The sequence below is a fragment of the Balaenoptera musculus genome, chromosome 5 (genome assembly GCF_009873245.2).
Source record: "Balaenoptera musculus isolate JJ_BM4_2016_0621 chromosome 5, mBalMus1.pri.v3, whole genome shotgun sequence".
NCBI lineage: Eukaryota > Metazoa > Chordata > Mammalia > Artiodactyla > Balaenopteridae > Balaenoptera > Balaenoptera musculus.
In genome coordinates, this window is record NC_045789.1 from 26728359 (window position 1) to 26872537 (window position 144179).

Here is a 144179-nt window from a genome sequence, read left to right on the forward strand (position 1 = left end):
AGTAAATCTGAACACTATTTAGGAGATGTTACAGGCAAGGCATGATGGCCAATTGAATCTGAAAAAGGAGCAGAGATGGTGTCTAAATTTCTGTCTTGGTGGTTAGAGGCACAGAAGTTCTGTTCATCAAGGAGGTACAGGTCGGTGGAGGAGCAGATACCAGAGTGAAGATGGCAAATTTGGTTTGGGGTGTGCTGAGTTTGAGATACAGGTAGATATCCATGTGCAAATGTTCAATAGGTACAGTAAGCAGAGAAGAAGCTCAAGGATATAAATCCAGGATATAAAACCATGTAAAGAGTTGTAGAGAGAAAGTGAAGACAGGAGTAATATCCAGAGAAATAAGAGAAAAATCAGTAGAGATTGGAGTTACTGAAACAAGGAAAGACATGGTTTCAGGAAAAGGAATTGGTCAACAGTGTGAATTAAAAAATTAAATGTAAGTTCTAGAAAAAAAAATAATCCTTGGCTTTAGTAACTAAATAGCAACTGGTGTCAGGTCAAGATTACAAACTGATCATATGAATTTATCTCCTCTCATTCCTCAGATCCCATTAAAAGAAGAATACACCAGTTGAAAGAAGAGGGGTAAGCACAGAGCAGTGAAAAGAACAAGAGGGAGTTTATCAATGGATGAACTGTTTCAACACAGTTCTAGAGGGTGGAAAGTGAGTGGAAGAGTGCAGCTCAATAAAGCAAGCCAGGAAAAAGCACAGCCCAGAAGAAATATGGAGGGGCTGCTGCTAAGGAGGGAGCCATCCTGCCTTTCAGAGGTGGGAGGGTGATAGACTCAGGATGCCAGGTGTGATAAGCAGCAGGGTACCACACAGGGCTGAAAACAGGAGCAGTTATTGAAAGCCTGCTGCCAATTTCCCCATCCATATATTCAGAATACATGGCAGCCAGGTGTTACCCTCTAGGCAAAAAAAAAAAAAAAGTAGAAGAAGGGTTTTTTGTGTGTTTTCCAAATAAATTTAACACACTGTCTAGCATAAACAAAAGAAGTAACTGTTGCTGTCCGAGCAGGAGAAGGAAAACATTCTGAGAGTCAGGGTTCCCCAGAGTAATGCAGAGGAGGGAAGAAGGCCTGAGTACAGCTCTAGAAACAAAAGCGGGTGGACAGAGAGGAAAGGGCTTGATATAACAAAAGGAAATGTGAATAGCATTCATTAGGATCACTACTCATAATGAAGGGCAAAAACGGAAAAAAACCCTGCCAACTACTTTGTGAGGGTGTAGATTATATGAAGTAGTAGGTCCAAGGAGGCAGAACAACATGATCACTGGCTGACAAGAAGAAACTGAAAAGAAATAAAAACAGTTACCAAGTATATGTTATATCCTAAAATTTTAAAGAAATTGAATTGGTTATCCAAAATATCACCAAAAAAAACAAAAGATAAGACTTCGGCTTCTAGCCAAGATGGAGTAAGAGGGACCATTTAGACCACCCTTCCTGAAACAACTAAACAGTTAATATTATATTATTTTAACAAAGCTGACAAAAAAACTAGACAAAGTTTTCAGGCATTGCACATCAACTCAGTAAGCAGAGGACATTGGTCCCGGAGAGAGGGAAAACAAACAAGGTGAGCCCCATGACAGTCCCAGCTTACTGCCCAGACATATTTTCCAGGCTGCAGTGCAAAGAAAGGGAATGCAAACAGAACCAGGCAGTAACCTTGAATCGAGGAGAGACACATGGAGTCTAGTGAGGCCAAGAGCTGGAGTTAAAAAAGCAGAGTCCTGGGGAAAAGACAGTTGTACAGAGAAAGAGCTATGGAGATTCACAGGCAATACCCCCTCAAGTTTTCATATTTAGTAGCATAGGCCTGTGGAGAAATTATCTGAGGAAAGGGAAAGAACCACTTGAAAGGAGCAGATACTCAGAGCTCAGACAGGTCCAATAATAGTTCATGTTCCAAACAGCCAGAGGGAAAACATCATAATTCAAGGAAAATCAGGCAGAGTATTTACAATGGTATTATCTCCATAGTGGAAGAAATTAGTCTTAGATTAAAGGTGGTTCTGGTTTCACCTAACAAGGTTTAACAGGAGGCTTGAAAAGATCAAACTGTTACCAAGTGATTTAACCAAAATTCAGAGCAAAGTTCAAGAATATTTATAAGAATGTAATATTAAGCATCTAACAAAGTAAAAATCACGAGGTTTGGAATTTAATAAAAAAATTAAAGATTTTAATCTTTAATTACAAAGAAATAGGATAATATAAGCCATAAAGAAATAGGATAATAGGATGATATAAGCAAATTATATTTGCTTATATTATCGAAAAAATAGGATAATATAAGCCATAATAAGGCAAAAAAATCAATGAACAAACACAGTTCCAGAATCAGCATGGATGGTAGAATTGTCGGATTAGGACATTAAAACAGTTATGGTAACTATATTCCATATGTTCAAGAATGTAAGGTACAGACTTGAAAGATTTTTAAAAGACCCAAATCAAACTTTTCAAGATGAAAAATGCAATGCTTGAAGTAGAAAATACCTGAGATAAGAGAGAGCAGATTAGACATTGCAGAATTAAAGATTAGTGAACTTGATGGTATAGAAACTAAAATAAAATACAGAGAAAATAAAGACTAAAAAAGAAAAAAATTAAGAGAGCTTCAGTGGGCTGTGGGAAACTTTCAAGTTGTTTAATAGATAAGATATGTAATTAGAGTCACCAAAGGAGGTGGGGAGAGGAAATATTAAAGACATAATGGCCAGAAATGTTCCAAATTTGATGGATCTGTAAACCTACAAATCCAAGAAGCTCAACAAACCCCAAGCACAAGAAACATGAAGAAAATTATACCAAAGCATAATAGAATTAAAAGACGTATACCCACCGATAAAGGGAAAATGTGACAATCAGAGAAATAAGGCACATTATACACAAAGGAACAAAATAAGAATGAGACCAAGTTCTCTTCAGAAAAATACAGTTAAGGCAGTAGAGCAACATCTTTAAAGTACTAGGGAAACACCAACAGCAGCAACTCTGTCAACCTAAAATTCTATACCCAGAAAAAATGTCTCTCGAAAACAAAGGCAAAAAAAAGATTTTGTCAGACATATCAAAGCTGAATCATCACACTCAGAATCTTACTACAAGACTACAAGAACTGTTAACACATGTTCTTAAGTCAGAAGAAAAATCATACCAAATAGTAATCTGGAGTTCCACTGGGATGACACAGAGGGATTCAGTTGGGTGCTATGCATGTACTTGGTTGTATTACACTGAGGAACACTGATTTTGAGGACTCCACTGCTTTTAAAATGAGAGGATAGCAAGCTTCCTGTTTGTCTGAAGGAGAAATATTACCTCTCTCTCCACAGCTGTTCATTACAAACACACTCCCAAGAAATGGCTCAGAACCCTCCATACTGTTTTCAGTAGTGGCTGCACTGAATTGCATTCCTATGAACAGTGCAGCCATGTGGCTGACAGGGTCTTCGTGCTCTGGTCAGGTGTCAGGCCTAAGCCTCTGATGTGGGAGAGCCAAGTTCAGTACATTGGACCACCAGAGACCTCCAGGACCCACATAATATCAACTGGCGAGAGCTCGCCCAGAGATCTCCATCTCAATGCTAAGACCCAACTCCACTCAACGACCAGCAAGCTTCAGTGCTGGACACTCCATGCCAAACAAGCAAGACAGGAAAACAACCCCACCCATTAGCAGAGAGGCTGCTTAAAATAATAATAAGTTCACAGACACCCCAAAACACAGCACTGGATGTGGTCCTGCCCACCAGAAAGACAAGATCCAGCCTCATCCACCAGAAAACAGGAACCAGTTCCCTACACCAGGAAGCCTACACAACCCACTGAAGCAACTTTACCCACTGGGGGCAGACACCAAAAAAAATAGGAACTACGAACCTGCAGCCTAGAAGAAGGAGACCCCAAACACAGTAATTTAAGCAAAATGAGAAGACAGAGAAATATGCAGCAGGTGAAGGAGCAAGGTAAAAACCCACCAGACCAAACAAATGAACAGAAAATATACAGTCTATCTGAAAAAGAATTCAGAGTAATGATAGTAAAGATATCTGAAATCTTGGAAATAGAATTGGAGAAAATACAAGAAACGTTTAACAAGGACCTAGAAGAACTAAAGAGCAAACAAACGATGATGAACAACACAATAAAGGAAATTTAAAATTCTCTAGAAGGAATCAATAGCAGAATAATTGAGAAAGAAGAACGGATAAGTGACCTGGAAGATAAAATAGTGGAAGTAACTACCACAGAGCAGAACAAAGAAAAAAGAATGAAAAGAATTGAGGACAGTCTCAGAGACCCCTGGGACAACATTCAACACACCAACATTCAAATTATAGGGATCCCAGAAGAAGAAGAGAAAAAGAAAGGGACTGGGAAAATATTTGAAGAGATTATAGTTGAAAACTTCCCTAATATGGGAAAGGAAATAGTCAGTCAACTCCAGGAAGCACAGAGAATCCCATACAGGATAAATCCAAGGAGAAACATGCCAAGACACATAGTAATCAAACTACCAAAAATTAAATACAAAGAAAAAATATTAAAAGCAGCAAGGGAAAAACAACAAATAACATACAAGGGAATCCCCATAAGGTTAACAGCTGATCTTTCAGCATGAAGTCTTCAAGCCAGAAGGGAGTGGCAGGACATATTTAAAGTGATGAAAGGGAAAAACCTACAACCAAGATTACTCTACCCAGCAAGGATCTCATTCAGATTCGATGGAGAAATTAAAACCTTTACAGACAAGCAAAAGCTAAGAGAGTTCAGCACAACCAAACCAGCTTTACAACAAATGCTAAAGGAACTTCTCTAGGCAGGAAACACAAGAGAAGGAAAAGACCTACAAAAAAAAACCCCAAAACAATTAAGGAATGGTAACAGGAACATACGTATCGATAACTACCTTAAATGTAAATGGATGAAGTGCTCCAACCAAAAGACATAGACTAGCTGAATGGATACAAAAACAAGACACGTATATATGCTGTCTACAAGAGACCCACTTCAGACCTACGGTCAAATACAGACTGAAAATGGGGATTGAAAAAGATATTCCATGCAAGTGGATATCAAAAGAAAGCTGGAGTAGCAATTCTCATATCAGACAAAATAGACTTTAAAATAAAGACTATTACAAGAGACAAAGAAGGACACTACATAATGATCAAGGGATCAATCCAAGAAGAAGATATAACAATTGTAAATATTTATGCACCCAACATAGGAGCACCTCAATACATATGGCTAACAACCATAAAAGGGGAAATTGACAGTAACACAATCATAGTAGGGGACTTTAACACCCCACTTTCACCAATGGACAGATCATCCAAAATGAAAATAAATAAGGAAACATAAGCTTTAAAAGACACATTAAACAAGATGGACTTAATTGATATTTATAGGACATTCTATCTAAAAAACAACAGAATACATTTTCTTCTCAGTGCTCATGGAACATTCTCCAGGACAGAACGTATCTTGGGTCACAAATCAAGCCTTGATAAATTTAAGAAAATTAAAATCGTATCAAGTATCTTTCCGACCACAACACTATGAGACTAGATATTAATTACAGGAAAAAAACTGTAAAAAATACAAACACATGGAGGCTAAACAATATGCTGCTAAATAACCAAGAGATCACTGAAAAAATCAAAGAGGAAATCAAAAAATACCTAGAAACAGATGACAATGAAAACACGACTGCCCAAAACCTATGGGATGCAGCAACAGCAGTTCTAAGAGGGAAGTTTATAGCAATACAATCCGACCTCAAGAAACAAGAAACATCTTAAATAAACAACCTAACCTTACACCTAAAGTAATTAGAGAAAGAAGGACAAAAAAAACCCAAAGTTAGCAGAAGGAAAAAAATCATAAAAATCAGATCAGAAATAAATGAAAAAGAAATGAAGGAAATGATAGCAAAGATCAATAAAACTAACACCTGGTTCTTTGAGAAGATAAACAAAATTGATAAACCATTAGCCAGACTCATCAAGAAAAAAAAGGGGGAAGACTCAGATCAACAGAATTAGAAACGAAAAGGGAGAAATAACAATGACACTGCAGAAATACAAAGGATCATGAGAGATTACTTCAAGCAACTACATGCCAAAAAAGTTGACAACCTGGAAGAAATGGACAAATTCTTAGAAAAGCACAACCTTCTGAGACTGAACCAGGAAGAAATAGAAAATATAAACAGACCAATCACAAGTACTGAAATGGAAACTGTGATTAAAAAACTTCCAATAAACAAAAGCCCAGGACCAGATGGCTTCAAAGTCAAATTCTATCAAACATTTAGAGAAGAGCTAACACCTATCCTTCTCAAACTCTTCCAAAATGTAGCCGAAGGAGGAACATTCTCAAACTCATTCTACGAGGCCACCATCACCCTGATACCAATAGCAGACAAAGGTATCACAGAGAAAAACAACTGCAGACCAATATCACTGATGAATATAGATGCAAAAATCCTCACAAAATACTAGCAAACAGAATCCAACAGTGCATTTAAAGGATCATACACCATGATCAAGTGGAGTTTATGCCAGGAAGGCAAGGATTCTTCAATATATGCAGGTCAATCAATGTGATACACCATATTAACAAATTGAAGGATAAAAACCATATGATCATCTCAATAGATACAGAAAAAGCTTTTGACAAAATTCAACACCCATTTATGATAAAAACTCTCTGGAATGTAGACATAGATGGGACTTACCTCAACATAATAAAGGCCATATATGAAAAACCCACCACCAACATCATTCTCAAGGTGAAAAACTGAAACCATTTCCACTAACATCAGGAACTAGAAAAGGTTGCCCACTCTCACCACTATTATTCAACATAGATTTGGAACTTTTAGCCACAGCAGTCAGAGATGAAAAAGAAATAAAAGGAATCCAAATTGGAAAAGAAGAAGTAAAGCTGTAACTGTTTGCAGATGACATGATACTATACATAGAGAATCCTAAAGATGCTACCAGAAAACTACAAGAGCTAAACAATGAATTTCGTAAAGTTGTAGGGTACAAAATTAATGCACAGAAATCTTGCATTCCTATACACTAATGATGAAAAATCTGAAAGAGAAATTAAGGAAACACTCCCATTTACCAATGCAACAAAACGAATAAAATACCTAGGAATAAACCTACCTAAGGAGACAAAAGACCTGTATGCAGAAAATTATGACAATGATGAAAGAAATCAAAGATGATACAAACAGATGGAGAGATATACCATGTTCTTGCATTGGAAGAATCAACATTGTGAAAATGACTATACTACCCAAAGCAATTCAGATTCAGTGCAATCCCTATCAAACTACCAGTGGCATTTTTCACAGAACTAGAACAGAAAATTTCACAATTTTTATGGAAACACAAAAGACCCCAAATAGCCAAAGCAATCCTGAGAACGAAAAACAGAGCTGGAGGAACCAGGCTCCCTGACTTCAGACTATACTACAAAGCTACAGTAATCAAGACAGAATGGTACTGGTAGAAAAACAGAAATATAGATCAATAGAACAGGATAGAATGCCCAGAGATAAACCCACCCACATACGGTCACCTTATCTTTGATAAAGGAGGCAAGAATATACAAAGGAGAAAAGACAGCCTCTTCAATAAGTGGTGCTGTGTAAACTGGACAGCTACATGTAAAAGAATGAAATTTGAGCACTCCCTAACACCGTATACAAAAATAAACTCAAAATGGATTAAAGACCTAAATGTAAGGCCAGACACTATAAAACTCTTAGAGGAAAACATAGGCGGAAGACTCTATGACAAATCACAGCAAGATCCTTCTTGACCCACATCCTAGAGAAATGAAAATAAAACCAAAAATAAACTAATGGGTCCTAATGAAACTTAAAATGTTTTGCACAGCAAAGGAAACCTTAAACAAGATGAAAAGACAACCCTCAGAATGGGAGAAAATATTTGTAAACAAAGCAACTGACAAAGGATTAGTCTCCAAAATATTCAAGCAGCTCATGCAGCTCAGTATCAAAATAACAAACAACCCAATCCAAAAATGGGCAGAAGATCTAAATAGACATTTCTCCAAAGAAGATATACAGATTGCCAACAAACACATGAAAGGATGCTCAACATCACTAATCATTAGAGGAAGGCAAATGAAAACTACAACAAGGTATCACCTCACACCAGTCTGATTGGCCATCATCAAAAATCTACAAACAATAAATGCTGGAGAGGGTGTGGAGAAAAGACAACCCTCTTGCACTGTTGGTGGGAATGTAAATTGATACAGCCACCATGGAGAACAGCATGGAGGGTCCTTAAAAAACTAAAAATAGAACTACCATATGACCCAGCAATCCCACTACTGGGCATATACCTTGAGAAAACCATAATTCCAAAAGAAGCATGTACCACAATGTTCATTGCAGCACTATTTATAATAGCCAGGACATGGAAGCAACCTAAGTGTCCATCGACAGATGAATGGATAAAGAAGATGTGGCATATATATACAATGGAATATTACTCAGGCATAAAAAGAAACGAAATTGAGTTATTTGTAGTGAGGTGGATGGACATAGAATCTGTCATACAACGTGAAGTAAGTCAGGAAGAGAAAAACAAATACCAAAGGTTAACACATATATATGGAATCTAAAAAAAAAAAAAAATGGTTCTGAAGAACCTAGGGGAAGGACAGGAATAAAGATGCAGATGTAGAGAATGGACTTGAAGACACGGGGAGGGGGAAGGGTAAGTGAGAGAGTGGCATGGACATATATACACTACCAAATGTAAAATAGATAGCTAGTGGGAAGCAGCCTCATAGCACAGGGAGATTAGCTTGGTGCTTTGTGACCACCTAGGGGGGTGGGATAGGGAGGATGGGAGGGAGACACAAGAGGGAAGTGATATGGGGATATAAGTATATGTATATCTGATTCACTTTGTTTTACAGCAGAAACTAACACAACAGTGTAAAGCAATTATACTCCAATAATTTATTTTTTAAAAACAAAATAAAGAGCTATCAAAGAAAAAAATCTGGATCTATACTAAGGAAAAAAGAGCACCAGGAATGGTAATTATGTGGGTAAATATAAAAGGCTTTTATTCCTTTTTTTTTTTTTTAATAAATTTATTTATTTATTTACTTATGGTTGTGTTGGGTCTTCGTTTCTGTGTGAGGGCTTTCTCTAGTTGCGGCAAGTGGGGGCCACTCTTCATTGCGGTGCACGGGCCTCTCACTATCGTGGCCTCTGTTGTTGTGGAGCACAGGCTCCAGACGCGCAGGCTCAGTAATTGTGGCTCACGGGCCTAGTTGCTCCGTGGCATGGGGGATCTTCCCAGACCAGGGCTCGAACCCATGTCCCCTGCACTGGCAGGCAGATTCTCAACCACTGCGCCACCAGGGAAGCCCTACTTTATTTTTAAGTTTAAAAAAGAAATATCTGTCCAAAGAAAAAACAGAAATACATACTGAGATTTATAACATATGTGGAGCGTATGCACAAAGTCTGGGAGGGGAAAATAAAAGTATATTGTTAAGGTTTTTATACTACACATGAAGTGGTATAATATTAACTGAAGATACACTATGATAAGCTAAAAATACTCTAACTCTAAAGTAAGCTCCAGAAGAGATAAAAGTTACAGCTAATAAGCCAATAACAAAGAAAAGAAAACGGAATAAATTAAATACTCAATCCAAAAGAAGAGCAAACAAATAAAAAGAACACAAAATAGATGGGACAATTGAAAAAACAAGTGGTGATGACTCTTAAACCTAACTGGATCAGTAATCACATCAAATGGAAAGGGTCTAAACACCTCAATTAAAAGTCAGAGGTTATCACATTGGCAAAAATAAGCAAAACCCAACTATATGCTACCTGCAGTTGATGCACTTTAAATACAAAGACAGAAATAAATCAACAGTAAAAGGATGGGAGAAAATATGTTAACACTAATCAAAAGAAAGGAAGAGTGGTTATATTAATAAGAAAGTAGATTTTGGAGCAAAGATTATTACCAAGGATAAAGAAAGACATTTCATAATGTCAAAAGGAAGAGTTCATGAGGAAGACACAACAGTCCTAAATGCTTATGTGCTCAGTTAACAGAACTTCAAAATGAAAGGGAAACAAAGACTGAAAGAACTGCAAGAAGAAACAGGAAAATCCCTAATACATTCAGAACTGTCAATATTTATTCCTCTCTCAATAAGGGATAGAACAAGTGACTGAAACTCAGGAAAGATGGAAGACTGAACAACACTATCTAACAAATCAACCTAATCAACATTTATAGAACACTCCACCCAACAACAGCAAAATTGTACACAGAATGTTTACCAAGATAGACCATTTTCCTACCCATAAAAAGCTCTCAAAAAATTTTAAGAGATTATGCTCTCTGGCTACAATGGAACTGAATTAGAATCAACAACAGAAAGGCTTTTTAAAAATCCCCCCGCAATGAAGAGTGGCCCCCGCTTGCCGCAACTAGAGAAAGCCCTCGCACAGAAATGAAGACCCAACACAGCCAATAAATAAATAAATAAATAAATAAATAAATAAATAAATAGATAAATAAACAAGGAAATCAGTGGATTAACATATTAAAAAAAAAATCCCCAAGTAACTGGACACTTCTAAATAACCTGTTGGTCAAGAAGAACTCAAAGGGGAAATTAGAAAGTACTTTGAACTGAATGAAATTGAAATCACAACGTTTCAGATTTTGGGGGATGTGGCTAAAAGCAGTACTATGGGGGAAATGTATACTGCTAAATGCCTACATTAGAAAAAGAGGAAGGTCCCAAATTAATGACCTTGGGCTCCATTGTAAGAACTGGCTAAATCAGAGCAAATTAAACCGAAAGTAAGCAGAAAAGAGTAAACAATAAAGATCAGAAGGGAAACCAACTAAATAAAAAACAGAAAAACAGTTGAGAAAATTAATGAAACCAAGAACTGGTTCTTTGAGAAAACCAATAAAATTGATAAACCTACAGCCACATTGATCAGGAAATCAGAGAGAAGACACAAACTGTCAATATTAGGAATAAGAGAAGTAACAATACTACAGATTCTATAGAATGAAAGGATAACAAGGCAATATCACGCACAACTTTATGTCAATGGATGAAATGGACAAATTCCTTGAAAAACATAGGCTACTAGAGTTCACAGCTGCCGCTTCTCCAGAGCATTGTTCTTGGCAGAATGGGACCTGTCTACCTGGGGGCTTATGTCTCCCTAGGGGGCAACCTGCAAATAGTAACCGATACATCGGTTTAAAAAAATCATTCCACCCCACCTCACCGTTGCCTCAAGTTGGGACCAATTCTGTGGTGCAATTCATGCTGTAGAGGCCCCTGTGGGATGAGACTGAAGGTAGTCTCCAGCTTACATCCTTACTCAGCTTTGTTCTCTTGCCTTATCCTGCTTCCCTCACTCTCCTTCCCTAAAAGTACTCTTTCAATAAATTACTCGGCCAAGGATCTCTGCCTTGAGCTCTGTTTATTGGCAGCCCGACCTAAGACAAGGCACAGGAGGGAGGCTGGAAGGCAAAATGGTGAGAGAAGGGGCTTGTTCCTTCCTCCTTCCTTGCCATTCCTGTCTGTATCACCCCAGCGATGACCCCTTATCTTGTGTTATGAATTAAATTGTGTCCCCCTAATAGATGTTAAAGTCCTAACCCCCAGTACCTCCAAATGTGGCCTTAACTGAAAATAAGGTGTTAGCAGTTGCGTGAGTTACGATGAAGTAGACCTTAATCCAACATGACTGGTGTCCTTAAAAAAGGGGGAAATATGGGCGCAGAGACAGACATGCTTGGAGGGAATATGATGTGAAGACACAGGGAGAACGCCATCTACAAACCAAGAAAAGAACTCCCGAGCTTTCCAGAACTAGGAGAGAAGCCCAGAACAGATTCTCCCCCAGAAGGAGCCAACTCTGCCCCTGCTTTGATTTCAGACTTCTGGCCGCCAGAACTGTGAGAGAAAACATTTCTGTTGCTTTAAGCCCCCTAGTTTGTGGTACTTTGCTATGGCAGCCCTAGGAAACGAATGCATCCTGTCAGTGGCGGTTGGTTCCAGCCTTGTTTTCTCCCAGCACGCCCATAATCAACTTCATGTCACGATCTGGGAGGTATCCACACCAGCTGGGCAACGACTGCATCTCCACAGTTCCACCAGGGCTCTTTAGTCAGCTTCTAGGTTTTGGTAACCCCGACTCCGCTTGTTCCCCAATTCCCAGGGATGGGAGCTGCTTCCTGCAGTCGCTATTTTACTTCAATCATCTTTTTTCCCTTTTCCAGTTTCCCAACACCCATTTAACTAATTCCTTATGTTTAATTTGCTCTGTGGAAATAGGAAATAGCTACTATTTATTTGATAATTAATTAATAAATAGAATTTCTTTATTTCTGACAAGACCCCAGAGTGATAACCATTTCATTCGGAGGAAAAGCCAAAGTCTGTAACATAGTTTATAAAATCCTATGCAATGCGGGACGCCGGCTACTTGTCTGCCCTCATTTCTTGTCATTTCCTCTGTCACCCACTCTGCTCCAGCTGCATTGGTCTCTCTGCTAATCCTTAAACATACCAAGCATGCTTGCTTTATGGCCTTTGACTTGCTGTTCCCTGTGCTTACAGACATTCGCATGCATTTATGTAAGTGAACAGAGGCTCACTGCTTCAAGCCTCTGTCCAAGTATCTATGCCCCAGTCTCTGCCCGTACCTCAGGAGACTCCTTTCCTGACAATGTACAGTCGCCCCTGGTATCCACAGGGGATTGGTTCCAGGATGCCTGGATACCAAAATCCATAGATTCTCAAGTCCTTTATACAAAATGGCATAGTATTTGCATATAACCCATGCACATCCTCCCACAGACTTTAAATCATCTCTATTACTTATAATACTCAGTATAATGTAAATGCTATATAAATAGTTGCCAGCATGGCAACTTCAAGTTTTGCTTTTTGGAACTTTCTGGAATTTCTTAAAAATATTTTCAATGGCAATTAGTGGAATCCCCGGATGCAGAACCTGCAGATACGGAGGGCCAACTATATATAAAATTACTATTTCTCTCAACCCCTGCACTCTTTCCCCATGACCCCCTTTCTCTACAGCACTCATCGTCTTCTGGCATACTCTATAGCTACTTGTTATCTGTCTCTCCAGTGGAACACGAGCTCCATGAAAGAAATTTTGCTCTCTGATGTGTCCCCAGCACCCAGAACAGGATCTGGCACCCAGCAGGTGCCAACTTTTGAAAGAAAGACTGAATAACTATAGGAAAACCCCTACAAGCAGCCCTACCATTGTCATCAGCGTACCTTAACTGTAACCAGTCTTTAGTTTTTAAAGGATGTGTATTTATTCTTTAGCTTTATTGGCTGCCCTTTCCTTGGTGTACTCACACTTCGGTAACAATGTCTCCTGAAATTCCTTGGTGAGAGTGCACTTTAAGTGTGTCTCCTCTTCTGTTTAACAATTAAAAATTTTTATAATGCAAATGTTTCCTCTATTTAAAACCTTTAAAAAGTATTAATTCAAACAGGATTGGACAGTCAGCAGCGTTTATCGAGAGGTCGGCACTATATCATGAGACTGAACGAGATTGTTGAGATTGTGCTGGAGTGACCAAGAAGGAAATGTAATTCCTGCCCGCATGGAGTTTACAATTGCATGGATATTCAACTCCCACGGATGAAAAAACCTCAATTCCCGTTAACAACGCACAAATGAAAACAAACAAACAAAATAAGTGCTGATGAGATGAGAATCAATGGCTGAAATGCCATTCGAGCTAAAATCCCTAGAAGTTGAGTGAAAAGCCAGGATTTAAAGAAAGAGACAAAGATCAATGAGGATAAGGTATTTGCAAAAGGAAATGACAAATGCATGAATATAACTTCATTAATTTCCTAGAGTCTATAAACTACCCTATGAGTTTGGCCTGTAACCTCTCCTTTCTTAGTTATCTACTTTATCCTGTGCTTTCCCTTAAATGTATCATATTCTATTCTGAATTCGATTGTTTCTGTACTTTAATTTTTTTAATTGAAGTATAGTTGATTTACAGTGTTGTGTTAGGTCTGGGTGTACAGCAAAGTGATTCAGTTATACATAAATATATATGTGTATATATATATATTCGTTTTCATATTATTTTCCATTAGAGGTTATTACAAGATATTGAGTATAGCTCCCTGTGCTATATAGTAGGTTCTTGTTGTTTATCTATTTCATATATAGTAGTGTATATCTGTTAATCCCAAATTCCTAATTTATCCCTCCCCCCTTTTCCCCTTTGATAACCATAAATTTGTTTTCTATGTCTGTGAGTCTATTTCTGTCTTGTAAATAAGTTCATTTGTATTATTTTCTAGATTCCACATTTAAGTGATATAGTATGATATTTATCTTTCTCTCTGTCTGACTTACTTCACTTAGTATGATCATCTCTAGGTCCATCCCTGTTGCTGCACATGGCATGATTTCATTCTTTTTTCTGTACTTTAAATAGCAGAGAGGAGTCACTTCATACACTCCTTCCAGCGCATCCTTGGGTCCCAGCTGAAATGTCATTTTCACAGAGAGGCTTTTTCCAGTCACTTAATCTGAAATCGATGTGCCTTGTTATTCTCCATCTTAGCATTTCTTTCATAGCCTTTACCGTAATTATTCAATCATAAGTTTACTTGTGACCTTACTAGATTGTCTTCCTTACTAGATTATTAGCTACCTAGAGGCAGGGTGTTTGTACTACTTTTCATTACTGGGTACACATCACTTAGCACAGTGGCTGGTGCTTAATATATGTTTGTTGAAATAGAATTAAATAGCACATATTTCTGTGAAGTCCAGAAATCCATATATAAAACCAATTCGAATACCCAAAATAGTTTTATTTTAAACATTTACCAAATTTAAGTTTTGCTAGCTTCTGATACACAGACATGTATATCTACATGACTGTTTATATATGCGTATATAAATACATATGTAATTCACATCTATGGTAATATTTTGAGCTTTACCTATGAAATTAATTTCAATTTGGGTCAAATATTTCATCTTTTGCAAGAAACCTAACTTGTTCATGAAAATCTTGAATCCATCCGAGGTAAGGAATAGAATCCCGGGTAGGACTGGGATATGGGAGTGGGGTGGTCAGACATGCCACTAGCCCATACAGGGGGCATTGGTGCAAATTAGAAAAAGGAGGCACATCATCTGGGCAGACACGGCCATGCACCAATAAACTCGGCTTGGTGAGTGGAGCAGGACTTCAGCTCCCATTCCCTGACACAGCTGGATGCCTTGCACTGAGTGCAACCGGCATGCAGGTGGCAGTCCTAGAGGGACGGTTCAGTGATGGTGCAAGCAGAAGATGATGTTCTGGCCACCCTTGTACAGCTCCATTCCTTGCTAGACTGATTTAATTTGTCTGGAGGAGGTTGGTCGGGTAGGGGTCTTTTCTTCTCACCACTTCTGATGATTTAGCTGAAGGAGATCTCCCCGATTGAAAAAGTCCATTTTTCAGGTTCAAGTGCGCAGATGGCCATGCAGCCTCCAAGTGGGCTTTCATGGTTTAATCTTAGGAAATAGCCCAATGTTGATTCTTGATTCCTAAAAAAAAATATGCTGTGATCTGGCTGTAGATGAGCTTTGCAATTTCCCTCTGCAAAAAACGAATCAGAAGTTAGTTCACTTGTATAACACTGCTTAGTGACTATTTGGAAATTCTATCAGTGGCGCTGAAAATAAATGCAGCTAACTCATCAGTGACCCGATTTATGGACTGTCGTGACTAAGAGCAGATGGGATCAATTCTAGCTCCCGTGGATCAAGAAGGAACAAGTCTGTCTCATTTCAGTAATCGTTCATAAACTCTATATCTTTAACTTAGGGTCACAGTTTATAACATCTGCATAATCTTTTAAAACCAAAATTAATTTACCTTTAAACGTCCTTAGTCTTTAAGTATGAACCATAAGGAAGGCCTGTTCCAAAACTAAGATGAATTCATCACTTGGGGTGGGAGCTCACAGCACTGAAATAGAATTTTTAAAGGATTTTTTTATTTTGGAAAAACAACATAAAACTGGTTTTGGGGAATAAAGCTTTAGATTGTGGAAAGCAACCTAGATTGGATCCCTGGTTTTTAAACTACCTAATTAGATGAGATTGTACAAGTGATATAATCTCGATTGGATTCGTTTATAGATTCGTTTATTAAATGAGAGTTTAAAGTCTTAAAGTCTTTATAGCTCTATGATTTTCTTTATATTAAAAAGTCTTCAAAGCAGGAAGAATGTCAGATAAAGCAGTCTATGGGATCAGAAGAAGCATTTGTGATCACAAGCATACAGAAGTCTTGTGTATACCCACAGCCCCTGGGAGAAACGTTAAGTAAGTCATAGGGGCCCTCCAATGAATGAGCTCAGGTCTGGACTGAATATCTCAGCAGATTCTTCTCAGCTATTCTAATCTGTCACCTCTTTTGGGAAAAACCTAGCTCCACTAGTAAATCCGGGCCCCGGAAGAGAAAGGGGCCGAAGCCTTCTCTAGCCACTGCGACCATTTTAACAATAATTAGTTTAATCAGCTATCCACACCCACCGTCACCAACTTTTACATTAGCTTGGCGAAATCTGTGCCTGAAGAGTGAAGCAAATCCAGATATGGTGAACGTTCCTCCATTGCCAAGATGAGAAAACTGCCTTATCTCCTCTTCAGAACCCATCTACCAGAAAATCAGCTCCCCTGTTAAATACTCAAGTGGGCAGAAAGCACATTTTGTGATGCAATCCCAAAGAGACTCCTCTTGATGCCAACTTGCGGGGATCCAGTCAATGCCAAGTCGCCACTCTTGATAAGGCACAAATCACTTTAGAAACACCTTCTTTATGCAGACTTTGTCTAGCGGGGGTGGCGGGAGCGATTTAACTTATTTAGGTACCAGGGATACGTAGCGCACCCCGCTCATAGACGCCTGCAAACCCACTACTAATTCTTCCTCCGGAGCTGATGCCTCTGTGTTTACACCCCTACGGAGATCTCCCCAGGAATTTTTTTTTTTTTTCCATCTAAAATGAATGCTGATTCCAAGGCCAGCTTCTTCTCCGTTCCTCCACCTGGGTCAGGGGAACCTGCGTTCCTGCGTTCCCGGGGAGGCACCAGCGGGGCCCGGCTAAGTTCCAGGGCACAGGTGGGGCCCTCGAACGGGGCGTCCGGGGCCAGCCCACCCAGGACCCAGGCGAGAGCAACCCTTCCAGGAGGCCCCGACACCCCACCTCACGCACACGCGCCTGTGCCACTCCAAGAGCGCGCAGGACTTAGGCAAGGATGGCTACATCTTCTCGGCACAGTCTTCAAACCACCTCCACATACTCAGCGGCGTGCAGCATCTGGGCTGTTCCCCCCGTCTCTCAATCAGACCCCCAGGAAGATTTGTACCGGCTCGAGCTTCACTTTGGAAAACACCGGGGTCTGGGGGGAGTCCAAGCGGGCCAGGGGAGGGAAAGGGGCCGGAGAGCTCCCTCCCGCCAACTCCAGCCCACTCGGTTCATCTTCCCTCCCGGGAGAGGCGCGGACCGGGACCGGGGCAGGGGAGGCCCTGGAAGGGTGCCCCCCCTCTTCTCGCCTCCCGCAGCCTCTCTTACTCACTTTCTCTCGGCGCCTCAGCTCGGCCGCCTCACGCCCGGGGTCGTACGGAGGGGCTGCGCGAGGAGCGAGCAGCGGGCGGGGAGCCACCGGGCCGCGCCCCAGTCCCAGGCGGGCCGGCCGGGGGACCGGGGCCGTGCACGCCCCCACCCGGACGGCGCGGCCAAGCGGGCGCGCGGCGTCCCGCGCCCTCCAGGCCGGCTCCGAGGACTCCGCCGGGCCCTCCCCCTCCGCCCGCCGCCGCGGCCCGCGCGGCCCCTCCCCACCGCACCCCGGAGGCCGCCGGGGCCGCCCCCTCCCCTCCCCCCAACCCGGGCGGGGGCGCGCGAGCAGCGGTGACGTCAAGGGGCGCGCGGTGGCAGCACCTCCCCGCGCGCTAGTTAAAAAGAAGAAGAAAAGAGGGAACGAAACATGAGAGGCTGTGTGAGAAGCTGCAGCCGCCGGCAGAGGAGACCTCAGCATCATCTAGAGCCCAGCGCCGGCCCTGCCTCCGCCTGCCCCGCCGCCGCCGCCGCCGTTTCTGTTCCTGCTACTACTGTCTCACCTAAACAACTCCCGTTACACGGACAAGTGAACCTCTGTGACCGTCTTCTCCTCCTCTTCTATTTCCTCCTCTTCCAACTCCTTCTCCTCCTCCCACTCCTCAGCCGCCGCAGAAAGCCCCCCACCCAACTGACACTGGCACCACCGCAAACGGTGTCAACCGCACTTTATCTCGGTCCTCGGGCTCCCCTGAGGCACTGGGCCCATCGCCTCGTCTTTTATTTTTTGCCAAGTTGCATCGCTCTACATCTTCTCGCCCCCGCCACCTCTCTCTGCCTCTCGAGTGTCCCGCCGCCCCGCAGCCTCCTCCTGGAGCTGCGCCCTAGTGCCCCTGCTGGGCAGTGGCCTTGCGCCCCCATCCTCCCGCGCCCAGCCCCTGCCGCGCGGGGCAGGCGATGCTGAAGATGCTCTCTTTTAAGCTGCTGCTGTTAGCCGTGGCTCTGGGCTTCTTTGAAGGAGATGCTAAGTTTGGGGAAAGAAGCGAAGGGAGCGGAGCGAGGAGGAGAAGGTGCCTGAATGGGAACCCTCCGAAGCGCCTGAAAAGGAGAGATAGGCGGATGATGTCCCAGCTGGAGCTGCTGAGTGGGGGAGAGATGCTGTGCGGTGGCTTCTACCCTCGGCTGTCCTGCTGCCTGCGGAGTGACAGCCCCGGGCTGGGGCGCCTGGATAGCAAGGTAGGCACGCACCCGCCTCGCAGCTGCGAGATTGGCACACTGGCTGGGTGGGGTGCCTTGTGGCTCCGGCAGTGCTGGTGACTGGAAGAGGGGCGAAACTTCTGTGGGGAGTTCTTTTTGATAACTTTTCTAAAGCGCTAGCGTGATTCGTTTGTGTGGTCCTCTGGGGTGCGCAGATACCTCCCTCCGCCCCCAAGAGTCCCCGGTCGGGATGCTGTGCAAAGCTGCCTGTCTCAGAAAAGAGAAGCTTCTGTGGTACCCGCATTCTGGGCTGGGTAAATATTTTATAAGAATCGCGATTAACAGTGTGTTTTGGATCGAATCGGGCATTGGTTGCGGTAAAACTGTAAATGAAGGTGGCTGTGGTTTCTGGTTTATTTTTCTAGGGTAAAAAGATTTGTGCAGTTTTCTCCACGTGCTCGGTTAGAGAGAGGATTGAATCGTAAAGGATGTTGAAGCACGGTTGGTTTATGATCCCCAGCCCCGTCAGAGGGGGGGTGTCTTGCATTACAGTAGTTAAACAGCGAAAAGGAACTCCTGGTACTCCAGTTGAGAACCCCAAAATTGGCGAAAGATTTTGCTGGGGCATGTTTATCACGTAAAACCGAGGCGATTCTCCTCCTGTCACGTTTTGTAACATTATAAATTCGGGTTTTCAATGGTAGTTAGTTGTCTAGGAAGATCTTCTCCAGAAACTTGTTTTAGGGGTAATGGCATTTACATTTTCCCGATGTTAATAAGTTTAAACAAATATGAAAAGAGTGTTGGTTGGGTGTAAAGACATGCTTATATTTGAGTTTGCAACAACTTTCTTGCCCTGGGTTGCAGTAATGTGTGTTCTCTACTGCATTCCAAGGAAAGACTCCGGGGATCAGTCATTAACAATCCCTGCGCGTGAAATAAACAATCAGGTGTCTTTGCCCACCCCCCCTCGCTTCCCCCATTTTAGGTTTAATTAAGAATTCCTCTGTTACAACACTGCAGTTGTCAAGGTCTGAGAGACTCTTGGAAAACTTGTGCTTCAGTCTTGCTGGCCCAGGCATTAAAAAAAAAAAAAAAAAACCCAGGCTGAATCTAATTTTTATGCTCAGTTCACGGTAGATTTCACTCTATTCTCATGTAAACAGCTCCTACGAATCAACATATGTGTCTGGGTGGTATCTCTCACTTTGTTTTGTAACAAAAAGCCATATTGCATCATTTAATTTGCTCAAGTCATGCAAATAGGAAAAAATCAATAGGACAAAAAGGGGTCGACTTATCCTCCTCCCCACTAAACTGCTGCCCACACACAGAGTCCTGTTGCTTATGGCAAAAGAATAACAACAACACCATTGTGTTTGTTAGTTGGTTCACTAATGGGTGAAACTAGAGAACATCATTCTCTTTCAGTCCCCAGCTCTGTCCAAATGTTCATGCCTTTTGAGGGAGCATTTGTCCAACTCCCTCTATTCCCAGCTGAGTGAGAACTGTCTTGCTGCAGGTTTTCAGCTGTAACTCTCTCTTTATTCTTACCACATGCAGCAGTAGTCTGAGATTCAGGGAACAGATATTCCAGCATTTTGTTCCAAACAATGTCATTAAGCTCCTGTGTTGTAATTGAATTAAAGTACAAAATCGCTACATTCACATCAGCTCCAGGGTTTTTACCAGGAGCCGGACAGAACCAGGAAATTGAGAGAAAGGATTCGAAATATTTGGCATTAAGCCTCCCCGTGTGCAATATATGCTATGAATATACCAATGATCCGAAGACCCCTGCAATACTGAACTCTTCCAGGTACAGGAGGAGTGAAAACTTTTTCTTAACTAAATGTAGTGGGGAGCTGAGGGCGGGGTGGCGCTGAGGCTGAGGGGAGTTATAACCCTTAAGAGAAGTTATATAAATTTTTTTAAAGAAATCATTCTTTAGGAATCATTCTGCCACGTTAGCTATCCACATTCCTTTCCGTTTTATGTGCTTCCAATCTCCAACAAACCCCTACTCATTTGGAAAACGTGTCTGAATTAAATTTGGTACACTAGACTTTGCTGGTTCCATTACGAGTGGTTTATAAACCAACAGTACTCAAATTGTTCCAATCAGGGATTTGATATAGTTATACATATGCATTCTTGACCCATGTTAGTTCTCAAGTTTTAATAGTTTTTAAAACATGTTATTTTATAATAAACTTCAGTGTTTCCCTTTTTCCCCCCTAAGCCTTCCTGGCTTATAATATATGTTAGGGTCTTATTTCATAATGTGTGTGCAGGAGAGATGATGGCTATTTGAAAGGGCCCTTTTTTGTTCATGAAAAAAAAAAAATTTCCCCAGAAAGATTTGTGCAACTTTTCAAGAAACTACAGGAGTAGCTTTTTCCTAAGTGAAGAAACTTCATAGACAAATAGATAGTAGCAAACTGGGTAGAATATTGATCATGCTTAGCTGTGCGATTAAGTCCAGTTTCCAGGCTAACCCATTTTCTTTAATATGTAATGAACTATTGAATGTAATTGAGTTCAATTCTTTAGCCATGGTATTATTCTTCTAAGTTATTCTATATTTGCATTTCTTTGTATATTTTAATAGTTTTGTGTACTGTAACGAGATGGTTAACTACTGTTACAAATAAGTACTGCGAATATCTAGGAAGTTATATTGTCTTAGCAATATTTTTGCAGCTCCTAAATACAAGATGCTAAAAGGATCTAATTCCCATTAGCCAAATTGAATCTGCAGCCAAATGAAATACCCCCATTTCTAAAACTTAACTTGTAGCCACAGAGGCATAGAAGCTCTCTCTACCTTGGGTGGTTTCACAGCCAAAGCTGTCAAGGAATGGGTGAAAAGTAATTGTTTTCAAGTGTGCCCTTTTACAATCATTTGTTTGCTCTGGCTCTTTCAGGGACAAAGGCTATTGTTGAACACATCCAACTAAACAAATAACTCATCCTGGGGTCCCTTTAACAGCTGCCTTAGTACAATGATCTATTTACATATTAGCCTAAAATTGAAACTGAACTCTTTAATGACATAATCCAGCACTACAGTCCAGAGACGCATGTGTTCTACCCAACAGCTGAACAACCTTGTAGGCATATGAGTTTTAGAAATAACTTTTTGTGTACCAAGTGATCTTAAGGCGTCATCTTAATATACTGTCCTGTATTTTCTCCTTTTGTCCCCTCATCGAACCCATGTGGGTGCCTTTTTATCCTCTCTGTTTAGTTACTTGATAAATAAAGAGAAATACAGAAGGTCTCTGTCACCCATTTTACTATTTGTTGATAAACTGTAGTTGTAGGCCACGCTTCACTGTGTATTCCAGGATTTATCTTACCTTCCTTGTATGGATTTTACTTTCATGTGGCTGAAGATTAGAGGATGACCTGCCAGATGTTATAAATTAGTCAGCAACAGCCACAATCATTACTAGGCACACTGTAATAATGATTCGAAGTTTTACATGATTTCCAAAGTGTATTTAGTTTAAACCGCTATAATTTGATGGTTTCATATATGGCTTTTAAAAATTGAAACAGGATATTAGCTTAAATTTCTTCTTAAGATTGATGACATTGTCAGACATAAAGTTAAGGACCTGTATAGACACAGACACTTAGGCAAAAAAGAAGAAAAAAATACCCTACACACAGCAGCACTCATCTGTCTAAAACAGCGCTGCAGCTTGGGCTGAGTCAGTTTAATTGACTTCAGTAAGACTATTGGTTCATTGAAACCAAAGCCAGAATGATGGCTCTATCTATCTTCAAATAGGTATTTACACTGCAGACCTCACACAGAGCAAAATGTTACCATCCTGCTGGGTTGGAACAGCATGAAACTTTACAAAGAATAATATTATACTTGATTTCAGATAATTTATTGAATCCTATTTCTGCACTTTTGATGAGAGATCTTGTGGCCAGGACACATTCCAAAAATTGTAAAAGACAAAATTCTTGAGGCCCTAAAATCAAGCTCTTCCTGGATAGCAGCTGGGAGAGTATATGGGGATCATTTTGTTTCAGCTATAAAAAAAATCTAAGCATGCATGTTCTCCATAAAACCAAAGGTAATTACATTCCAGTTTTTCAGCCAGCAAAAGCGGTGGCTTCAGCATCCTGCAGTTGTTTTGTTCTTAGTGGACTGCCGTATGATAAACAAACAGAACAAAGTTGAACAGTATTAATATTGAATAGATCTGGTGAGGTCTGCCAGAGTATGGACAACAAAAGACATTTAAAACATTCTTGGAATGCAAATTCTAAGTGTCTGGTGTATGTTTCCCCTTAGAAAACTTTAACCATTTAAGCCATTGTCATTTAAATAAATTGATAAAAATCAAAATGCAAACATAATTGTGATTAATAATAACTTTTCTGAATATTGTAGATAGTTACGACTCATCATATTTATACACATATATTTTTTTTCCTAAACAGGGTAGCTTCTATTGGACTTTTAAAATTTCAGCATGCCTTGTATTCAACGATTTTTTTTTAGTTGCTTTGCTCTTTCAGATCCAAATTTTGTGATCACTTAGAATATCTTTATCCTAAAAAGTAGAAGCCATATGATTCACTCAATTTACTCAAATTAGAATCTCAACTGAAGAATGAAATATTTGCTTTAAGCAGTGATCTAGAGTTTAAAATGTTAATTTCAGTTCATAGTTCTAAAGAAATAATTAAGTATAAACATAGTTGTATAAACTGGGAAAACATAAAATTCAATCCCATTATGGTGTTTTTTAACACCATATGGTGTTTTTTAATATAAAAAATTAATGCTTAATTTAGACAGCACTACATTTCACATCTCAATTATTGTGCTGATATTCTATATTTATATTTATTAGAGGAGGTCCTGAAGTCAGTTTTTAAAAGTTAGTGCTAGACACTGAAACCTATTTTATCTGCAAGTTACTAACCTCAATGAATCAGTAACTCTCAAATTAGTCTTATTGATATAAAAGACATAATAATACTGTATAAACAAAGATAAAAGTATGCCCTTTTTCACTGAAACTCACTAAATACTATACAAAATCACTTTTATTAAACTCTTGTGTTTTTCGTGCATATAACATACCTGAGGAACTAGTTAGAAAATTTTTCCTGGCTAAAATACAATGAATTATAAAAATTGGTCTTAAACCTGTTTGACTCAGCTTCAGATATTATTTTTATAGAACATGAAAGGGCGATATTTCCCCCACTTTAGAAAACTTTCCCTATGCAATCTGTATATTGAAAATTAATTAAAATGAGAACAATGTAATTCAAGTAATATCTTTGAGAATGTCGTTAGGAATTTCAGGAGTGAAATAGATTTTTACCCAAGACACAAATAAGCCATGTCTTAAAAGTTGCTTTACATACAGTTGTATAAAGGTATTTGGAGTTTTAAAGTTAAATTATCAGTCAGTGTATACTTTGAGGCAGAGTAAGAAAAAGGGTTCAAGAATCTATATATAATTGTCATTTAATTTTTCACACCTGAAGGACAGATAAACAGACTTGGATTTGCAAGAGTAAGAAGCATGTCTGTGCCTTCCTACCCTTTGCCCTCCCATCCCAACCCAAGAGACTGCACTTGTGTCCTTATAAAGACATACTGTATTGTGACTTGGTGATTCTTTGCAGACAACAGCTAAATGACACTTTTCTCTTTCCATGATGACCAAAAAACATAACTAAACCTAACTTCATGGAACTAAAAAGAAGTTTGTTTCTAATTTATGGCTTTCAGATGTTTTCTGTTACCAACAACACAGAATGCGGGAAGTTACTGGAGGAAATCAAATGTGCACTTTGCTCTCCACATTCTCAGAGCCTGTTCTACTCACCTGAGACAGAATCCTTGGAAAGAGACCTGGCACTTCCCCTGCTCTGCAAAGACTATTGCAAAGAATTCTTTTATACTTGCCGAGGCCATGTTCCAGGTAAAAAAAAAAAAAAACAAGATACATTAAATCAACTACTGCAGAATAGCTTTCCAAGATACCTGTTCCTAAATGCTTGCTTAGGAGAGTGTAAAATTTATCTGCCTTTCACAGTATCTATTTTTACCTCATAATTAACTGTTCAAACTTGGAACCTTTTATTGCTGCTAAAATTGCCGCTGTCATTTCAGACTACAAAACAATACATTGTTTTGTTGAAGGGTTTAACATTTCTTGTTAAATAGATAATACAGTTGGTAATCTTTACACACACTGGATTATCAGCACAGATTTCTTGTTGGTGTCTTTAGTCATCAACGTTGATATCAAGACAGCTTCCCCTTCTACACAGCTGATACATAAGTGCAGATTGTCCACCGACTTTTAAGGTATTTCCTTAAATAAAATATCATTCAAAAGGCCCCAAAAAGTAACACCTTACAAAGCACTTCCATATATAATGACTAATTTGCTCCTCATAAACCCTGTGAGGTAGATAGGAAAGGTCTGGTCGTTTCCATTTGACAGATGAGGAAAACTGAGCCTTAGGAGAAGTTAAATGCCGTAGCCAAACTTGTACAATGAGAAAGTGATAGGCTAAAAGAAGTTTAAGTTCTTATGCTTATAATGTCCCAGATATACCTGGTCACTATCGTCTTTTGGACCCTAATAAACATATAGGCTCTTGGGCATTGATTAATTTTACCATCAGAAGCTTGTAAACCTTGGTGGTTGTTGCTTTAGGTTGGAAGAATCAACACAGAGGTAGAAATGAATTTAACGAGACCGATTCTGTTTAGTTAGGCAGTGTCACACACAAACAAATCTACTGAAACTAACAGTTTATAAAACTCAATGGCACTGAAGGACAAGACAAGCTTTAAGAACTGTAGGATGCACTTGGAGAATTTTTTTTAACTGCTATGCACATTTTACTTTTTTCTCTGACCCAGAAAAGTGTAGATTTTTGTATTTTTTATAGAGCTCTCTTAATAGCCTAAGAAAACATTTTGACTAGGGTTGCTTGCTTCCTTTGGTGTACCATAACAAGTATCTAAACCCATTCAATGTGAAAATATTATTATTGTTTTTTTAAACTGCAGCCATGTTTCTAAGGCTTTCCTTAAACCAGCTGTTTCTTTCTCTTTATCACATTCCCCAAAGCAAAGTAGAATAGGTCACGGTTGCCTAGATGGCCTGCCGAGAAGCGATAACAGATTAGGTCCAATAAAGTTTTGCTGCAAATTTCCAGTCTGGAAGGTTTGCCTTTACCACTATAAATTGAAAATGGTATTGACAGTGGGCATTTTTATCTACCTTTATCTACTTGCGATAAATACCACCAGGCTGGAATTAGAGACTCATCTGTGGGGTGCTTCCTATATTTGAAGTTATTTTAGCTTCCAGAACAAACAACAAAAAGCAATATCCACTGAAAGAGAGAGCACAGCAAACAACTCAGGAGCCAGAGCTGCAAGCACCTCACTCCCCAGATCAACATATGTGGTGACGAATGACAAATTTATTTTTCTACAAAGTTTGTATATATGTAAAACTGCTGAAGTGCATCAAGATGTCAAGTGCTTTTGGTGGCCACCCAGGCTGCCTTGAAAGATAACCAGATGAAAGCTCCACTCCAGTGGTGGGTGGAGCAACAAGGGTACTTTTCAGGGCCAGGCCAGCAGGCTTTAGCAGCGAGCAGAGGGGGCTTCCTCTGCATCCATCAAATGCTAATAATTGCTCTAAATACTTGTCCCAAAAGTGAGCTGTAATAACACACTCTTTGTGTTACTTAGGTTGATCAATTTGTTAGCCAGACTGATCCTTGGCACGTAGGTTACCATTTCCTAAAGTGTGATGAATCAGATGATAATCCTCCCCTCAGCCCTGGCCCCCAGCACAGAAGGCTCTTTAGAATTCTAGAACACTCGTTTTTCAGAAATTGCTCAAATTTGTAATAATTTCACCTTCTTAAGTCTATTTAATGACATGGATTGCTTTTCTCCGAAGTTCGAAATTGTGAAAAACAGCTACTTTGTGATTCTTTTATTTTATTTTTTTTTACTATCCTCATTGTTAGCCTCATCTTTCTGCAAATCAAAAACATGAAGAGGAAGGGACCTTAAGGGTTGTAGTTTGCTAAGAGAAGGGAACTGCTGAAAGGGGTTGAAAGAGAGAAAATAATTCTAGAGACATCTTCATTTCTTCCTCCACTGCCCAGTTCGTAAAGAATTAAACACATAAATGGTCTATCCCTTTGCTTCACCCTCTTGGCTTTAAGAAAGTGCCACTCACTTTGGGATATACGTATACCTGAAAGACAGCTACTCTCTAGAAACTTTAATTCAGAAACATTCATGGTCTGCTTATTTCCACAAAAATGAAAAGAAGGAAATTAAAAATCACTACAGTGAGGATACACTAGAGTTTTTTTTTTATTAATCATAATATTCTCCTGTTGTGACTTTACTTAGGGAGATAAACTCTTAAAACTTCTAAAAAAATACCCAAATTTCATTAAAAAAAAACCACAGGAACTCTTTTCTCAATACCATGGGTCTCGTCTTTTGCCTGAATTACGATGAACAGAGGAGATGCTTTGCTGTTCACTAAATGATGGCCTAATAAATACCCTCTGTGGAAAGGATAGGAAAGGACATCTCTGGGCCTTGCTTCTCCCTTTATACTTGTTATCATAGTGATTTTTATCACTCTTGGACCATCATGTCTCAGCTGTAGGTTATGGTAGTGTGAAATATCTGTCTGTACACAATTAGTTCAATTGGTTTAATCCCATGGCTAAAGAGGCCAAGGTCAAGAATTGATTCCACTGAGTTTCTCGAGTCCACAGCCACTCCTGACCCAGTCAGATATCTTACACATGTGTCTCATTAGTGCCCAAGAGAGCAAACCAGAGCAGATATATGAATACACCAAAGTCTATTCCCTCTGCTAGAAAATGCTGTCTAGTGCAAGCCTTACAGATGGTAGGGTTTTTCCATATTTTCCTTATCGTGATGAACAGCATATATAATGAGGAAAAAATAACTTTTCTGTAGCATACATGCTCAGAGAAAAGCTAGAGCTTAGAAGACTGCACAGAGAATATTTATTTATATGTCAGTACTTTATAGGGTGCTTTGTGGTATCGTAGGACGGGGTTTATGATCCAGGAGAAGAGTTACAGTACCAAAACATTTGATAAATCATCAGGAGTTGTAAAAAAATTACAGCTGCTGGAATCATCAGTGGACTTCCATTGTTAGCGGACTTCATCATATTATGATGATCCAGGGTGAGCTGCACACCTTCAGTAAAATGCTCTTCAGTGTTTCCTTCCAAACAGAAGGGTACCATTTGGTAAATTATATCTTCCCTGGCAATAAATGTTAGCCCCATGTCCTGAAACCAGATCTCTTTTAGTTCTTCACAGGAAAATATATCTTACTCATCCCTGCTTATAAAATCGGGTCATTTAAGGTAAAGTACTAACAAAAGTATTAGATGTTTCAATTCAAAGTAACATAATTGTCAGAAAAAATGCCCATATTTTTATGTAAAAGTCTTCTGAGTTGGCTCCCTTCTTCCCACTTAGATTGTTCAGTTTGTCTCAATACTGTAAAAAGCTCGGAATAATTCATTGTTAACATTCTGGTTTTGTTTTGTTTTGTTTTGTTTAATTTGCTAAGAGAGCATAGTATCTCTGGAGCGACAGAGTTTATGAATCTGTACTCATTCATCTTCAGATGTTCCATTTGAAAATGATTTCTCATTTCCTCATGTTTGTCCCCAGTTAATAATTCCTTATAAAATGGAATTAGCCACCGGCATTGTTCATTAATTTTCCTGTAAGATGGTATTGGTTTGCAGACTGTAATGCTGGAAAACAAATATTTTTTTAAAAAGCAAACTCAAGATTTCCTCTGAATTGCACTTTGGAATTTTTCTGTGACCCCTGCAGGCAAATAATCACATTAAAACAAAAGTTCTCCTTCACACATTCAGTTATAAATAGATCCATAGTATGACAGTCTTCCTGCATGCATCAGATTGACATGGAGAACTCCCTACCTGAAGGTTATATATATATATCTACATATCTATATATATTTATATATAAAACACCTAGCCCCCAAAAACTTCTAGCCCCAAACTGTGAAAAGTCTGATTTAGCAACTCAGTTTTCCTTCTCTTCTTTTTACCTCAACCAGAATTATTTCACACTACCGGGCAGTTTTTTTTTTTGTTTTTGTTTTTTTTTTGTTTGTTTGTTTTTTATTTTTGGCTGTGTTGGGTCTTCGTTTCTGTGCGAGGGCTTTCTCCAGTTGTGGCACGTGGGGGCCACTCTTCATCGCGGTGCGCGGGCCTCTCACTGTCGCGGCCTCTCTTGTTGCGGAGCACAGGCTCCAGACGCGCGGGCTCAGTAGTTGTGGCTCACGGGCCTAGCCGCTGCGCGGCATGTGGGATCTTCCCGGACCAGGGCGCGAACCCGTGTCCCCTGCATTGGCAGGCGGATTCCTAACCACTGCGCCACCAGGGAAGCCCCAACCGGGCAGTTTTCATCTGATGCTTAGCCATTAAAGAATGGAGGAGAAAAGTTATCTTTTGCAAACAGTGAATTGCTGAAGATGAGTAAAAGCTGTTGCAGCCGTCATTCCTCTCCCCAATTTCTAATCCCTGGATTTTTTCAAAGAAAGATAACCTCCTCCCCAGCTGACAGCCTCCTTGCCTCCTCCCCAGCTGACAGCCTCCTTGCCTCCTTATTCTGCCTACCTCCCCCACAACACACACACACACTCCCAAGGACATCTGCTTTTACTTGCCAGTTTCCCAAAGACAAGATGTTTCCCAGTAGCTGAGTCAGATATTGGCCTTGAAGAGTCTGTCTCAGAAATTTAGCGGTGATCCATTTCACCCAAAAGTTAGGTCAAAATGTATATTATGTTTTAACCATTTGGGACCCACGGATTCCAAGATTAGCTTTAGGTTTGAAGGGGACCTAGGTCAAGCTCACAGAAAATCAACTTTTTAGGGTCTTTCATGTTCCATTGATGCGCCTCACTTGGTTGTCCCCAAATTCTTGTTCTTGCAAATCCTTGCAAACTTGCATCCATTATACAACTTCTAAACCTCACCTGAGTTACCAGGTGCCTTTGTTACAAAACTGATTGGGAGTACAATAATCTAATTTGTTAGGAAAAAATCAAGACCTTGAGCATAATTAAAGGTATGAAACCAGAAGCAGGAATTTGGGACATCATATAAAGTCAACTCTGATAGCAACATCATATTTTAATAGCAAAATCATCAGAATATGGAAGTGAATCTGATTAATTAATATGCCCTCCCCCCAATAAAAACCTACCTTATTAATTCAAATTGTAAAAGTAATGTCAAAATTTTTTTTGTAATAGGATCTTCTTTCTTATTCAACTTTTTATTTGATAAAAATTCTTACTATGTAAGAAATAGAAAAAAAAGGTCTTTCAAATCCTTTTAAGTCTACCCTGCATTTTTGTTTTGGCTCGTTTTAATATTTTTTTCATTGAGGGGTAGTATGTCAGCTATTCTGCTTGAGAATATTGAAAGGATATTTTAAAGAAAATTTTTGTATTACAAAATAATCGTTGTCTCCAGTAAGTGAGCAAGAAAAAGGCACCAACACATTTGAATATAGAGGCTCTGTTACTGGCATCAATTCATTGCTTGATCATTGCAGAGAGTCAGTCATTTACTGTAGCATATAATGAATGACCTTGGGATAGTAACTAGATTTATTATTTAATCATATATGAGTGACAATACAATAAGAATTGTAAAATGACCCAAACTGGCTCCCGATGGTCTATCTCTTTCCTGATCGCAATTTGTTCTTCTTAGGAAGTTAATAGCACTGTGGGAAAAAAGTGCTGAATAGTAATCAGATGAGCTTGAAAGTACAACATATAGTAACCAGGGAGGCTTGAAAATAGAGTCAATGCAATAACAAGATTAATGCTGTGTTCGTATCAATTCTGTTTCATATGAGCCTTTTAAGACATCCAACACAATATCATTTCACTTTTACTGCAATTTTTAAATTTTGGTTAAAAAAGAAATGGAAATCCCAAGCCAAAAAATGTGTTCTTCTTTCCTTTTGTTTGTTGTCTATATATTTCCCTAGAATATTCATATAGTTCCTAAAAAATTCTTTACCTATATTTTGTCTTTCAAATGCGCTGTTTTTACCATGACACTAAATATTTCTAAGGCGTCCTTTTACATTTTTAAAGGTTTCCTTCAAACTACTGCGGATGAGTTTTGCTTTTACTATGCAAGAAAAGATAGTGGCTTGTGCTTTCCAGATTTTCCAAGAAAACAAATCAGAGGACCAGCATCTAACTACTTGGACCAGATGGAAGAATACGACAAAGTGGAAGAGATCAGCAGGTTCATAAAGATAAATGTTCTTTAATCTTAAAAAAAAAAAAAAAGAAAAAACCCGACAAGTCTTGTGGTTTTAACAATGAGTCAACTGGCTATTATGCTCATGTCCAGCAGCTATATCCTCCAGATGCTTTTTGTTTTCTTTTTGGTAGTTTGCTTCTCTAAAATCATATTTGCTTAAATGCTTTTAATGCTGAGACTACTAATCTTCTGTTATGAGCTTGGCTTCTCTCTGATTCGTGGGAATTTTACGAGTATAGTTTTAAACTTGAATTTTATGATAGTTGTTAGCTTATGGCACTGTGGAAACATTCAGCACAATTATTAGTAGCAAACCAGAGTTTTATAAATAGATCTTAGAACTTTCTCTCTGAGTGCCTTTCTGCAAGGTTTAATTATTATGAGTAAAGTCAGTTTTAATTAGAGTCACTGAAAGATGAGAGAGTGAGCTTGTGAAATTTTAAAATACATATGTGTTTTGATTCTCTCCTTTACTTCCTAATAGAAAGCTTTTTTGGTTTTTTGGTTTTTTTTTTTTCATTGAAAAGAATTTAAAAGAATCAGAGTGTGACCTTGGGTTAGCAGCCCTTCGTGATTATCAAAACCGTTGATTCCTAGAGGAAATATATTTTGAAAAGGATGCTAAGTGCATCTCTTACCTCCTTCATCTCAAGAAAAGCTTACTGGTTTTCTTTAATTTGTTTAGAAAGCACAAACACAACTGCTTCTGTATTCAGGAGGTTGTGAGTGGGCTGCGCCAGCCCGTCAGCGCCCTGCATAGTGGGGATGGCTCACACCGTCTCTTCATTCTGGAAAAAGAAGGTTACGTGAAGATACTTACCCCTGAAGGAGAAATTTTCAAGGAGCCTTATTTGGACATTCACAAACTTGTTCAAAGTGGAATAAAGGTTGGCTTTTTAAATTTTATTTATCTTTGCTCTGGCTATGTTAATTTTATTTTAGTGTTCTCCTCACTAAAGGTATTTCTTTGTAATAAAAGAAATAATATAGGAGAAAATAAGGAGACAACATAAGGGAACAATAATTACGGCAACTAAATCGGGACAATGCCATTAAATTTTTAATGTGATTTGGTGACTATTAAGCAGTGCAATCAGATTGATATTTTTGACATGGTTTCCCTATGTAATTTACATACTTAAAATGATTATTGGTTTTATAAAGTATTTGTTTAAATATTGTTTAACAGGCATTAGAATTGTATATCAGCATTTGCTAGCAGAAACAAAGAGGTCTTTGGGTTACTTTGGCAATTGCAAATCATTCTTTTACCGCATCTGTGTTCGAGTCTGTGTCATAAAAAAATGCTACTTATACTGTGATTTCCTTGTACACTATTTTTACAGGTAAGTCAGATATTTTTATCTATAATTAGCCACCTTTATAATATATAAGCACATCTATTGCCTTCTTTCCCACTTCTCCAATTTGAATTCTCATGCTCAAATAATCTAGTAGGTATATAAATAAAATTATTGTCAAGTTTATTTCACAAGAGAGTAACACAGTACAATATTAGCAGTACTAAGCTATAAGGCAAATTGTGGCAGTCTAAATTAAGACATTTAACAGCTTATGTCCGTTTTAGAATGAAACGAATTAAGTATGACTGGGGAAGAACTGGTTATCTTTTTCTAAACTGGAAAAAAAAAAATCAAAGGAGGATTTATACTCTGCTACTCATATCGAAATAAGCTCCTCTTTGCTTTGTTAAGCTCTATTCAAAGGTAAGAACGTCAAAACCAGCAGAAACAAATCAGAAAAAAATATAAATATATTCCTCATATCTATCTATTCAATATCTACCACATGAAATAATTAGGGTGACTCAGAGCACAGAGAATACCTATTGTTGGGACCACCCAGCCTCAAGGCCATGTTATGACAGCATCACCAAGACATACTGCATAAGACAAGTATTTTATGGTACTTGTGGTCCTTTAAGGAAAAGGACTTTGGCACAAAGACACAGATCATTTGGAAAAGCTGTTTAAATCAGTAGTTTCAACTTTCTCCCAATAAAATTTTTCATTACAATTCACAGCAAATATTCCAAAGTCTCTTAAAATAAAGCATTAGTGTTTTGCACATCAGAGTTCAATAAATACATTCTGAAATGTGTTCTGATAGCTCATTGCAAGTGGTACCTCATGAGGAAGGAATAAAGATGCAGCAGCAAGTGCATTACTCACTACAAGTGTTTTACTTACCTTGAAAGTTGAACATGCTCTCTATAAAATAAAAAATTGGGGAAAGTAAAGTATTTTAAAAATCATCACTTATAATCCCATCAATTAAAGAATATCACTATTAACATTTTGATATACCTTCTTCCAGTTTTTATATTAAAATTAAATGAATTTTTCCTGACTACAAAAGTAACACAGGTCCATATTAATAAATGTGGAAACACAGAAGAACATGTTTTCTTATAGCTTTTTTCCTAAGAAGTGTTAAAATAAAATTGAAATCAAACCATATATACATCTTTTTAGCCTTCTTTTTTCACCTAACAGTATGTCATGAGTATGTTACCAGATTTGGAAACTTTTCTCAAAAACTTAGTTCTTTATCTTTTTTGAGTGTTCCATTTCCTCATTATGAGATATTTAGGAAGACCCCCAGTATTTTCTTTTTATCATTGTAAATAATGTTATTTATCATTCTTGTATATATTATTTAACCTGATCATGGATGATTTCTTTAAAATTCACTGATAGAAAGAGCATTACTGAGTTGAAGGACATATGCCACAATACACATTGCCAATTTGCTCTAAAATTTAATATATCTTTGGGTATTTGAGAGAATAGCACATAGTTTTCAAATACCATTTTACTTAAAATGTTGGTATTAAAAATCTGTGTATGATAAAATGTAGGTGAAAGAAATGGGCTCAGAATACTTGAAAATTTTGTTGTAAGAAGGAAAAAACTGATGTTCTTGTTTCTACTTCAATTTAACTGCCTAAAGAATGCCCTGCTTCTAATTAGAGTTACTTCAGACGCCCTCTTCATTTACACCCATTCATTGGGATATGAATGAAAGTTTATCTTCTCTGACTTTGAGACATCTCAACATGCAGTAAAATTATACAGACTCGGTTATGACAGTGCCATGATTCTGCAGTACGTTCTGCAGGCCTCTAGGAATTCTGCAGAACCCTTTTTGGGCTTCCTTTCCTAGGAGAGCTGCAGGGCTTCTGGGGCTTAAAATAAACTTCAGAATCCATTCTTCTACATACGTATTGATAGAATACATATTTCTAAATTAAAGACATATTTCAAAGTGTATATTTTGGATTCCCTTAGTATTTGGCACTAGTGATATCAATAAGATAGGAATCTATCACATGGATATTTGAGTGTATACTGATAAGGGAGTAACAAGACCACATCCTTATCACTTCGAGTAGCTTATACAACAACTGGCCTTTATCTCAGTCTCCAAGGAACTCCTGTCACAAGTCACAGATTGGAAGTGTTAGAAGTGGCTACTGTTGGTTTGATGGGGCAGGTGCCAACACATTCATGAGTCGATTAGGATTATGCCATTGATTTCTGTGGTATGCCCCTCAGAGACTTCTGAAGTGAAAACATTATCACAGTTACTTCACAGTCATTTTTCAGGCTTCTTGATATGTGAATAGCTAGTTGTTCATGTTAGTGTACAGTTAGTGTATTCTGTGTTTGTCAATGATCATTTTGCATTAATAATGCAAATAGGAATTTTCATAAATTATTATGCATTATCACTTCTCTAGTCTTTTAGTTTTAAAAATCCTAAGAGAGGGAATAAAGCTGTTTTAACAGACCAAAATATTGATTGCAATTTTCAAATCACAGAATTAATAATGTATATGAAACCCAACCTTGGTATGTTTGAAATAAATACAGGACAAACCACAGTGATGATCCCCCCATGATATTAATTAATGACCAGTATGAGTATATTAAATCAGACATAAAGAGGAATTCTTGATTATAAGAGTTTCTAAAAGCTAGTGCTGGCTATAAGGGAATTTGGAATTCCTTTTCTGCTAATTGTCAATTAAGAATTGACAGGGATATCTGTCACCTGGTTAAGGACTGGCCTTTTTTGTGGCAAAAAGCTGGACTTGATTGATCTCCTTAAATCTCTACCAGCCCTGATTCTGATACCACCAGCAAAGAGCCAGTCATTTGGGGTACTTGGAAAACTCCTCCCTAAATGGGTCCTGACTGAAGCTAAAAATATGGCATCTGGTTTTTATCTAACACCCAGACTGTAGGAGATTTCGGTACCCTGTGAGTGTAACTAAGTTGCACCGAGCAGAAGTTATGTGCAAAAATGCAAAGCACCCGCTAAAGAATTGACTTCTTTCTGCTATAGGAAATAAATTGTGGAGTTGGATTAATGGAGTAAACTCTATGCCATATGAACTTAAACTGCCATTTAGGAAGAGGTGATTCCATTCACAACAGCTCAAATCCTAGAAGACCGAGCTTTGTGAAATTGCCAAGAGTTAAGTCAAAAATAGGTTTTAAAACTAGATAGTGGTTTGCTAGATCTTTGGTGGTAGTGCATTGTACAAGCTGACCACTCATACTGATGCTATGAAGAATGGCTCAAGTGTCCAACTGGTGAGCAAACTTTAAAATCTTCATTTTGTGTGTCTAGTGTTGGGGGGAGGGCACATACCTTGTTTGTTGTTGATATTGTTTTGCCCAAAGAGGGAAATTCCAAGATCCTGGTGATTTGAAATCTTTAAATTGAGCTTATATCTGAATTACTAGTCAGAACTTCTGGAAGTACTAGAACCAGCCTCATCTACTTGAAGTCCTTGGGGATGATGGACCAGTGGTTTTCAAAAATGGCTGCAGAGTAGAACCGCCTGGGAGCTTTAGAAAATTCTACTGCCCAAATTAAATCAGAATATCTAGAGTTAGGACTCAGGCATTGGTATGTTTTTAAAGCTTTTACAGGTAATTTCAGAGGCACTGGTCTAGACTGAGCCAGACCCCTGGATCAGTTGAATAAGGAATGAGACACATTTTCTCTGCCCATCCATGGCCAGGTCATATTACTGAAATGACCACTGGGAGCAAACGGTTGGACACCAGTTGTCATTGTCCTGTACCTTCTGTCACTTACCTGACCTACACATATTACTTGCCCACTCTGAGTGAGGAGATGAGCAGTTAACTCTGTCAGCATTGTAAGATTCTTGATAGACAGTTTCGGAAAATGACATTTAGAAATCTCAACAATTCATTCTAATTGGACAATTGCTTTACCTATTACATTTTCCTATTTTTGTTCCTTTTGGGAATTTGGTATTCAGCTAGTTGGCAAAACTGTTCTCATTCCTGTTCCTAAAATATGTAGTTTGCTATTATATCTGAAAACCCTTGTTACACCAGAAGTTACTCTAGTCTAATCTTACCAAACTTCCCCTGACCACCAAGGATCTGAAAGTCAGCCTTAGCTTTGCATGTGTGTGGCAGCTAAGACAGGCCTGCGCCTGTCACCTACAGGGTGGACCCTCCCCCCCCAGGGAAGCCGACACACACCGTTCTCTGCACCCCAGTTCTCAGGGACAGTCAGAGAACCAAGAGGCTCGCATCCACAGCAGACAGAGCTAAAGACTTGTCGATCATTGGAACAAGTGTGCCTGGGCTCCTGTCCCTCTCTATCTGCTTGGATCCTCATTTCAAAAGATGCTTTTCGAAGCAGTCCTTTTACCGAGGGAGGAGAGGACGTAAGGCTGAAAGCTGCTGATTGTCCGGGTGACTGAGCCCATTGACGCTGGGGCTCTTGAGAGACAGTGGCCCAGGTGCCCAGGAGCCACAAGAGCATGTGGAGGAGGACGCAGTGTGCACCGGGGCAGGACCCGGCCGGGCAGCCTCTGATTTCACATGCTTGTAAATCACATGCATAATTATGAGCAGCGAAAGTTCAGTGAAATCCATTGCTCATCATCCCATTGGGATTGATGTCCTACTTTGCTGAAGTTTGTCAGAGACCCTTCCTTTTACATTTTCCTCTATCCTTAACTGGTGATCTTATGGCAGCCCATGCAATGTTAGTGTATTTTTTTTCAAGTGAAATGAGTCAGAACATAAATGAGAAGCAATTTACTTTTCAAAACTGATGTTGGAAACATAGCACGCGTGTGTGCACACACGTACACATGTATATGGCAGTGATTGGGTCCCATATCAAATGCTTCCTCAGGAAAATTGTTAGAACTCCCCTTTAAAGCATGCTTTAGGTTGAAAGAAAGTGTGTGTTCGGTTGAAAGAAGACAGTAATATATTTAATATATTTGATAAATATTACAATAGAAGAGTCACCATTCTGCAATTTGTTGTATATGTGATATTTTTAAAGTTGGTGACCTATCAAACTACTGCATTAGGATTTATTAAATCTCATCCGAAAGAGAATTGCTGTAGTGGTAGAAATAACCATTAGATAAATTCATTCTAAAAGTGGTAGAAAGTTAATTGAAGAGTCTTCCCTCAGATAAAAACTTTTAAATGCCTTCTTTTGCGGGTAGTTTAAAATTCTGGTTCCAAACCATTAAAATATAGATCCGCAAGTAAAATTTTTTACTGGGTTTTTTTTTTTATATATATATCAAGGTAGTAATGATGTGGCCTTAAACCCAACTTTATTTTATTGAGTGTTGCTGATCTTACATCAGAATGCCCTGTACTCTGAGATAAATGTTGTTTTCAATTTTTAAATAAGTCTAATCTCATTTTAAATCTAATACAGAAGTCCACAGAGAAATAATTTTTTTGTCCCTTGGTCATGTGAAATAATCTCAGTGTAATTCCATTTGGTTAAGTTAATTTCATTTCTGGTGCTCTTACTTTTTTATTTTGGCATTTGCAATTCTATTGATAAAGCATTTTAATAAATGTCAATGGACATCGATATGGTGTATGCCAGTATAAACTGGTTTAATCTATAAAGTACTCTCCAGCATGCATCATGTTTTTTTTTTTACTGAAGTCGAAACTGCAGTATGCAGGGTCCCTCCAGTTGAGTAAAGAAAAACCTGCTTTCTCCTACATTTCAGGTCCTGTAAGTCACAGCTGAGGTGAGGAAAGCTTTTACATGAATGTCTTTATATTTATCTAAGACTTGAAGGGCAAAGGAAATAGAGCCTATAAATCTCAGAAGTCCTATGGTAATCATTTAAAACAAGTGAAAAACCAAGAAATCTGGACCCTAGAGGAGGTCACTGCCATCTTTCAAAAGCATCTGTCTGGACGTGGCAACCACCACCTCGCTGTATCTGACTAGAAAGAGAACAGAGAAGGGCCACTGGTGATATCAGTTGGCACGATTTTCCAGTGGCTCTATTATCTAATGAAAAGGAAATCACAGGTGTCCCAAAACTGCCTCTAAATAGTAGAAGGTAGCACAGTACTCCCTTTTAGAGACAGGCAATAGCTTTTCTTTCCCAGTACTAAAGATAGTCTTCAAGCCAGCCATGCTGTTAGCAAGGATACAGTAAGTCCCCTACATACGAACGAGTCCTGTTCCGAGAGCGCGTTCATTAAGTCCAATTTGTTCTTAAGTCCAACAGAGTTAGCCTAGGTACCCAAATAACACAATCAGCTCTATATACTGTACTGTAATTGGTTTATAATACTTTTCACACAAATAACACATAAAAAACAAACACAAAAAATAAAGAAAACATTTCTAATCTTACGATACAATACCTTGAAAAGTACAGTAGTACAGTACAACAGCTGGCATACAGGGGCTGGCATCGAGTGAACAGGCAAGAAGAGTTACTGACTGGAGGAGGGAGAGGAGGTGGGAGAAGGTAGAGCTGAAGGATCGTCAGCAATTGGAGATGGAGGGCAAGCTGCAATTTCACTCACACCTGACGTTGATGGAACGCATGTTTGCATCTTTCAAAATTCGCAGCTTGAAGGTTCATATGTAGGGGACTTACCGTACTCTAGTCTTCTCTCTTACTAATCATAACCACCATTCTTTTAAGCACTTACTTTGCTAAGCCATTACATAGAGTACCCCCATAATCCTTCTGGTAACCCTGTGAGGCAGGTATGCATATCCCATTTCACAGATGAAGAGACTGAGACCCAGAAGTTAAGGAAAGTGCCCGAGAGAACACCACAGAGCCAGTAGCAGAGCCGGATTTGCAAGGCAGTTGTCGGACGCCGTGCTGTCAACCACGGTGCCGTGCTGCACTGTGCTTTTCATCGGCAGCCACTGCACAGGAGGAAAGATTGGGTAGCACGTTTAAGAAGCAGAGATGGGTGACGGTTGGTGTAGACATGCTCAGTGCTGCTCGTCCTGGCTCACAGGACAGTGGGGAGGCTGAGGGCCTAGATCTAACGTCAAGCATACAGACTTGGGTGTTAAGTCACTGCATTCATACCATGTGCTGGTTGTTTGACTCTGGACAAGTTATTTAACCTCTAGGCTTGGTTTCTTCATCTGTAGAATAGAGATGACAAAAGGTTGCACCTACGACTTTACGTGTACAATCTCACATGAATCCGAAGTACTTTGTAAGCATTAGCTGTTATCATCATCTATTACACTAACATGAAAAGAAGAGGAAGGAAAGAAAGGAAAAGGTGCCCAGCCCTTAGAATGACTTACAAGCTCCTGTGGCCACGGTTAACTATACTCTGTAGTATTTAACAGTCCCCCCTCAAATGGGATTGGATGACAATTTATGGAAATTCCATGATAGTGTTTGCACCAAAATTACATGGCAGTCTTATGGAAACAAAGTTATACCGATGTATGTATGTGGGTTTTCTTCCATTCAAAAAGATAAACCTAGAATATATTTTTTATCAAAATGTATAACTGGAGGAAGAGAACATCTTCATTTTTAGATCATCACCTCTTGGCATTAGGTGTAGGGCGTTGCTACTTACCTCATTATGCAAAACCCCCCAGGTCTGGAGTTTCTCAGAGCACATGCCTGACGATGATTAAGCACAAAGCAGCTGACCCATGAGTACGGCAGAAAGCTTCCTCAGCATTTCCTTGCTTTCAGAGTAGTTTTTCTCAACCTGGATATTATAGTAATGTAGGTCTTTTTGTGTGTTTATTTTGGAACATGGTTTGTGTCACTCTGCCATAGAGTTAATAAGTTGTAGGATTTGCAAAGGAAATATACTGAGACTGAAAACTAAGAAAGCACATATTTTTGCCCACCAGCAACAATTGCTCAAAGCACAGATTAAGAATCTCAGGATTTGGGAGGGGAGCAATTGGGCAAAGTTGCTCTGAAATTAACATGTAATGTCATGATACAAAGAGTGTATTACTCAACAAAATATTTTTGTAAAAGAAGCAGATGAGGTCAGGGAAGAGAGAAGTTTAAAGGAAGGTTTCAGAATTAAACAACATAACAGACATCAGTTAATTTATCATGAAATGTGCTAGAGGTCAGGTGCGAGAATATATAAATGAAATGATCTCAGCTACCTCCCTCTCAGACCCCAGGCTGCAGTAGACCCTTTTCCTATCACATCAACTCAGTATTTTACAGAAAGCTTCCTAAATCTGTAAGCATGTTTGCTCCTTGATTTGTCTTCTTACCTAAGACCAATTTTGGGAGTTTGTTTATGTAGCATTTGCCTTTTAACAGACTTCTTTCATCTTTACATTTATATACTAAATATATATAGAGATTTATGTATATAATATATAATACTTATGTAAAATAAATATGTACGTAATATGTTATCAATTACTATAATACATTTTAATTTATTTGTTGGTAGTATTCGCCAATTGACATTTAGTTTTGTTTTGTTTTGTTTTTAAAATCTGAAAGTCTGCAATTATGTTGAACTATCATAATATCAAAGTGGCCAGACTGAGGACATTTTGAAAAACTGGGTCACTGACTAGAAATTAAAATCATCTTTGGAAATGCTATTTATTGAGACCATTCTGTAATGTGTTATAATGAGAAAAGTTCGAGAACATCTTTTTCTAAATCATATCATTTTCTGTCCCAGCTTGTCTTTGTGATACTAGGTGACAATACATATGGCCACAGTGGCTTTCGGGAATTACCATCCAAAAGGAGTAAAATTTGACTCTTTTTCCTAGTGAATTTTCATTTTACTCTATCTGGGCATGTTGTATACAACTAACTTTAAATTCATCCATTTACTCATTTTAAAATGTTGTGCAGTTCCACAGGCCTAAATTTCAAATCACAGAAAATCTGTAAAAAATAATTATTTGTTTAAGACAAAAAATATGAGCTAATTATTCTATCATACATATATGTAGTAGCACAAAAACAGAAAAAGAGAACATCAATAAATTTGATCTAAACTAATACCATGATTGCTTGCGGTTGACATTATATTTAATCTGCTTGTAAAACTGAACCCAATAAGCTGAAACTAATATAAAAATAAAGCATGATGACAAAGGATCTTAAAGGTTTATATATTGTCAGAAAATTCTTGAGAAAAGAATATTCCTTCCAAATATTCAAATATTGAATATTCTGGCTTTCTCTTTAAGAGTAACTAAATTCTGTACTTTAAAAAAAAAATTCTAATAAGCTGTTTCCAAACCAACCTCTTATCCTAAAGCACCTTTGATCCAAATGGATCACACAGTTAAATAAAATGACATCTGTCCTCAGGCTATTTCTAGATAGGGAAAACACATCTGTTCTAAGAACTTTTAGCCAACAGTTTGAAACTGTTCAGAAGAATTCTTTAAAAAAAGAAAAGACTATGTACAGAGAGCGGAGGGAAGATGCTTGAGGTTGGAAAAAATTAGGACAGCACTAACCCTTAAGAGGATAAAAAGATAACCGAATTTAATTCCCATTAAATTCTTAGCCTTTCTATGAAAGATTTGGTGATGAGATTCCCACAGTGCAAACATCTTTGTGGATGGATGTGAACACACCTGTTCAGGAAAAGGGAAACAAAACTTGAACTGACTCCCTTCCCACACAGGTCACCAAACATCTGTCATAAGTTATCAATTACGAGCCTAGACTGGACTCAAGCCTGTGACCTGAGGTTGAAAAAGCCACGTAGCTCATTCTGTCTCTTACCTAGTCTGTGGTTTTACCCTGTACCACTGGTAAAGCTTCTGTTGAAATCTCCAGGGGTTTGGAAGACCAGGTTGACCCCGTGACATTAATAATGTATTTACGCCAAGGGTTTCCACGCACGCCACCCTGGGGCTGATCTTAGTTAGGATTTTGTGACTTGCAGTAACGTAGGCAGCTCCAAAAAGATTTACCCAATAGTTGGCATAGTTCTTTAATTGCATAAGTTCCTTAATTGCAACCTAAAGACAATGTCTTCTTGTCCAAGGAAGGTTATGTGTGTGTGTGTGTGTGTGTATTTTAAGATTTTGACTTTGATTAAATGTCAATACATATAAAACTTCTGCATAAAAGCAGAGAAACGAAACAAAGAAAGAAAAACACCCAAAAAAGGCTTATGGGCATGACTAACTAGGTGAGCTCCTTCCCTTGTAATTATTAAGACTTTGGGCGACAGCATCACATTGTCAATGCTTTTGATCCCTCCTGTGTCTCTTTCCTGTAATATCCCACCTCAGTTGGGTACGTGTGAGAGCTAATCTCTGAGCGGCTATGGCGCTCATCCACGGAGTCTGCCAGTGGTTGTGTGATTTGGAGCAATCTGCTTAACCTTCTGTGATTCTCTATGTCCTCATCTTCAAAATCAGAGGACTAGGCTAAATGATACCTTAGGTCTTTTCTAGCTCTAAAATTCTGCGAAATAGAAAGCAGTGCAAGTCTCCAACATTTTCCAAGAAAATTATGGTAAAGAGAAGTGGTCATTGTGGCTCAGGCATTGGCAACTCCACCATTGCTCAGGCTCAGAGGACATGGGGCTCACTTTGCTTTATTCTGATTTTTTTTCCTTTGCACTGATACAGAAACACAGGCAGTGTCTCCCAGTGCAGAGCCCACTGGGCACCCTACCACACTGACAGATAGGTGCACTCACCTTTCCGGAAGGTCACCATCACTCCAGCTAATTTTTAAAAGCTGCGTAACTCAGCATGAAGTGAGACTTCAGGTTTCAGTTAATGGAAGCATGATGTCTTTAATGTGTAGGGATAACAGGGTGGTAAGTTTTCAAACCTGGGTTCGAAGGTAAAGATACACCATGACCTTGAAGTGGGCAGTACTTGGTGTGCTGGGGAGGACACACTGTGGAGCTGAGTGACGGAAGAGGAGAGTCATCATAGGAGATAAGATTGCAGAGCAGCTATGTGGTGCTGGCGGGGTGGAAGGTATACATCAGATAATGCAGGGTCTTACCTGCTCTCCTAAGGTCTTTGGCTTTTCCTGTGAGTGAAAGGGGGAATCACTGGAGGATTTTGAACAGAAGACTGACATGGTCTGACGTAGGCCTTTTTTTTTTTTTTTTTTATAAATTTATTTATTTTATTTATTTTATTTATTTATTTATTTTTGGCTGCGTTGGGTCTTCGTTGCTGTGCGCGGGCTTTCTCTAGCTGCAACGAGCAGTGGCCACTCTTTGTTGCGGTGCACGGGCCTCTCATTGGTGGTGCAGTGGTTAAGAATCCACCTGCCAACGCAGGCGACATGGGTTCAAGCCCTGGTCCGGGAAGATCCCACATTGCCGCGGAGCAACTAAGCCCGTGCGCCACAACTACTGAGCCTGCGCTCTGGAGCCCGCGAGCCACAACTACTGAGCCTGTGAGCCACAACTACTGAAGCCCGCGCGCCTAGAGCCCATGCTCCGCAACAAGAGAAGCTGCCGCAATGACTTAAGACTTTTAAAACAAGATCAGTGGCAGCGGTGTAGAGATAGCCGGCGAGGCGGGGCAGGAGTGGAAGGAGGGACACGGGAGAATATCGACTCCTGGTACTAGTTCTGCTCTGAAAGGGCTTTGTGCCAACGGGCAAGTCATTGACCACTTGAGCCTCAATTTTTCTCTGTAAAATGAGCGAATCAGTAATAGCTGAGCTTCCTTTCATTTCCAACTTTCAGTGCGTCAACACTTGGAGAAATATTTAGAAATTTACCCTATTAAAGGTAAGCATTTTTACACATGGTGTTTACCAATGTATACATTCTTTCCCATAGTTTTAAAGTGCAGATTTTAAAACTCAGTACATTTACAACATAGGACATTTAATTGGTTCCGGTGAAAGGTTGTGAATTACAGGAAAATATCAGTTATGGTATTTAATATAAAGAAGAGGGCTCACTCTATACCACTTGTAAATGTTAATTCATGAAAATGGTAACCACAACTAAAGACTATCTGTGTACTCACACACACGTTCCTCCTCGGGAAATGTACATTTACATAGAGGAAAGGGGTCAGGTGATTATTTTTTAAAAGGGTAATTATAATTGGATTTAGTATATAAGAGGCCAAAATCCAGGTATCCTTAAGTCAGAGAATATTAAAATAATGATGGAATACAAAACTATGGCCTTCTGATAAGGAGAATACACAAATATTATTGTAGGGAATTTCTAACTAAATTATAAAATAATGACCTAAAAAATAAAAATAAAATAAATAAAATAAAATAATGACTTGACTTCTAAAATATCCATAATTCACTCTCCAAAGTAGAATATTCCCAGATATAGTCAGTGAGTTTCTTTTTTGTTTATGCCAATGGAACCTTATTTAACTAATCAGTCTTTCGTGCTGTAAATTAAGCTGGCAAAAAACAAAAAACAAAAAAAAACTGGCTCCTTTTCTACCTGCGTGTGAATCTACAAAAGTTAATTTGGTTGTGCACAGAGTAACTAGATGTGAAAAATTGAAAAGGGAAAGAGGGTACGCTCCATCATTTTACTTGCACGTGTAAGGATTTCAGTGCTCTGTGTTTCCTTGAACGAAATCCCATGGTGCCAATTAACCTAACGTATTCCAAAACAATTCTCTGTTTAGAAAGAATAATTTTCATTGTGGGTGTTCCTTGAAATCGTATGCCTCATCCCCTGTTATTACCAAGATGTGTGCTGGGCGATTCAAAGTACCAGCTTCACTTCCACGCACTGTATAGATTAGAGCTGTATCCCACACACAGTGTCAGATAATCTGTTTTAATTTTGTCCAATGCACACATATTTTCACCTTTAGTAATTTTTTTAATGTGGAAAAGCCCTCTCTACCTAGTATTGAACCAAATATTTCATGTCAAAATTATCAAAAACACTCAAAGCAGGAGATTTGTTTTAATCGGGAAATCGCTTTTTCTTGCAAAAACTTTGCAATAAGTCAACTTTCCTGGCTTGGTTTAAATAGCATCTTCATTTTTCTTTGAAATAACGTGCATACATTTTTCCTCCAGCGTGAGACAAAACTGGACTAGAAAAGGATTTAACTAACTTGGTAAATACATTCTCCATTTTATTAGGCTGTGTTGTCTATTTGGATTTCTGGAGTATTTGTTTTAAACCTAATAAATCAATTAACCAGTATTCATTCTAAGATTTAATTTGGTGAATAGAATATATGTGCTTTTCATCAGGGCACACTCATTTTTAAGTCTGAAACCACCACACACAAAGGATTTAATTCTGACAGACATTTGTTCTCAGCAGAAATACTTTAGGGCCAATAGTTGTCCCCACTTAATCATGCTTCTTAAAAGTGAATTCCAGAAGACTTGAGGCCCCAAATGACCCCTGGTAAGGTGAGTTGTCAGTAAATTACTTTTATGATGTGCCCTAGGGAAGCAAGTCTGCTAGAAACTTGGTAGGGAGCTGCCCCCCCCCCCTTGCCTGTAGGGGGATGACCTTTAACTTTATCTAACCTTTGCATTTCTAATTCTAAATTTCTAGGAGGCATTTAGTCACATTGTTGGATATCTTATGAAAAGGGAGGCCTCTCCTGTGCCCATAAGATAGTGTTGACCACACATTTGTTGCTAAACTTCCCAATGAAGCATGCCAGGACGCTTTTTTATTTCTACAATTGACTTTAAATACCAAACATTTAATGAGTTGAAATATAAATGAGTTCAAAACGGACTCATAGTTAAATTATGACTGCCTTGGGAAACACTGTAGAAAATTTAATCCCTGTAATTTTGCTAATTTGAATTTATCGTGGCACTTGAAAATTTATAAGAGCCATTAAGGATGATTGAAGATATTGCATCAGAATACATTTTTTTTTCACGATCTATTTAGTTATTGAAAACAAGTCTTGTCAATTTTTGTGTTGTCTCCATTATGAGAAAGTTTTTATTGTGCTTTGGGAGGATAATTACATCAAAATTATCAAATGTAGGAATTAAGATTCAGTTTTAGATGAAAAAATATATATCCTTCTTTGGCTGTCTTATACTGAAAACATTGGAAAATAATGCTCTTTTACAGGATATAAAATACAAAGTGATCATTAATTTCTTGTTAATGATCAGGGCATAAGTTAGGTAGACCCAGATGTCTATGTTTTAGTTCTGTGAATGTCTAATTTTTCTTCTTTTCCCATTAGTTTTGGATGACATTGAAGAGACCAGTATTTTTAGTTCTTTCCTGAAGCAAAGTACTTCATTGCTCAGTTTTATTGTTTATAAGTGTATTATACATACATGTAAGTATGTATGTATATACATACACACATATATAATAGAACACTGTGTGGCTGAATGAAATATTGCTAAAGATAAGCTTTTTCCAAAAAATTATACACCTAATTTTTAATCAGACAATGTTTAGGTATTTAAATACATAGACTAAATGTAGAATATTTCTATAATCTCTCTGACTTATATGTCAGATTGTAACATAAGCAAAGCCAAGTGGTCTAAGCTTTGCATGTGATGTCAGCCCTTCGAGGAGTCCAGCGATATGCAGTCGTAGAAGCAATTAGTGTAACTTCAGTAGTTTTTTAGTGGGGAAGGAGAGAGATCAGCAAATTCTTTCCTGTAAACCAAAGGTTCTGGCTCAAGAGCGTATATAAACAAGATGTAAGTTTTAAATATAGTTTAAATGCCACCCAGGAGAAAAACTCAGTGGTAAAGAAGTTGTCAAGAGACAGGGAGCAGTCTTTAAATGGTGAAGAAAATATTAAACCGGTGACAATACTTTAGGAATACATAGGCACGTGCTTCCAAAAACTGCAGCATGGAAGGTCCTCTTCCTCCTACCCTACCCCAGTTGTTTATCTTTGGATGTGGGAGGAGTAGCAACAGTAAAGTAACAGTCAAGCAGGATGTAGATGTAACTTGTTGATAACCCTAAGAAGAGTTTAGCTGAGAAAATGGCCATCAAACTCACAATTTTGAAATGAATTTGGAAGCACTAGTTAGAATACAATAAATGGCACATTATGACACTAAAATTCAAACTATCTTAGGCTGTTTGCTTGTTTTAATCCTACCAAAAGCATTTGTTTGTCATCATGCATGCTCCTACTGAGATATGGCTGGGCGTTTTTTTCTTTGTGTGTGTGCTTGTTTTTGTTTTGTTTTGTCAAAATTTCTGCGGGGAAGCATCTTGACGGTTTTGACCGTTACAGCCTGTTCTGCTTTATTATTGCCTGGAGACTTGCTGTTCGATTACCATTGAACATGGACCAGAAGACACATTTATATGTTAGGTACTGAAAAGGGCCCATCTCTGGAGACATCTCTGGAACCCGACCAAAAAACACAGGACCTGGTGTGTGGAAGGTAGTTCCGCAAAGGAAAATCAGAGTGCTCTGACCAAAAGGAATGGATGGTGGGCGGGAAAAGCAATAGAGATCTGAGAAACTCAAGTTAACAAGGGAGAGGAAACAGAAAAAATTACCTAGTACATGCTATAACGAAAGTCTGAGCTGAGAATGGGAGATCCCAGGGGAAAGAACAGGGAACTCCATCCATCTGAGGATAGTGGCGCCTCACGTAAGGAATGACTCTTTAAGGGTATGGGCAGAAAAGAGGGATGAGGCTTTCATGCAGGAAACATCATGAAAGGATTGAGATGGGGCTAGACAAGACAGCCCCCATAAAGGGTCTTGTATACTCAGGGATTCTGAGTTTCTTCCTAGAGTAGACAGCAAGGACAGTTCTGGCCAGCCCCCAGTGATGTATTAAGCTCTCATGTAACCAGCTGCCTTCTTTAGGCTGCTGTGACCGCCCTACTTCCCCTTGTAGGGGATCTGGGAGCTTCTCCTTCTCTGGAGGGCAAGACAGCTCAAGAACTGAATCTAGAAAGAATTTAAAAATGAATGCAAAGGGAGAAGATCCTAGGGAAAACAGAAACTCAATTCAAATGGGCTTAATCAAAAAACAAAACAAAACAAAACAACCCCCGGCTTTGCTTTCCCCTGTGTTAGCTTCATTCTTTGCCAGGCTTTCTTCCTGTGGCACAGATTGTGGTAGTTCCAGGTTCATGTCCTTCCAGTTTAGCAAATCCAGGGGAACAAGAGCTGCTTTCCCATAAGAGTTCCATCAGAAGTTCCCTAAATGATGCTCCAGTCTTAGGACCCACACCCACTCTGGGGCCAGTCATGTGCTACCATGGTTGGCCTGGCCTGGGTCATGTGCCCGTCTCTGGAGCCAGGGGCAGAGATCAGAACAGTCCAAAGCACTACGCCCCAAGTGTGGAAGGGGTAATACCCCAAAGGAAAATCGGAGTATTGTTACCAGAGGAGGAGGGAGTGGATTCTGGGCAGTCTACACAACAGACATCCACTACTCATTGGGCAAAGAAGGCTACTCTGGATCAGAGTCCAGACTTTTAATATTCAATCCTGCCTTCCTTCCTCCCCATGCTTCTGATTACTGGGCTTTCCTCTGGGTCATATTTCAAGGACATTCGAGGGTTGTAAGGCAGCCCAACTAAAGCTTTCTGTTGGTACAAGATACCTAAGTAGGTGGTATTTTCTTATTGTTCACATAATACTAGTTTCTTGCTTATGTCTATGTTTATTTTTAAGACATGTAGCTCAAGATACCTTGGTTCGATATACCAATAAAACATGCATCAGGAAGCATTGCTAAATCAGCAGAAACAATGAGGCCAAAAAGACTGACTTAATAGCTTTTAAATCACAGAAAATGACCCATCTCCAAAACAGGGTAGCTGAGGCCCCATAAGAAACACATCTACACAACCCACAGTCCTGTCCTTATTTTGAAAGGCTTTTGTGAAATTTCTATTTCAGTTCCATCCATTAATCATATTTATTAGTGAGTCACTGTAGAGTTTGCATCCAAGCCTGCAAGAATTCCAGAAGCGTGTAGGGAACTGCCTTCAAAATGCTTAAATAGAGAATATGTAACATTTGATGATAATGTTTTGTATTTTGGCAGCATGTAATTTTGGAATATTTTGCACCCTATGGCTCTAAAGTTCACGTTTTCTTTCCAATGATGTTGAGCTCATTTTGTGCAATTTAATTAATTTTGGTAAACAAGTATGACATGTTTTAATTTGTCTTTAGTCATAATGGTGTGATTAATGTGCTGTAGACTACTTAAAGAGTAATATTGTCATTCTTTTTTTTATACTCTGAATATTCTCATGAGTCTGTTAGTATGCCTTTGCTAGGTATTTAATAAGCACATTAAAATCTGTTCTTGTTTACTCACTTAAAGCAAGAGAAAGTTTGAAAAACACAAATCCTGACTACCCAAGAATGTGCATAGTTTTATCTCTAACATTAGGAAAATCTTTAAATTAGTTATTTGTTTTCTTATTGAAAGCCTTTGTCACATTTAAACATGTTCTTCAAATTAATGCTAACTACATGCAATAAGCATTCAAAAATTAAAAGTTAAATTTCTTTTTAATGGAAAAAAACTAGTTTATGTCTCATATATCTGAATTTTAAATAGGAATAGTATTACATAAGTATATGACAGACTTTTCTCTGCCTAAAAACATGCCTATGCACTCATTATCCCTCACTAAAAAAATTAACTTGTTTTCCTTAGCATATATTATACCATTGTCTGTCATATCCATTCTTTCTAAAACCAGTGTTTAATTTGCTTATGTAGAAAGTGGCAATGACTTGACCCTTCTGTTTTATTTCATCACCCTGACCCCTTGTCAGACTTTTCATTCTGCCATTTGATTATGTCAAATGATGGGAAGGTATTTTTCTTTGAAACTGGCTTTTCACCCATGGAAGGTTCAGGTGGAATCCAGCTAGAGGACTATTACCCAGAGATGGTAATAAAGCTACCTACTGTTTGATCCAAAGGGCGACAGAGTTGTGGAATTCAGCTCAAAGGAATAATCTGTTTTTCGAAGTTCTCTGTGTAGGAACTTACTGAATGTTTTCCCTGTGTTTTATGGATCTGCAAAAATAACACGGCTCTGCTCCACATGGGGGAGATGGCTATAGGTGTGTCATCCATTCACTGACCGATTCATTCATCGAGTTAATGTTTATTGGATTTCTTCTATTTGAGCCGGGGGAACTGGGGAAAGTCCAGAAATTCTGTCTTTATATGTTGATGGAATACAATGAATTGATTGTAAACATGAAGATAGAGATTTATAGAATTAGAAGGAGAGAAAGATGGAGGAAATGAGGGCCTTTGGATTTGCATTCCGGGGTTACTTTCGAAGCAAGTTCAAACATCTCCCCATTTACTTGTTCACTTATTTCTTATGAGATATTCCTAATATTGACCTGAAAAATACTAAAATGCATAAAATTTCTATTTATAACAGGGAATGAGGACTTCTTATTAACTGAATACTTTTAAATTTATTTATTGAAGTATCATTGATTTACAATGTTGTATTAGTTTCTTAACTGAATATTTTGATCAATAATTTAAAAGGTACATGGTGAAAATGATCAGTTTTCAAAGAATGTACATGAACGTATCACGAAAACATGTAAATAATGCCAAGGACCATTTATTCTTAGATGCAAAATTTGAAATATTGTAGATTTCAGGTCATCATTAGAAGTACATCAGGTTCATTATCTCTCATCACCCTTTACACGAAACCCTTGAAACTAGATAAGTTTCAGAATTCAGGGATTTCCAGATTTATACTTAGTCAATATGGTTCACATATTACATTTTATCTATTTTATCTAACAACCCTGATGGGGTCTGGGATAGCACCATGTAAAAAATATATTAATATATATGCAGAAAAATCTGAATATTCAAATTGAGTGGACTAAAAGAAGACTGTAAACTTCTTCCCAACAGCTCAGATCTAGTTTTGCGGGCAAATAAATTTTACACAAAACTTATAAAAGAGCTTTTGCTTATCAAAGCTTTTTGGATTTCAGAACTGCCTAGGAGAAATTCTGGACCCCTTAGATCACAGCACTGTGATTTAGCATCTCATTTGTCTGGCCGTGAGTTTAACATCGACTTTTAGGGACAGAGCTGGGAAAGCATAATTAAGCAAAAATGGCTTCTGAGCTTCCAAGAAAATAGCTGTCACTGAGTGTCATGTGCTTTAGTCATAAAATTATAAAACTTTCGAAGTCGAAGGAACCTTTGGAATCATTCAACCTAGCTCTTTCATTTCACAGTTGAGGAAACGAGAGCCTGGAAAAACAAAATCATTTGTTTGAGTTTGGTTAGCTACATGGAGCCATATTGACATTGAATTATAATATAAAATTAATCTTCATTAGTTAAAAAGGCTGGTGTTTTGCTGTTAGTTTTCCCAGAATGTTCAGGTTTCTGAGTGACAGTGGACAGTGGATTAGAAATACGAAGGACACACAGGGCACCCTAGAGGCTGATTTACTGAGAAGTGGAGACTGAGAGCAGGATAGGAAAGCAGCACATTTGCAGGGCAGAAAAAAACTTTATACATTCCCTGAAAGCTAGACAGCACGGCCAGCAGATTCATGTCAGGGTGGCGATACCTGTCTCTTGTTCAGGTGCTCTTAAAGGAAATGCGGTGTTTCTCCATGAATGCAAAGTGAAGTTCTACATGGCAGTTCTTGTTGCCAAACTATTCACCTTGGGTTAGATTTATCTCTTTCGAAACATCCCCCAATATCAAAGTGTAAAAAGAGAACTGCATTGTCTTCTCGATGATATTTCAATTAAATGGAGTTTCCTAAGGAAAGAGAGACCTGGAACAGCATTAGCGTTGTTGATAATTAGAGTTAACTTCAGGAAAACAATCTCAATGTGTGAAAACAGAATACAGAAGAGATCATTTTTTTAAAGGAGAACACTAAGACGTTAAGAAAATGTTAAAACTGTATTTACAAAAGCAAGGATGTGTGAAATATATTTTTTAAAGATTATCAGTCAGATTTTTACTAGCTTGATTTTTGTTAAAATTCAGATGTCCCTGAGAAAGCTGACTGTTATCCTTACCAGTCTTTTTGGTTTAGTGGGAACAAATTTCAGCTCTTTTCTCAAATGCAGGTTTTGGTGGTGACAAAGCTTGGGAATCTTTGGGTTCAGAGAAGAAGAAATAGTTTTAAAGAGAAAAAGAAAGGGAGAACCTGAGAGAGTTTAGACATTGAAAACAAATCTCTGATTTTGTAATCTGTCCCACATTAAAGTAGTAACGTCCAGAATCAAGCTCCATTGTCAGATCATAGGATTTTATGTTCCTGTCCAAGAATTTTGAAACCTTCTTAATTTGCTTAGACGATTGATATGCAATCCAATGTTTCTCACTTTCTTTTTAAAATAAAGAACCTCGGATCAGAATGACCAGAGCAAGTGCTATTTACTTTAGCCTTAATTTTTGTAGAAGAAATAAAGAATAAGTGTGATTATATTTATGAGGAGTTTAAGTATAAAAGTTGATCCATGGTTAAAAAAACAGGAGCTAATTACATCATTTTCTTTTTGTTTTAGTAATGTTAAAGAATTAACAAAAGATCACTGTGGTTGTAATGGTTGGTCTTTGGAAATTAAGATTATAGTTAAATAATTGAATTTAAAGCATTAATAAATTATACCAACTGCCTCTACATATGTGGATATTATACCACTGGCGGGCCAAAGTAAAGTGTACTTAAGACATACTATGTGGTAATGACTTAGATTAGGAGTCGGCAAACTACAGACCAAATCTGGCCTGCTGCCTGTTTTTATAAATAAAGTTTTATGGGAACATAGCCACACCATTTCTTTATGTAGTATCCATGGCTACCTTTGTGCTACAACTTCAGACTTGAGTAATTGCCACAGAGAGACTATACGGCCCTCAAAAGCTTAAATATTTACTATCTGACCCATTAAGAAAAAGTTGGCTGACCCCAGATTTAGGTGGTCAATTAGTTATTCTCAATACACTCCTCTCTTAGAAGTTAAGCTGCTTTCAATCTTTGAAGACACCACATTCATTTACACAATGATGTTTTAACAAAATTAGGGATTTCTTGAAAAAGCATGTTTCTCTAAATGCACATTTTAGTCTTATCTCGAATCCTAATTTTTTTGTGTGCTTTATATTTCCAGGGCTTTGATTTTTTAGGACGTCATTACAAAGAACTATTTTTGAGAGTTCCGTATTTGGAACTAGTGAAAAGAAAATGGCATAGGTGTTTTTGATTGCATTCTGTAGCTTTCTACTCTAAATGACTTAGGTAGGATTCCCATTAGTCACTGGCACACCTGGGGCTTGTATATATACCTCAAATCCCAACCCATTATCTTGACTCCCTGGATACACTGCTGCTTCCTACCATTAACAGTGCAACCTTGCCTATACAGGCACAACTCATTTTATTTCACTTCGCTTTATTGCGTTTAACAAATAACAGCGTTTTTTACAAATTGAAGATTTGTGGCAGCCCTGCATGGAGCAGGTCTCTCGGCCGCATTTTTCCAATGGCATTTGCTCACTTCATGTCTCTCTGTCACGTTTTTGGTAGTTCTTACAATATTTCCAACTTTTTCATTTTGATTATATTTGTTATAGTGATCTGTGATCAGTGATCTTTGATGTTACTTCTACGACTGACTGAAGGCTAAGATGATGGTTAGCACTCTTGAGCAATAAAATATTTTAAAATTAAGGTATGTACATTGTTGTTTAAGACAGAATGCTATTGCCCACTTAATAGATTCTAGTATAGTGTACACATAACTTTTATACACACAGGGAAACCAAAAAAATTGTGTAACTGGCTTTATTGTGATTTTTGCTTTATTGTGGTGGTCTGGAACCGAACCTGCAATATCTCCGAGGTCTGCCTCTATATAACTGCAGCCTTCTTTCTGCCCTATGCAGAATAGCCCAAGAGCACTCTTCGTAAGTTACACCCTTTACTGTAGCACTAACCACCTTTCACTGACATTGTCTCTCCTGAGGGACAGGGACTCTACTGATATCATCTTCCCGCATACCAGACTTTGGTGGCACCATTTGCAGTACAAAGAGCTGATGTTTTCATCTAAAAGTATACTTTCCAAATTCTCCTCCTCGCACATGCTCAATAATTGAAGTACGTATTAAGTTAAGCGTGACCATTTAATTTATCATCCAAACTGGGATACTTCTGCGAGTGAAAGGAGAGTTTTGTTAGAACATAGACCAGAACTGTGTCCAGGCAAATTAGGACATATAGTCACCCTAAGCTTTATAAATTTTTAAATTACCAAATTTCCTTAATTATACCATGGCTGATCATAACTCACTCGTTATCATAAAATAGACATAAAAATGACCTTGATGATGGCAGCAAAATAACTAAAAACAAAATGTTTTAAAAATTGAGGGAATTTCAGTTAACTTGAGCTTGATATTTTGTGCCTGATATAAGCAACATGATGACCGAGCCTCCTTCTTTTTCTCTTCTACTTCCATAGTATCCTCTCCTCCTTTCAATCCTCTTCTTTTATTGTCACTTTGTCACTATAGACAGAGTCCAATAAAAGAAGAAGGAAAAAAACCCCCAAAAAATGAAAACAGGAGTAAGAAGGCGGCTGATCAAGGGTTGTGTCCAGGATTTGGAAGCAATATCTTGCACAAGCCATCTTGTTTCATTTTTTATTCCTTTTTAATCACTTTTTTTTTTTTAAAGAAAAAGCATAACGGAGCATGCATTGATCTTACAATAAGCTTTACTTAAACACTAACATTTGAGCACATGGTAAATTATGCAGTTCACTATATTAAGCCAGGACTTTCCAATCCACCCAAAGTTTCCAGTAAAGTTCTGTTTGACCTTTGTATAAAAGACCACCTTTGCTAGGTGACTTATTTTTGCTGCCCTCTTGGGTGGTCGAATGAGGCAGATTTCCCTGTTGAACAACATACAACCTTCTTTTTGCCAACTGAACATTACACTGGGATGTGGCTTGGAGGAACAGTTTCTCAATACTATAAACAACGGCTTTCTTGGAACAGCTTGTTCCTGAAGCATAAAGAGTGGTTACTCTTGGTTTCGCCTTCGGTAGCATATGAATTGGTTAAGAAATAAGTGTGGTTGAGCCACCAAAGTACAGTGGCCATAATATAATTAAGTTCCGTATCCTCCCTGGAGGCTCGGAGAAGTATTATTATGACACCGAGCTTAAAGAAAGGGAATTTTTTCAGAGCCAGGAAATTAGTGAGAAGCAGTCCTTGGGGAAATGTTGCAAAGTCAAAAAAAAAAAAAAAAATGAAAGAAATCAGTAGAAACAGCATAAAAGTTATTCAAGGAAAAGGGCTGGTTAAAATACAATATTTTGTTATCTTGTGAGCCTGAGTATATTAAGTCATTATCTTTCAAAAGAGTAGTGTTTTGGGGATTAAAGATGCTATTGGAGTTAGGATGGGGAAGAAATGGAGGATTTAAGATGTGTTTGAAATATTGAAAACAAAGGGAAAAATAGGAAATGTTTCTAGAAGGAATTATCGGGAAGACTTTTGCTCTCTGCTTATGCATAATAAATTGTATTTAGAAATAAAGTTTTTAAAAACAACTTAGACTATTAAGGTATAGACTTAATATAGACTACTAAAAGGTTATTAAAGATGTGAGTGACTCTGAGTGGAAAGAAGAAGACAAAGAAATGAGAATGTAGAGCTATTTGGCTATTTGCTGCCTCGCCCTAAGGCCACAACACTCAGCAAAGCAGCTCGTGTAGTTGTCAGAGCTTCCCTAGAAGACCTTAGTCGGGCCTCAGCAGTCACAGGGACAAAAAGTTTCTCAGAATACGTATGAATGCATAAACACTGAACAGAAAGATACTTAGCCTGGATTTCTTTCCAAATCATTCCTGTTCAAGGCATCACTCTTTATCTTTTAGGCTCCATGACAGATTGGCTTAAGATAAGCGATCAAGTCTTCAGGGCAAGGGTGATTTATTCTTTGGTAATATACCACAGCTTTGTCACTCTATAGATTGTTATATTCAGTCAGTCCTTTTATCATTCATTGGTTTTGACTGAATAATGTAGCGGGTAATCCTGCTTGTGTCTGTCTGTCTAGGCATCAGCCATCCGTGCGATAACTCCTTGGATAGCCTAATAATATTCTCTTCGTGTGTCCTGCCCAGGAAAGCTACCTTGTAATAAGCATTGCTTTCATAGAAGTAGAGTGCCTTGGGGTGGAAGAGAAGGGCCGCTGCTCGCTATAAAGTACAGCCGCACAAATGGTACTGGTCAGACAAATCAAGGGCCTGAATGTGGAACAAATCCATCTCTTAGACAACCAGTCTTCTACCTAGAAGTAGAAGAGTTCAGGGTAAACATTAGTGCATTGACTGTAAACAAGTACAAACTTAATGCTTAATTTCTACCAACCTCAAGGAGGATATTTCAGTCTCCTACAAGTAGGAACCAAGGAAATGTATTAGATGTGCTCAAGAATCAGTGAGCATCTTCCAATTCTTTGGCTCTAGATGTGGAGTAGCCCTAGATTAAACTGATGCTTTGATGTCTTCCTTCTTCACACAATCGGGAATTATCTCCCGACCATAAAGCTATAAAAGTCATTTGATCTGCCGAGTGCTTTTGGTGTTCCAGGTGCCTAGTAACTTTTTGGAATCTTTTTGCTATTGGTCTATAGGCCACTTCAGCATTATCAAAGTTGAATATACCACCTTATACTCTACTTACATACACCTTTTAACTTGATAGGGAAAGGGATGTACCGTTTTGAAGTTTCACTCTATTTCAGAGACTTTTTAAGGTACACCTCCTTTAATTCTGGGTGTTATTAATAGCCCTATAATCTGGGTATTTTTATTCCTATTTTATAGGTAAGAAACTCATGTTCAGAAAAGTTAATAATCTTCTCAATGATATATATCTAGAAACTGGCAGAACTAAGATTCAAATTCCTGTCTGTCTGACTCTAGTAATTGTGCAATAACCATCCAAAAACCAACCTGTGAACATTTGAAGAAATTTTGCTCCAGAATCAGCACTGATTTCCAACTCTGCTCTCTCCACTGAGCATTCCATAATGAACTAACACAAAGCTAGACTCAGATCATGTTCCTACTCCCATCAGCGTCTGTTCCCAAGTATGGGTCAACCCTGGAACATCTTGTTGAAGCAGAAAAAGAAGCTAAGCTTGATTTGGCCTGGAGCAATATGATTGTAAAGGAAGTTAAGTGTGGCTTGCTAGAAGAGTCCTTTTGATGTTGGTTGACAGAATGTCCTTCTGTAGAATTAATTGGAGATTCTTTTTTTGAAGTCCCAAGCAGCCAACAGGTGAAAATGCATTATTCATGCAAATCTTGGGGAAAAGGCTCACCTGTGGTGAGATAAGGCTTTCCCTATCTTAGATGAATGTGAAGTTTGATTCTTCTGCCAAAACAAATTGGGAGTCTAAATATTAGAACTTATGGAGAAGGGTTATGCCCGTCTGATGTATTTGAAGAAACCTGAGGCTCTTTTGTTCTGTTGTTTCTCCAAGTCCATTTCGCACACCAAAAGACACATGTCATGGGGAGCATGTTAAATGTCAAAGAGACTGTGTCAAGTGGGTAGACATTAATGAACTCTGCCAGATGAAACAGTTGCAGAATGGGAGAAATGAGGAAATGCATCATCTAAGAAGCTGTATGCAGGAGTGGAAGAATTGGGAATTCTTTCTCATATACACAAAACTTCTCAATTCTCCTCTGTCTCCTATTCTGTGTAAGTTGTCCTTACTCATAAATTGGATGTGGTTAAAGGCCATAGACATTTTATGGGTTTAAAGTAAGAGCACCAAAAACTATAACTATAAATGTCATTGGCGCACTTATTTCTCCAACAAGTTTGGTATGTTATAAATGTCATCTAGGGCCCATGCCATACCAGTAGGCAGATATCATTTAGGAGCTTCTTTTAGATACTTAAACCATTTCAATGACAGATAAATATCTTCCAAAGAGTTAGGGTCACAAAAATGAAAAAAAATATTTTTATAAGTTGTTGGATTAGGTCATACAGTTTAAGCTTAGTTCATAGCGTTTAAGCTACTCCTGCACACGTGCAATTCACAAAGGTAGTTTGACTTTAGAGGGCTTTTAGTAATGTATTTTGTTTCATCTAGAAGATGTTCTTTATAACAAACAGAAAATCTCACTAAATATAACCCAAAGTTTAAGCAATGGAAAGGCACATAGATGATGTCGTACATTATAAATATTTTTTGTACTTGCTGGTTTATTTCTAAGGAAATTATGAGAATGACATCATAATGATGACTGACTTTTATTAGTGTTTTTGCTCTGAAGCTCTAAAGCTCTAGACCAGCAGTTATAAAGAAAAACAAATTGTCTGGCATTATCCCTTAATACTTTACCTGATGTTTTCTAGTGACATTAATTCTAGGAAGTAATTCTAGGACCACTATATTATCATCAGTTCTCTTTTACACATTTATCATGAAAACCAGCATGATAGTAAACTCATAATGGGAAATAATTACCTTGTATTTTTGTCTGAACTACTGCTTGGATAAGTCTACAACTCGAAGAACAATTTTAGAGTAATATTTTACAGACCATTACTAGTTGCAATTAGAGAAAGGCTTTTCATAACCATCCAATGTAAATTTTAGCAATATGCTCCTTTGTTCTACTAATACCAAGTGGAAGTTAACTTTCTATTTTTACTGAGGCTTTACTCTAATACCTTTTCTAGATAAATCCTCTTAAATGATTTATTTGATAAAATTGAGCCTTAGAAGAGCATGGGGCAAAGATATATATAATACATGAGATGGAGCTATAGGTCTTATAGTCTTTTATTCATATTGCCAACTATTTGAGTGCCTATTAGGTGTCAGCCATTGGGTTGAGTGCTGGGATACAGTCAAAGAATAATCAGATTTGATTTCCATTAAAGATTTCTTCTTTATGGAGTAGGGAGACTGGTAAGTACAATCAACACAACATAATAGGCTAGTGATATGGTGTCCTAGCAATATGTAGAAAGTGCTAGGAAGAAAAAGAGAGAGGCATGCTCTGGGATCAGAGTAGACTGCATAAAAGCTGGAGCTGGGTCTTAAAAGATCTATAAGTTCTTCCCCAGCAACTAGATGGGGATGGTCTTCCAAGCAGAGGAAATAACCACGTGCAAAGGCATCAGGATGTGAAAACCTAGGTAGCATTGAGATAGCATGGCAGAAGCTGAGGCTGGAAAAAGAGGTTAGGGCTGTCTTGTAAAGGGTCTTGTGTTCCCTGTCTAATCCCTTGAACTTATTTTTTAGGTAATGAGAGTCAGAAAGCTTTGTTTTGTTATTGTTTTAAGGAAGCAGAGTTAAATGATCAGATGAGCTTTTTATAAACCTGTGTGTAGGAAGTGGGGTAAGGCTCTTCTTATCACCAGACACAGCCAACAGAAACAAAAACCTCTCATAGCCGAAGAAGAAAAATGAGCTGTCCTTTATCCTGTCCATGGTTTTCTTACCTCCGTTTAGATTTATATCAGGAAATTACTTGATTCAAAGAAAACTTAGCTTGATCTGTGTTTTCAGCAGCTCAACAGCAAAGGATGGATGCCAAAGGCACCCCAGCATCAGTAAGGGCAGTTCTGTCTCGGGCCATTTCCTGCTTCTAGACTACTCTAGGATCATGTGTATTATATAAAAGAATGTTCCCTGTATATTTGAGAGTTCTCCAGACAGTCTCACATGTATCTGTGATAGTCTGCTGTTTATCACACAATGAAAAGATTACCCATTTTCCAATAAAAGAAATGACTTCCTTTATCATTTTTACAGTGATAAAATGTGGGTTTCTGGATACTTGGATTTCTAATATTCACATCAACATGGCCTTACATTTTGGCTATAAGTGTAAGAAAAAAATTCCTTAAAAGGTTTTATATTATGCATATTAATTTTGATTGGTAATTTCACATTTCCTGATTCCCACTCTCTAGGCTTATAGGTGTAACATAAAAGGCAATATATTTTGTGTCTGGAAATATTTAAGAAAGAGCAGAACAAGGCAGTTTGTGGCTATTACTGATATTTGTGTCCATAATTCGGCTGATGAACTGCTGCTTCTGGAAATTTGCTTTTTTAACCATATGATGATTCTTAAAGTATCTATGTAGTTTTTGCTAATGTGTTTGTGTTTATATTTTCTTTTTTTATATTCACACGTTATGTATAAATACAAACATTAAGTATCTTTATTTATGTAATTAAATAAGTATGTAGATTTAGATTTCCTATATAAAGATAGCCTTTTAAAATTGGTTCCTTAATTTGATTTCACATAATTACAAATATACAGTAAAACAAGCAGCTTTACTGCAGATGCCACACATGAGAAAACCAAAGGCCATCAGCAATGCCCTTTCCAAGGTCCTCACCCTGAAAGTCACTTTGTCACACATGCCATCAAATGAGAAACAAATCAAACATTTTACCCAACCATAGTTTTCCACTTGAAACCATCAAGACAGAAAAGATAGTTTTCCCTATCAAGATGAAAAAAACTATAAGTGCTTAGGAAGAATAATCGAATTATCATTTCTTTTACAGCTGATCTTATATTGTACATTTTGGTTTGAGGTTATAGCTCTGTTAGAATAATTGAATGAATAAATGATTATTCATCCCTGGATATAATCCTAAACTCTCAGTCCATCCTTACATTTAAGGATAGCACTCTGTTGCCTACTGTCATGTACATGAACTACAAGCCCATCGCTCCATCCCTCACGATGAGGGAGAAAAGAGCTAATTAGTGAGCAACTAATATGGACCAGTTGAGTGTTAGTAACTTAAAATTTTTATTGTATTTTTCATTAAAAAAGGAAACCTGATGAAGTAGAAGTTATAATTCATTTACAATAGGAAAAAACAAAACAAAACCTGAAGTTCAAGTGTGTTAAATTACTTCCCCAAAGTCAAACAGCTTGTTAAGTCACAAAGCAGGGATTCAAACCCAGCTCTCATATTAAAGACCCACCTTTATTTCACTCTATTCATCCGTGACCTCAGATCCCTAAAACTCTCCACGGTCAGAGAGCAGGAATGGAAGAGTGTGTGTACTTTTGTACTCTTTCCTTACATTTCTCTTTTCCCAAAGAATTATACCAAATATTAATGAAGTGTCTCTCTGGGAGATGCTATTCTTTCATTCCTTGGAATTTTCTTCCCTTTCATTGTCTGGGTCCTGAAGTCTCAACTTGAATACATGTCTTCTGAGAGGCCTTCCCTGACCCGCCCTAGTCTAAATTGGATTCCCCCTGATATGCATTCCAATAACACCCTATTCTTTTGTTTTTAGTCCTCTCCAACATTGAATTATGCATTTGTTTGTAGGCTTACTTGTCTAAAGACTCTTCCCCCAACTAGAATACAATAGCTGGCCGTGGCGTATAGTAACATTGGATGACTTCTGATGAACATCATCTTGTGTCAGGGCCCACTCTACACTCTTTCAATTAACTACCTCACAACAACTTTTGAGATAGCAAATGTCCCTGTTTTGAAGGTGAGTCAACTGAGTAACTTTCTCATGTAAAAAGCTAACAAGTGGAAGAGCCAAGTTGCAAACCTAGGCTGTCTAAACCCTTGGGCCCATCCTCGACACCAACGAATAGGAATTTGATGCCTAATGAACTGGGAGCAACTGACTCACCATATTTGCCCCCCGATGATTGAGTGGAGTACTGGAATCTGAGAGCAAAGCTGTGCAGTGAGTGAGGATAAATGGTAACCGCGCTGTGGATGTTGGTGGAGGGGGTGGCGCTGGCAGTTGGGAAAGTGGAACCTTTATAAACACTTCATTTGCCCCATGTTTGAGAACCAAGAACTACTCTCTGCATGGTGATTCTGTGAATGAAAACGGGGCAATTAGTGTGTCATCAGTTCTGTCCACATTGCTACAAATGTCGAATTATAAACATATTAGAAAACTCTGCTCTTTTTCCTGTTTGGCTCTTCCCTCAGTTCACTAAGAACACTAATTCAGGCAATTTGAATATCAGAAGTGTCCTCAAGTTCTGCCTTTTGGTCCAAAATTATATTATCCCTAAATATGTAAAGCAAATTTTCCATTATATTAAGAATTATAGGGAACAGAGCTTCTTTTGCACTGAAAACTGTCCTCCTGGTGAAACTTCCCTGGAAAAGGTGAACAGCTAGACACTGCCCTCCTTAAAATAAATCTTCATGTATTTGAAGCAAGTTATGTGCACTCAGATTTTTTTCTTTTGTGAACTTAAGAAATACCAGCCCTCCCTTTAGTCTTTCTTCATAAATCCTATTCTGATTTTATAATTACTTTCATATCTTTAATCTGGACTTCAGATTTTTCAGATATCTGTAATATATAGTTCCCACACTTAATGCCATATAGTATCATACGTTCCTGATTATAGAAAACATGGAACGGCAAAAATTTATATTTTAAATTGTTACCTAATTTAATATTCAAGATGCATTTTTCCAGAAATATATATTCATTACTTTTATTCAGAATTACTATAAATATGTAATATATCAAATTTCAAAAAGAGTTGCTTAATTTGGATATCTGAGGCATAGCAAATGTTTGTTTACTAAATGTTGATTTGTAACTAATGATATTTTGGAGTAAGAATGATTTTTTAATGTAAAAATGAAGGTTTGGAGTGATCGTTTTTTAATGTTGCTCTGTTGCTAGAATTTGATCATTTTGTAAAATAGTGATTAATGAAAATATCAGATTCAAAGAATTTCATTTTACTATTTGGGTAAATTGCAAGTTTAATTGACATCTAAATCATGTAAATGCAAACTCTACTCAGAAAGTAATTTCAAAAGTACCATAATTTTTATATGACCTTGAAGTTGAAGCAATCTATTGCATAACTTTTCAAGAGAAGTCACATAGAGGAAACTTCATATTTTCTTAAATTTATTAGTGCTCCTTGGTGGTCTAAACTCTTGGGGGTTTTTTCAAGGTTTCTTTTCAAAGCAATAATCTTACTTAATTGTTTAATGTTTGTTCTCATATAAGTCAATTTGAGTTCTTTCTAGTAACAATAAGGAGATATATAATGGCAAAGAGCAGTGAAACATGACTAGGAAACTCAAGTATCCTAGTGTTGTATTTCTATATAATGATGTGAAGATAATGCTTTTAGCTGCATGACCATCATATTAGCCACACGTCATAAAAAACAAACTTTATAAAAGCAAGAGGTCAAATTCATTTAAAACAATTTTGTACCCTTAGCTAGAGTGAGGCATTAATCCTTAATATTGTGATTTTTTTTCTTTCATTGAAAGGACCCTGAATCTTCCATTTTCTGACAGGAGACAAAAGATTTTTCAGACTACAAAGGTATAAATCAGATGAAAATATCAAGGAAATATGCTTTATAGCCTTGGGTATAATGTTTAAAATAAAATGGTCAGACTTTATGCCACAAAGATTTTAGCTTTAAAGATTGTAAATGAAATCATATGAGTCCATTTTATTTCTTTAGCTTTCAATATGAAAATTTAATATTTCTAATAATTTCATTAAAATTTTTACTCTTTTTCTTATAAAAGTTAATAATCCTTATGTCTGTTAGACCTTTATTAATAAACTATGAAAAATTATTTTTCTTTATGACAGACCAAGTCATTCTAAGAAAGATATTTCCAAGCTGTGAGACGATAGAATGACACTTCTTCTTACCCATTAAGTAAAATACAGTTTTGGGGTTTGAAGGAGTTAAGATATTTTCTAAATCGTCTTCCTTGTTCCAGAGGAATTAGTTGCTTTTCTAATAAGGCTTGCCCAATATTTGTCAACTTAATAATTTTTTAAAAATATTTACACTTTAAGAATAATCCTACGAAGGAAATCCTTGAGGGAGTGAGATAAGTAAAAATTGAAACTCCCCAAACATAAACAAATATTTCCTTTATTTGTAGCATAATCAAATCTTTGGGGATATGTATATTTTTAATATTTTTATATGTATATTTTTTAATGGATGTACATACTCTCACATACTGTTTGAATAATTTTAGATTCTTAGTTCATAACTGGATATTCAAATTTGCGTCTAAATTCAGTGTCTTTTATCTGTAATATTGCTCTGAGGTAATTTTCCCAGCTGTTTGCCAATATCAAGAATGCATATTTTTCTATCATAAATCTTGGAAGTGCATTTTTACATAGAGTTTGTTTTTAGAGGGGAGAAAATATTGTGACTTGCCATCTGTATTATTAGAGAACAAATATTGGGGTTAATTTGTTTCTCCCATTCCTTTTGCTTGTTTACTAAAGAAATCACTTTATGTTTAACTTTAGAGTATACAAACACTATATATATTTTTAACTGAGAAGAAAAAAAAAGTAAGATTCCTACAGTAGCCAAGTGTATATGTTTCAATGCTAGGATAAAAATTCAGATTACCTCGAGTCTTGCAAATCATTCATTAATAAGCCACTGGTAACACATACCATCTAAATCTTCTGAAGAGATATAGACAGATCTTTATCAAAACTATGTGGTAAGCCTGGTGCTAAATATAAGTATAACTGTGCCTTTCCATGCCTGCAATTTTCTGAAGTCCAAAAGTTCTTCAGATGGTAGCCGGCAAGACAATACTCCCTCTACATAATTTAAATGCATTCCTCATCTGATTCAAATGTAGGGCTACACATTCTCTACTTCAAAATCACATTCCCTTCCAATATCTGATTGTTTTATGGATCAATTGAGTTTAAGGATGGCTCTTACCTCTCTGTCCATTGTAATAGCTGTATCTTCCATTCAAATTGCACATTGGAATTTACAAAATGATTTTGCATTTATTGTCTTCTTTGATTATCTGAGCAACTTTATGAGAGGGAGGAGAGATTTTTACCAAGGAGTTTTCCGTTGCCTTTCTTGCCCCTGAAATAACCAAGTAAACTCCTTGAAAGGATTGTTGAGCGTTCTACTCTATTTTTTGGTGGTATGCTAGTTTTTACGTATAGTTTCATCTAAAATCCAGTAAAAAAAAGTACCTCCTCCCTCATCTTAAATTAATGATTTATTTAATATTTTGAGCCCCGTTTCAATTCACAAAAAGATTTGAGTGCTTGGCATTGAAAGGAATAGGTTTGATAAAATTGTAAAGCAGGAGATAAAAGATAAGAGCCCAATACTAGTGGGGAAAAGAATAAAAGAGGCTTGAAGGAGAATAGAAATGTCCTACAGTGGTGGTCCAGGGTTTACCAGAGCTGATGTGCTCACCTCTTCACACACCACAGTCAGACATCAAGTTGCCAGTTTCAAATTGGCCATGGCAAGAGTATTTACACCATGGAAATGTACATAAGTCAGGATTTTTTTCCCAGATAGTCGGTTTATCAGCGCCTTGCCTTAAGCCTAAATTAACCTTTGGGTTAAAATAACTGATATATAAGCTTCATTTTATTCTCCCGCACAGCTTTGTAAACTTAAGTAAGACTGTTTCAGTACTGCCTCAGTCCGTGAACAATGGGTGCTGATGAGGGAATACTATCTATTTTGTATTTGTTCATGTTTTCATTTAGGAAATATTTGGTGAGGTGGTAGAACATAACAGTTTACATTATTTCTCCTCCAATCAGATAATCTCTGCTTTGCCTCTTCTAGTTGCACATTTGGAGCAAGTTACTCAAATCCTCGTGCCTCTGTGTCCCTATCCAGAAAATAAAGATAATAATAAAATAGTATTAAACTCCAGAGTTGTTATAAAGTTTTAAACAGGATAATGCTTGCAAATCACTTAGCGTGGTTTCTGGCGCATAGTAAGAGCTCAATACATGTTACCTTTTATGACAAGCCTTCCACTGTGAGACACTTTGTCCTACTTTGTAAGACACTAGAAATACCAAGAGGAAGTCCCTGCCTTTAAGAAGCTTACAGTCTAGTGGAGAATTGGTCTAGTTCCTAATTTACATATCTGACATTTTGCTGTGACTAATAATGTAGCTGCCCAATATTTTACTCATTTATAATTCAGTCTAAAAATGTGTGTTTTTAACATTTTTATTTATTTATTTATTTGAAGTGTAGTTGATTTACAATATAGTGTTAGCTTAAGGTATAAGCAAAGTGATACAGTTATATACATATAATTTTTATATCTATCTATATAATATTTTTCAGAGTATTTTCCATTTTAGTTTATTACAAGATATTTGAATACCCTGTTTTATACAGGAAATGTGTACTTTTAAAAATCTAAGGTCCAGCAAGTATTAAACCTGTAGATTGCAATAGAAGAGTTTAAGGTAGTTAGTCTTTTTTAATTATCATTTTTATTCATTTTTAATTCCATGAATATTCTTGTAGTTTTTGTCAAACTTTTGTTAATTTGTTTTCAGGTACCCTAAACATACAGCATAAGAGCTTTGCTTTCGTTAAGTGTTGCCAACGTCTCTATACATTTCCTTCTTCAGAAAAGTGTTTAGTGCTAGGATTTTGTTTTTGCTTTTGTTTTTGCTTTGAATTTTATTTATTGTTTTATACAGAAGGTTCTTATTAGTTATCCATTTTATGCATATTAGTGTATCTATGTCAATCCCAATCTCCCAATTCATCCCACCACCACGACCCCCCAACCCCGCTTTCCCCCCTTGGTGTCCATACGTTTGTTCTCTACATCTGTGTCTCTATTTCTGCCTTGCAAACTGGTTTAGGATTTTGTTTTTAAGAAGAGTTTATTATACTTTTTGTAGCTTTGGTATTTTGTAATCATTTCAAATAGATGTTCCACACTGTTTAGTTTTATTGAAGCATTGTTTTCTTTTAGAGAAGATGTTTTGGAGAACTGAACTTTGGAACATGACAGATATTATTAACACTTGACACATATTGAGCCAAAGAGCCCTTAGTGCTCAAGCCATTCCCTGATACCATATTGGATTCATTGGACAGCATATATTAAAGGTTCTACAGCAGCTAATTGCTGCCTGGAACAATGTAAAAGGGACAAGTCAATCCACTCTCTAATGTGCCATCCTGTATCAAATATCACAGTTCAAATGGTAAAAAGCCTAGGGAAAAATAGAAACATGAAAGTTGATTCCATTTGACAAATATAAAGTTTGTATAAAATAAATCATGTACACCCATACATAAATTATTGTGACCATAACAGTTTTTACATATGTAACTGAATGTGTATATACTTTTTTCCCCATAGGCATGAGATGTCAAAAGAATATTAGTACCTGGAATAAGAAGCAGCTGGGAAGCTGTAAATTCTAGAAAATAACCGCTTCTAGTATCTTCCCTCTGTGTAGGTCATAACTTAAACCCTTTGTGACTGATTTATTTTGTTTATGCTTGAAAAGAGTGGGGAAGAGAATTGTTGAAGAGGGTACTGTGACTTTGAGATAGCTGGTCTCCATCTAGGATATCTTTTATCCTCTCATTTGTACTTTTCTAGTCTGTTTTTGCATTTGCTACCTTCAGAAGATAAATTGTACAATCCTAAATGTAGATTTGACATGGACCAATTGCTACATACCAGAAGTTATACACCCCATAAAACACTTCCTAAAAGCTCTGAATTGCTGGGTATCTCCTAGCAGCTCTCCAAATTCATTTGAAGCAGGACAGACCTCTTTGTCAGGTGGGTATGGTCGAGGTAAGCATGGGTCCTGCCAGCATTTGAAAATTATAAATACTTTCCTAAAGAACTAGAACAGTGGGTAAACACAATTAAGCAGAGAAGAGGCCTTATAGAGACAAGACAATGCCGTGAAGAGCGTTCAGTTATCAGGAAACCAAAAGAGTAATTAGAATAAGTTACAGACTTATTTAAAAGAAAAGCCAAATGTGGAAAAATAGAGGAAATGTTAAAGAAAAGGGGAGAATTAGTACTATGAGTGATAGGTCCTCAGTATTTTGTGGCTGGTTTCATGCTCAGAGAACAGTGAAGGTAAGAAAAGCCAAAAGAGTGAGTAATAAAATGGCACAAGATATTTTATAAAAATGTTCATTTCCAAAGTAAAATTTGTATGACAGGAACACTACCAAATTATTCCAAGTCTAACTTCAACTTCTTCGATAGAGTTGACCATGACCTCCTTCTCCCTAGAAAGGAGGATGGGCTAAAGAACCTCTTGGATTTTTTCTGGAGTGTTCTCTGACACCAAATGACAGAGCTGTTTTGTTTTGTTTTTCTCACATCAACCAATTCTCCAGTACCAACTGGGTGTCCAACAACTCAGTTCAATTCTGACACTATCTGGAGTTAGCCCAGACTCCACAGATGATGGGCTCAGTCCTACAAGACTGTCTCCCTTACAGGTACCAGCTACAAACGGGGTGCCCACGCTACCCACATTTCTGCTTCCCACAAGCTCCCTGTCAGGCTCAATAACTCATAGAAAGACTCACAGAACTCAGCAAACTGCTTTACTTACTATTTACAGGTTTGTTATAAAAGCTATAACTCTGGAGCAGTTGGATGGAAGAGATGCACAGGGCAAGGTATGGGAGTTAGGGGGACATGGAGCTTCCATGCCCTCTCTGGGCACCTCCAGCACTTCCACACCCTCCAGCACCTCAATGTGTTGACCAACCTGGGAGCTCTCAGGACTCCATTGTTTACGGTTTTATGGAGGCTTCTTAGGCAGCTATGATTGATGAAATCATGGCCATCGATGATTGAATTCAACCTCCCGTCCCTCTCCCCTCCCTGGAGGTTGGTGGGTGGGACTGAAAGCTCCAATCCTTCAATCACATTTTTTGGTTCCTCTGGCTACCAGCCCCCATTCTGAAGCTAGCTGGGGGCCCACCAAGAGTCCCTTCATTAGCATAAACTCAGGTAAGGTTGACAGGGCTCATTATGAAGTACAAAAGACACTCCTTTCACTCAGGAAATTCCAATGGTTTTAGGAGCTCTGTGCCAAGATCCAGGGCCAAGGACCAAGTACATTTTTTGGTATAGCACAGACCACATCATGCAGTCCCTCCCATAAACTAAGTCAGGGGCCTCAGGGGATTGACTCCTTTCTGAGACCAAATTAGACTTTTGGAACTATTGAAAAGCAATGCTTCTCATCTCTTCCAGGAGTTGTTGGAGAAATGAATACCCTACAGTATGTTTCAAAACTTATGAACAAAGCAAAATAACACAGTTTTAGTGAGTTTAAAATCCTCCATTTAAAATCCTCCAATCCTCCATAGAAATGGTTTGCCCACATTGAATTTTACCTTCTTTGCATCCTGTGATTAACACAGGAGTTTTGCTCTTGACTGAATTCATCTATGCCCACATGTTAAAAGATGGTCTCCGCCTTCTCCTCCTCCATTCTGAAAGGTGCTTTCACTTCACTCTGAAGAGTGTTGGTTGTTCTTGCAATACTCACAGCTGAGGGAGAATGCTTGCTGTGAAAGCGCTCTCCTTAGGTATCTCTCTGTGAATGTATAGGTGAAGTTCACCAGCCCCCTGTTTCAGGGTGTTCACAGCAGGGCACGGCCAAGATGGCTCAAGTCATCAATGCTTTGGATCCTTTTAAAAAATAGATTAAAATAGCCATGTGGTAGGCAGGAAATGCCCCTCCGCCAAAGATGTCCTCATCCTAATCTCCAGAACCTGTGAATACGTTACTTTACATGGCAAAGGGGAATTGAGGTTGCACTGGAATTAAGATTATACTGAATTATCTGGGTGAGTTCAATGTCATCACATATTCTTAAAAGTGGAAGGGGGAGCAGAGGTCAAAGTGATGAGATATGAGAAGGATTCATCCTGCTGTTATTGGCTTTGAAGACGGAGGGGGGAGGACATCAACCAAGGAATGCCAGATGGCTTCTAGAAGCTGGAAGGGACAGGAAATGGATTCTCCCCTAGAGCCTCCAGAAAGGAACACAGCCCTGCAAACACATTTATTTTAGCCCAGTAAGACCCATGTTTGATTCTAACTTACAAATTTTAAAATAATAGATTTGGATCGTTTCGAGCCACTAAGTTCGTGGTGGTTTTTTATAGCAGCAAGAGAAAACCAATACACCTGCTATTGTATCTGAGCTAATAATTCTCAAACAAACCTATTTGTCATTTCTAAACAGCAAAAGGTTCCAGTCTAAGAAGCACAGGTTTGCACTAGGAGGGGCCCACATTGGTTTCCAAGTCCCCTTGTTCCTTTCCTGAGAGTGTGCCAGCGAAACATAGACGTGTAAATGACAATTAATAAATGACAATTAATAATTTATCTGTTATAAAACCAAGATTTTTTTTCTTTTTCTTACCAAGTTTTACAGTGGAGAAACCTCAGTGATACTGTGTCAGAAGTTACCCAGAGTTGGTATTTACTCTCCTTAATACTTGTGTTTGGGCCATACATATTTCTAATAGTGTAGCACTGTTTAAATACCCTCACCCCAAATCAGCATCATAAAGCAGTTATGGGAGGAATGAAACAACTGAAAACTTACTTTGTTATCTGCTTCCATGGGTAAGTTCCTGGAGGGCAGGAATTGGTTCTCACTGATTGTCTTATCCCTGGTGCCAAGTACAATGCCTAACACGTAGTAGGTATTCAATAAATATTTGTCGAATGAAGGTTAAATACACAATTGTTTTGACAAGGGGGTAACAAGGAATATCTTGAATTTAGCAGTGCATTAGTTACTTTAATCTATGTTTCCTTGCTTTCTCTATACCATAAGGCTGTTGTCTAGATCACTGAACTTGAAGCCAGTCACTTGCCAAAGGGTCACTAAGCAAGCTATGGAAAAATGACAAATGATGCTCCCAGCTCAGTACTGCCCAGTCCTGTTTCCTAAAAGACACAAGTCAATTGCCAAATATGAAATATGAAGGCACAGGAATGAAAAAAATGTATATATATTAAGGCAAATTTTAAGGAAGTTGGAAGTCAGAAAAAAATTAACTTTAACCGCATTGAAAGTATGAACACACTGGAGTGTTTTCTTTAAAATATCATAATGAAAGGCCATGCCCCACAATTTCTCTTAAAAAAGAAAAACATACTTCTTGTTACAATCACCTTATGATTCTCTGTTTTTCAATAGATGCTTCATTTTCTTCAAAGAGGAATATTCGTAGTCAATTGGTTAGAACGTCCATGTGTTCACCAGGGAAGAGTTTATCTCAAAACTATAGGACTAGATCTGATCTTGTACTTACGTGAAAGTCATCAGTACTCTTTGTTTTGGGGTTTTGTCTCTTTTCTGTTGACCCTGTGAAATTGTTCCTGAGAGCTGAATGAGAATTAGAACAGCAGTTAACTACTTATTAAAAGTCCCTAAGGAGGGTTTTAGGATTTACTCTGAAACCTGGGTTAATCTCAAGGTTCCAAAGTGTAGAGGGACATTATTTTCAAATCATTCAGCTACCTGATTTTGAGGAGTCATTGGTGCTTGGTGAGGGGCTGTCCAGAAGTTGATGTGGTATTGAGAGGGCTGAGCACGGGGAAGAGAGGGGCTCATGGTAGCCTATGATCATGCTTGGTTGAGGCTTCAGTCAGTGAGCTTGAAAAAAAAAAGAAAAAAAGCATTACCCAAACAGAGGCAACCCTAAAGTATTGCTTGTAAATTACTTGTTGCCCATTTGGTTCAGGCAGTGATATACACTCCTAGAAGCACGATGTGCACACAAAGTTATCGGTATTAGTAACAAAGTACAAAGTATAATGTGAATATTTGGACACATTGCTGCTTCTCACATGACTAAGGACAACATTTTGGACATTGGGTTAACCGTTTTCAAAAGTATGATGTCAGAAGTCGGTGTCTTTTTGAAAGGTGTGGCTCCCCGCACCGCAGATCTTCCATTTGCCGTTCTACGAATGTGTCTGTCTCCCTTTTAAGACAGCTTGGCTGAACTAATTAAATTCACTAGAGGTTCATTCTCCCCAGATGCTCAGCAGAAACAATTCAGTAATTTGACATTTCTGGAAGAAGGGCATGGTTTCAATTCCATAAAGCTACACATAACGAGGGGAAAGGATGGGAAGGAATAAGAAGACAGTCTAACATTGACACAAGGGCTTTCTGCTGAGCCTGGGAGAGCTGGGCTGCTGGTCCAGTCCTGACTCCAGGGGCAACACTCAGGCTGTCAGGCGGCCATGTGCCCGTGAAGACTAGGGTTGAAGCCACCACAGAGGGTCTGGAAGCCTCAAATGTCTAGTGGTGGTTCTGGCATTATGGCCTCTGACCCTGGTCCAAAGTTAAACCTTCTTTGGAAAAAAAAAGAAAAAAAAGCGTTAGGCAAACAGAAGAAACCCGAAAGTATTGCTTGTAAATTACTTGTTGCCCATTTGGTTCAGGCAGTGATGTACGCTCCCAGAAGCACGATGTGTACACAAAGCTATCGGTATTAGTAACAAAGTACAAAGTATAATGTGAATATTTGGACACATTGCTGCTTCTCACATGACTAAGGAAAACATTTTGGACATACTTCTCCATCTTTATGATTTGTCAGGAACATACTTTAAATGGACAGCATAACTTGCAGGCTAATTCAAGCTAAATCTCCTGACAGCAGTCATATATCCTTCCTTCCCAATCTCTGAACATTTAAGAGTTGTGTTATACGATATAATTTTAAAAGCTAGTTTCGAGAGACACTCTAGGATATTTACATATAGAACGTTAAATTTTTTCATCAATATAGTTATGAAAGTGAGTATTTCTCTGAAATGACTTGAGTCATTAGTCATGTTTCTAAACCACTCAGAACACTACTTCGCACCTGGAAGTTGACTTTAAAAAAATGAAATCACGTGTAATGATTACACAGATGTAAATCCTATAACCTGAAAAATTCAGGACATTTTAAAATGACGTTTTTGATTTATATCCTTGTCATTCAGATGTCTCATTCTGTTTCCATATTTGGCCCTTTAATAAAAGTCAGTGATGTCCCTCTAAATTCATTCGTGTGATAGGTGAATCTTGAAGGTAAACGACTGTCTTCTATCGCTTGTGGATTTATTTCAATCTCTTTTCCCATCTGTCTCTCTACAGTGCATGAATTCTACGTTCCTAATTCCCGAAAAGCAACCAGCACAGTTTTAAACGATGTTGCTAGCCAGCTCAAATTGTCTTTCAGATGATTTGATTAAAAACTACAAAAGAACTACTTTCAACAAAAGGCTTCTTATAGTGGAACGCAAACATTTGTGAAGTGGGTTTGCAGTACTTACCCTGCATTCACAGCTTTAGAGGGAAATATATGCGGAGAGGAATTAATCACAAACTAAATCCCACCCCTAGGCCTCCTTATACATCTATCAAGGAGGTTTACATGTGCAGTGGCTTTTCTACAATCGAATCTTAGTTATACATCCCTGTTTTCAATATCTCATAAGAAAGGCAAGAGATGTTTATTTACTGAAGATATAAGAAGAAAAACAGCAATGTTGAGTCAATATTAAAATCATCATAACAAGATGACCCAAAAAACCAAGGCTCATTCATAAATCCTAGTCACAGAGACTTACCCTTCAGCGAGCTTGTTCTTGTGCTTAAAATTAATCATGTCGTGATATGCAAATGAAGAGGCTGCCTTTTTTGACATTTGAATAATAATTTGGTAGGTCTGGGATATTTGCATCCACTTTATTATTTTACACACTCTTAAAGTTTGGATGTTTTCCGCTTTGGATGGCATACCTCTGAAAGCAGTTTTTCTCTAATCTGGGAAATAAAACAAACAGTGTTTATTAAAAGTGAACTTTTATGCCTAAAGCTTTAAATTCACAAATCCTTGTAGCACACAAACTACAAACAGTTCTGTGCTTTGTTAGTAACACATGCTATTCTGGGAGACAGAGGCAGGAGAGCGTTTCCTTGATTGAGCACAGCCTTGTGAAGAAATGGCAGTATTAGAGACTTTTTTTCCTCTAACACTTCTAAGGAGTAACTTACAGCTTTTTGCCATAAGAATGTTGTGCTGTTGAATGAAACAGCGTGTATAAGGTGATGTCCTAGCGGCAGTCGCAACCTTCAATTTCTGCCACGTTTTTCGCCGCTGTGCATAACTCAGCAGAGTACAGAGGAAGTGCTCCTTGGCTCACCAGAATATGAACTTGAAGTCTCTGATCTAGATAATTTTAGATACTTTGATTTCATTATAGAAATTCCTAGACTACTTGTGGGATAAAACAAATGCTAAGACCATATTGAGTTTCATCGAGCTGAATTAGCAGAAAATAAAGATAAAATGCCTTTCTATTTAAGCACACGATGATGTTTTAATTGTTACAGCATTTGGCATGCCTAATGTATACAATTCTTGACATTCATACAATAACAAAAGAAGGTTGTTTGGGATTTTTCTTTTATTTCCTAGTGTCTCCTTTCCTCTCTAGGATTTCTCCCACCCCCATCCCAGCCCTGGCTTTTAGCTCTCCTTTCATTTCTCCATTTTTCTATAAGGAAAAAAACTCCAGGCAGCGAAGGGATATATGTAAAAATACCTCATTTCCATGTAGAGAGGCCAAGGCTGCTTATTACCTAGCTATGATGAACAGACCACCACGGTTGTGACAACTGATGTAGATGCCTCCAGGGTAAAACAAAGGTTTACATATTACACAAGCAATTTAACTGTTTTCTAAACAGATTGCCAAGACAGTGGGAGTTGGCAGCCCACACTGTGTTTTAGGTTTTGGAGACTTGGATTAGAAGTCACTGCTGATTATGAACCTTTTTATTTGTCTTCTGTGAACTACAGGCAACCTAGTAACCCAGCAAAGAATTCTTCACAGCACTTAAACTTGTCTTCCTAGCTTCCCCAGATTACATACACAAATCACTTGACAAAAGTGGTGTAAGGGTCTTGCGCATAGATAACCACACAAGACAATTGTCTTGTTCTAACCCTTAAAGAGTTCCGCAAAGTGAAATGTTTTATAATCCTTTTTGTGCAGTAGGCAAGGAAGAAAAGAAAAGAGTTTGGGCAAAGATTATCCAGGAGAAAGAAAGAGACTCTTTTGGGGGTTCCAGTTGAAACACAATAAAGAACATAATTAACTTCACAATTCTTTGTGTTTTTCATTTGACTGCAGGGAGGAGATGAAAGAGGACTACTAAGCCTTGCATTCCATCCCAATTACAAGAAAAATGGAAAGCTCTATGTGTCTTATACCACCAACCAAGAGCGGTGGGCTATGGGGCCTCATGACCATATTCTCAGAGTTGTGGAATACACAGTATCCAGGTACCAGTAAAAGACATGTAACCTTATTTTCTCATTATCTCTTTATAATTTTTTGTTTAGAAGTTACAAATAATTAACCATCAGGTGGCAATAATTAAACCCCAATCTCCATCTGGCTTAAAAATCCCGTGTGTGTCTTTAAGGAAAATTGGGAAAAATGGTAGCTTTGGCACTTTTCCACAATTCTCTTTCAACTTAAATGCCACTTTGGAAACCTAGAGGCTAACGTAATTTTTCAGTAATTTTTATTGGCTACATTTTCAGTATGTTTGCTTATTTACATGCCACGTGTTTGCTTCCCCCTCTGTGCCCTATTTACTTTCTGTGGGTTCACCTTACATCTTTCACAATCATGGTTTGTTTCCTCCCCACCACGTAGAAAAAACCCCCATCAGGTTGATCTGAGAACAGCCCGAGTGTTTCTTGAAGTCGCAGAACTCCACAGAAAGCATCTGGGAGGACAGCTGCTCTTCGGTCCTGACGGCTTTCTGTACATAATCCTCGGTGACGGGATGATCACTCTGGATGATATGGAAGAAATGGATGGGTTAAGGTAAAAAAATCACACAAAAACACAGGTGCCCCTTGATGGTAAAATGTTTTAAGTGAGTTATATCACTTATGTCTTTGAATTATATCACCTCGGTTAAATAGTCAACTTTTATTATCAGCATCTGCATTTATAACATGAAGAGGAATTCAAATAAATATGCTGTTATAATATTTTTGAAAGTCGCTCTACTGAGATGGCCTAAAACGAATTCCTGCTGTGGGGTTTGTGCAGTAGCTGCCCTGCACACCCCTGCTGCCTTCGACACTCTACCTAATGGACCAACATTGTCCAGCGGAGCTTCCTGGGGGACGTTAAATACGTGGTTTGGCAAAAAAAAGCATTTTAGAGGACGGATGCCAAAAGCGGCGCACCACCAATGAATGCTGCAGCCTTCAGCCACTGTCGAGCTGTGTCTCGGTGCTGCCACTTGTCTGGAACCAAACTGCCTCTGGTTTCATTCCCCACGATATGGAATTTGGAACTTTGATAATTTTGTCTCCAATGGGGGGCGGGGGGTGGTTTTTTTAGCCATAGGGCAACTCCCCTGCATTGAGTGTAGGTGCAATACGTAACAAAAACGGAAGGCACTCACGTTGTCCTCCGATTCCTCAGCGACTTCACAGGCTCCGTGCTCCGGCTGGACGTGGATACTGCCATGTGCCACGTGCCTTATTCCATACCCAGGAGCAACCCGCACTTCAACAGCACCAACCAGCCCCCGGAAGTGTTTGCCCACGGCCTCCACGATCCAGGCAGGTGAGAACACAAGCCCGTCCTCTCTCCCGCCTTACAGCAGGGCCGGGATTCGCAAAGTGGGGAAAGAAAGAGGGTTTCCCGGCGCGGAGCAGCCAAGAGTGGTATCCAAGGTTATGCCTCTCAAATTACACTGGTTCATTATCTTATCTTACCCAGTATTTTGCCCTCTTTCTTCTATTAATGTGTGAAGCAGATGGAGAAGGCAGATTAGGCAAGGCAGAGGACAAGTTCACAGAGAAATATCGCCTTAACATTTTGGAGAGTTATTATTGGATAAACACTGGTGGACGGGTGTCAGGATGAAGACTTCAATCTGAACAATTCAGACAGATAATAAACTTGGTCCCCTTAAACCGCTCTAAATGTTCATTTCCTTATAAATACATTAAATGAGGATGGTAATAGCCACCTTGCAAGGATGCTGTAATGATTAAATACAGATCTGTAAGTGAAGAATCAGAGTATCTGACACACGTGATGGATTTTAAATAAATTATGGTTCTTATTATCGTAGCTTCACTTAACAGATGATGACGCAGTGTCATTTGGAAGGAATTGAGCTAAATGTTAACATTTTTTTACTTGAAAGAAATTACAAATACTAAAGGAATTCAGATTGACTGTTTACTACAATGAACCATAAAGAAAGGACTGCTAAGAATGTAGAATGAGAAATTTGGGGTATACTTGAAAAATGCTAGGAAGTGTAATATAGCAATTCTATGGTGAAAGCTTTATCTAATCTGTGGTCTGTTATTCATACTAAGGGGTATCTGGCCACATTTATTCATTTACTAGTTATTATTGCTATTTAATATTTATTGAGTGTTCACTACGTGCAAGGTGAGTATTTGTTGAACTTTTTCTTTTTATAATCCCTCCTGCCCTTCATCTCCCCTCCATCAAAGTCCAAGTCTACAGTTCATTTCCTTTTTGGCATCTCAGCAGATCTTAAAATCTGGGCGACAGGGACTACTTAAGGTGGCTTCAGGATGTGGATGAAACTGTCACATTCCATTCCTAGAGCTCAGAACCGGCAGATACCACCACAAAGCAGCACTTTGAAGTCGAGCAGCCTGAGTCACCACAATCCCACTGGAGGCTTCATGCAACCTTCCCGGGGGGTCCCGACCCCCAGTGTGAAAACACAGGGCGAGGTGCCTTACAGACCTTACGTGTGGCAGGATCCCCGTGCTGTGGAGTCTTACCTCTTCCCACGGTAGAGGGCTGAACAGTCCGCCTCCCTCCAAGAGTATTTCAAGCAAAGGAGGATTTAATAAAGCAGAAAGGAAACTAAAATCATTATTGGCTAAAAGTAAAGCTGGCTTTTACTAAGCACCTTGGTGCAGAGTAGCAAACCACATATCATGTGCCCATCATCTGATTGATGACTGTCAGCCAGCACTCTGAGGTAGCTGGCATCGGGCACCTCCCCCTGCCTTTTTTTTAAAGACTTTAATCTTTAGATCAGTTTTCAGTTCACAGCAAAACGGAGCAGAAAGCACAGAGATTTCCCATATAACCCCTGCCACCTCACATACATAACCTCCCCCGCCCAAGTGGTACATTTGTTACAATTGATGACCCTACACTGACACATCATTACCACCCAAAGACCATAGTTTACATTCGGGTTCCCTCCTAGGGTTGTACATCCTATGGGTTTGGACACATGTATAATGACATGGATCCATCCTTATAGTATCATACTGAGAAGTTTCACTGTCTGCACTCTTTTTTATATGAGACTAAAGGTTAAAAAGGCAAAGGCCAAGTGGTTCTTGGTGGACTTGATATTCAGTCAGAGCTAGACCTCATGGTCTCCAGCAACTCCACCTTTGGGAGACCTGGCCAAATTTGTCTTTGCTCTTTCTTTGTTAGAAACACAAACCTTTTTCGGTCATAGTTTCTCCATTTTCAAAAGAAAAGCAGTACAGGAAAAATTTCTCACCCTGTATGGACTTGGTTCCACCTTAAGTCACAGCAGGGCTGTGTCAGGATCCCTGCCAGACATTGTATCCTGCGAATCATTGAATTAATGAGGACAAGAAAGTGACTGTGGCCACAGAACCACTAACCCACCTTTGGCAGGTCAGGCTAATATGAATAGGATCATTTGGAGCCAACAGGTTTTGTTTCACTGTTGTTGTTGCTTAATAATTGCTGCATATGACTCTTATGTCTCTTAAGCCCCAGAATCTACTCTCAGATTTCTTTTTTTAATTTTGTAATTTATTTAATAGCCCCAGTGATTTTGTTTTTGTCATTAGTGTATTTTATTGGCCTAAAACAGTGATTCTCAATGGGATGATTTTGCCCCCAGAGGACATTTGGCAATATCTAGAAGCATTTTTGGTTTTCACAGATTGGAAGGAGGAGATCATGCTACTGACATCGAGTGTATGGAGGTCAGAGATGCCGCTAAATAACTTATAATGCTCAGAACAACCTCCGCTTCCCCCCAAAAGAAAGAAATATCTGGCCCCAAATGTCAATAATGCCAAGCTTGAGAAACCTAAAAACAGTGCAAGACTGTTTTCCAAATTTGTGAGAACTTCAAAAATGTTATTCAACTTCATTCTTCCCCCAACCCAAACTCCCATAGCTAGTCACTCACTGGCTTAAACATTCAACAAATATTGAGCCCCTCTTGTATTCCTGGGTTTGAACTAAGGAGTAGAAATACAGTGATAAAGAGGTCAGAAGTGGTTTCTATCCCCATGGACTTTACAGTCAGTGGCTTAAGTCACAGAAATATTCTGGCCCCAGATTGGGGGGTGAACACAAAGTCAGAATCCACGTGAAAGACCTCAATGGTTGTGGGGATCAGCTTTATTTTATTCCTTGAACTGGAGTGCATTCTTTCCTTCGTTAGAGCAGCCCACACTTTAGAACGTAGTGATTCTATGTAAGAAACACAAAACTAATACTATAACTATTACAGGTTATCCGTGACTTATGATGGGGTTAAGTCCCGATGAAGCCATCGGCAGTTGAAAATACCGTTAAGTCGAAAATGCACTTAATGGTCCTCACCTACCGAACATCATAGCTTAGTCTAGCCCACCTTAAACGTGCTCAGAACACTCACACCGGCCTACAGTTGGGCACAGTCTTCTAACACAGAGCCTGTTTGATGTTGAATAGCTCACGGCATTTATTGAGTACTGTACTGAAAGTGGAAAGCAGAATGGTTGTGGGGATGCAGAATCGGTGTCAGTGTATCGTTGTTTCCCCTCGTGACAGAGTGGCTGGTGGGACCTGCAGCTGCCACTGCCCAGCATCACGAGAGAGGATTGTACCACGTGTCATTAGCCCGGGAAAAGATGAGAACTCGCAATTGGAAGTATGGTTTCTACTGAATGTGTACTACTTTCACAGCGTCATAAAGCTGAATCATCGTTAAGTTGGAGACCAAGTGTTCTGTAGCACGTGTTGCAGATGTGAATTGATGGTGCCACCTTTCTTACTCTTATACTTTACCAGTGTATTATACATGTGCTATTCCTTAACAACAGACTAACGAATGTTCTAGGTCAGTGTGCACATTCATGATGGAGGTAGATACCAGGAGAAATTAAAAAATACACTCCAGAGATCATTAAACTTCAGCAGAGTAAGCAAACAGGATGTTTCCTTCGGTGGTTTCTAGAGGTTCCAAATTAAATTGCCCATAGGATCCTTGCCAGCCCACAAAGGATTCCTATGTCAGGAATCTCTGGTCTGAGCTTAGAAGATACCCCGGTTGGAATTCATGGGTATCACCCCCATTTTGTCGCAGATGTGCTGTGGATCGACACCCCACTGACATAAACATCAATTTAACAATACTTTGTTCAGACTCCAACGGAAAGAACAGATCATCAGCCAGAATCCTACAGATAATTAAGGGAAAAGATTATGGTAAGTAGAGCATAATTTGTTGATTTGGCTTTACTTTGGGCTTTGTTTTATTTTAGTATATTAATTGAAGAGAAAAGGATTTCTGCAAAATGAGCATTTGGGAAAGCATCAAAATACTGGCCTAACCATGGTGAGGGCGTCAATTGCTCACTTTTTAAAGGTCCAGTGACTCTTACAAGCTCTTGGGGTTCCATTTGGGTAATTACCTTTCCCGTGGATTGAATGGTGCTCTGTAGGTCCAAAAAATTTAATGGACTTTCAAAAGTTAGCAGTTTATATTTTGCTCATCTGAGAATCGAGATGAATACCTTCTATTTATTTAATATATAAGGGAGAACTTGTCTTAACATCTTATATACAGAGGAAAAAAACAAGTGTTGAAGGTAAGAAATTTCTCAATACCCAAGGTACTAGTCTCAGCAATTAGGAAAATTATAAGTGTTTCAAATAAGAATGTATTTTTTAAAGGCGTTTATTTTAGAGAAAACAAAGTAATAGACTTATAAAAACATGACTTATTTACCCAAGTCATGAAGATGGAATGTTTAGATCTTATTTTTAATAACATGATTACTAGAGTATTTAGAGATACATATTAAAATATAAAGTTAATATTTTTCAGTGTTTTTGTATATACTCCTTTTGGAGGAAACAATATATCAAAAATGATTATGATTCAGGGAATATAGTAGATAAAGATTATTAAATTGATTGCTTCTTCTATTTATTCATTCAATACGGATATTTACTTAGTACCAGGAATGAGGCAGCTGTGTTGGTTCATGTGGTATTCAGTTATTTTACTTTATTTTTTTTCAGGTATTCATGTATGTGTGTGTGCATCTTATAAAAGCCAAACCAAAGAATAATGTGGTTAGAAAAAAAATCTAATGAGTCACTAGCTTGTGGGAATTTTGGCTATATTTGTAGATTGAACTAAATTCTACAATCACATTAATTGGGATTCAGCTGAAACTGGTTACAATATTGATGGCCTTACATTTCTGTATTAAACACACAGCCGCAGAATCCTTTTACAATGTGTATATACACACACACACACACACACACATATATATATGTACATACATATATAATTTTATTTGTTAATTATACCTCGATAAATCAGGGGGAAAAAACCAAATAACCACATCCACAACGCTTACTACATGCCAGCTCCTGCAGTAAGCACTTTGCAAACTTCACTCATTTCATTTACAGAGAAACGCTATGTGGTAGGCATTCTTATTGGCCACATTGTACAAATGAGGGAACTGAGACACAGAAAGGTTGACTGTCACACCACGTAAAGTGACAGGACCTAGATTTGAACCTGACTCCAGAGTTCATGACCTTAGTCTTTCAGTTACGCTGCCTCTCAGTATCCTGGTTATTTAAAACATATCTGTTCTACTTTTTATAATATCATATTCACCATAATCACATGGGGAGGGGGAAGGACTTTAGAATTACTGTCTTTCCACAGAAGCTTTTGCCTAAAATACTTCCTGTTGATAGTGACTTATTTAAGTACATAATAAGTAATTTTCAGATTAATTTGCAGCTGACTTTGTATCTTTTCCATTGCAACTGGCATCCCTGTATTCAAGCACAAAATGACATGCCTGGAAAGACTGAGATACATGTCTATCCACATGTAATTCTGAAGGAATGACTGAAATAGACTTTGTTAACGACATGACTCTATAAACAAAACTCTTAAAACATTTTAAATGAAGATATTACTTGACTAAGTGACAGTGTTTTAAAATATGTAACAAATGTGGTTTTGAAGACCTTTTATGTACCATACCTTTATTTTCTTTAAAGCTTGAACTTTTAAACATTTTATAAAATTTGAGAGGTCTGGCTCAGTTTACTAGGCATATGCAGAAGCATTTCTACAAAAAATTCAATATTAAAAAAATTAAGTATTTTTTTAAGTATTTTAGTTCTAAAGTCCATGATTTTGCAAAATATCCAGATTCTAATGTCATTGAAAATTTGATATGTCTTGGCAGTTATAATAACAACAAGCATTTGCAGAGCGTTTTTATTTCATTCCGCTATGCATGGAAGCCCTTTACATTATATTTAATTACATTATATTTACGCAAAAGGGCTAATTATTTTCACTAAATATCTACAACAAGGATCCATCTTACGCATCATGGAACACATTTCAGAGTTAAATTACTGTAATAATTGTGGTGTGGCCTACATTACTTTTCCTTTATGAAAATACGTTTCATTTGATCTAATGTTATGTTTATTTATTTCCAGAAAGTGAGCCATCACTTTTAGAATTCAAGCCATTCAGTAATGGTCCTTTGGTTGGTGGATTTGTTTACCGAGGCTGCCAGTCGGAAAGACTCTACGGAAGCTACGTGTTTGGAGATCGTAATGGGTAGGTTTCCTGATACCACAGTTTGATAGATCAAATGACATATCCATTGATTACTGGGCAAACCATCATAAAATATTCAAATGATTGCCTCCCTTTGGAAGTCAGGTGTGGGACACACATAAATATTATTATTTACTTTTAGTTCCACCATGTTTGGTGGGATAATTCAAGAACTTCCTAAAACATGCTTTTTAAACATACTTGATCCAATTCATAAAATAATTTTTAAGAGCAGAGAGGTCTTCAGATAGACATTTCATATTATTTAGAGTCTTCTCTTCATCCTTAACATAAATTTACCATGATCATGAGTAAATTGAAAACTGTGGTTTTACATGAGTTGTATAAATATTTTAAAAATTATCTGGAAGGCTAAGAATTTTTGCTTTTGCCAGACTTTTGGGACTTTTGGCAACAGACCTTAATTTGTCTCTATTCATAGGAATGCTACAAAATTGAATTTTAGCCTAAAGTTTAGAGGTCACATTGTGGATAATTATAAGAAACTCTGTGATGAAACCCAAAATAAGAATCTTGTTCCCCAAGTCACTGGCATTCAGGCATATGGCAGAGCTGATATGCTTGGTCGCTGAAAGGAACTAGAAAAGAGTACTGACCCCATGATCTTCCCTCTCTCTGATTAATTGCACAGCATGGAGTCTAGTCCTGGAGAGGAAGTATCATTCTCTGGATGAAGGGGAGGGCTTTTCTCAGACTCAGGTACTTTTAGTACCCCGCCTCCAAACAAAACATTATCTTAAGTACTTTCTCTTCACATGGGAACTTCGGCGTATTCACACACATTATGGGCTATATTATTTTTCCCTTTAGAAGCCAGGTCTGTGGCACAACAATTATTTATTATGAGTTTTATTTTAAACATTTTATTGTGTTTTTTAGGCAAAAGCATATTTTCATCATAGGTTTCTGGTATGTTTTGTTGTAGGAATTTCTTAACCCTCCAGCAAAGTCCTGTGACCAAGCAATGGCAAGAAAAACCACTCTGTCTTGGCAACGGTGGTTCCTGTAGAGGTTACTTTTCAGGTCACATTTTGGGATTTGGAGAAGACGAATTAGGTACTGTACAAACTATTTCTGTTAAGTTCCCTTCTCAATCTTTTCCCAAGAGGCTCTGTTCTGCTCTGAAAAATAAGTATAACGATCTCATCCTCCATTTGTTGGAAATGTAATCTACAGCAAAGATGACCAATTCAGTATTCTCTTCCAATAAACTTTCTCTGGGGGTCTTTAAATCTTATCCCCCCCCCCCAGAAATATGAAAGTAATAAAGCAGAAAAATGGGAGTCAGGAACAAAAGAGAATTTTTGAGTTTTGAAGACAGAGAAAATTTTAAATGTCTACTGATATTTTTGATGCAGCTGAGTCATTTGTTTATATTCTCTATCTGAACCTTTGCACTTATCCATGTCTCCTGGAATAAATTAAAATTTGTTGTAATCTGAATCTCACTTTATCTCTTATTTTTTTGCCCATCGAGGCATGAAATTTGTGCAAGATAATCTGACTTTGTAGATCTGCTTTCCAACAGAATGGAAATTATCTTCTCATTGATAATCTCCGGGATAACATACAATTTATTTGTTGGTATGTTATCAAACTGTATGCAGCTTAACAAGCAAAAAGAAGTTGTTATTGGAATGTTACCAATCAAAGGGTGAAATGCTACCAATTTTAAATTTCAGAGATAAATGTAGTTTTCATAATGATTCCCTTTAAAGAATAATATCCAAATAAACTATGGCTACCATGCTCCTTTAGCCTTGGAGATAAATTTCTAGGTATTAAGAAAGAAAAGTTGTGTTTCTTTCTAAATCAGGATTATTAATAATTTTTAAATTTTTTAAATAAATTTATTTATTTATTTATATTTTTGGCTGTGCTGGGTCTTTGTTACTGCATGCGGGCTTTCTCTAGTTGTGGCGAGCAGGGGCTACTCTTCGTTGCAGTGTGCGGGCTTCTCATTGCGGTGGCTTCTCTTGTTGCGGACCATGGGCTCTAGGCTCGCAGGCTCAGTAGTTGTGGCTTGCGGGCTCTAGAGCGCAGGCTCAGTAGTTGTGGTGCACAGGCTTAGTAGCTCCGCGGAATGTGGGATTTTCCCGGACCAGGGCTCGAACTCGTGTCCCCTGCACTGGCAGGCAGATTCTTAACCACTGCGCCACCAGGGAAGTCCCTAAATCAGAATTATTTACTCTAAACACGCAGATTTGGTTTTCCTACATCAAACAGAGAATTCATCAGAAACACATCCATGCCATTCACTTAGGTTACCAAGGGACTCAGACAAGTTTCCTGAAACACAACGCACAGATTTCAAAGCCACAGGAATATAAGGATTCAAAGAAGAGAAGTCCAATCTATCTTTTTCTTGTTCTAGCATTGAAAGTATCTTGCATTCAATTTTCCCTTGAAATTCTCCTACCCCATTCAAATGAACCAGAAAGATACCTTTTCTCGCTTAAATCTTCTGTAATTGTAATTTAAACATCATTGGCAAATTCTGATTTTAAAATATAAATTAGGATCACATTGTTTGTGGCAGAGTTAGAGATGAGTATTTAGAATCATGTTGATGAATCATTTTGATTTCCCCAGACCTTACTGCCAGTGACTCACCATCATTCATCCTATTACCATCACCCCCATTAAAATATCCAAATATCTGTCCACACTTAATACAGTGCTGGGAGGAGAACCAAGAAATGAAGCATATACAGTTCTTACTGTCCAAAAGCAACAACATAGTGTATATTTCATAATTAAAAATAAATATACTTGCACTCTTTAATGCAAACCTCTTTGGTTTTTAATTAAGAGTCATATAAGAAAGTGAGTTAGAGTTTTCATTTTTTAAAACAAAAATTGTTGAGAGTCTTTTTTCTATGTGTGTGTGTGTGTGTGTTTTTTTAACTATAAAATTAGGATGGGTTTGTTGTAAGGACTAAATGCGGTAAACTACATAAAGTACTTGAAATAAATATGATTTTTTTTTACTTAAATTCCTTTGCTTTTTAACGTCATTTTTATTTTTTCTGTTGTGTCTGTGTTTTTAATGTAAATCCCATAACATCCTTTCCAGAAGTGAGAAAGCAGTAGGGTGTGCTTAATACACAATAATAAAGTAGAAAAGAGAAATATAGACTAAATCAAGACCTATTTCATGAATGAGAATCAAATATAAATTTTAAAGCCTTATAAACATATAATCATAAATACAGCTTCTAATTCCCTATTCATATGATCAGTTCTATATATTGAATTATATGGAAGGAGTGGTAATAAACGAGAGCGGTTCTCTCCTAAGAGGGTACGCCATCTGTTGTAGTTCATTTTCAGGAACACAGCCTGGCGTCAGGAATCAGAGACATGGAGCTGGGATTGAGCACAAGGGTCTCTCTCTCTCTCTCCCCCCAGCTATTTATTTTAATGTATTTTGTTTAAAAAGCTAAAAATTAAAAAGGAGTACCCAATGCCATCTGGCCTCAAATTATCAATTAACAGTAACAACTTGGTAACCAAACCTTTGAATCTTGGGTGGAATAAATCAAGATAAAACTTGCCATTCCACACTCGTTCTACAGCTATTTATTGAGCACCTATTCTGTGCAAAGCTCTGTTCTAGGAGTTGGGGATACAGGAGCAGATAAAGAGATAACAATCTAAACTGTTTTCATGAAGTTTACATCCTAAAGGAGGACAATAAACATAATTTTAAAAAAATATATTGTACATTAGTTGGTAATAAGTGCTTAGGAGGAAAATCTAGTTGTAAAGAGGGATAGAGATGGCTAGGAGTTGGGACAAGTGTACTTTTAAATAGAACAGTCAAGAAAGATGATACCTAAGCACAGACCTGAAAGGGGAACAATGCATCTAGTGGTGGTCTACTGACAGGAGCCTGAGATAGGACCTGGGACAGATGCTGAGGCAAGAGGAGCCTGGGACACCAGGGGCCTGAGACAGGAGGCTGGGACAGGAACCTGCCTTGCATGTCCAAAGTCAGGAAGTGAGGCTAGACACATTGCAGATGGGGTCAGAGCAGTAAGGGGGGACATTGTAGGCCACTGTCAGGGCTTACATTTGCTGGGAGAGAGATTAGATGCCATTGGAGGGTATTGAAACAGAGGAGTGTGATCCAATTTATATGATCTAACTTGCCTTTTAAGGAATCCCTGCGGCTGTTATGTTGAGAATAAACATAGAAGAATAAGAGTAGGAGCAGGGAGATCAGTTTAGGAGACTGTTGCCATCTTCCAGGTGAGAGATTAATATCTGCTCGCACTGGAGTAATAGTGAGATGTGGGGAGAAGCGACCAGAATTTGGATGCACTCAGGCAAGTGATCTTCTGAGGATGTATGAATATATAATATATGTATATACATACACATACATATATACATACATATTATATATATATAATAATCTGCTGGGCAACAGAAGGTAAAGCTTTGTAATACTGTGAAATAACTTTTGGTATTTCTCTCTTCATAGGTGAAGTTTACGTTCTATCAAGTAGTAAAAGTATGACCCAGACTCACAATGGAAAACTCTACAAAATTGTAGATCCCAAAAGGTGAGGTTTTTTTTTAATATTCCATTAAGTCAAGTAATATTCTCTTAGTTATTCCAGTGCCTTCAAATTAGTGATGGAATTGCAATTAGCCCTCAACAAAGATGAACATTTCCGCCCTGTCCGTCTCCTAAGTGCTCTCCTGAGAGACCCTCAGTTCCAGTCTCTGAGGCCTAGACTTGAACACCCTGAACTTTAAAGGCCTTATTTCGATCACGTTCATGGCATCTTTGTGGTCATCTGAAAGCAGCATTATATTTGTGGAATCAGGGTCCTCAGTTAAATGTCCCAGGAGGACCCTGATGAATGAGGCAGCGGCTTCTGCTCTCTTGTTGGAAGCAATAAACCCTCCTTTCCTTTCGAGGAAACCAGGAACATTCTGGCAGACCTTAGTATGCTTAGTATGACTTTTGTTAGGTAATCAGGATAAGTTATTTTGGCAGCTCAACGTTGGAGCCTAATTTTATAACTGGATGCTCACAGCTTCTGTGACTCAACAGATGCAAACTGAAGAAATATTTTGTTATTTATTTCAGCAAAAGGAAGATGTGAATGTTTTAATCCTTTGGAGAATATAATTATCCCTCTCCTGCTCTTCTCTACCCACCCACCCAACTTCAACACACGCACAACTTTCAAATTATCTTGAGTCATCATTAGTCAGTTGTTAATTTCATGGATAAAATCAGAACTCTCGGAAGCTGATAAAATTATCTACTGTCAAATAGTTATTAGCCATAATTTTAGAAACAATTATTATAGGACTTCAGTATCCTCACAAATACGACTACTGTGGAACGCCAGTAGTGGTCAGACCCTAGCTTCGCCGTGCTATTTCTAATTCTTTCTGTGCTAACTTAGCTTCATGAGCCCATCTGCAAATTTCAAGTCCCTTTTAGGAGAAAAAATTCCAATAATCTGAAAAGTTTACTAAGAGCATTCATTTAATTCCACTTTAAAAATATTTATAGGTTATAAATTGTGTATGTTTTTCTGAAAAATTCACTGACTAACAAATGGAGATTCTTGTCCTTTTTCCATACCCTAAAACACTATCTTTCCTGAGAAAAATATAGGTTGACATTGGTGCTGCCGAACAAAAAGAGACCAAAAATGGTCTCTCTATGATAGAAGGCATCACATACGCCCATCTATCACACAGTGATAATGACAGCTTTCCTTCTCTATTTAACAGTACACATTTTCTTTCACAGTAAAAGAAGTACCCATCTACACACTGTAAGGGTTCTTTTCTTCCTTGAGTGTGAAACCGGTGTCCTTCTGTGAGAAGCAAAGTAATGAATGAAAAAAAAAAATCAGACACTTCGGTGATTGTTGAAGGTGGCAATATTAAGAACAAAAATCAAACCAGTGTTAATTCATAAAATAGCATCTAACGATTCAGAATGAGGTCTACGGATTTCACTCAGCTCTAATGCCATTAGTTTCAAAATAGCCATTGTTATTTCATTATATTTGTCAAAGTTGATGTGCTTTTGCAAGCTTTCTGGTAGTGTTATTATTAATTCTCGCTGCTTCTCACAGAAATGTTTCTCTCTTCCTCTGGATTGTTTAGTCTGTTGGTGGTGAGTTGAGGTGAATTTTACACCTTCAGTCCATTATTAGTGTCTAATTACCAGGGCTGCCATGAGGGACCTTGGCTTTGTGATCATGGGGCCTCCTCTCGTAGGGTGGTCTCAGAGTGACATACCTGAAAGGCCTGACTTCTCATTATGGTGCCTGTTTCTGGTGAGTCGTGTCATGCGTGCGGCCAGGGTTAAGATGTGTGTTTGGTTTTCAGAAGGTGGGGGGATTAACAGAGTCCCAGAGACACAGTCCTTGTACACAGGCCCAGGCATACATTTCAAAATTAAACTGACTATAAGAAAACAAATGTTTTCATAAACATTCGTTGGGAGCCTCATGCTGTTTCGATTTGGATGCCAACGTTTGTTATTATAGTAGTTCTTCCCAGATGAGTGGAAGTTCTATATAAGCAGACACTTTTTAGTATATGTGAACGGGATTATTTTGGAAACACGAGCTAATTACTAACCTAGCTGTGTTCAGAATGTCTGCTTCAGAGCACAACGGTTTTCCTAAAATGTTTGAGGGAGAAATTGAAGAAAGAGCCTCATCAACGGAAAAAAATAATACACAGGCATTTCTTGTTACATCAAAAAACCTAACTCAAATTAAAATCTTAGATTAACTGTATTCTTGTGGAAGAGCCCCAGACTTGTTAGAATAATGTTTTCAGAATGAATTTCAAACATTCAGTTGACTCATGACTCTAAAAGAGAATAACTACAAATCATAAAATTTTTATATTCTGTATGATGTATCATGGAAGTTACATTCCTACACACCATAAGATTTACGTTTTTCTCTTTTTTCTTACACACACACACTCACATATTAGAAAAATGAGGGAGTTGTGAAACCATATGTAATATTCTTTGGTCATTTTGACAAAGGCAGACGAGGTCCCAGCATTAGCAGCTCAGTCTGTAAGGGCAATCTGGTCTCAGGCTATATGTTACATAATCATTTACATAAGTTTAAAATCATTTACGGTGGGCATCCTTCTCAGAAAAGGATGGCAAGATAACCTGTTATAAAAAACGAATGCCATTGTTTACAATCAAAGAAACGAAAATTCTATGAGGATACAACCAGCTTTCTCTATGGCTTCACTAGAACTCAGGAGTTTTTAAAGGAAAAGCAGAAGAGGGAGGAATTTTGCCTCCCTGTTAGAACAGGGATACCTTCAGAAGTGGAAGAGCCTCATTTCGTGGCAGAGTGGAGTTAGAGGCGAATCAGTACAGTCAATCACTCAGCTTGCTGGGTCCCCCAAAGCCTCAAGTACTGGGTTCTGCATGCCCTGGTCTGGGATGTTCCTTCAGCCAGCAGATGTCAAGGCATTGAGGACAAGATCTGGACACTCATTTCAGTCTCACTTAGTAGAGCCATCTGAAGCCTGTCAAGATGAGGAAGTCTATCCTGGCAGGATAGGCAGTCAAACGGTCTTGTCTCTGAATCTTCCTTAGTGTGGTTGCTGCATTGTGTCACCATACTGTGCTCCTTCGCCTGTCAGTAAAGAACAGGTAATCCTTCTGCCTCTGCTTCATTTCTGTAGAGCGCTGTGAAGATAATTAAATAATGTATTTAAAGCATATGCAATTCTTTAGTACCATTGGTGTTCATTCCATGCATTCAAGAATTATTTTCAGGTGATCTCTCAACTTTTGAGGTAGTGTTCGTTTCAAAATTGGGGTCAAGGTGTCCACGGAGTTTTAAAGAGCCCTGAGTACCTAGTTTTCGAATATCCAAGTCATGTCTTAGAGGCTTGCTCTTTGTTAAATCTTTTCAGAATCACACAAACGCTCCTGAGGGATGGAGATGAAAGAATTCTAACAGAGTTTTGAACTTTCCAAGCTTTAGTTTTATAGCACACAAATATTTTCACACTATTGAAAAAGATTCTTTAGTTTTTGTTTCAGATGGACTTAAACTAAATGACCTTTTCTGACCTGGAAATGTTTCCAGGGTTATTTCTCCAGGAATTCGTAAAATAAAATCATTCTTAAACATGTCGATTTAATTCCTGTGTACCCAGTCTTACTCTATTTTAACATGTTGCTTATCTGTTAACCCCCCTAAGTCACACAACCCATTCCCTTAAGAGGTCTATAAATTACCAGTGCAAATTCCCAGCTTCAGAGGTCATTTTGCAGAAATGTCCTGTCCCCAGACTCTTGTGTGACCAACATCAAAAAACTGTCCTCCTGTCTCCTCCCTGCCCCTCCCTGTGATGACCCCACTTACTGCTCTTTGTTTATTTATTTATTTATTTAATATCTTCATCCTACTCCTTAGTCTACTGGATGCTGAAGAGTGCTTTTTTTTTTTTTCTTCACAAAAATCACTTCATGAGAGGAAATTGGTTCTGTTTATCCTTCACATATGTCTCAGGGAGCCGGCAGGCCGCTCTACCATCCTAAAGAAAGCCATGCATAATGGAGAAGGTTTAGCCCAATAAGCCAGTCTAGTCCCAATTCATCAGTCAAAGTTTTATGCAAGTGGCCTCCCTAGGTTGATAAATCCCCACGGTGCCTGTTGACCCAGCTGCCAAGTCCTCTTGCTGCAGGCGGTGTTTTCATGGCCACCCTGACAGTAATACAAACTGTTTAGCAGCTCCATTGACCTTTCAGCTATTAACAGGGACACAGGCTCGACGAGGGACTAGTTTTCAAACATGACAGAATTTCTTAACACTAGAGGTCATGAACAAGTATATGCCCTATAAAAATTCATTCAGCATGGTGGATTTGAAGTCTAAAGGACAAGGAAGCATGGTCCACATTTTTGCTATAATTTTTCTACATTTCCAATAACTAAAAAGGGTATACACTTAGGTGCCAGCTTATATTTTATTCTTAATACGCTATAGTTTATGTGGTGGTGCACAATATTTTTAGTGGACAAATCCTTCCTATGCTGTCAGAGACCATCTGAAATTTTAAAGATATATGGCAAAAGAATGAGATAAGATCAAAAAGTCAAAACTTCTAACAACTGGATGAGCATGCATGCATAATATATGGTAATGGCCTAAGTGTAACTGGAATTTTATTCATACTTTACCAAGATTTGTGTGTTTCTGTATATGCGCACACAAACACACTTAAACATACTCAGGTATTCCGTACAAGGCTATGTAGAGCCATCACCTATTTCAAAATATACACAAAATATTATACCATAATTTATGAAAAAATTTTCTCTAAACGACCATGCTATTTTAAAAGTCTATACTATAAAGCTTCTCATGTTTATATCCTATTTTCTGAAAATGTGACATATGACCACAGCATTCAAGGGAATTTTCTGCTTTATACTAATTATAGTCTTTCTTAAATTATCAATTTTAAATGTTGGAATATCAGTTCCTAGAGTAATTGTACAGATTGCTATGAAAACTTGATTGAATTGCCACTTACAAATGGCATTTGTTAAAAAGGCATAAAATGGAGAATATGAATAATTAAAAATATATTCTTCAAAAAGAGCCTCATTTGTTAAGAGCCTCTTAAAAGCATTTCTTTTCAATACCCATGTTTCTCCCCCACCTGGGACAGTGGTGGAAATCTGATATTATTAGAACTTCTGAATATCTTCTACTTTTATTGTGACAGTGTATCATCAGATGTTACAGTTCTCGAGATAAAGGCAGATTTAATCTTGCATAAAACAGCCACACAAATTTGCAAAAAGATGGTTTCTAGAGGAAGATATACTTTTTAAAGAAAAAAAAAACTACCTTAGCATCATTTTTTTACTAATTCATTTTAGTTGAGCTAAAAAAATCTGTTGCTTAAATGACTCGTTTTTCTCAGCATTGACAAATGAATCAAAAGGTGTAACATCAAAATTTGGGAATCTGTCATCCTAATAGTCTTCAAAGAGAATTTAAACTGACATTTTTGTGCTATTTTAAAGAACAGAAAATCATTTCAAATTTTACTTCCCATTTAAAACATTTAGTGATATTTAAAATTTCTGCCTTCACAGAATATAAAATTAAAACACTAGTAGATCTAGTTTTTTAAGTGGGAAAAAGATTTATTTTTTAGATGGCTTCTAAAAGAAAAATACTATAGGCTTTAAGTCTTTTGAATTATGTTGGAATCAAAGTGTTACTTAAAACGTCTATTTTCCCAGTCGCAGACATTTCTTATTTAGTGTCTAACATTTTTATCAATTATGGCTTACGAATCAAGTTTTTAAGTTAAAAAAAAATGGTTTTGGACGTAAACTTCTGAACAGAATGTGGTTCCTTCTTTATATTAGGAAGCAATGGCATTGGCTTTTTATTGTACCCTAATTTTATTTTTCTATCATATCAAAGTACAGTTATACAAGATTAAGTCATGAGATTTAATCAGTCTGCAGGTATCTTTGGCTTGCCTCCTGTGTTCAAGATATTGTATTATGTGCTATGGAGGGAGAATATACATGAGAATTTAGTCCTTTCCTCTAAGGAGCTTATTTTTATCTTAAATCAGGAGATTGCACACATTACCTAAAACATGAACAATATTATCTGAGATAAATATTGCCACTTTGGGACAACAAAATTATGCCAGAACATAGTACATTACAAATTGCCAGATAATGGTCCAGAAGGCGATGGGTAAAACTCACCATGAGTTGGCTTCTTGGTCCAGTCTGTTCTACCAGGGGGAACAAGGCCTCAGCCCGGCTTCTGTACAGGCAGAAGGAGTCTTCTCAGTTGACTGTTAAAATGAGAAATAAGTGCCCGCAATGAGTTTCCCTCCCCCAGGAGACATGGTTCCAGACATCCCTCCAGCTTTGCATGGCTCTCTGCAGGTTTCACTCCCTCCTGAATTCAAAGCGTCACATCCATCACCATTTTGGTTTTGTGTGCTTCAGTCTCCCCTGAGCAAATCTCTCCCCCAGCTACTGCCGACCTGCTCCCTGGGCCGCCCTCTCCCAAGGTACCAAGTTTTATTTTTGCTAGTGCTTTAGTTACAAAGTTGCATGGCTCTCGAGGGGTCTGCCCCAACTCTATTTTTCCCATGAGCCTTATTTTTAGTATGCGATTTTGTAGAATACATGATTTTTCAGGAACAAGTCCACTGAATTAAAGTGCAAATGCCTATTTTTCTGATAGTTGTAGTGGACCAGTTTCTGAATTAAGGACATTGCAAACATAATACAAGAAACACCTAAGGCAATTTAATAAAATTGGACTTTATCCTTTTTTTCCCTAAAAGCAGACAACCTCATCATCCAGTTTCATTAGTCATTTCTCCTAGGTTTTCCTTTTAAGGCAGTACATAACTTTCCATTTCCTAATCTTCGCCTGGAAATATATAAACTGAGGTAAGCTGATAAAGTTGAATGAAGGTGAGCCACACACCCTTTTAGATACTTGTGTATAGTGGTAGTGATGTTTGGATAGGGAGATTAATAAGGCCTGAAACACAGGTGCCTAGCTCCCTTTTTCCTAAAAAGGACCAGTTGAGTAGAAAGCTGTGCTAGAAAAGAGTTCCAGATTATCTGGAATTAGCTGTATGAAAGCTATTTCATATCTTCATCTGTGTTCTGATCTTCTAAATTTGGGAATAACAAGGTTGGCCCCGTCTCGTGAGGATAAAGTTGAATATGAAATTACTGGAAAATGTAAGTGGCTTCATTATCTGCTTTCATTCTGGTTGCATCTTTAACCATAGAACAAAATAGAGCAGGTATTTGTGAAAGTTCTAATGCTTTCATTAACACTAGGCGGTCCAACTCACAGCTCCACCAAATTGCCACTGCCTTTGTCCTCTTTGAGTTTAGCACCTACTCAATCCCAAACTGCCGTATTAAAGCCAGTCGACACTATCTCTGAGTGAGCATGTGCTCAGCATTTAAATCACAGACCTCAAAATGAAGGCAACCTTGGTCACAGAGAAAAGAGCCAAGGCCCAGCCCCACTGTTCAGCGCATTTCAGAACAGAGAAATGCAGTGGTTTGAGAAATAAGATAGAGTACTGGCTTTCCCATTCTAAATTTGAATTCTAGAAATATACAGTACAAATTTAAAATGTTTAATATGACCCATAATGTATATAAGTTCAGAGGTATTCTTGAATTTGTTTTCTTTTCCTTCACTTTATATATGTTACTGAGGACATATGTGAAAAGATTTTTCTAAGCAGCTTACATATGATATAATGTCAAAGAAGGCATTCCTTAAGAATGAAATGAAAGCAAGTAGCTCTTAAAACGTTTTATTTTTTGGTAAATCTCGAATGGTACTTGAAAAATATTCTTAGGAAATGTGTGTTGCTATCTCTATAGCCATGAAGTCCTGTGGGACGATATCGCGTGGTTACACAGAAGCAGATTCCATTTTCTCTGTTCTCCAACCTGGAATAGGATTGTATTATGAATGTATACGATTCCTCAGAGCAAAATTGAATTTGTATGATGTATTATCTTTTTACCAAGTACTACAAAATGGTTATATGTAGTCAGAATCCAAAATTCTACTCCTCATGGGTAAACTGACCCTGCAAAGAGAAATGTCAACATGAGTAAGAAGCATTTAGTGAACATCCAGACTAAAGAAAATTATCCAGACTAAAAAAAAAAAAAAAAAAAGGAAAAGTTAGTTTGTGTTGACCTTGGAGAAAGGCACTAAAATGAATAATTTAAAAGATGACATAGCACTAATACACTAGTGCTCATTCCTATGCCTCAAGCTATACAAATGGGAGAAATTTTCCATTTTCTTACTTTTTTTGAGGCAAAAGTGCTGAGTAATGGTTTTAGGAACACTGAGTGGTTATGGGTTATGGCTTGTATATCGAATGCTTACCGAGTGAGGAAATCCATGAAACCACAGAATCTGTGGTGGCACAGTAAGGCTGCCCCCTCGTGTAGAGGCCGTACTCCATCCAATCACAAGATCCCAGGATATTCTGTACTTGGAAGCTCCTGACCACACTTATTCATGGCCCCATTAACCACTTTTGGCTGGGCATGGCCCTAATTAAGAAAGGGGCCTCTCAGACTTGAACAGGCCTGTGAGTCACTTGACAAACTGACTAAAGTGCAGATTCTGATTCTGTACATCTGGGGACGGCCTGAGAGTCTGCATTTCAGACGAACTCCTGCTGGGGCTGCTGCTCTGGGACCACACTGAGTGATGAGGATTTAGATTTATCAGTTTTTCCTACCTCATGACAATAGGAAAAAGCATGGAAGAAAAATCGTTTTGCAAAGGTTACAGTTGCAAGGGAACACTTTTCCATGTGTCCCAGCATGACTATGGATAAAGGAATAAGGGAATTCCCTGGTGGTGCAGTGGTTAGGACTCCGAGCTCTCACTGGGGAAGGGATAGGGGAAATAGGATTACTCATTCCTTAAGAGAAGTGAAGTCCTATAGGTGATGGGCTATGTTTTATGTACATTTTCATGTTCAAGGCTCCCCAATAGATTAACAGAGAGAGAGAGGATTTATTTAACATGCTAAGTGAGGAATGTTAGTTGTCAACTTCATAAAAGAAAAAAAAAATTATTTTCCTAGGTAATTAAATAAAAATTTAAGGGCACCATAATGTTTATATATGACAGCCCACAGTTTTATATAAGCTAAACAAGCCCAAGCATGAAGCAGTCACATCCACAGATAGATAAGCATTTGCTCAACCCTAGGCAAAAAAAACCAACTTAGAATTCCCTCCATAATCTGAGTTTCCACCCATTTGAGTGTTTGGTGAAAATCAGACAAAGTGTCTAACTGGAGGATCATCCGGGAAACAAGGATCAGATACCCTGCCCTGAAGAACTGAACTTCCACAGAGAATCCTTATTCGTCATACCCCCTTATCTGTTCCCAGTGTCGTCACACCCCCCTTATTTGTTCCCAGTGCACATGAATCAATGTCCCTACACTTTGCCTCAAACAGGCAACATCTTCCGGTGGTAGTTGTTTGATCGAAGTCGCCTACGTTCTTAATCCACATGGTGTCTTCTCCTCTTTAGATTCATCTGCTCAGGCAGGAACCATATCATCAAGTACCATGTGAGCTATGTGCCTGCCTTTTTTTTTTTTTTTAATTTATTTATTTATTTATTTATTTATGGCTGTGTTTGGTCTTCGTTTCTGTGCGAGGGCTTTCTCTAGTTGCGGCAAGTGGGGGCCACTCTTCATCGCGGTGCGCGGGCCTCTCACTATCGCGGCCTCTCTTGTTGTGGAGCACAGGCTCCAGACGCGCAGGCTCAGTAATTGTGGCTCACAGGCCCAGTTGCTCCGTGGCATGTGGGATCCTCCCAGACCAGGGCTCGAACCCGTGTCCCCTGCATTGGCAGGCAGACTCTCAACCACTGCGCCACCAGGGAAGCCCCTGTGCCTGCCTCTTTTGCATTGCATATAACACGTAACATATTCTTGACACACTCTGCTTCTGGGCCTCTTTTCTTGAATGAATCAGAAGGAGCGTGAATGAGTGAGTAACAAATAGAATTGGCTAAACAGAATCTCAGTTACCTGTAAAATGGAAACAATACCTGTTTACCGATTATCACTCAGTAAATGATGATGGCCTGTGACTCAGAAGAACGTCATGGCTACTGAGAAACTGCTCTTCTGATGGTCACAAATGCCACCATCATCTCACAAACAAAATAACAATTTTATATGAGGAAGAAATAGGCAGACTTGGGCTATTCAACAATAAGAAGGCCAAGGTCATGCCCTCACTTCCCTTGGCATATCTGTTTAACATCTTCTCCACCTTATCACACTCTGCCATTACTCTCAGAAAGACTCCCTTGGGGGCACATAGGAAATATTTGTTGGTGTGTTCTGAGTGAAAATATGGAACGCCTTAAGTACCTTTCACATAAGCTGACCATTTCTAGATTTAAATAAGAGGTTGAATAGATTTAAGGGCGTTTTCTGAATTGTCACGTTAGTTGCAAAACAATACTTTCTTTTATTTTATTTTTTTCAGTTTTTATTTTATATTGGAGTATGGTTGATCAACAGTGTTATGTTAGTTTCAGGTGTACAGCAAAGTGATTCAGTTATGCATATATGTGTATCTATTTTTTTTCAAATTCTTTTCCTATTTATGTTATTACAGGATATTGAGCAGAGTTCCCTGTGCTATACAGTAGGTCCTTGTTGGTTATCTGTTTCAAATATAGCCATGTGTACATGTCAATCCCGAAGAATGCCTTCAACAGAGAATGGGATCTTATTGGAGAGAGGAGCTAAAGAAGTCATTAGATATTTTAAATATGGTTTTGAGTCATTGTAGAAACAGCCTGAGGTCAGGCTCTAAATTATTATCACTGTTCGTATTGCTACAGGGGCATAACAAGATAACCTGTCTCAAGAAAACTGAGTCTGCAGGGCCTAATTATTTGCTTCTTTCGGAAAGCTATATCATTTACCTCTGTGGTGGTTCTGACCTATAATTATCACCTTCTTTGTTATGGTACTTAAGGACTCCAACTGATTTGCTCATCCTCCTGGTGGTGATTTGACTGGTGATGAAGTGTTTACTTACATTCCTTCACTGAAAAGAGCTTTCTCACCACACTGAGGCACAGGTAGCAGTGACTGATAGCAAAGTACCACTGCACATTTTTTCCCAAAGATTAGGTAATGACCAGGTGTGATCATGATTCCAGCGTGAAACAACTTGAAAGACAGCCTCTTATTCAAAAACATTAAGAACTAAAGCAACCGTCTTCTGAAGTCATCTTGGTCCCTCTCTAAATGATGGCAATCGTAGAGCAATTAAAACAAAGTTCTATGACTTTTAACATGACAGATAAGATGTTTTTGTTTGCTACTCTTAGTATTCTTTTTCTTCATAGCGGGACAAAATCAAATTATAAAAATATATATGTACATATATACATGTATGTATATAAAATCTCTATATAGATCATTCTTTGCATAAAGAGTTTAAACTTTGAGTCAGTAGTAAACACACGCATGTGTTATGACGTCCTTTTAAGAACAGTCATTCTGGAAAAAGTATTTCAAAAGAAATGTAAAAATGAAATAAAAAATGATTCCCAAGCTTTTTAGGCTACCACTGTTCATTCTGATGAGTGCCTTCAGCCTCGTGATGTTGCCAAATATGCCAATAACAAGTGAAACCTATCTCAGGTGCTATTCCTAAAAACTTTTGGAGTTTTGAGGGGGAAAAAAAAAAAAAAGCTTTAAAATATCTATTCATCTTTATTTTTTAAATTGTAATTGCTAGGAATTCCTAGCTACCAAAATATTGATGTAACGTAATTACATTTTTAATCAGTGAATTTTGATCATGATAAAGTTTCTTACCATGTTTGATCTGTTCCCTTTCGTTCAAAACTGGTTAGTTTGTTTCCTCATGGGTGTGTATTTTCTCCTCTTAGAAAGCTGTCGACCTTTCTGTCTGAGTGGCGTAAAAAGAAAGGTCTCTTTGGAAAGCAAGAGACGTGCTTTGCAAGCTACGAAATCACTAGATTTCATTCCAATATTGGTTTGCAACCGAAATGCACTCTTGACGGTTGTCTTTTGATGCAGACCTCTGATGCCTGAGGAATGCAGGGCCACGGTCCAGCCTGCCCAGACCCTGACCTCGGAGTGCTCCCGGCTCTGTCGGAACGGCTACTGCGCGCCCACAGGAAAGTGCTGCTGCAGTCCCGGATGGGAAGGGGACTGGTGCAGAGTCGGTTAGTGTTCCTTCTGCTTGGGGGGGATGGGGCCTGCAAGAACTTGACGTTAGTTACTTCTTCTAGATGACCTCGTGTTCCAAACTGTAGCCGTTTACAATAGTAATGCTCGGTCTGTTTCTGAACTTGCACCTGAAATCGTTGCCATTTTCCTACTGGAAACAGTTCACGTATATAAGTTCATCATAAACATAATCGAGTTCTTTCACAAAGTCACACGTGAAAACAGCCCAACTAGATGATCCCTGTGGACTCTCAGTCCTGGGTTTGAGCTTTCACACCAGCCAATGACCTGGTGCTTGCAAAGCCCCTTTCCGAGTGCCAGCATTTTCCAGACACTCCGTAAAGGCCCTCCCTAAATTTGCTGCTTGCTTTCTTGCTGCAGCGTGCTAAAAACAGGGGTTTTCAGTGGGTGTTTTTATAGAAAAGGGGAAAATGCAGTTATCTAGAGGCATATAATGAGATTTTTCCATTCTTTTTGCCACTGCCTTGTGGACCATCAGGTGGTGTGCAGCTGCTCAGAGAGCAAATGAGATTCAGTCCAAGGTTATTCTATCCTTTAACTTGCGACTTCCGCAGATATATGCAATCACGTTTAAATTCTACTTGGTGTGAAGTAAGACAATTAGATTAATTTAGATACCTAGAGTTTAAGATGTGTATATTGAAAGTACATTTTCAACAACCAGCATATACATATTACTTGCAGAAGATTTTGATCTCTGCTATTTCAAATATTAAAGTATCTCTTGCCAAAGAAAATTCAAGTCCCATATTAATATTTAACAGTATCTTTAATTCATAAATGCCTTCTTTCTTTATTCTAAACATGTATTTGTTTCAAAAAATTATAACCATACCTCGTTTACCTCATATATTGTCAAGATAAAGTAGACATTTAAAGTCACAGAGACAGTATCCATTTGAAGCTTAAATTGCTTCAGCACTAATAATATTACGTGATTGACTGATATCATGGTTACATATCTAGGAAAAAGCCATCATAACTGAAACTCAGCAGAAATTAAGTAATTACATTATTTTTAAAAAATGCTTATATTCTATTGACCCATTCTGTCTCCTTTTTCATCAGTTGGCCAAAAAATGAGAAGCAGTGTTTAAATGCAATAATATTCTAATTCCTGATGATATATCTTCCCTCTGCTTCCTTCTATGCTTGACAATATCTATTCTCTCTGCTTTTACGTGGTGTGCATTCTGTCTTATTCCTTACTTATATTTTGCCTAAGCTTTTAAGTCACCTCAAGTCATCAGATAACAAATATTTATTGAGTGCCTGCTAGTAACAGTATGTTAAACTGAGGGTAAACATAATTTTGAATATAGGCGGCTTAATACATACTATAATAGATATTAATAATGATATATGATATAAATGAAAGTTTATAAGCAGGGATCCCCAACCCCCGGACCACAGACTGGTACCGGTACCGGTCTGTGGCCTGTTAGGAACCAGGCCACACAGTAGGAGGTGAGCGGCAGGTGAGCGAGTGATGCTTCATCTGTATTTACAGCCGCTCCCCATCAATCGCATCACCACCTGAGCTCCGCCTCCTGTCAGATCAGCGGCTGCATTAGATTCTCATAGAAGCGCGAACCCTACTGTGAACTGCACATGTGAGGGATGTAGGTTGCACACTCCTTATGAGAATCTAATGCCTGATGATCTGAGGTGGAGCTGAGGCGGTGGTGCTAGCGCTGGGGAGCGGCTGCAAATACAGATTATCATTAGCAGAGAGGTTTGACTGCACAGAGACCATAATAAATCAATTGCCTGCAGACTCATATCAAAACCCTATCAGTGAGTGGCAAGTGAAAACAAGCCCAGGGCTCCCACTGATTCAGCATTATGGTGAGTTGTATAATTATTTCATTATGTATTACAATGTAATAATAATAGAAATAAAGTGCACAATAAATGTAATGCACTTGAATCATCCCGAAACCATCCCCCCACCCCGGTCCATGGAAAAACTGTCTTCCACGAAACTGGTCCCTGGTGCCAAAAAGGTTGGGGCCAGCTGTCATACAGTACTTTAATCTTTCCACTAAATCAACTAAATACTTTGAATATATAAGAGAAACCAGAACCATTTTATTAAAGTAATATATTTGTGGTATTTTTGACCCAAGTAAGAACTTTTGACCCAAGTAAGAACTTTATTCGTATACTCACATAGTTTGTTCATCTCCCACAGATTTAAAAGACTATTTTGGTCCATTTTCTCCCTGTTCTTTCCCATATATCAGCCACAGACCCCTGGATTTTGATTAACGCCCTGGAAAAGGTTATAATAACTCCGTCCCCTAAAATTATAAGGACATGTATTCAAGGAATTTGATTCTGTCTACAGTGGCTGCACACCTCAGATTTATCCTATCAGTAAGAGACAAGTTATAGACCCAATTTTATGTCTCCATCTCATTTTAGCAATAAATCTTTACATTCCCTACCTATATTATAGTGGTAAACATTCTTTTCTGAAGCAATCCTGCTCCGCAGAGCAGCCCTGTAAAGGATTGCTCAGAACGTCTTTCGCTGGGCAACTGCACTGACCCCAAGAAGGGGCTTCAGGGTGTAATCAGAAAGGGGCATATGCATTACACCCCCTGGGAACAAGGAAAGGGAGGAATCCAAGGGAATCCACGTGGTGGATCCTCCCTCCAACCAAAATCAAAAACTGACCATTTCTTTTTTTTTAACTCTAGTGTGTTTTTTTTTAAATTAATTAATTTACTTATTTATTTTTGGCTGCGTTGGATCTTCGCTTCGCTGCAGGCGGGCCCTCTCCAGTTGCGGCAAGCGGGGGTCACTCCCTGCCGCGGTGCACGGGCCTCCCAGCGCGGTGGCCTCTCCCGTTGCGGAGCACAGGCTCCAGGCACGCAGGCCTCTGCAGTTGTGGCACGTGGGCTTAGCAGCTGTGGCTCGCGGGCTCCAGAATGCAGGCTCAGCAGCTGTGGCGCACGGGCCCAGCTGCTCCGCGGCATGTGGGATCCTCCCGGACCAGGGCTCGAACTCATGCCCCCTGCGTTGGCAGGCGGATTCCTAACCACTGCACCACCAGGGAAGCCCAAAAAACTGACCATTTCTTGATGTTACATTGACGATGCTCCAGCCACTGGGCCTGTCTCTCTGGCCGCGCCCTTCCCACAGTGAGGTCCTACCCCAGAGGGATGGAAACAGAGCGGTACTTGGCAGGCCCTGTGTTGGAGATGCCCTAGGGAAGCAGAGGTTTTGAAGAACTGAAATCCTCGTTTTACATAAAGTCAGTTCTGCAAGGGATTGAAATTGTTTCCCATCATCTGGATGATCCGCTTCTCTCGAAATGTCTCCCACTGTCTGTTGCGTTCTGGCCCCCAAATAACTCGAAGTCTGAAAGCCTTGTTTCTTTGTACTTATTAACTTTGGGATCATTTTGGGACTGGCTTCCTCCTCCTTTCCCTCCGTTCCCTGACTCGTCAGATATTTATTGGCCTCATACTCAGTGCTGTTTCCGACTTATAGAATGGAGTGTGATTGTATTGCTCTTTTTTTTCTCCCAGCGAAATGTGAGCCAGCGTGTCGCCACGGCGGTGTCTGTGTTAGACCCAACAAGTGCTTCTGTAAAAAGGGATATCTTGGTCCTCAGTGTGAACAAGTGGACGGAAACCTCCGCAGAGTGACCAGGGCAGGTATTCTTGATCAGATCATTGACATGACATCTTATTTGCTGGATCTAACGAGTTACATTGTATAGTTTCTGGGACTGTTTGACTATTCCTTTCCAATGGGCATTTATTTTTTATCCTGTCATTAAAAAGAACGACTGTTATCCTGCTACACACTCCTGTGATTTCATTTTCTTTGATTAATTTAAAAGTCATTTCCAGAAATGTGCAGACCCTGTGTGTGTATATAGGCACGTTTGTTCACATATGCACGTACGCACACACACTCACAACCCCCGTGAGTGTGGTTGCGTAACAGATGGGTTTTTTAAAATGTATATTTCCTTGTGTGGAGTAATTTCCCCAGAAATTCCATTGTAAATTGATAACAGAATTTTTATGTCACCAGAAGAGATTATTTGCCTTCCCAGGAATTTTCTGTCTGTAATCACTAAAGTCAACTTCAACGGAGTTTTAAAGCATTACTGTGCAATCTGATGGATTGAATTTTAAAAGGCCATATTTTTATATTAAAGGACTATAATATGAGAGAATGTTTCAGAGCTCCCTGATGAATTTCTAAGTGGGCAACTTGATATAAAATTGTAATCTTCATTTTTATCAGTGTATCCAATCGCAGAATGTTAACGCACTTACCTTTTTATTGGCAGAGAAATCTGGTTACTCTAGCTTAATTTCAAGATTGTTTTCAAATTAAATCATAATGGCAAAGTCTAAAACCAATCTTCCTAAAAGGTCTGCTTTTATTGTATAGTTTATTTAACAATAGGCACTGGGTTTGTGTTACATATTTATATTTTTTATTTTATTTTTATAATATAGACATCACCTAGATGAAACACCTTTACCCTGTCCTGTAAAATACTAAAGTTACATTTTTCACCAACTTAATTGGAAAGAAGGGGAGTGAGAAAGCAAACAGTCTTTAATGTGCTGAGGATCTAATCTAGCAGTGTATCCTTGTGCCAACATGTAATCATTACCGACGGATGAAAAAGCAAGAAAACAGCCACTCCTTATAAAATTCCAGCATTAAACCTTTGTAAAGTGCTTTTCACCATAGCAAGACTGTCAGAGTATATGTGATGGGAACGTTGCAGGTTTCACCCTGAATCGCCTCACTGGAAAAGAGTTCACTCGTTTTTAACAAATCTTGCCTGTGTAAGCTGTCACTTGTACAAATTTTTAATATGATCATTCTTGCCAAATATGACTTTCAATGTATACGTTCCTTCGGAACTCAGTGAAAATCCTCTCTGGTTCATTTATGAATAAATTTCCTGTAAATGTTCTGTTCGGGTTTTTCAAGAAATGCCACGTTCTAAGTTAAACTGCAAGAAGTCTGGTACACGTTTTTCTTCATGGTTTTTGAGGCCATCCTGCCGCGTTTGGATTATAACGAAATTATCAGGCCTCTTTGCCCCAGTGAACAAACATCGACTCATGACATGTGGGCACCTACTATAGGTTGCCCTTCTCTAAACATCTGTTCCTACAGAATCTAAATTGTAGAGCAGGACAGATTATACAGCACAGACTGACTTCCCAAACCTGCTCCTTACCTTTACGAAAAGGAGCCTCGATTTCAAAAATAAACAAAATCTTGTAACTAATATTTGTCTATTGTTTTCAAGCGAGAGATTTGCAAATAAAGCACAGTGAGAAACCACAACATAGAAAGGTTGGTTAAGTACTCTGCTCTTGTCTCCCATATATGATTACTTAAGTTTCAAGTGACCTCATGCCCAATGGAAATGGGTTGACAAATCTTGGTGCAGTGCTTAGGGAACAATAGCCTGCATTAAAAAGTGCATGCATAATTTTGCACAATTTAGATTTCAATTGACGGTCTATTCAAAGAAGTCTCAGGATTAAATGAGCATGGAGACCAAATTGCCCTCTTACCCCAGAAAAGGGGTGGTCCCTTCTAGTCACACGAACACTTCATTGGCCCAACAGTGTGACAAATCTTGCAGTGAACCCTGTACTAGCCCACATCTGTAGGTTAATAGCAGTCTTTTGTCCTCTTTGCTTTCTCTTCATAGCCCTTTTACTGAATTCCATCACAGAAAGTTTTACAATTAAAAAAAAAAATGTCCTGACAACCATTTTTGTAAATGGACCTTAACCATCTCATCGTCCCTTATTCAACGTGGGTGACATTCACAAAACGTGAACTTCTTGTGAGGGAGCCAGCTGTCTTAATCTGTCAAATTGTGCAGTTTTATTACACATTCTCCTGTACATAGTTTCACTGAAAACAATAAGGATACTGCTATATATTCAGCCAAATCTGAAAACGCCCAGCATTTCTTCTTACATCTTTAATCTTTCCATCTTTTCCAAAAGAATCTTTCCAAAAGAAATGGTGTTCTATTGCCATTTGTTCTCCTATTTAAAAATATCTAGATTAAATTCATCAGACCCAGCTTTTTTTATACAGCCCTTTCACAAGTGAAAGAGTTTCAAATGACTTAGAAAAACAAATGTGCCCCAGGTATCATTGCCTTTTCTATTGTGAGTCATTAGAATAACAGATCAAAATCTTCTAAAAAGAAAATTGCAAGATCCAGGGATATTAAACTCCAGCAAAGACAGTCATTGGAGTCATTTCTCTGTGTTCTTAGGAGAGAAGTAACTAGCAATGGCTAATTAATAGCTACCTTTTTAAAACTCAGTGGTCATTTCAAAAAATCTTTTGACCTTTCCTTTCAAGTAGATTTTTAAAATATGTAACTGGAGAATGATCTTAAATAATTCATGATGAGAAGAAAGTAAGAATTGATTAAAAAGTATGAGCTAGGGAAAAATGATTGTTTCATCACACGAATGGTAACATCTACTTGGTTCAAAAAACACATAATCAAAATGGAAGAAAATGTCCTTGGTATGGATACAAATGTGTGAGATAAAGATAAAATAAAGAAACAGAAAAATGTAGATTATTATCCCTTTTTCCATTCTAGAGCTTAAGCTTTGGGTATCAATTTAATGTGAAATGCTGTTATAGTAGTTTTAAAGAGTTGGGAAAAAACTTTCTGCCACTGCTTCTGCCAAACTCTTGCTCTGGTTAATAGAACTTCGTTTTCTTGCTAGTTATTTAAGGTAATGAGAAGATAACTGAATTGGCACATCATTAAAGTGGAAAGAAGGGAAGATTTAAGAAACTTGAGCGATGATAAAAAGTGCTTCCATTCGTACCTTTCTTCTTGGAATTTCCTTTCAATGTGGCTATTGTAAAATATATCTTTTATTTTATCACAAAGAACACTCAGAAGTTTTCTCAGGTTAACAGACTATCTCATAAAGAAAGAGCAAAGAAACCTACCTACACATGCAACATATACATACAACCTAAATAGAAAACCATTCTCTTTTTCATTTACATACTTCAGAGCAGGCACTTCTTCTCTATTTATTTCTTTGAAAATAATTACATGATAATGTACTAATAATGTTTAACATTTTTGTGATGTTGTTTTTATCTCCAAATCATAAACTATACAAGAACCCGACTAGGTTTAGGACTTAAGGTTAGATGCTACATCTAGGGACTTTTAAAGAACACATTAATTTAAACTTTTATTAGTCTAACTTTTTTAGTTTGGAAACATAAAAGAGAAACCAAGCCTAAATTTTTAAGAGGAAACTAAGGTATATCATAGGCATTTGTAGTTGGCTGATCAATAAATTAGAGTTTCTGGGTGTCTCTATAGAACGTTACCTGAGATATCTATCTTTCTTTTTCTGTTTCTCTGTCTTTTTGCCTCCCCACCCCCATGTATCCCTCTTCCTCTTAACTTCTCTCTTCTCTATTTCTATTGGTTCTGACGAAACAGACATGTCTTCAGTACACCCATAATAAAGATACCCTGGGGCAGGTTGCTATTGATTTTGCTGGTGATGATCTTTTCTTTAGTTTCCTGAAAACACCTTCTCCTAGTACCACATTTGCTCAGATGCTATATCATAAAGAACAGTAGACAAATATGAATATACTAGACTGACCTATTACAATCATTGAAAGAAGTAACAAAAAGCATAAATGACTCCCAGCCTGGATGTCCCAGCTCTGCTGGAGTTCCATCTTGGATGCTGAAAAGAATATCCCCAGTCAAGAGCGCAAGTTAACAGTAGGGAAAGTTAGTAGCTATTTCCTATTCAAGCGACCACCATCTCGGTGGAGTCTATTTTAAATAAGATTATCCGAAATTGATGAGGAAAAAATAAGTAGTTCCTCAGTGGAGACTTCAGAATCTTCTTTCCCCACCCTTGAGACTTGAACTTGCAGAGAACTCAGACCAAAGTTCCATGCCCAGAAAACGTACCTATTTCTTTATTACCCACAGGAAGTTAGTGGGCCTGTTACTGTGACAACTGGCAGTACGTTCAGAAAGTTCTCATTAGAATATCCTAAAGAAATCGATGTTTGCTCTCTTACTTTCTTTCTCGTCATCACACCAACACAAATCAGTCATACCTCTAATAATTAATATGATGACAAAGAAGGTGGGAAACCTAAGAATAGAAGCATTTTGATATTAAAAATATTAAAAACAAAACTGTAAAACCTGCCAAACACTAATCCTAGCCAACTTCAACACTTCTTCCTCTTAAATAGCTACTCATATATAAGTTTTGAAAATTGTCTTAAAATAACTATTTCAGGGAGTATGATGTACTCATGAGATTGTAAGAAGGTGTTGTGTTGTTTTCTTCTCAATCATAGTTGTTGTTTCCCTAGTGGCTATGAAGAGATTTACTCACTTACCAGGTTAGCTCTTTTCTTCAATTCTTCATTAAGTGAGAGCCCAAGATACACCCATCATTTACCTTGCTTTCTTTTGTATAGGTCATCTATAAGTTGGTTGAAAAAATAAATAAAAAATAAATAATGATCCCTTGTATTAACATAAAGCCTTAGGCCTAAATCTTATCGCTGCTTTTTTAAGCCAGAATACACAGAGACGGACCAAAAAAAAAAAACATGGTACCAACTCAACAAGAATTCTAAAGTTACATCTCATGTATATCACAAAGACAGACCTCACATTTCAGTCAGGATTTTTTTTTCGCATATGTAGATTATGTATTACTTAAAATACATGTATACATATGCAAGCAAATTAACAAACATGTTTGGTGAGTTATCTCAATTGACTATAATCTTTTAAGTTAAAAAAAACATTTTTAGCACATAGGATAGAAAAAATGGAACATTAACAGTGATGGGAGATTCATAATGGCTAAATAGAAAATACGCTTCGTCTTCACAGTTAGAAACTAATTGCTGGACGTTTCCCTTTGCACTAAAAAATAACTAGCCAAAAGTTTCCATTCATAGGAACACCGTGTGATCAGATTTGGTAGTCTGTGCCCCACATGTACGTTGGATATTTCTTTACTTCATATTCTTAAAATCAGAAGCATGATTTTCATAGAATAAATTAGGAGTTCATGTACTGTAGAACCTAATACTATTAACACATTAATACATTCTGTTCATAATACTATTATTGAGAAATCAAACTGACGACCTTATAAGATATCAGGTATTTCCCACATCTCATTATATTCATAGGACATTTTTGGACGTGCATCTCACCAAGAACCATGTGGTAACAAGATAAATGATACTAAGGTACTATGGAATTTTTGAAGCTTAATTCGCTAGGACATGCTAAAGAAGACTATTTTAAAGAAACCCATCTAATTAGAATGAAAAAATTATCAAATCATTATAATTAATAAGCAGAAAACAAATCAGTACAGAAACCCCTGTGTCTTTCCTGGCTTTATCTGTGATTAATTTTATCCAGTTTTAAAGTATGGTTAACTTTATCATTCTTCTAACACGTTTTGCTTTTCCTAGTTGTTCATTTTCCTTTAGATTGTTGACAGTTTGGGCAATTTGTCCATAACCTTATTCACAGAGGATACCTTCCTTGGGTTTCTATTAATAAGAGGCACAAGTAATTAAAGCAGGTACACGTTTAAGGGAGCAGAGTTAATATATGTTCTAGTTGGATTTCTGTAAATGTTCTTCTGAAAAGTAACATGCAAAGTCATTGGCTCAGATAATCCTTCTATATTTGAATTAGTCTGACTTACTTAACCAAGTTATTATAATATTCAGTACTCTTTGCTTGATCTATTATTCAGCCATCCATCCATTCAATAATTCAACAAAGATTTATTGAAGTGCCCAGCACGGTTATGTACTATGGAAAAGGCAAGGATGTTTATAATGGGGGATTGTGAGCCCCATGGGTATGATGAACACATTTGAAGCAAAAGATAATAATCACACCCATCCAGCTCCAATTCAGTTCAACATCAAAATCCAGCAATAATAGTACAGATGGCCTAAAGTACATCTGTGTGTATCTGTATGTGTGCACACACCCATGTATATATATTTATCTATCTGTACAAACACTACATATGTATACACACTATCTATGTAATATATAATATATGTATAATGCATATAAAGTCTAACAAGTGTATTTGTGTTATCTTTAAAATAGAACAATTGTATCTTGAAGTGATAAATGCAGAGAATTGGTTTTTATTGTTGATCTGTGGATTTAATGATTTTTAGGTGAAAAGGATGTTTAAGTGTATAATTTCTTTTCTTAATTTAATATATTTATGTAAATGCATGCCTGAAATTTGGTTAGATTGGCTGTGTTTTGTGTCCTTTAACATGATCAAATGTATTAAACTTTATCTTATGACCTGATGTACATGTGCTATTTTAAAATTCTTTTTTATTTTGGAATTTTTAAAAGTTTTCCCTAAGTATCCATACTGACTATATAAACACTAATTTTTAAATATTCCATACCCAAACTACTTGTTCAAAATATTCTTGCCTTTTGTCATTTTTCATGTTCTAATTTTTAAATTTACTCCCCCAAATACAGGCCAATGTTAAGGGTCAGTTTCACTGTGTACAAATATTGACTTAAATTTATTCTAAGTTGTAAATGACTTAAATCTGATCCTTTCAAGTAAGTAAGAATTAATAAGTGAAGAATGCAAAAGAGCAGTTGAGAGTCCTAAGTGCCCACATTGAAGGAAAGAAGCACGTAGAAGGGGAGAGACATGAAAAAAGTGATTGCAGATACCATAAAACCTGGTTGACCTTGCCATTTTGCTTCCAGTTAACTGTATCAAGAGTATTTGTACAAGGTCAACTATGCTATTTTGAACATGAATTTTAAATCTGCCAACATTCTTTAGAAGAGCAAAATGCTTTCATCTAGATCTCCTTCCTTCTGGAACAAATACGTCTCTTTGACTCGTTGAGAGGAAAAGCTGTTTCCCTAGAAGAGATGATTGTTCTAAGAGAATAAAACATGTTACAGATGCTTATTCACAGACAGAGTCCCTAAACTCAGGTTACTCTCTGGAGTGTTAAGTTAGGCAAAGTGACACCATGAAAAGTGTCCCTTAGCACATTCCTCAGTGGCCCAGGAAGCACCAAAGGTCTCTCTCCCTCAGCAACTGCCTTTCCAGTTCTGAGACTCTGTCCCTGTGGTTTAGCCCTTAAGCACAATCTGTTTTCTGTGCGTGCCTAGTCTCTCCGACCAGATTATAAATCTCCTGAGGACATACCTTCTGCTTAAAATCCCTGACATCTAGAGCAGCTCCTGCCTACTTGCCAGAAGGAAAATAATAATACGTATATAACAGCCTAGAGATGGAAGTGGGTTTTTTTCCTGATGCTAATAATCTCTCTGGGTTTCTTCACTGTCCCTTGATTGGCTTCTCAGCTCTGCCATCACCAGTACAATCAATCCCCTGCATTAAATACCCTTTGTTGTAAACAGGAAAGTGGTTTCTGTTTTCTTTTTTTAGATTCTGATTGATACATATGTTAATGAGTGACTTAGACACAGATGAGAAGAGAGATAACAGGGTGGCATTACAAAGGGACTTGATGAGATCTCCTTTAGGAGAACACCTTAAGGAACCACTGCCTAGAATCCCAACGTGATTACAGCAAGATGTAGTCAGAGGGATCCTACTGCCAAACCTGATATATAACCCTTCAATTACTTAGGCAGCTACCAAGGGAAAAGGCCATTATTCCCACAGTTGTCACTAAGAATTTTCGTAATGCACATTTGTACTATTAAACCTATCAGCTTCCAGTTTGTCCAGGAGTCTGACAGCTAATATGAGGGAGAATTCTATGAACTTGCTTCTTTACACTCAGTTTTTTCTTTTTTAGAATTGTATACACTAATGTATTATTTCCAATGGAAGAACAACTTAAAATGGCAGCTACATTGAGTATCTCATCAGAAAAAATACATTTTTTTCTATATGGAGGTCTGAAAAGGTCTCTCTGGAGATTAAATTCTGCCATCATTCAAAGGAATGAAAGGATCAAAGAAAGAAAAACAATTTGGATGCAATATTTCTTCTGTATTTTCATAATTTGATTTATGCTTGATTTCTCTATGACATTTTCTATGATTAAAACAAACAGAATTTAAAAGGGGAAAGGAGGGGGCCAGGAGAGGCGGAGAGAAGCCTGGATAGCACTTGACTATAAAACTCATTCTTCTTGGGACTATGCCCACATTAGAAACTACTTGAGCTCACTCTTGTAATTTAATAAGATGTCATCAGATCCCTTTGACACATTTATAGCCTTATAATTAAAACTACTTGATGCAAAATCCATGTGCTTCATGTAAAGCAATTTAGATTATCATAGATGCCCTGTTCTATGATCTACATACAGCTACCAAAAGTCACGTACACCAGGTGTGCTGGCAGGAGCCCTGGGCTACGGCTGTGAGATGGGGATCCTGGGCTTGTTTCTCCAACTAATTAGGTGGACTCAGTTTCCTTATGTGTAAAATGAGAGACAGGTTCTTTCCAGCTGTAACAGGTATTGTTATTAGATATTCCTAATCCCGGGATCCATGTGAGTTGCAGATTGGAAATTGCAAATCTTAGATAGGACTCCATTAACTACCCCATTGCATGAATTTATGGTGTCTAAATGATTAGAAAAGACACTCTTACTCATTTTTTTCCAGTCTCCCAGCCTCCTCTCCTCCTGCCCTCTGTGGTTCTTTGTTGCTTTCTCTGATGTGTTCTCCAAATCACCTTTTTCTGTTCCTCCCATCCCAGTATGGTTCATTCTTGAATAATCCTTTCATGTCTCCTGCAGCTCTTGCTCTAAATATCTAAAGCACTCTCTGATCTATGGCCATTATTTTCTTCATGCTGAAGAAGCACACTGTTAAAGGGTTAAAGGGAGGCTGCCATTCCTTCCAGGGCCCTTAATATCTAGTTTTGCAACTGTTAGAAACATAATTGTCTCTTCCATGATCTGTGTTCCCAAGAGGACTGTTGTAGGCACCCTACCTGACTGATAGATACCACATTCTGGGCAGATACAAGAGGGCAAATGCCTGGCAGACACCATCTAAAAGGCGGACAATTCATGATACAAAAGAAAGGGTAACCATGTGTCCACTAGGGTTGCCCTTACAAATTACCACAGACTGGGTGGCTTAAACAACAGAAATTTATTGTCTCATAATCCTGGAGGCTAGAAGTCTGAAATCAAGGTGTTGGCAGAGTTGGTTCCTTCCGAGGGCGGAGGGAAGGACCCTTTCCAAGGCCTTTCTCCTTGGCTTGTAGACGGCCGTCTTCTCCCTGTGTCTTCACATAGTCTTCTTTTCATACATGTTTCTGTGTCCAAGTTCCCCCTTTTATATAAGGACACCCGTCATATTGGATTAGGACTCACCCTAATGACCTCATTTTAACTCAATTACCTCAAATAAGGACACCAGTCATATTGGATTAGAACTCACCCTAACGACCTAATTTTAACTCCATTACCTCTGTAAAGACCTTGTCTCCGAATAAGAACACATTCTGAGGTACAGGGGGTTAGGACTCCAACACAGGCATTTTGAGGGGAGACACAATTCAATCCATAACACTGTGCCTCAGAAATGGCATCAAATGTACTGAGGTCTCATTTTCAGTGTCTAAAGCAGTGCTTCTCAAACTTCAGTGTACCTCCCATCACCTGGGGAATTTGCTAAAACCCAGAATCTGATTCAGTAGGTCTGGGGGTGCCTGAGAGTCCATATCTTTAACAAACTCCCAAGTGATGCTAATGCTGGTTCCTGGGCCACATTTTGAAGAGCAAAGATCTAAAGGATGGTTTATAGGCTGTTCTCACTTTAAGGACAGAACAGTAATATTGGAAAACCTTGATGGAAATAATGGCTTTCTGTCACCAAAAAAGAAAACATGATACGTCCCATATCTTCATATCAGGCTTGTGCTTAGTTGAGTAGAATGTACACAACACAGGGTAAATACTTGTACCTGGCAGTCAGTTATTCCTGTGATGCTGGGGCTGCTTGCTGTTGTTACTCAGCTGCTGTGATTTTCAGCAGTAGCGTCGTAATCACACAAACAAGCACAATATTTTTAGGTACATTGCAATTCATTTATCTGTTCAGAGTAAACTTAAATTGGGTTGCTAAAGCAGTATGCACCATAAATAAAATACATGCTAGTTTTAAGCTGTGTAAATTGTGCCAAGATGGTATGTAGTCATAACAAAACTGTGGAAGATTTCGGTCAAGAGAAAACATTTAAAAAGGAAAATATCACTATGAGCAAATAGATTTAAATGAAGATATAACCCTCGACACAATAGCAAATGAATTCTGTGTTGTGTTGAATTTTTTCATAGCTAAAGTTTCATGTCTTTATCTTAAAACCAAGATATAATCACATTACTTAGAGTTGTAAACATATCTAGAATTATGTCCAAAATACCTTGGACGCAACTTTTAATGCTGCTTGCTGAAGAACAATACTTACCATCTGATTCCAACATTCATGTAATTTGAGAGCAGGAATCCTCAATGGAACTTTCTGTGATGGAAATGTACTATATCCACACTGTCCAATATGGTAGCCATGAGCCACATACGGCTATCAAGTGGAGCAACTGAATGTTTAATTTTATTTAATTTTAGTTAAATTTAAATGTCTGTTGCCAATATAAAAATAAGGTGTCTTTTTATATTATATAAAGTAGGTGTCTACTTTAAAAACCAGAGCTAAAGGCAATTCAGAGAGTTCAGTTAAAACGTTTTAGTGATGCGTTTGTGTGATAATCCCTTATACATCATTCACAATGAAATGTTTCACATTCCCTTTAACTTTGTTCTGTTTTGATCCTGTAGCTTATTCCAAATAGCATAACGTACATACTCTGCTCTGAAATTTTTTACATTGGCCTTTGACGGAAACCAATAAAATTGTTAACTCTAGGTATATTTTTATAGTACAGTCAAAATCTATTATGCTTATGTGGAAACTATACACCATGATCGTGTGTCCGCACGTCTCTGAGTGTAAACAAGGGAAGAAGTAGCACTAGACACATGGAATTGTTGGTGGAGAGAAGTGGTGGCGGCTGAACTTGTCATGTGCCAAACTGTCCTCTGTATTAGAGGAAGTACAGTCAGAGGAACAGAGGGCATAAATTGCCACTCTGTGCCTTAATACTTATTTCTAGAAAGTTCTCCTGGAAGAGAAGAATTTTGGAGCAATAAGAAACAATATTTGGAGAGAGAAAATCAAATCCATTAGGCTGATCTATAAAATTCAGCTCTAACAATTAGACCACATGCAACCTGACATCACCATGAGGAGTGAGCGATAAGGTACAGCCAATGGGAATGCCAGAGGTCCAAAGAGAGAGTGAGGAAATCTCTCTCCCTAAGTGGAAGCAGACACAAAAGGCAGAAGATGGTAGTGATTCAACTAAACTAAATGGAAGTAAGAGGGGGTAATAAAAAGTAATAGTAAAATACTAATAAAATCTAACACTTAACACGGTGCTGTGTGCCCGGCACCTATTCCAAGTACTGTCCAAAACTGTGAAGGGTCTGAGTTTTGGGGTTTTTTAAAATTTTTATTTCATATTGGAGTATAGTCCATTAACAATGTTGTGTGACTTTCACTCTACTTAGTGGAGTATAGGTGATTAACAATGTTATGTTAGTTTCAGGTGTTCATTTCACTCTACTTGGTGAAGTAGACAAGTCAGCCTGCCACAATTTCATGGATGCTGGCAGAAGACAGGAGACTCCTGGTTCAGAGACAATGGACAGTTTATTATTCACAGCAATAGCCATGATCGGTAACTGGTTCTCTGAGCTCCAGTTCCCACAGGGTGACGCAGAAAGGCCCAGATGGTACCTGCTCGTGCAGTGGGTTGAGTTTCAGAAGAGGAACTTTGCGCTTAGGGTGACCAAATCCTTTATAATAGACAGCAGGCAAACACACCTGGTCTTTGCGTTAGAGGGAGAAGCTACATCTATTTTCCAAGGCCGTTTGCTATGCAAGCATCCTTGATAAGATAGATTAGAACAAAGGCCTTCAGGGCTTCTGCTTACCAGAGGTGCAGAAACACAAAAGGCCCATGGAGAATTGTCACCCAGTGAGCACTTTACATATACGGAGTCATTAACCGTCTCAACAACCATGTGAGGTAGGTACTTTTACATCATTTTACAAATGAAATGGGAAGCCACAGAGTTCCCACAGCTATTAAGCAGTAGAGTAAGGGTTTGAACCCGATAACGTGGCTCTGGAGCAGCAGTGTCCAATAGAAAGATTACGTGAGCCACATGCATCGTTTCGAACGTTCTAGTAGCCGCGTTAAAAAAGTAAAAAGAAACAGGTGAAACTAACTTTAATAATATATTTTATATAACTCCATGTACCCAGAATATGATCATTTCAATGTGTAATCAGTATATGAATTATTAATGACATATTAATAAATACATTCCTTTTGTATATTGTCTTTGAAAACCAGTGTGTATGCTACATTTACAGCACATCTTCATTCAGACACAAATTTGTTTTCATCTCTTTTCTCTTTTTATTGACGTATAGTTAACTTACAACATGGTGTTAGTTTCAGGTGTACAGCAATGTACAGTTATACATTTTTTATATATATATATTCTTTTTCAGATTCTTTTCCATTATAGGTTATTACAAGATATTGAATATAGTTCCCTGTGCTTTACAGTAGCTCCTTATACAGTGGTTGCTTATCTGTTTTATGTATAGTAGTATGTATATGTTAATCCCAACCTCCCAATTTATCTGAGATACAACATTTTTAACGAAAAAACTTGACAGTTGAAAAAGTAGATTCACACACCCAAGCTGTTCCAAACATACTTAAAAGCTTTCCAGTAATCAGGTATCGATTTTAAAGGTAAGCTAATTAAAATTAAGCAAATTAAATATTCGTTTCTTCCATCACAGCAGACACATTTCAAGGGCTCAATAACCATCTCTAGCCAGTGGCTTTCATAATGGACTGAATAACTTTAGAGTCTGTGCAGTAACCTTTGTGCTCTCCTGCCTCACAAAGAAAGTGCATTAAAAATGTACAGAATTTTTATTTAATTCCTTGTTCTTCTATTTCAATTGTTTAAAGGGATCACCATTGGTTACTGTGATGCCTGCCCTGGAGGGCTGTGGAGAGGAGCAAAGAGAAGGCAGCGCAGGGCGGAGGCTCAGACCTCAGGCTCACCGTCAGACAGACAGACCCAGCCTGATCCATGCTCCATCACTTCGCGTCACTTCTCAGCTGTGTGACCATGAACGTGACCTCCTGAAACCCTAATTTCTTCATCTTTGAAGTAGGTCAATAATAGTACCTCTGAGGATTCAATGAGGCCATTCATGTAAACGCCCTGGCACAGTGCTTGGCACATAGTTCATGCTAAATAAATGTCAATCATTATTTGGTAACTGGACTAAATTTAATACGAGAGACCAAAAAAAACTTTAATTGTACATCATTTCAAGATACCCATTTGCTTCCTGGAGAGAGGCCCTGCTCACTTAGCCATGCAGCCCAATGTCACCCTCTAGTGCCCAAAACCTTGAACATCAGGCATCACCAACCGAAACCACCAGAACACCGAACGTCTGAAAGGAGGATGTGCTTACTTCTTCTACCTCAGATGCTGTGTCTGACCCAGATCGCCCATCCCCAGCACTGTTAAGTGGTACCCTGTCTTTCAGGCCAGTGCTTCTCAAACCTTTAATGTCCTTTCTTACCAGGTATCTGGGGAATCTTGGCAAAATCAGTTTATGATTCACTAAGTATGAAGTGTAGCCTGAGAGTCTGCATTTCTAACCAGCTTCCAGGTCACTCCAAAGTTACTGCCCCACAGACCCCTCTTTGAGTAGCAAAATTTTAGGAAGTTCTATTTATCATTCCAACTCCTCCCAAAGTAACCTCCAAATTGGTAGAATAAGAAATTACAGGATAAGCTAAATGTTGTCTTCTTTTCCCAGTGGACATGAGCAAGAGGAAAAGCCCTAAATGGATCCTGAGATTGAAATCTACCTGAGTTTGAAGGATGGCCTCAAAGAGGGCAACAGCATTCTTCCGGGAAGAGCATTCTTCCAGAGAATATGGGAAAGATGGGCCAACACGGCCATTCTTATATCCCTTTGACCTCATAATGTAACTCAAGGTCGTGTGCTATTCTAACTAGACATCTATGAATTAACAATGACTATGTAAATTAATCTGTGTTCATAGTTTGAGGTCCAAGATAATTGGGAGTGGATAATAGCATGTTGGTTGGGTTGCAGGACCAGCAATGAAAACTGAGTCCGAAACTCAGCAGTCACTGATCAGTGGTCTTTCCAATGTCACATTCAACAGACACCGGAAGGCTAACATTTGGAAGAAATCATCATCTATACATATTTCATATCTGATAAAATGAACGTAGGGATAACTGCCACATTTTTGCAGACGTCAGAGATAACATAGCGAAAGTGCTTTGAAAATGGTGCTTCATGGATGTAAATACAATTTATTAGCAAGCTGATAGACCACACGGGCCCGGTATCTCTTTGGAATAATAGTTACCACATTGGTGGTTTCTAGTAAAGAGAAAAGGGAAAGGAGGACATGGAGTTTATTGCCATTTGTCTATCCGCTTTTTTTAAAAAAAACTAAGATTCCTATGACCTAATCACTCCACACTTCTAGGTATTTGGGTTGCCTCCCACAATGTGACTACCAAGTTAATAATAATATTTATTTTCATCTTGTTTTCAAACATTTATTTCGGATGATGAGTTTAATACACTACAGTGCAATCGTGCTTTGTTGGTAAGTTTGCTCATTATCTAGCTTGACTCACTACGTTACCAACTTTGGTAAAAAGAAAGTCCACAGGGTTTTTCAAAGGCATGCTGAATATCCAACACAGCAGGTGTGGAGGGCCTATGCATTTACCTCATAAAAAGCATTGTGATATCATTTTGGACATGAACTCACATTTTTTTACCGCTTTCTGTCCCAGCATGGATAAATGTGAAGACTGGCCTCTATAGTCCCTTGTTTTACTGTGAGAAATGACTTGATTTGTTTCTTAGAAGTTTGTTTTAAAGTAGTAGTTCACCTCTTTTTGTTTTGACTTAGGAGCTCATAGTGATGTGTTTCCCCTGATTGATTCCCCTACAATATTAGATTTCAAAAAAATGTTCATATCAATGTACTATACTGACTGCAAGTGTAAAGGGAGATAGAGAAGTCTGGTCACCAGAGTCTGAGAAAAAAACAAAAACAAAATAAACCTAGCCCTACATTTCTATAATGAGAGAAAAATCAAAGAATGAAGATGGAGGGAGGGAGGAAGGGAGAGAGGAGGGACAAATCGAGAGGTTTCCTTCATACATATTCTCTCTTTTCATTTACACAATAAAACCTGACATTAGGACCAGGAGACACTGATTTGTCAAGGATAGTGTTGAGAACACAACAATCCACCAATCCATTGATCAATAATTACTGAAGAGTAGTCCAGGCCCTGTTGGGAACACGGGAAGAGCTCAGAATATCTGTGTCTTTCAAACGAGAACTAAATAGCATTGGAGAAATGTCAGCTTAAAAGGAAGAAGGGGTAGGGGAGACTTCGTACTGCTGCTGTGTAGTTACTACTACATCCTTTAGAAAGTGGGTGGGTCAAAGGGGAAAGACCATTTCAAAAAGGACGTGTTTTAGTTTCATGAAAGAGTTGAGTTGAAGCATCCATTTATCCTGACATTTGGGCATTCATTCAACTTTCAGCTAAACAATGAATGCACACCCACTTTGGGCTAGTGGTACCCAAGAACAACCAAACCCTGTAGAGAAGAGGGTGCGTGGGCTGTGGCAGTAACGAGCAGAAACTCATGACTGGGGTTGTGGATGTATGGTCTCTAGATGTCACTTAATTTTGGTTTCCAATGGACGCGGAAGCTTATTATTTGGACTAATGATCATGCATGAAGGGAGTTGTGGCCTGTGGAGAGAGAGCCTTGGAACCAAGGCAGCTGGAGTAATGGGTATGGATTGGGGTTAGCTAGTGGCCTTAAGTCACCCCAGGACTTTCCAATGCACTTAACATAAAACCCAAATTCCTTATCAGTGCCTCCAAGACCTTGCATAACTGTCTCCTGCCTACATTTCCAACCTCATTCCTTGCTTTGCTTCCAATACTCCAGCCCAGCTGGCCTCTGTGACCATGACCAGACCTTTCCCCCCCTTCAGGTCTTGGTGTTTTCTTCTGTCTGTGATGCCCTCTTCCAAACTCTTCACATCTTCCTCCTGAGATGGAATTTCTGTGCCCCTCCCCATCCTGTTTAAAATAGCTCTTGTTCCCGGTTACTCTCTATGCCATCAACCTGTTCGTTTCCTTCTTAACTTCTGTTTATCAATGATTAGGCAACAAATCACTCCAAAGCTTAGTGGTATAAAGCAAAAGCAATCATTTTATTATATCTCTAAGTTTCTTTAGGACAGGAAATGAGGAAAGGCTTGGCTGTGCGGTTTCTGCTCAGAGGCTCTCGTGCAGTTGCAGTCAGGAGGTGACTGGAGCTTCCCCAGCAGGCCTGGCTAGACACCACTCTTCTTCCTGTACTCCATGTGGTCTCTCCACGGAGGCTAGTTTCAGTTTTTTCACAGCCTATTGGTCCCAGGGTGGTCCAACTGCTTACCTGGTGGCTGGAAATTTGGTTTCCATTGGAAATCAAAATGCAGTGACCTCAAGAGACAGTACATCCACAACCAAAGTCACCAGTTTCTGCTCATACTGCCATGGCCCACGTCTCCTTTATCTCAGAGATTTGTACCCTAAGATTCTCTCCCGCCCCGTGAGAGTCTCTGCTGGGTTTCCCAAACCCTCTCAACCTTGCATTCTACTTTTTTATCTTCACATTTATTTCCCCTACAAAGAGCTGCATTTTCATATTTCCCCGTAGGCCCTACCACTGAGTATATACTTCTTGAATGAATGACTTGCTAGAACAAACCCATGAAATATGCACCAAATGTTTGATTGAGTAGCCCAATCTGCCCATTTAGTAAACTGTAATCTGCCAACTGTGTCCTTCACTGGATAGTTCGATGGGTTCTTCTGCCTGAAGTCCTTTGTGCCCAGGACCTTCAATTCATCTGCCCTGATTTCTGAGGTTTGTGAAGTTTGTTTTTTCAAACAGCATTTGAAATTATGAAGACACTCCTGTCATTTCAGCTCTGTGAGCAAAGAAGGGAGGTGGGGGGTTGGAGGGGATGAGTTGGGGGAAGGGTGGATGGGGCGGTCGACTGGCTCTTATCATAACTGTTTAGTTTCATTTACATTTCTCGCTGGGTTGCTCAGGTCCGGGGCAGTGTTATTTGATGTTGAACACCTGTCTTCACACAGGGAGAGCTGCGGCCAGCCCTGCCAAGAGAGACATTGACATCTCTGCTCTACAGAATTGTGCGACAAAGGTGAACACCCATGAGCTCCCGTCTGGTTCAGGGGAGCCTGGCTCAAAAGGAGTCACCCCACTGATGATTTCAGAAGTACAGAGTCTCTCCTTGGGCTTTGGTGCCTGCAGCAAAAGCAAGCTTCTCTGTGTACTGAAGCCAGTTGAATTTGTTCATTGGCCATTTTTATAGGTCCTAAATCATTCTTTGATGTAACATGAGTGTGAGATGACTTTTCCTTCTATTGTGCTAAGCTGATTCTCCTAAAGTCCTTGGTCATGTTCAAGCAGAGCTGTATTCAAATGGAAAGTTACGTGGCTCAGAGAGCTTTCCGTCCTGAGAATGCAGAACAATTCACGGGTTACTGGATAGTAACAAGTACATATGGGGAGCTTGAGAGTGGCGCTTCTCAAACTTTCATGTCCATACTAATTACCTGGACATCTTATAAAATGCAGATTCAGATACAATAAGTCTGGAGTGGGGCCTGAGACTCTCTGCGTTTCTAACAAGCTTCTATGTGATGTTGACACCCTGGTCCAAGACCATACATAGTGTAGTAAGAGTCTAGTTTAGACTCCAGATTCTATAGCCCGTGCCCAAAGCATGGTCCCCAGACCAGCGGCACCCAGCATCACCTGGGAACTTGTGAAAAATGCAAATTCTCAACTCTTACCCCAGACCTACTAGATCAGAAATTTCCGCAGTGTTGCTCAGCACTAAACATCTTAATTTCCTCCCGGAAATTCAGATGCATCCTGAAGTCTGAGAAGGGAGGCACTCTCAAGATTCACTCAGGTGAACTAAAGAATTTTAGCCACTGTCTCCAAACTTAGATCTAACAATCATCAAGTCTAGAATCAATAAGTTTGATGTATTTAACACAAATCTAGACTTTAGCACTTAAATTCATTTCAAAAATGTTTCACTCTCATCATCAAGTTGCAACTGCCATATAAAAATCCTCAGCCTTTTTTCACATTTAAAAAGATTAATCCTTTCAACCTTCATTTAAAGATCTTCTGATTCAATAATATGATCTTTGGCCAAGTTCAAAATCATGAAAGTCAAGCCCTTAATACCCTGGTATGGACACCAGGCCAAGGAGCACCGGAGTTCCTGAAGTCTAGGCACGTCTTTGAACATTTCCAGTGGCCTTGGGGTTATCCCTAAAGTGAGGAGGACGGATGACTCGGTAATATGTCAGACTGAAAAAGGGTGGACTCAAGATTCATTTCTTCTGTTTGAATGCAGTCAGCCAAATGGAGGACCTCCTGAAATGATTGGCAGCATCAATAGGCTGGTAAGAATTAGACTACCTTCCTAGAATAGGCTGGAAAAACATCTATGACCTCAGACCTTGAGGCAAAATTTCCAGGGCTGCCAGGACTCTGTTAACTGTCTATCACCTCTGAAAGGGCAAAAGGGCAGGCAGATTGCCCCTCAGGTCACCAGAGAAGGTAGAACCTGGAGCCTGTCCAGGCCACAAAGCGCTGCCCGGGATGCCTGTGAATCAGGACTAGAGCCTTCGTTACGTGCTCTGGTTTCAACTTCCACAACTGGGACCACTTTGCAATTTCAGTTTTAAGAGTAATCTTGGGGAGAAATACATAAAGCCCCGACTAATACCTTCTCGACTGTAACTATGCTAGTACAAGAATGTACAGCAATTGAAGAAAGCTGACTAATAATATGTTGGCCTCCTATAGCCCTTTTCATCTGAAGACCTCAAAGCACTACCCACGTGACCTCACTAATCCTTAAAATAACTTCTGAGAAATAGATGGGAAATATTATTGTCTCCATTTCTCAGGCGGAAAAAAGAGGGCATCACTGAATTACCCAGGTCTCACTCTGAGCTCATAACTAGGCTCAAGACTGAGAGCCGGTAGAGAGATTTGGGGCATTGAGGGGTCCAGGAAGAAAGGGGGTGGAATATGGCAATCCAGAGAGAAAACAACTTTGGTTGTAATGTAAGCAACATGAATCATAGAACCAATAAGAGTACTAGGAAACAGAAAGGGGGGTGGCTTGGGGAATTTTTTTTGTCATTGTTTTGTTTCACAGTACATATTTTTCTATCTCCATGCTTTGCTTGAGTCTTTCCTCGGGTCAATGTAGGGTTTGGGAGGGACAGGGCTGAAGGGAGGTCATTGCTTTATCTCTCTCCACATTACTCAAGTTCATCTTCTGAAGTTCTGCCCAAAGGTCAGTGGCTAAGCTTCTACTTAAGACGTTGATCCTTAGTTTCCTGATTGTTCCCTTGACTCCAACTTCTTTTTCCCAATGCTGTTTTTGTAATCCACATTTTATTTATGCAACAATTGCAAAAATTTCCCAAAGGGGTCATTGAGAATATTATCAAAGTACCTCAGATTTCCTGAACCGTTAAGTGAATATTTAAAACTTTTTTAGAATGGTGCAACTGCCTTTTTTCTTTCTTCCTTCCTTTCTTCCTTCCTTTCCTTCTTCCTTCCTTTCCTTCTTTCTTTTTCTTTCTTCCTTTCTTTCTTTCTTTCTTTCTTCTTTCTTTCTTTCTTTCTTTCTTTCTTTCTTTCTTTCTTTCTTTCTTTCTTCTTTCTTTCTTTCTTTCTCTCTGTCTCTCTCTGTCTCTCTCCTTGTCTCTCTCTCTCTCTTTCTTTCTTTTTTCCTATTTTAAAATGTCAAAGTCTTCCTGACATGCTTTGGCCATGGAAATGGAAGATATTTTCTCATTAGGTTAATTAATGGCTCTGCTTGGGTGGCATAATTTGGTGTAAGTTTCCTTTTAGAATTCTGTCATAACTAAAAAGGATCTTATTTTTGTTATGTTTTGTGGTGTCTTTAAATTTTTATGACTTCTACTTTGTTTAGTCTGCATGTAATCCTTCTTTTGAAACCTAATGTCCTAGAAAATTTACAGTTTTCTCTCAAAACTGGCACTTTTTACATTTTACGGTGATTCCTGTTTCTTTGGTTCTCACTAGAACTTCATTTAAGTCCTTAAGGTGTAATTCGCAGCTCAGGGAATTTATGATTACATCGTCAAAGTAAACTCCCCAAGTGCAATATATTAAACCTGACAAGATGCTGTTCATTAATCTTTGTAATATAGCCAGGTGTGATGTAGTGAAGTGAGCCTTCCAACTCAGAACAGCTGAAGAACTCGGAGCTGCCCCCCACAGGGAAGGATTCCTTCCTCCTCACTGCCAAGGCTGCCTGGGTGGGGACCGCGAGGGCCAAATGCCCTTCCTTTGCCAACTGTGGTGTTCCCTGTCTCTGCTGGTGTTCCTTCAGTTCTGCAGCTTCTTACCTTCTCCTGCATTTGTTCATTCAACAAGTATTTATTAAGAGCCTACTTTGGGTCAGGCAGAAGATGGGCCTGGAAAGCCTGTAGTAACCAAAACAGAAACAATCCCTTGCTTCATGGGGCTTATAGTTTGAGGTTCTAGCCATAAGCAAAGGTCTCAAGACTCCTTTACTCAATGCCACCAAAGCCATGTGAAACAAACTACATTATCTGAACAGGCAGCATTTCTTCTCAGCCCCAGGTGTAGTTTTAATGCTAAGTAACTTCCAGTATCTGCCAGTGAGATTGCAGTCCAGCCTGATGAGTGTTCTGATAGAGGTTTGCAAATGGCACTATCAAGGAAGAACAACCAAAGCCACCTTGGGATCAATCAGTGCTTGGTCAGAAAAGCAGAGTCTGCACAGACATAGAGGACAGGCTTGTGGTTGCCAAGGGGGAGAAGGGTGAGGGAGAGATGGAGTGGGAGTTTGAGATTAGCAGGTGCAAACTATTATATACGGAATGGATAAACAACAGGGTCCTATTGTATAGCACAGGGAACTATATTCAATAGCCTGTGATAAACCATAATGGAAAAGAATATTAAAAAGAATGTATATATGTATGTATAACTGAATCACTTTGCTGTACAGCAGAAATTAACACAACATTGTAAATCAACTCTACTTCAATAAAATAAATTTTTTTAAAAAAAGCAGAGTCTAGCTAATCACTGTGCAACACCTCCTCCAGAACAATGGGGAAAATCTGGATAAAAGGCAATACCTCTTAAACGCATTGTGGGTCTTCCCCAGACACTTCTGTTTGTCTCTATAAAACATGTCAGGCTAAATGTCTTGTGGGATTCTGGATTGGGTTCTGAAACAGAAACAGGACACGAGTGGAAAAACAGGTGGAATCTATAGAGTCTGGAATTTAGTTAATATTAATATCCTAATATTGATTTCTTAGTTTTGTCTAATGTACCATGGCAATGTAGACATTAACACTAGGGAAACAGGGTGAGGGATATTTAGGAAATCTTTGTGTCTTCTAAATATTTAGAAATCTTTCCTATAATTCTAAAACTACTCCAAAATAAAGTTTACTTGAAAAATGTTTGCTTATGAAACAGAATCCTTAAAATGAACAATAAAAAGCTACTTTTGAAAAAAAAACATAGCAGGTGTGGGAAAAAAAGATACAGCTTGCAATGACAAGCGACAAATTTTTCTTGAAACTAAGGAGAAATAGATCTAGAAATGCCAAACTCAGAAACTGGTATTCTACTAAATGCAATATCCTCATTGGATTTTCCCTTCTTTCTCTCATGCTATGGTGAGTGTGCTTTCACTGGTTTTAAGATCTCCTTTGAAGGCGTACGTGAAAAGGACAAGTGTGCAGAAGAATCATGTGTCCCAAGTTAAAGAGGCCAGATTCCTATCGTTTTCAGTTTAAACCCTCTGAATTTATAACACTCATTCTTTCAATCATTACCACCTTCCCTAATTCACACACACACACACACACACACACACACTCCAGATCGTTGCTGAAAAACAGCTAACTTGTCCTTTCCTTTCCTTGTCTGCATGCTCGCTCTTCATTTTCCTGTATTTGCCTGGCTCTATAGAAACTTCTTTTTAAGTAACACAACGAGGATTCATATGCGCAGACTGAAGATCTTTTTTTTTTTTTTTAATTTTTATTTATTTATTTTTGGCTGCATTGAGTCTTCATTGCTGAGTGCGGGCTTTCTCTAGTTGCGGCAAGCGGGGGCTACTCTTCGTTGCAGTGCGCGGGCTTCTCATTGAGGTGGCTTCTCTCGTTGCGGAGCACGGGCTCTAGGCACGTGGGCTTCAGTAATTGTGGAACGCAGGCTCAGTAGTTGTGGCACACGGGCTTGGCTGCTCCGCGGCATGTGGGATCTTCCCGGACTAGGGCTCGAACCGCTCTCTCCTTCATTGGCAGGCGGATTCTTAACCACTGCGCCACCAGGGAAGCCCTGAAGATCTTTCTGACTTAGAATTACATTCAGGAAGAGTCGGCTTAAAGGGCAAAGACGGGGGGGGGGGGGGGTAAATTAGGAGTTTGGGATTAACATATACACACTACTATATATAAAATAGATAACCAACAAGGACCTACTGTATAGCACAGGGAACTCTACTCAATATTTTGTAATTACTTATAAGGGAAAAGAATCTGAGAAAGAATAGTTAAATATCTATATATGTATGACTGAATCACTGTGCTATACACCTGAAACTAACACAATATTGTAAATCAACTATACTTCAATAAAAAAATTAAACAAAAAAAGAAATGTATTAAGATACTTTTACAAAAGAGCTGGCTTATGGCATCCAATAAGGGATTCTTGCTTTTGTTAGACTTGCGGCACTGTGAGGTCATTACACAATATGTATAGGACACACTCCTATTCACATTTTTTCAGGGAGAATTTTTCATTTCAGAATAAAAGTGGTGGTGATGAAAGCTCTAATTTTTTTTTTTTAGCTAGCTGCATGCTTAAAAAGATCATGGTTTTGTAAACCACGTGTAAACCTTCGGACAGACTGCTGGCTGCAGTAAGGGACTTCCTCAAAGAGCAGAGTGAGCCTTGGAACATTCAAATGGTGCCTTGTTTAAGACGAAATTTTCTCCCCACCCAGAGAAATGGCTCGTAGAATTAGAACATTAGTGCTGGGAGGATTCCTAGACATCATCTACTATAATTTTATCATATTAAAGATGAGAAAAACAGGCCTGGGGACTCGTGCCTTATCCAAGGCTTTAATGTCTCAGCTGAGCAAAAACCATACACCGGATGCCAGGTCCACCGTTTCCTCCTCTGTGCTGCGCTGGCCCATCATCCTGGGGCCCAAGCTCTAGGGGTTTTACTACAAATCTTCAAAAATTGTGCTTTGTGTTCCATACTTTCTTTGTTTAAATGAAATAATGTGTGCAAAAAGTCATCTGTAAGCTGGGGCGTACCACACATGTGTCATTTGTAATTGATGCTTTTGTTGTTGTCATTATTAGCTACAACGGGCTACGAGATAGACTGGACACATGCAAATTCTACAAATTAGGTGCTGGAAAGAAAGGCAGTTTCTGCATGCTGACGATCGGCTTCTGCTGCATCCCTTCTGATGCCCTTGCTTTCCCATGGGGTCCCATTCTCTTTAAGAATCTGCTTTTTAAAATTCCTTTCCTCCTTTCGCATTTTCATTCTCTCTTTTTTTAATATATATAAGCTGACAAGGAGGACTCACCGGAGAACAGAGCCCAGGTTTCTAGAAAGGCTCTGCAAATAGGAAGTAAAACCACATCACACTATTCATCTGCCAAAAGTAATAAACCCAGCCAGCCTCAGCGCCCTCTCGACTTCGTCAGCAACTAAGGAAAGGAAAAAAACAAATGCCAGGCAAAGAATGCCAGGCAAATCAGACCATGGGAAAAATAACACCTTCAAACTCAGCGCAAAATGCTCCTTTCCAGTCCTCGCTGCCGATGCTGCGTCCGGTATGCTTGGCAGGGTGTGTCGCTCTTGGAACAACATGCAGAACACAGGTTAGGGAGAAGATTTTGGCCAGAGACTGGTTGTTAATTTTTAATTCATGGTTGTAAAGCCTGAGAAATCTCACTATGATTTAGTTTCGTACAACAATCAAAACAAATCCGTATAAGATGGTTCCTTACACAGCTTTAAGAAACACTCCTCTGATTTCCCACAAATCATATAAATTCGTTGCTCCTCAAATCAGTGAGTGTGCTGATCATCAATGAGTAGAATAAATGATAAACTCAAGGTTCAATGTTCCAATATTTGCCCCAAACAGAAACTGCTGTGGGGATTCCAACCTGGAAAGGCCATTCTTGATTCTTTCCTTTTTTCCGACTTGAATCCACCTGCCTTTTCTCTTTCAAGTCCCTTAGAAGATCATTTGAAGGTGAGTAAAAAAGCCCGCCTTCTTAATATCGGCTTCTTTCCAGTTAACCAAGAGCAGCAACTGAGAGAAAAAACAGTTATGATGAAGCCCGGAAATATAGGGCCTTGGATTAAAAATCCAATAATCTGGATTTTAATCCTTTCTCTGCCATGAACTCACCGTGTGGCATCTCTAGGTTCCCAAATCCCTTCTGGGTCCATCGACATTCTGTTTTAATAACAGGGATAATTTCTTCCAGCTCTAATATTCTTATTTTATTATCCCTGAAATTAGATTTCTATCACACAGGCAAAAATATCTTCACAAATGGCTGACACATGGGTGGAGAAAAGCCATGATTATATCTCTAGAGACTGGTTTAATGAGGAAAACCAAAGTTCTAAGAACAGGAAAAAAAAAGTCTTCCTGATTAGGACACTTCTGTTTCTATCCATTTCCCATTCACCAAACATTGTCTTTAACTGTTGCTTTCTGTACTCAGCATTTCTTCCAGGAGAGACTGAAAACAGCAGAAAACTCAGGTGCATCCAGGGAAGTTTTTTCTACAGTGATTAAAAAATCAACCAAGGGGGGCTTCCCTGGTGGCGCAGTGGTTGAGAATCTGCCTGCTAATGCAGGGGACACGGGTTCGAGCCCTGGTCTGGGAAGATCCCACATGCCGCGGAGCAACTGGGCCCGTGAGCCACAACTACTGAGCCTGCGCGTCTGGAGCCTGTGCTCCGCAACAAGAGAGGCCGCGATAGTGAGAGGCCCGCGCACCGCGATGAAGAGTGACCCCCGCTTGCCGCAACTAGAGAAAGCCCTCGCACAGAAACGAAGACCCAACACAGCCATAAATAAATAAATAAACAGAGCAGCCCTAAACTTTGGGGTGCCTGTGTCTTAAAAAAAAAAAAAAAAAATCAACCAAGGAGATAGATAACCTTTTGGAGTCATTACTTCACTTAATCCTTGTTTTAAAACAGGTTCCATCACGAATTGTTAGAGGAGGGAGCTAGCATGCCCTGAGCCACCCTCTGCGTCAGAATGAGTGCTCCGTGGGTAACGTTCACGGACTCATCTATCACAGCACTTAAAGAGAGACAGTAGGGTATACCCCATCTTATAGAGGTAGGAAACTAAGGCACAAAGTATAACAACTTGTCCAAAGTCATTTATATGTAATAGATGCCGGAACAGAAATTTAAACCAAATGTGTCTAATTATCAAACCTTTCCTCTACAACATATGAGCTTGTTTACACAGTGCTTTGCCACTTAGAAAAGATTAGCTTACAAGGACCTACTGTTCAGCACAGGGAACTATATTCAATATCTTATAATAATCTATAATAGAAAAGAACCTGAAAAAAAAAGGAACCTGAAAAAATATATATGTGCACATATATATATAAAACTGAATCGTTTTGCTGTAAACCTGAAACACTGTAAATCAACTATACTTCAATTTTTTTTAATTTGAAAATTAAAAATTTTTTAAATTTTTAAAAGAAAAGTTAAAAAAAGGATTAGCTTATTAATGGTACCTAAGTTAAGTTTCCTTTCTTAAGACAAACTGCAGACAGAGTCATGTCATTCTAATGCTTTACTTAAACCATCAGGCACCACTTCTTGGATTCGAGGAGTACTAACATAAATTTAAAATAAAAGAGAAAAGAGTATTTCGTATTTTACAAGCTGGGTGATGGATCGCCCTTGTGAAAGATCCAACAGATGTTTCAAAAGCCACCCAAGGGATTCCCCAGCAGACTGAGAAGACTTCACACTGGCTGTTCTTTCAAGTATTTCCCTACCTCACCCTGGATTCAACCCGGAGAGTTTCAAGGGGCAAAAGAAGCAGGAAGGAGCAGCATGGCCGGCTGGGTAGTAGGTCAAAGGCATGCCTTGTAGCATGGAGGGGCCACCCGAGTGAAAATCAAAGAACCACCCGAGAGCTTTGTTTTCAGTCGTGAGAGGCATTTTGAAGTTCACTGGTTGGGATTAAACTCCCCAAACATCCTTCATCCCATTCCCCCTCTATTTGTTTACTTCTCACCACCTCCCATATCTGACAAAACCCAAGGCTGTTAGGGGGACCTGGCAGGAGGAGCTTCCAGGTGTCCTGCCCCGAGGGATTAGAAGAGCTCAGGTTTCAACTCAGGACTGTCCCACCCATTTTCTCCTCAGTACTGCACCCATCACTCACCCTGACAGGCACATCTCATACCTTTGGCTGTCTTCACAGGAGGAGTTTATAAATAAGGGCACCTGTCTGTGAAAGCCAGACATTCATAGGCAGAGCAAGGAGACAATAGATTACATGTTTGGGGAGTTTCTGTGCCTGAACTTTCCCAACAGCTGGATCTGCACTACAGAGGCTTTTGTGAGGTTTTGTGTTACAGGAGAAAGAGAGAAACAGGTTCCTTATCTTAGTATTAGAAACACATCTGCAAACCTGTCACATTCTCCAGCAAGTGAACCAAAGGTAAACATTTCATAGTACTTGGAACTCTACCCCTTCTCTGTTAAGGAAGGTTAAAACATGTTGGTTAAATGAAAAGTTTGGCTGAAACTAGATTCTTCGCCAAACACCAAAGGAGGTTGCAATTTCAAGAATTTTTCTCCTTGGATTTAATCATGAATATTAAGTATTGGTACCCAAGTGCTAGAGTAACACACTAAAGACCACCCATCAACTTAATTCCAAAGGCTTATTGCATGTAACTCAAGCTCCAGTTATCTGAGAGTAAGTGATGCTATTCGCAACTGCCCATAACAAAAGCCAAAGGTCAAATTATAGCAATTTGACCTTTTCATTTTTCACTTGTTTATTTTTCAGATAGCTGGGAAAATATTTTCCACTTCTATTTGATGACATGATTTCTAAAGCATGTTGACTAACTTAATTAGCCAGGATCACCCCAAATGCCACTTACAATGAATCACGGGCCCAAAAGGCCCTTATTCACAGCGATAAAATTAAATCAAAACATAGTTTGAACCCAATATTCCACAAGGTTCTAATTCATATAAGCAATGAACTTTCTCTTACAATTGTAGTGCTTGCTACATCCTAGTATCATTCCTTTCATTTCTTTTCATGCATTTTCATTCTATTCAGGCTCCAACACTCCAACTTTCTTCCACGAGTCCCAGCACTGCATCCTCCTCCCTTGCCATTTTAGATGGCAATGAAAGATTCTATCCTTTGTCATTTCAAAGTCCAAAGTGCATTCCTCTTTCTTCCCCAAAACAAGAAACCACAGATGGTTCAGTCGATGATCTGTGACTAAATCATTCTGCAATTGAGACATGATGCCAAAAGAAAAACACATTCTTAACGCATTGTTTGCCTGGAAAAATAAACTGCATAACAGGGAGAAATGTAGAGCAAGGTAATCATAGAAACCCAGAGGCATAATCCAGTTAAACCCCTTGACCTGCATCAGATGTTGACAATTCTAATTTCTCTGTTCCAAGAGAACTTTCTGGGACACATTTGCAACATTGCTTAAAAGTCCTGCCACTTAGGGCTTTCCTACTGGTGCAGTGGTTGAGAATCCACCTGCCAATGCAGGGGACACAGGTTCGAGCCCTGGTCCAGGAAGATCCCACATGCTGCAGAGCAACAAAGCCCAGGCACCACAGCTACTGAAGCCTGCATGCTGCAACTACTGAAGCTCGTGCCCCTAGAGCCCATGCTCTGCAACAAGAGAAGCCACCACCATCAGAAGCCCATGTACTGCAACGAAGAGTAGCCCCCGCTCGCCACAACTAGAGAAAGGCCACACGCAGCAGCGAAGACCCAATGCAGCCAAAAATTAATTAATTAATTATTTAAAAAGTCCTACCACTACTTAGTGGAAGAAGTAAATAAAACAGACCTCAGGTAACCTGCTAGATGGAGAGGTCTTGGGAAAAAAATAACTCCTCTACCAATAAGACTTCCCTTAAAAAAAAATCATACTGTGTTAGCGTTAGACCTGATTTTAATAAAGTGTCAAGATGCACCAAAATAGGTCATTTTACTCCTCACTGTTCAAATGCACGACATTCAAGATAAGAAAGACTTGAGTTCAAGCCCTCAGAACTATGGGTTCACAAAATAGCTTATGGTAATCACTCTGTTAATCTGCTTTGGTTGACAGTTTTCAAAATGGATTCCACAGAACTAAGAAATAAACCAAATCCATTCCAGCTTTCCCTGGTAGAGGGCACTCAACTAGGCACTTAATCCTGCAAAAGCTCAGCAGGGAGACTCTTTATAAAAAGGATTTCTTTAGTTGGCTAAGAGAAGATATCCTGTCTGAATAGGCAGGTAGATCATTAGTGGCCGGACCTCCCAGATAGCCCCTAAGTTTCTGAGAAAACTTCCTGATGAGTCATGCTGAGAAGGAACACTCCAGAAAGGCTTGGAGCAAAGTACTATTCTCAAGTAAGATCTACAATGCATCCTTGGCCCCAGTGATAGCAAAGGATGTGGTATGACAGCAATCAATTCCTCAGTGACTTGAAGGGGTAGACTTGCCCTCTGCCTACCTGGCTGAGGAAACATGAGAGCTGTGATGGACAGGATCAGAAATAGTGTGTGATTACAGCACACTACAGATAGATGTGTTTCTATGATGTAAGGCCACTAAAAACACTTTCCACGTGCCAAGGCCTATTCTAGATTCTACGTTGTCTGTGATTAAATGAAAATGCTATTAGGAAAATGCCTACTAGTTCTTTCTAAACGTCCAGGGCTATTTGGAGGGGAGCAACATTTGCTTCTGGTAAGAAACTTATGACTCCAGACTTCATTAGTTGTATCTTCGATTCCATCTCCTACCTCTGGGATAAATAATCTACTGGCCAACAATTGTAGATAAATGATCTACCAGTGAACACTTGTGAGCTTTAAATTAATATGTATAAAACACTTTGAAAGGAGTTATGAAAGACAATCCTACCACTCAATATTCAAGAATTATGTTCTGTGCCTTTCTCCAAGCTTTCCATTATTTGTTCAGTTTTGGGGTTTTTTTTTGGTTGTTGTTGTTTTTTGTTTTTTTTTTTTTTGCTGCGTTGAGTCTTCGTTGCTGCATGCAGGCTTTCTCTAGTTGCGGCGAGCAGGGGCTACTCTTCATTGCGGTGTGCGTGCTTCTCATTGCGGTGGCTTCTCTTTGTTACAGAGCACAGGCTCTAGGTACGTGGGCTCAGTAGTTGTGGTGCACGGGTGTTGTTGCTCCGTGGCATGTGGGATCTTCCCGGACCAGGGTTCAAACCCACGTCCCCTGCATTGGCAGGTGGATTCTTAACCACTGCACCACCAGGGAAGTCCCTTGTTCAGTTTTTTAAACAAACACCATTGTTTGCAGATCCAGATTTGATTTCACAAAGAATTTATTTCATAATTTAAACTGAAGTGCTTTTCATAATTTAATTATTAGTATTGCTACAGTCAGGAAGGGTTTTTCCATCACTCTTATGGAAAAGTTTTTTTTTTTTCAGTTTTAAAAACAAGAGAACTTTTTAAACTGGTTTAAAATAAAAGGACTACAGTATTTTCCAAAGAACATGAAATATTTTTGTAATAAAGAGTCATTATTGTTTTATCATTTTATCAGTCATTTCTAATGATTCTCATAGCCACTCAGATGGTTACATGGTCTTCTTTCTGAAAGAAATAAATGAGAAACCATAAATGAACCTGAGACCTGCCATACAAGAAATACTAAAGAGTATACTAAAATGAAATTAAAAGACAATAGACAGTGGCAAATCTATATGAGAAAAATAAGTGTCAGTAAAGATAATGACATAGGTAAAAATAAAAGACTGAATAAATAAAATTTTGTTTACAACTCATTTTTTTCCTCCTATCTGATTCAAAAGACAACTGCACCTAACAATGGCACACCAAAATACATGACACAACAACTGGCAAGACTGAAGGGAGATAGACAGTTCAACAGCAGTTGGGGATTTCATACTCCACTTACAATAAGAGATAGGACAACTAGACAAAACGTCAGCAAGTAAATCAAAGACTGGAATAGCATTATAAGCCAACTACACCTAATAGAGATCTATAGAACACTCCACCCAACAACAGGACAATGCACATTCTCCTCAATTGTACATGAAACATTCTCCAGGTGAGACCATATGTTAGGACATAAAATTAGAATCAATAAATTTAAAAGGATTGAAATCATACAAAGTATGTTCTCTGACCACAACAGAATGAAATAAGAAATCAATAACAGAAGAAAATAGGAAAAATTCACAAGTATGTGAAAATCAAACAACACATTCTTTAAAAAAACAATGTTTCAAAGAAGAAATCATGGGGAAATTAGAAAATGCTTTGAGATGAATGAATACAGCATACCAAAACTTATGGAAGTAGTTAAAGCAGTTGTTAGAGGGAAATTTATAGCTATAAATGCCTATATTAAGAAAAAAGAAAGATCTCAGATCAATAACCCATCCTTCCACCTTTAGAGGAACAAACTAAATGCAAAGAAAGTTTTCCTTTTGATGAACCTAACAAGCTGATCCTAAAATTCATACGGAATTGCAAGAAACTCAAAATAGCCAAAATAATCTTGCTAAAGAACAAAGTTGGAGGATTTATGCTTCCCAATTTCAAATTTACTATAAAGCTACAGTAATCAAGACTTTGTGGTGCTTGCATAAAGATAGACATAGATCAATCATCTGGAATTGAGAGTCCAAAAATATACCCATACATCTATCATCAGTTGATTTAGAAAAGGGTGTCAAGACCATTCAATGAGGAAAAGAATTGTCTTTTCAACAAATGGTATCCAGAATACAATGAATTCTTACAATTAAACAATAAAAAGACAAATGACCCCATTAACAATTTAACAAAGGATTTGAATAGATATTTCTCCAAAGAAAATATATAAATGGCCAATAAGCACATGAAAAGATGTGCAACATCATTACTCATTAGAGAAATGCAAATAAAAACCACAAGATATCACTTTTCAACCACTAGGATGACTATAACAAAAGACTGATAATAGCAAATATTGATGAGGATGTGGAGTATTAAAACCTTCAAACATTGCTAGTGGGTGTTTAAAGTGATGCAGCCTCTGTGGAATACAGTAAGTCCCCTACATACGAACCTTCAAAAATCCGAACATGGGTTCACATGTCCAATCACGTGAGTTAGTTCACGTCTGGCATACACTGTCACGTGTGTGCATTCTCTACAAGTAGCTGTGCTTTTGTGTACTTTGCCGTACAGTACTGTATAGAGTACAGTAGTACAGTATCTTTATTTCAAGCCCAGGATGGCCGGAAGCAAGTGTAAAAGCAGCGGTGATGTAGCTGGTACTACTATACTTTTCGAGGTACTGTACTGTAAGATTAAAATTGTTTTCTTTATTTTTTGCATTTGTTTTTTATGTATTATTTGTGTGAAAAGAATTATAAACCTATTACAGTACAGTACTATATAGCTGATTGTGTTAGTTGGGTACCTAGGCTAATTCTGTGGGACTTACAAACAAATTGGACTTAAGGATGTGCTCTCAGAACCGAACTCGATTGTATGTAGGGGACTTACTGTATAGTTTGGCACTTCCTCAAAATGTTAAACAAGGATTTAACACATGACCCAGCAATTTTACTCTGGCTTCAAGAGTGACACCTCTAAGGCCTGTTCTGTACCCTCTCCCAGGGTTCTCTGGTGGGAATGAGACCCAGTTAGTTGCCTACAATGGTAGCCTGCTTCCTAACACAAGTTTTCTATTTCACTTCTCTACTCCCCTACCATTTATCCAGAAAAACACATCAAGCTGTATATGGGTGTATTAGTCTGCTAGGGCTGCCATAACAAACTACCACCGACTGGGTGGCTTAAACAACAAAAATGTATTAGCTCACAGTTCTGGAGGTTAGAAGTCTGAGATCAAAGTGTTCGCAGCATTGGTTTTTCTCTGAGGCCTTGTTCCTTGGCTTGCAGATGGCCATCTCTCTGTATATCTTCACATTATCTTCCCTTTCTGTCCTAATCTTCTCTTCTTAAAAGGACACCAGTCATGTTGTATTAGGGCCCACCTTAATGGCCTCATTTTAACTTAATTACTTCTTTAAAGGTCCTACTCCAAACACAATCACATTCTGAGGTACTGGGAGTTACGAATTTGGGGTGGAGGGATTCAACCCATAATAGTAGGTGTCTGTGTACTGTGTCATTTTTTGTCTTTAGAGGCAAAATGCTTTCCAAATAGTAGATTTCCCCACCTTCCTCCTTTTCACAGATGAATATAATAGGGACTACAGAATAGCATCCTTTCTTTAAAATTCAAGGCTCGGCATTGTAGAGTGGGCCAAGCTTCCTCTCCCAAAAGAACTAAAGGAAAGAGATTGCTAACAAAGGGGAATGAAAATACCACAACAGGAAGAAATCTGTGAGCTTCCTGAGAAACATGACCATGTTCTTGACAAAGAGTCCTACCACAGTCCTAACAGAGAAGGGAATTATGTCCTAGTTTTGAGTCTCCATGAGAAACACCAGCTAGCAGCTCTGGTGGTCCTCACCTCATCGTCCCTGGAGATTTGATATGACAGACTCACTTTGCATATGAAGATTGCATTACACACTCATTCCTTCGTGACTTAAATGAGGACACTGAGGTCCAGTGAATAATGCTGGGCTCTCTTCATTCTTCAGATGGACAGGGAGAACGTGATTGGCTCTGTATGATGGGAAACTGTGATGATAGCATGATTTATGACCAGCAGGGCTGATGTGGTTATTATTCATTGTTATGTTATAAACACACAGAGAAATACACATATGCCACATCACGAGCCAGTGTCATCTGAGCCATTTGGTGATATTGTGATCCAGGACTCAAGAAAACATTTCATTGAGGAGATTGATGGAATGCAGTGATCAAAGAGGCAATGAAATTTGCTTATTTCTGCCTAACAGATGACCTGTTAGCTACAGAGACGATCTCCACTCAACTCTGCACCTTTTGTGTTCTGCCATAGCAGTGCCATCTTTCCTTACCACTGGAATTTATGGCTCTTCTGGGCTTCCTTCCTGTACATATTTCATAACTCAGAAAGCATGCTGAGATACAGATAGAGATTTCTTGGTCAGGAAGCCAAGCCAAGTTTGTTTGCTTCCTGCTGCATGGCCACAGGGTCTTTTCTTTTTTTTTTAAATAGAACTTTCTCTGCTCTCCTGATCTTTCCAGATCCATGGCAATCTGCGTCCGTTTTCTCTCCCCCAGATGGACTTTCTTCAGTTGTTGTCTTTTTTCAATCAATTTCCAGATGTTGCATATTCTTTTTATTTTCAGCACAGTTTGTCCTTTCCTGAACTTCCACATAGTTCCCTTCTATACCACCTTCGCTTCCCTCCTCCACCCCATCCAGATGAATTCCAGAAACCTGATGCAATTACACCAAATTTAGTTGGCTCTTCCATGCACCAGCTGAGGGTGCCCCAGCCCTGAAGGTGAAAGGGATGATGGGTCTGCAGGAGAAGTCCCTTCTGAGTGAGTTCCCAGCTGATAACCAGATGCCGTTGTGGTCTGGGCCCACAATTCTGTAAAGGTCTCTATAGAGAGGAAGAACGTTCACTGGGGTCCTGCTGTCCAAACTGCAGTTTGTTTTAGAACTTCTTTTTTTTTTTTAATTTTATTTATTTATTTATTTATGGCTGTGTTGGGTCTTCGTTTCTGTGCGAGGGCTTTCTCTAGTTGTGGCAAGCGGGGGCCACTCTTCATCGTGGTGCGCGCGCCGCGCCTCTATCGAGGCCTCTCTTGTTGCGGAGCACAGGCTCCAGACGCGCAGGCTCAGTAGTTGTGGCTCACGGGACCAGTTGCTCCGTGGCATGTGGGATCTTCCCAGACCAGGGCTCGAACCCGTGTCCCCTGCATTGGCAGGCAGATTCTGAACCACTGCGCCACCAGGGAAGCCCTCTTTTTTTTTTTAATACTCTCTTTGTGCAAATATCAAACCAGTAAGCCAGAAATGTTTTTTAAATTATCGTTGAACAATATAAAAATTGTAACGAGGTCTTGCCTTTCCGTAATAGTTCTTGCATTTGGCACGATTTGGAAATGAGATCTTCCACATAAATTAATTTTTTAGACAATTGAAACATGTCTTTAAGTCCCAAATCATTGCAAATCTTAACCATTTTTACATAAATCTTTCTAGACTGCATTACAATTTAGAGTGTGCTGATCATAATCTAATGTTTCCCTAATGATTCAAGGTCAAGGTTATGAATATCAGCAGCCATGCCCTAAGGTTTATGAGCTGTTAGTCTACTTTCCCTTACACCAGGGTTTCTCAAATTGGTGTTGTTGACATTGGACCGGATAATCCTTTGTTGTGGGAATATGGTCCATGTATTGTAGGATGTTTAGCAGCATCTCTGGCCTCTACCCTCTATATGCCAGTAGCACACCCTTTCCCCCAGTGGTGAAAACCAATAATGTCTTAAGGACAAAAAAATACACCATTATCAAATATTTTCAACATTGTTCTGGAGGCCCTAGTCAAGTGCAATAGGAAAGGAAAGGAAGGAAAAGGTATGAGGAAAAAGAAAAGAAGAAAAATGCTCTACTTTTATTTGCAGAAAACATGACTATATACATGGAAAATCAAAAACAATCTGCAAACTATGAGACTAAGTGAATTTAAAGTGTCACTAAAAACAAAATCAATATACAAAAATTAATTGTATTTTTAGGACGTAACAAACAACTGGTAAGTGAAATTTTTGAAAATGCTATATACAATTTTATTCAAAAATCAAATAACTAGAAATGGATCTATTAAAAGATGTGTATGACCATTACACTGAAAACTACAAAATATTAAAGAGAAATTAAAGACCTAAATAAATTGAGAGACACAACATGTCAATAGATTGGAAGAATTCAGGATCATTAAGATATTAACTCTCCCCAAATTTATCTGTAGATTCAATGAAATCCAAAACCAAATCCCAGCGGGATCTTTTTTTTTTTTTTTTTTGAAATTGACAAATGAATCTAAAATTTATATGGAAATTTAAAGAACTTAGTAAAACAATCTTGAAGTAGAGCAAATTTGGAGGAATAATACTACCAGACTGTAAGACCTAGTATAAAGCTACAGTAATTAAGACAGTGTAACATTGGACAATGGAATAAAAAAACAGAATCACATTTAAACCCACCCATATACAATCAAATGATTTACCCAAAAAATGTCACTGAAATTCTGTAGGGAAAAGATGAAAATTTTAGTAAGTAATTCTGGAGCAATTAGATATCCATATTAAAAAAAAGGTGAAGCTTGATACTTACTTCATTCCATATACCAAAATTAATTTGAGTTCTTCATAGACAAAAATATAAAAAGTAAAAGCATTAAAAAAAACTTTTGAAGAAAATATAGAATATCGTCATGACCTTGGAATAAGCAAAGATTTCTTAAGCAGGATGCAAAAGGCACTAACCATAAAAGAAAAAAATATTGTTAAATTAGATTTAATTAATCTTAAGCATTTATATTCATCAAAAGACATCAGTAAGAAATGAAAAGACAGATCATAGAGTGGGAGAAGATATCTACAATACAAAAATCCAACAAGGGACTTTTATGCAGAATGTACTTTTAAAAAGCAATTTAAAATTGAGCACACACACAAAAAAAAGACCAGATATGTTATAAAAGAAGAACACAAATGGCCAATGAATATATGAAAAGGGCCCCCAATTCATTACTCATCAGCATAAGCAAATTTAAACCACAAAGAGAGACATCACACATCCAGCAAAATGGCAAAATTGAAAAGACTGATAAACCAAGAGTTAACAAGAATGTGGAACAACTGCATTTCTGGCAGAAGTATAAATTGGTAAAACCTCTTTGGAAAACTGGCAGTTATCTCCTAAAGCAAAATATCTACCCAATGCATGACCCAGCAATTACACTTCCAAGTGTGTACCCAAAAGAAATAAATATATATATTATTAAAAAGATATGAACAACACTGCTCATAGCAGCTTGATTCATAATAGGCAAAAACTAAAAATAACAAAAATGTCCATCAACAAGATAGTGAATAAGTTACATAGCATAGTCATATAATGGAATACTACACAGCAATAAAAAAAAACTACTGCAGTGATATGCTCAAAAACATTTAACAACTGGCTCCCCAAGGAGAAAAATCCTGACTGGTAGCTTACTCTAATTTTTGTGGTATAAATACTCCCAACATGGCCAATTTCAAGTTATCAACATGAAGTCACAGAATTCAGAAAGAAAGGCACACAATTGCAAGCTGGTATGAGTCAGCTTCAGCCCACTGCTGCTTTACTGATACAGGTAACAACATTGATGAATCCCTCAGAGGCTATGTTGAGTGAAATAAGCCAGAAACAAAAGATTGCATAATGATTATCTTTCTATTAATCAAAAGAACAAGCAAATTATTTGATGATGATAGAAATCAGAAGAGATCACTATAGGAAATTGGCATTGACATGGAAGGAACACAAAACTTCTTTCTGGGATGCTAGAAATATTCTACACCTTGATTTATCTAGCGATAAGATAGATGTGTAGACAGATATCTAGGGATGTAAGGAGGTAGGTAGGTAGACAGGTAGATAGATGTAAAAATTCATCAAGCTGTAAACTTAAAATTAGTGTTTTACACACTTTAAATATATTATACATCCATTTAAAATGCTTTAAAAACAGGATACTGCTGGGTAAACATGGCAAATTGAGCACACACATCTCTTTTTGGTTCATTCTGAAACCTAATTAAAGGAATAGCTTTTAAGGCAACAATCTACAAGCATGGGGAGAATATGAAAAGACACTATAAAATATCTGAAGCTAGAAAGCCACTGGACAAGAGTTAAATAACTGTACCGAGAAGAATAAATCCTAAGCTACCAGTAGAGAAAGCCAATACTAACCTAGTGTACACCACAGAATCTCCAAGAAGTTCATGAGTTAGTGCAGAAGTTACTATTGAAAATGGAAGCAGGTGAATGGTGCCAAACTAAGGAAGGTTTGTTGACAGATTCCCAGGAGGAAAAACAGGTCAAATATAAAAATTCAGGAATCAGAATGTCCTCCATGTTTTTATAAGCAACACTGGAATCTAGAGGACAATTGAGAAATGTTTTTTAAAATTATTAAGAAAAGGATTTATAACTAGGCATATATATCCAAAGAAACTAACAATAAAGTGTGATCGTAGAAGAAAAGAATATTTTAGACATGCAAGATCCCATAAATCTATCATCTCCCACAGATCCTTTCTCAGGAAGTTATTAGAGGCAATATTCCACCAAACTGAAGGGGTACACAAAGAAGAAGTAATACACAGGATTCTGAAGACAGGAAATTCAGAGCCAAAAGGAATTTTGAACTGATGGTGCTAGTGATCCTAGAATGACCTCTCTTCAGTAACAGAGGACAACCTGTCCACATTAGAACTTCTAAAAGGATTGAAATTCCTTCAAAAATGTGAAATTGTACCATACGTACCTATTATATCTAACATCAGGAGATGCTTGGTTGGCAGTGTTTGGAGCTGGAAATATACCTAGAAAACGAAGCAAATGATCTCCCACCCCAAAGAAAATTAACTCCCAGAAAACATAAAACACAAGTAGTTGTCTGTCATAGGTTATTTCATAGCCTTTGTAAATTCATAAAGACAAAAGCAATAAAGACTGCTCTCAACAACATAAATATACAACTATTCTGAGAAGGTATGCTGAGGATAGAAAGTATGCATGTATGTTTGACACAGGGAAAAGATAGTCAAAGCTTCATTCTCCCTTAAGAAAAATGAATAGTAATGCCTACAACTGGGGATCAAGAGGTAGCAGTACAGCATGTTATTTAGACACATAAAAATTAAATAACAAAAAAGTAGCTAAAAGAAATTAGTTCCCTTTGGGTAGGAGGAACGTAAACCAGAAGGCAGGATCTGTTGCTGTTTTTCTATAACCATCTTTGTAGAACTATTTGATTCTTTAAACTACATAAATGTATAATTTTGAAGGAAATGTTTTTAAAAAATGGTAAAAAGATTTGAGAAAGTAATGTGCAGATACAGAATATGAGGCAGACATAAAAAAAATTGGAAATCTTAGAAATTAAATATAAATTATTTAAATTAAAAACTCTATAAATGCCCCCACATATACAGACAACTAATTTTCAACAAAGGTACAAAGGCTATTGACTGGAGAAAAGATAGTCTTCTTGACAAATGACGGTGGAACAACTGGACATCCAGATGCAAAAAAAAATGAACTTTGATCTATACCTGTACCACATGCAAAAATTAAGTCAAAATGGATCATAGACCCAAAGATAAAAACTTGAAACTATAAAACTTCTTGAAGAAATCATAGGAGAAATTCCATGCTCTTGGGTTAGGTAAAGTGTTTTTTTAATATGTGACACCAAAAACATGATCCATAAATAAATAAATTGATAAGTTGGATTTCATCACAATTTAAAATTTCTGCTCTTTGGAAAACACTGTTAGCAGAATGAAAAAATAAGCCAGAGACTGGGATAAAGTATTTACAAAATATATAACTAAGAATAGACTTGAATACAGAATAAATAAGGAACTCTCAAAACTGAATAATAGAAAAACAAACACAACACAACAAAAACAACAGCAAAAATGAACAAAATGTTTGAACAGACACTTAACCAAAGAAGACATGCAGATGGCAAATAAGCACCTTCAGAGGTGCTTGACATCATTAGTCATTTGGAAAATGTAAATTAAAACTACAATAATATACCACTATGCATCTATTATTAGGGCTAAAATTTAAAAGACTGATCATACCAAATGTTGGTGAAGATGTGGAAAAAGGGGAAATCTCATAAACTGCTAGAGGGAATCTAAAAAAGTACAACCACTTTCAAAACAGTTTGGCAGTTTTCTTAAATAATTAAACACACATCTATCTATCATTCAATCACCATATTCCACTCCTATCTATTGACTCAACAGAAATGTAAGCATATGCCCATACAAAAATTTGTACAGGAATGTCCATAGCAACTTTATTTTTAATAACCAAAAATGGGAAACAACCCCAAATGTCCATCTAC

At 38.3% G+C, this 144179-nt stretch overlaps 1 protein-coding gene and 1 long non-coding RNA gene across 4 annotated transcripts; one reads left to right on the plus strand and one right to left on the minus strand.

Moving 5' to 3' along the window:
* Nucleotides 1–14957: 14957 nt before the first annotated feature.
* Nucleotides 14958–17912, minus strand: LOC118895650. The gene is made up of 3 exons (XR_005019990.1): nt 17736–17912; nt 16027–16119; nt 14958–15747 (listed from the first exon to the last, which is right to left on the minus strand). It is a non-coding gene; the product is annotated as an uncharacterized LOC118895650 (long non-coding RNA).
* Nucleotides 17913–18124: 212 nt separating this feature from the next.
* LOC118895558 (hedgehog interacting protein) lies at nt 18125–110727 on the plus strand. 3 transcript variants are annotated; one of them, XM_036852837.1, is made up of 14 exons: nt 18125–18949; nt 24687–24879; nt 31152–31308; nt 32012–32213; nt 75677–75828; nt 76208–76381; nt 76994–77137; nt 80919–81040; nt 83324–83447; nt 84394–84524; nt 87958–88039; nt 100144–100292; nt 103857–103981; nt 104805–110727. In XM_036852837.1, the coding sequence occupies exons 1-14, from the start codon at nt 18671–18673 to the stop codon at nt 104817–104819; spliced, it is 2049 nt and encodes a 682-aa protein (XP_036708732.1). In that variant the 5' UTR covers nt 18125–18670; the 3' UTR covers nt 104820–110727. The 3 variants fall into 3 exon arrangements, with proteins under 3 accessions (XP_036708732.1, XP_036708731.1, XP_036708730.1); XM_036852836.1 differs by having other exon boundaries at nt 103857–103985; nt 104805–105272; XM_036852835.1 differs by having other exon boundaries at nt 103857–110034.
* The last annotated feature ends 33452 nt before the right edge of the window (nt 110728–144179 follow it).

What these genes read in the sequence shown, in the direction of transcription:
- LOC118895558 (XM_036852835.1), top strand. Translation starts at nt 18,671, where the DNA reads ATGCTGAAGATGCTCTCTTTTAAGCTGCTGCTGTTAGCCGTGGCTCTG. An exon ending in TTGTTCAAAGTGGAATAAAG is followed by an intron (nt 32,214 to 75,676) that starts GTTGGCTTTTTA and finishes ATTTGACTGCAG; the next exon opens with GGAGGAGATGAAAGAGGACT. An exon ending in ATTTGGAGAAGACGAATTAG is followed by an intron (nt 84,525 to 87,957) that starts GTACTGTACAAA and finishes CTCTCTTCATAG; the next exon opens with GTGAAGTTTACGTTCTATCA.